At 43.3% G+C, this 144,179-nt stretch overlaps 4 protein-coding genes across 10 annotated transcripts; 2 read left to right on the top strand and 2 right to left on the bottom strand.

Moving 5' to 3' along the window:
- Positions 1-25,297: 25,297 nt before the first annotated feature.
- On the top strand, positions 25,298-88,564 carry cmss1 (cms1 ribosomal small subunit homolog). 2 transcript variants are annotated; one of them, XM_031800055.1, is made up of 11 exons: positions 25,584-25,893; positions 55,287-55,398; positions 83,249-83,382; positions 83,478-83,555; positions 83,682-83,820; positions 86,418-86,477; positions 86,791-86,893; positions 87,004-87,064; positions 87,176-87,263; positions 87,418-87,506; positions 87,649-88,564. In XM_031800055.1, exons 1-11 carry the CDS (start codon positions 25,864-25,866, stop codon positions 87,730-87,732), a joined length of 978 nt encoding a protein of 325 aa, XP_031655915.1. In that variant the 5' UTR covers positions 25,584-25,863; the 3' UTR covers positions 87,733-88,564. The 2 variants fall into 2 exon arrangements, with proteins under 2 accessions (XP_020316223.1, XP_031655915.1); XM_020460634.2 differs by lacking the exon at positions 55,287-55,398 and having other exon boundaries at positions 25,298-25,893.
- On the bottom strand, positions 47,520-76,043 carry LOC109870237 (filamin A-interacting protein 1-like). Of its 2 annotated transcripts, XM_020460647.2 has the most exons (5): positions 75,834-76,043; positions 64,744-64,929; positions 63,895-64,071; positions 63,530-63,708; positions 47,520-50,658 (listed from the first exon to the last, which is right to left on the bottom strand). In XM_020460647.2, the coding sequence occupies exons 2-5, from the start codon at positions 64,900-64,902 to the stop codon at positions 47,856-47,858; spliced, it is 3,318 nt and encodes a 1,105-aa protein (XP_020316236.1). In that variant the 5' UTR covers positions 64,903-64,929; positions 75,834-76,043; the 3' UTR covers positions 47,520-47,855. The 2 variants fall into 2 exon arrangements, with proteins under 2 accessions (XP_020316236.1, XP_031655903.1); XM_031800043.1 differs by lacking the exons at positions 63,530-63,708; positions 63,895-64,071; positions 64,744-64,929; positions 75,834-76,043 and adding an exon at positions 52,383-52,530.
- Positions 88,565-88,633: 69 nt separating the features above from the next.
- tmem30c (transmembrane protein 30C) lies at positions 88,634-96,295 on the top strand. 4 transcript variants are annotated; one of them, XM_031800053.1, is made up of 9 exons: positions 88,634-88,738; positions 89,093-89,315; positions 91,155-91,271; positions 91,410-91,517; positions 91,626-91,716; positions 91,888-92,037; positions 92,651-92,863; positions 93,253-93,411; positions 94,563-94,674. In XM_031800053.1, the coding sequence occupies exons 2-9, from the start codon at positions 89,118-89,120 to the stop codon at positions 94,592-94,594; spliced, it is 1,068 nt and encodes a 355-aa protein (XP_031655913.1). In that variant the 5' UTR covers positions 88,634-88,738; positions 89,093-89,117; the 3' UTR covers positions 94,595-94,674. The 4 variants fall into 4 exon arrangements, with proteins under 4 accessions (XP_031655913.1, XP_020316202.1, XP_020316208.1 ...); XM_020460613.2 differs by lacking the exon at positions 94,563-94,674 and having other exon boundaries at positions 88,635-88,738; positions 93,253-93,709; XM_020460619.2 differs by lacking the exon at positions 94,563-94,674 and adding an exon at positions 96,258-96,295 and having other exon boundaries at positions 88,655-89,315.
- LOC109870188 (discoidin, CUB and LCCL domain-containing protein 2-like) lies at positions 94,002-128,150 on the bottom strand. Of its 2 annotated transcripts, XM_020460593.2 has the most exons (13): positions 127,728-128,150; positions 121,487-121,711; positions 121,082-121,219; positions 110,543-110,667; positions 103,433-103,566; positions 103,306-103,346; positions 102,789-103,129; positions 101,136-101,283; positions 98,812-98,943; positions 98,631-98,724; positions 97,895-97,944; positions 97,693-97,827; positions 94,002-96,078 (listed from the first exon to the last, which is right to left on the bottom strand). In XM_020460593.2, exons 1-13 carry the CDS (start codon positions 127,828-127,830, stop codon positions 95,666-95,668), a joined length of 2,079 nt encoding a protein of 692 aa, XP_020316182.1. In that variant the 5' UTR covers positions 127,831-128,150; the 3' UTR covers positions 94,002-95,665. The 2 variants fall into 2 exon arrangements, with proteins under 2 accessions (XP_020316182.1, XP_020316190.1); XM_020460601.2 differs by lacking the exon at positions 127,728-128,150 and having other exon boundaries at positions 121,082-121,170.
- Between the last annotated feature and the right edge of the window lie 16,029 nt (positions 128,151-144,179).

Genomic DNA, 144,179 nt, shown 5'->3' with positions numbered 1-144,179 from the left:
ATATGTCCTTGCTGTCATGTTGAGGTCCTTGCCACAGGGGCATTGGTTGGGAAGAAGGGGCATAGTTCTGATATGGGGGGGGGGGGGGGGGGCTATATAGGATGTGGTCAGGGTTTGCTTGGGGTGGTCTTAGCAGGTTGTGGTGTGGCTGGTGATGCTGTGGTCTGGGTGTAGGTCCTCTTGGCATGTGTTCTCTCGGTGCAGGTCCTTCAGGAGGGGGTCTTACAGGTCTGGGAGGGTTTCTCGCTGGTCTGGGCGGGGTGCCTGTTGCTCTGTTGCTCCTGTGTGAGGTGCTGGGGCTACGGTTGAGGGTGATGTCCTTCAGGGTCCTGGCAAAAGTTGGGATTGCTGCCGTGTAGAGTTGGACCTGGTCTCTCTCTCAGATTATCTGTAGAGGACATAAAGGCAGCAGGCTGTGTGTGTTTGCATGTGTCACTGTGTGTGAGGCCTTCTATCTTTAGGCACACAATACCAGAGGGGCATCAGAAAAATACTTTCCACTGCCACGTATAGGAAGTATTTTTACTGTTCACTATCAATACACACAGCTGTTGGGAAGTGACATTGGTTAGCCTCTTCAAACAATAACAAGCAGTGAAACTGGTGAAGCAGCACAGCAAGATGGACTAAAGAGAAACACTAGACTGGCTCGACTCTCACAGCCTTTTCTTATAATACAGACCAGAATGGGATCCCTTACTTTAACTGAGGATTTGCTTTCCCTACCTCCTCAACTTAAAACTACAAACTACCCACTGTTCATGGACGTCAGATCAACATCTAGTTTTCATTTATATTTGGTTGAGTTGTCAACTAACCTGAATTCATCGTGAAAACGACAAAAAATATCCCCATGTCATTGGATTTAGGTAAAAAATGTTTTATTTAACTAGGCAAGTCAGTTAAAACCTCTTAGAGGTTAGGGTGCATTTTTTCAACTTTTTGATAAAAAGCGTGCAAAATTTCAACGTCCTGCTACTCATGCCAGGAATATAGTATATGCATATGATTAGTATGTGTGGATAGAAAACACTCTGAAGTTTATAAAACTGGTTGAATCATGTCTGTGACTATAACAGAACCTGTGTAGCAGGCAAAACCCCAAGGGAAAAAATCCCTCCGCCAGTTCCCTGTATTGTCCATGTCAAGGGAAATTAGATAGCGCCCAGTTTACAGTTCCTACAACTTCCACACGATGTCGCCAGTCTTGGGAATTGGGTTGAAGTTAATCTTTGGTGAAATTAAGAATAGGCACTTCCTGTCAGAGGTTACACTGTGGATAGTTATGAAAGAGAGAAAATCGTCCATGATTTGTTGACTTGCTGCTATTGAATACAGATCGCCCGTCATCAATTTGATCGATAATTAACGTTTACAAATACCTAAAGTTGGATTACAAAAGTAGTTTGAAGTATGTTGGCAAAGTTTATAGGCAACTTTTTTATTTTTTTGTAATGACGTTACGTTTTGGAAAGCTGTTTTTTTCTGGATCAGACGGGCTTTATAAATGGACATTTTGGGTATACATGGACGGAATTCATCGAAAAAAAGAACCAATTGTGATGTTTATGAGACATATTGGAGTGCCAACAAAGAAGCTCGTCAAAGGTAATGCATGTTTTATATTTTATTTCAGCGTTTTGTGTAGCGCCGGCTACGCTAATTCTTTTGTTTACATTTCGTTCAGGTATTTCGGGGGGGTGTATGCTATCAGATAATAGCTTCTCATGCTTTCGCCGAAAAGCATTTTTTAAATCTGACATGTTGGCTGGATTCACAACGAGTGTAGCTTTAATTGAGTACCCTGCATGTGTGATTTAATGAAAGTTTGAGTTTTATCTCGTACTATTTGAATTTGGCGCTCTGCATTTCCCCAGGCTATTGGCCAGGAGAGACGCAAGCGTCTCTATAGCCGTAAGAGGTTAAGAACAACCTCTCTGGGATAGGCGAGACAGTCGCGTCCCACTTGGCCAATAGCCAGGGAAAATGCAAAGCGCCAATTTTTTTAAAAATACTATAAAATCAAACTTTCATTAAATCACACATGTAAGATACCAAATTAAAGCTACACTCGTTGTGAATCCAGCCAACATGTCAGATTTCAAAAAGGCTTTTCGGCAAAAGCACAAGATGCTATTATCTGATGATAGCACAACAGTAAACAAAGAGAGTAGCATATTTCAACCCTGCAGGCGCAACACAAAACGCAGAAATAAAATATAAATCATGCCTTACCTTTGAGAGCTTCTTCTTTTGGCACTCCAATATGTCCCATAAACATCACAAATGGTCCTTTTGTTCGATTAATTCCGTTGATATATATCCAAAATGTCCATTTATTTGGCGTGTTTGATCCAGAAAAACACAGCTTCCATTTTGCGCAACGTCACTACAAAATATCTCAAATGTTACCTGTAAACTTTGCCAAAACATTTCAAACTACTTTTGTAATACAGCGTTAGGTATTTTTAAACGTTAATAATCGATCAAATTGAAGACGGGACTTTCTATGTTCAATAAAGGAAGACAACAAGCTGACGCTACTTTTCAAGTCATGTGCCTCTCTCAAAAAGTACACTTCAAATGACACTCATTCAAGATGGCCGTACTTCTTCATTACACAAAGGAATAACCTCAACCAATTTCTAAAGACTGGTGACATCCAGTGGAAGCGGTAGGAACTGCAAACAAGTCCCTTGGAAATCTAGTTTCCAAATGAAAGGTAATTGAATAGACAGTGACCTAAAAAACAATAAATCTGAATGGTTTGTCCTCGGGGTTTTGCCTGCTTCATAAGTTCTGTTATACTCACAGACATGATTCAAACAGTTTTAGAAACTTCAGTGTGTTTTCTATCCAAAACTACTAATATTATGTATATATCTTATATTCCGGGGATGAGTAGCAGGAAGTTGAAATTGGGCATGCTATTTATCCAAAAGTGAAAATGCTGCCCCCTATCCCGAAGTAGATTTATTAAGAACAAATTCTTATTTACAATGACAGCCTACCGGGGAACAGTGGGTTAACTGCCTTGTTCAGGCAGTTTGACCTTGTCAGCTCAGGGATTCAATCCAGCAACCTTTCGGTTACTGGCCCAATGCTCTAACCCTTAGGCTACCTGTCTCCCTAAAGTTAGGTGAAAAAAATACAAAATTCCCTTTTTTCAAATCCAATCAGTTTTCCATGTTGATTCAACGTCATCATATTGATATTTTGTTGTTGAAATGACATGGAAACTATAATGACACAGGACGAGACCCAGATGCAGACACAGGAGGCAGATGGTTCAAGTCTCTGATATTTATTAGCATACAAGCGGCAGGCAATAGGCAGGTTGAGGACAGGCAGACGTTCATTAACCAGGACAGAGTCTGAAAGGTACAGGGGGGTAGGTAGGCTCGAAGTCAGGGCAGGCTGAATGGTCAGGCAGGCGGGCTCAGTGTCAGGGCTGGCAGCCTACCGGGGAACAGTGGGTTAACTGCCTTGTTCAGGGGTACACTGGCAGAACAGGTCGGAACTGGGAGGGCTAAAGGGATAAAGAATATATATAGCCCGACAGGATGCTCTCAATTGTGCATCTGTAAAAGTTGGAGGGTTTTAGTTGACAGTTGCCGCCTGGTACGGTAACTGCTCCGCCCGCAACCTTAAGGCTCTCCAGAGGGTAGTGAGGTCTGCACAACGCATCACCAGGGGCAAACTACCTGCCCTCCAGGACACCTACACCACCCGATGACACAGGAAGGCCATAAAGATCATCAAGGACAACAACCACCCGAGCCACTGCCTGTTCACCCCGCTATCATCCAGAAGGCGAGGTCAGTACAGGTGCATCAAAGCTGGGACCGAGAGACTGAAAAACAGCTTCTATCTCAAGGCCATCAGACTGACAGCCACCACTAACATTGAGTGGCTGCTGCCAACACACTGACTCAACTCCAGCCACTTTAATAATGGGAATTTATGTAAAATATATCACTAGCCACTTTAAACAATGCTACTTAATATAATGTTTACATACCCTACATTATTTATCTCATATGTATACGTATATACTGTACTCTATATCATCTACTGCATCTTTATGTAATACATGTATCACTAGCCACTTTAAACTATGCCACTTTGTTTACATACTCATTTCATATGTATATACTGTACTCGATACCATCTACTGCATCTTGCCTATGCCGCTCTGTACCATCACTTATTCATATATCTTTATGTACATATTCTTTATCCCTTTACACTTGTGTGTATAAGGTAGTAGTTTTGGAATTGTTAGCTAGATTACTCATTGGTTATTACTGCATTGTCAGAACTAGAAGCACAAGCATTTCGCTACACTCGCATTAACATCTGCTAACCATGTGTATGTGACAAATACAATTTGATTTGATTTGATTTAGAAAAACACGCTGGTTGGCTTGACAAGACAAACTGGCAACAGACTAACAGAGAACACAGGTATAAATACACTGGGGACAATGGGGAAGATGGGCGACACTTTAGAAGGGGTGGGGACAAGCACAAAGACAGGTGAAACTATTAGTTACAGTAATTTACATATTGTGAAATAGGTGAAAAATATTTACTTGTTTTCCTAGAATGAGAACATGATATACAGGCATAGAACAAAGTAGACAGAGAGAGGAATCTCCTCTCGCTCTCTGTCTCACACAAGCATGTACCCACACACACACACACACACACACACACACACACACACACACACACACACACACACACACACACACACACACACACACTAACACACACACACACACACACACACACACACTAACACACACACACACACACACACACACACACACACACACACACACACACACACACACACACACACACACACACACACACACACACACACACACACACACACACACACACACACACACACACACACACACACACACACACACCAGCCCTGTGGTGGGGGGAAGGGGCTTAGAGCTTCTTTAAAGATGAAATCCAACATAATTTACACCGTGCTGCTCCCCCTTGTGCTCCAGCTATAGAGCTGTGAGCCAGCCATGACGAGGAACCCATACTAATGACAGATAAGCTGTGTTTTCCACTGGTTTCTAGAACTCCATCCATGGAAAATTGCTAAACATTTTCCACTACTTTTCCCTGACAACAAACATGCCTCTCTGACATGGAAAAGGGGTCCTTGGAACGTCCCAATGTCCTTAAAACGATTAAGGTTAAGGTCAATGTTGGGGTTAGGGAAGGGGTTAAGGTTAGGGTTCATGTTAAGGTTAGAGTTTAGGGTAGGGACGTCCCAAGGATCCCAGGGTGGACAAACCTTTCTGACATAGGTGTTGGAATCACGTCAGATCTATTCATGACATTTGTTAGGAATGATCAGTCTGATTGACCTGGTGAGCTAAGGGTAAATGAATGAATGAATGAATGAATGAATGAATGAATGAATGAATGAATGAGAGAGAGAGAGAGAGAGAGAGAAGAGAACTCCTATCTGTAGTAAAGGAGACAATGTGAGTGTGGTGAGTTGAAATGGCTTTTCTGAAGGAGTCTCTATCTCTCTCTCTCTCAGAAAAGTACAAACATTTGCTTTTATGAACTCTAACTCAGTAGAATATTTGAAATGTTTGCATGTTGCATTGGTATCTTTGTTCAGTATAATAAAAGGGGTAATGTTTCTGTTATTTTGACAGGTAGCTACTGTAGGTCTTTGGGGATTCATTCATGCTTAGAAATGTTCTCTTTCTCTGGTAGGTGGTGAACGGTGTGGGGAGTTCTCTTTCTCTGGTAGGTGGTGAATGGTGTGGGGAGTTCTCTTTCTCTGGTAGGTGGTGAATGGTGTGGGGAGTTATCTTTCTCTGGTAGGTGGTGAATGGTGTGGGGAGTTATCTTTCTCTGGTAGGTGGTGAACGGTGTGGGGAGTTCTCTTTCTCTGGTAGGTGGTGAACGGTGTGGGGAGTTCTCTTTCTCTGGTAGGTGGTGAACGGTGTGGGGAGTTCTCTTTCTCTGGTAGGTGGTGAAAGGTGTGGGGAGTTCTCTTTCTCTGATAGGTGGTGAACGGTGTGGGGAGTTCTCTTTCTCTGGTAGGTGGTGAAAGGTGTGGGGAGTTCTCTTTCTCTGGTAGGTGGTGAATGGTGTGGGGAGTTCTCTTTCTCTGGTAGGTGGTGAATGGTGTGGGGAGTTATCTTTCTCTGGTAGGTGGTGAACGGTGTGGGGAGTTCTCTTTCTCTGGTAGGTGGTGAACGGTGTGGGGAGTTCTCTTTCTCTGGTAGGTGGTGAACGGTGTGGGGAGTTCTCTTTCTCTGGTAGGTGGTGAAAGGTGTGGGGAGTTCTCTTTCTCTGGTAGGTGGTGAATGGTGTGGGGAGTTCTCTTTCTCTGGTAGGTGGTGAATGGTGTGGGGAGTTATCTTTCTCTGGTAGGTGGTGAACGGTGTGGGGAGTTCTCTTTCTCTGGTAGTTGGTGAACGGTGTGGGGAGTTCTCTTTCTCTGGTAGGTGGTGAACGGTGTGGGGAGTTCTCTTTCTCTGGTAGGTGGTGAAAGGTGTGGGGAGTTCTCTTTCTCTGGTAGGTGGTGAAAGGTGTGGGGAGTTCTCTTTCTCTGGTAGGTGGTGAAAGGTGTGGGGAGTTCTCTTTCTCTGGTAGGTGGTGAAAGGTGTGGGGAGTTCTCTTTCTCTGGTAGGTGGTGAAAGGTGTGGGGAGTTCTCTTTCTCTGGTAGGTGGTAAAAGGTGTGGGTAGTTCTCTTTCTCTGGTAGGTGGTGAAAGGTGTGGGGAGTTATCTTTCTCTGGTAGGTGGTAAAAGGTGTGGGTAGTTCTCTTTCTCTGGTAGGTGGTGAAAGGTGTGGGGAGTTATCTTTCTCTGGTAGGTGGTGAAAGGTGTGGGGAGTTATCTTTCTCTGGTAGGTGGTAAAAGGTGTGGGTAGTTCTCTTTCTCTGGTAGGTGGTAAAAGGTGTGGGTAGTTCTCTTTCTCTGGTAGGTGGTGAAAGGTGTGGGGAGTTATCTTTCTCTGGTAGGTGGTGAAAGGTGTGGGGAGTGTGTTTCAAGTTTTCCTACTTGTACTGTATGTACGGGATACACATGGTATACACCGTCCAACGAAAATGCTAACGTGAAGGTTCCTTCTCGAAATGAAATAAGAAATAATAAAATATACAATTAAGTAAATATCTTAGTATAATATAATAAACATTTTAGCATGAATGTAATACACTATTGTTTTTATTTATATTTTTTACCTTTATTTAACTAGGCAAGTCAGTTAAGAACAAACTCTTATTTGCAATCATTATATGAGTATGGTTGCAGCAGTTGGGATGTGTATGTAGTGTGTGTGTGGTGTGTGTTTGAAGGTGCAGAGAAGAGCAGGTGGTCAGACCAGTTCAAGTGTTCAGTCATCTGATGGCTTGTAGACAGAAATTGTCTCTGAGCCTGAGAACAGCTCATGGCTGGGGTGTGTGGTGTTCTTGATGATGCTTTGGGCCTTCCTCAGACAACGTTTCAAATATATGTTCTGGATGGGTGGGAGGTGCAATTCATGTACCAAGCCGTGATGCAACCAGTCACCACTCTCTCTATGGTGCAGCGGTAGTATTTGGAGAGGACCTGGGGTGGCATGCCAAATTTCTTCAGATGCCATAGGAAGTAGAGATGCTGTTGCGCCCTCTTGACAAGAGTGGTGTTGTTGTTGGTCCATGTCAGGTCCTTATGATGTAGATGCCCAGGAACTTAAAACTGCTGACTCTCCCTATCGCAGTACAGTTGATGTGTTTTGGGTCATGTTCCCTCCTTGGCTTCCTGAAGTAAACAATCAACTCTTTTCTTTTGCTGACATTGAGGGAGAGGTTGTTGTCCTGGCATCAAAATGTCAGTTCACTTATCTCTTTGCCTATAGGCTGACTCGTTGTTGTTGTTGGTTATCAGGCCTACAACCGCTGTGTCATCAGCAAACTTAATGATGGCGTTGGTGTTGTGCAAAGCCACGCAGTCGTGGGTGAACAGGGAGTACAGCAGAGGGCAGAGGACACACTCCTGGGGGGCCCCTTTGTTAAGAGTCAGTGTGAAGGAGACGTTGTTGCCAATCATCAAAGCCTGTGGTCTGCCGTCAGGAAGTCCAGGATCCAGTTGCAGAGGGTGGTGTCCAGACCCAGGGCTCTGAGCTTGGTGTCGAGCTTGGAGGGAACAATAGTGTTGAATGCTGAACTGTAGTCAATGAACAGCATTCTCACATTCAGTTGAAGTCAGAAGTTTACATACACCGTAGCCAAATATATTTAAAAACTCAGTTTTTCACAATCCCTGACATTTAATCCAAGTAAAAATCCCCAGTCTTAGGTCAGTTAGGATCACCATTTTATTTTAAGAATGTGAAATGCCAGAATAATAGTTGAGAGAATGATTCATTTCAGCTTTAATTTCTTTCATCACATCATCACATTTTCAGTTCTGCTCACAAATGTTCTATAGCATTGAGGTCAGGGCTTTGTGATGGCCTCTCCAATATCTTGACTTTGTTGTCCTGAAGGCATTTTGCCACAACTTTGGAAGTATGCTTGGGGTCATTGTCCATTTGAAAGACCCATTTGCGACCAACTTTTAATTTCCTGACTTATGTCTTGAAAAGTTGCTTCAATATATCCACATAAATTTCCTCACTCATGATGCCATCTATTTTGTGAAGTGCACCAGTCTGTCCTTCACATTTGGGATGGTGTTCTTCGGCTTGCAAGCCTCCCCCTTTTCATTCCAAACATAACGATGGTCATTATGGCCAAACAGTTCTATTTTTGTTTCATCAGACCAGAGGACATTTCTCCAAAAAGTATGATTTTCTCCCCCTGTGCAGTTGCAAACTGTAGTCTGGCTTTCTGATGGCGGTTTTGGAGCAGTGGCTTCTTCCTTGTTGAGCGGCCTTTCAGGTTATGTTGAAATAGGACTCATTTTACTGTGGGTATAGATACTTTCGCACCTGTTTCCTCCAGCATCTTCACAAGGTCATTTGCTGTTGTTCTGGGATTCATTTGCAATTTTCGCACCAAAGTCCGTTAATATTTAGGAGACAGAACGCGTCTCCTTCCTGAGCGGTATGACGGCTGCGTGGTCTCATGGTGTTTATAATTGCATACTATTGTTTACACAGATTAACGTGGTACCTTCAGGTGTTTGGAAATTGCTCCCAAGGATGAACCAGACTTGTGGAGGTCTACAATTTTTTTTCCTGAAGTCTTGGCTGATTTCTTTTGATTTTCCCATGATGTCAAGCAAAGAGGAACTGAGTTTGAAGGTAGGCCTTGAAATACATCCACAGGTACACCTCCAATTGACTCAAAGGATGTCACTTAGCCTATCAGAAGCTTCTGAAGCCATAACATAATTGTCTTGAATTTTCCAAGCTGTTTAAAGGCACAGTGAACTTAGTGTATGTACAATTCTGACCCACTGGAATTGTGATACAGTGAATTGTAAGTGAAATAATCTGTCTGTACAAAATTGTTGGAAAAATGACTTGTGTCATGCACAAAGTAGATGTCCTAACTATAGTTCGTTAACAAGAAATGTGTGGAATGGTTGAAAAACGAGTTTTACTGACTCCAACCTAGGTGTATGCAGTGGCGTGCCGTGGGCCTGAGGCCTGGGCCTTCAGTGAGGTCCTACACAGTCCCACCCGAATTAATCCACCTCTTATTACCATCATTATGATGCCATGGCTCTAGACACTATACATTTAGACAGAAACGCAGTATAACCAGGCGTCACACAAAAACATGACACAATCAATGAGTCTTTTAAATATTTCTCTATTTTTCTTCACCTTTTCATTGTGCAGCTCCGTTGCCCTGCGCGCTTGTTCGTTGAGCTGTAGATCCACTCGGGTGTCCCCAAAAGTTTTCAAAAGCACCATTGCTTGTAAGTGCCAAGCCGTACTTTGGTGTCTCGTTGCTGCCTTGGTTAGACAACTCAAGTTTGCAAAGCCAGTGTGGCTCCAAACACCAAATCCATCACTTGCAAATAATAGGCATTCCCAGCAGTACAATTTGCAGTGCTTCTCGGAGCCTGTGAGCCAATGATAGCGCTCGTAGTTGGAACTTTGAAAGTGGCGAACAAACCCCTTTCCCACCTGTGACAGGCTTTGTAGCGTCGGCGTCGACCTCTCCTGACAATGTCTAACTTTTCTTGAAAAGTTTGTCTTGAGAATGGCGTTATAATTATATCCTCAACCAAATCGATATCTTCTCCTCCTTCCGCCATTGTGGGTTGAAAAAACAGCTTTGTAGTACGGGAATTAATTAGTTTATCAAATTCAGTTTCCTAGTTCTGAGGTTCTGCATAGACCTGCCCATAAGACCTGCCTCTCAATATTGGTAATCCAATCAAAAGACGTGCACGCACTACGCCTGCTAGCTGGCTCCTGTGTAACACTGGAGCCAGCCAGCAGGCGTACAATAGCCAACTCTAAAGCTAATTGGTTGACACTAAATTTTCATTTCCATTCACTTCAAGCTACAAGCGCCCGCATTGTTGATTCTGAAGGCCCGAGGGCAGATTTTAGACCCCTGGCAACTCATGATGGCTGAATATGATTGGATAAAAGATCTAACATAAAGACCAGCCCTCCAAATCTCAACCTGGGGCTGGAAGCAGTGCAACCAAGAGGACAGCTATGAAATGAAGAGTGTAACTCTTACTCTGGGGAATAATTTTATACATATTTGTGGGAAAATATATATATTTTTTAATTATATTCTGATGATGTTTAGGCCAGCAGAGAAGGCCTTGCTGGCCCTGTCGGCCCACCACTGGGTGTAAACTTCCGACTTCAACTGTAGGTGTTCCTCTTGTCCAGGTGTTTTGCTGCTCTGTGAATAGAAATGGAAATGACATCTTCCGTAGTGGTCGACAAATTGGAGTGGATCCAGTGTGCCTGGCATGCTGGCCTTGATGTGGGCCATGATCAGCCTCTCCAAGCACTTCATGATGACCGAGGTGAGTGAGGCGGGCGATAGTAGGGCCCTATAAAATCTGTTGTATTTTTTACCTGTTTAGTTTTATCCCAAATTCCTATTTCTCCATTTTGTTTTTCTTGCTTTTGGTTTCCCCATGTAAATTTATGCTTTGGCAAAAAAAAATCTGTTTATAAAAAATAGAAAAACAACTATAATGGATGTTCAAAGTCCACAACAATGCATAAACGACATCAGGAGACCACTTTTGAGGTCTGGGAAAATTTGAAAAATGTCAATTTTTGGGTGTAGTTACCCTTTAATTCCAGTGTGCACCTAACAAGAAGCTGTTGTTTAGCATGTTTTTGTAGCTCACGTGATGGTAGACTTTGCAAAATAAATACCCACTGGATTAATGCAAATAATATCCTTCTGCCAGGTAGGCATAGGCTACTTTGTATTTAACATTTAATTGAGAAGGTTTTTGGGAAAGCCTTTCCATCCACCAGAAGACTTTTCATTCGCATTATCGCCAATAGCCACACAAAGTGGTAGACGTGCGTACCGCACGTACAGAGACAGGTAGAATTCTCATTGCCTCTTCAGAAAGTTTTAGGAAATACGAATCACTGATCCATTCTATTCTTGTCTTATGATAAACTTTGGAAAATGAATACATTTTCAATGCATTTAGTTGATTCCCTACTAAGTTCAATGCATTTAGTTGATTCCCTACTAAGTTCAATGCATTTAGTTGATTCCCTACTAAGTTCAATGCATTTAGTTGATTCCCTACTAAGTTCAATGCATTTAGTTGATTCCCTACTAAGTTCAATGCATTTAGTTGATTCCCTACTAAGTTCAATGCATTTAGTTGATTCCCTACTAAGTTCAATGCATTTAGTTGATTCCCTACTAAGTTCAATGCATTTAGTTGATTCCCTACTAAGTTCAATACATTTTTGAATATTGTTGAATTCTGTTTTAATGTCTGGATTCTGTGATTCCATCCATGTTCTCCGCATTGCGGATGTTATAGGGCCTTTTGTTAGTCATGTGGGCATGTCACCTTGTTTTTCTTGGGCACTGGGACAATGGTGGTCTCCTTGAAGCAGGTGGAGACTACAACTTGGGACAGGTTGAAGGTCCGAGAATACGCCCGCCAGCTGGTCAGCACAGATTCTGTGGACACGGCCAGAGTGCCATTTAGGCCTGCAACTTTGTGATTATTCACTCTTTTAAGAGTTTCTCACATCAGTCTCGGAGAGCAACAACAGCTGGTTGTCCGGAGCAGTGAGAGTCTTCCAGTATTGTGTGCCTCAAAGTGCTCGTCTGGCTGGGAGGCTTCGGTGGGCACCACACAGCTGGATTTGCCTTTGTAGTCCACGATAGTCTGTCCTTGCCACATGCATCACGAGTCTGAGTTGCCAAACATCAATTCAAGTTTGAGTCTGTAAGGTATTTTTTCATCCCTAATGAATTTGCTCATACTTGCTAGCCTTGTATGCATCACGCATCACGCACCACCAAGGCATCGGGTTTCGTTCTGCTGACATTGAATGCTGCACTACAGGCTCTCAGCAAGGTACGGATATGTCCGTTCATCCAGGGTTTTTGGTTAGGGTATGTCCGGTTTGATATAGTGGGTACAACATCATCAACACATTTCCTAATAAAGCATATGACTGACGATGTTTATTCCTCAATGTTGATGAATGAGTCCTGGGTGGATGAATCTTTGAACATATTCCAATCAGTATTCTCAAAAAAGTCATGAAGCATTGAGTGTGCGTTCTCTGTCCAGCGCCTCACTATTCTCTGTGTTGATGGCTCCCTCTTAAGTTGCTGCTTGTAGGCGGGGAGTAGGAACAGAGAGACATGATCTGATTGGCCGAAGTAGGGGCGGGGGATGTATCATGAATGTTTGTATATACATGGACTAGCACATTGCTTCCTCTTGTGGGGCAGGATACATGTTGGTGAAATTTGGAAGAAATTGTGTTTTAAACGTGATTGGTTGAAATCACCCACGACAATAGAGATTGCTATTGGGTTCGCAAATTCATGCTGGCTAATGATCTTGAACATTTCGCTCAGTTCCGACCTGGTGTTTGCTTGTGGTGGTATGTACACAGTTGTGATAATAACACATGAATTCCCTCGGCATATAGTGGAGTCGGATTTTAGCATCAGATACTCCAGTTCGGTTTACAGGGGCTCGAGATGTTTTCAACTTTGGTACACTGAGAATTGTTGATGAGGAAACATGTGCCTCCATCACCAAAAAGTTTGGATGTCAAATATTTGCATGGAAAGAGAAGCCAGCCACACAGCGCGGCTGAAACTTGTAATAATAACACAATTAACTTGAAACTTTATTGACCTCCGTCAAGCAAACACCCACAGTGCCAATCCCAATAACCTCCAGTCTGAATAGATGCCAGGGGATTGTTTTCCAAATGATATTTGATGGATTGCTGCAGAAATGTAGATTAATAAGGTAGATCATGAAGCTATTCTCTATCTTGGTGTTGTACTGGGGGCAGGGGGTCCTGTGTTGCCATGGTATTATCATCCTCATTTGCATATGTCACTAAGGATGTTATTGCACGAGCTGTGAGAAGATGAAATGCCAATAGCCCGGCTATTGTGTGTTCTTTCATATTTGAAGGTTTGGTAAGAAATAGAAATACCATGCTTTGAGGATATGGCAATATTGGATATAGAGAGGATAAGGAAAATAATACATTAAAAGTTGAGAAACCTTTACGGACACTATGGAAAATCGTTTTGAAACAGTGGCCAGTTGGTACACCAGTCCCATTCATTTCAACACCATCAGCAATTATTTACTTCCTGTTTATTTCCTGACCTGTGGGTGTTGTGTCATTAAATGCCAGCTGAGATGAAGGCTCTTTGATCTTTAGCGATATCAATTCAATTCAATTCAATTCAAGGGCTTTATTGGCATGGGAAACATGTGTTAACATTGCCAAAGCAAGTGAGGTAGACAACATACAAAGTGAATATCACTTCCTCATTTAATGATGGCCAGCGCTGTATTCTAATCAGGAAAGGGAACAAAATATCACTGGCACTCTGATCAGGTTTTTGAAAGGTCTTTGCTCACCTCTCTAAATTGCATTGTCAACAAGCAACCCTAGATACACCTGAACACTCACACATAAACATACTAGAGGTCGACCGATTAATCGGAATGGCCGATTAATTAGGGACGATTTCAAGTTTTCATAACAATCGGTAATTGGCAATTTTGGACACCAATTATGGGTGATTACATTGCACTCCACGAAGAGACTGCGTGGCAGGCTGACTACCTGTTATGCGAGTGCAGCAAGGAGCCAAGGTAAGGTGCTAGCTAGCATTAAACGTATCTTATAAAAATCAATCAACCTTAACATAATCACTAGTTAACTACACATGGTTGATGATATTACTAGTTTATCTAGCTTGTCCTGTGTTGCATATAATCGATGCGGTGCCTGTTAATTTATCATTGAATCACAGCCTACTTCGCCAAATGGGTAATGATTTAACAAGCACTGTCGTTGCACCAATGTGTACCTAACCATAAACATCAATGCCTTTCTTAAAATCAATACACAAGTATATATTTTTAAACCTGCATATTTAGTTAATATTGCCTGCTGACATGAATTTCTTTTAACTAGGGAAATTGTGTCACTTCTCTTGCGTTCTGTGCAAGGAGAGTCAGGGTACATGCAGCAGTTTGGGCTGCCCTGTGTGAAGACCATTTCTTCCTAACGAAGACCGTAATTAACTTATATAACTTAAAATATGAAACAGTTCCGTATTTGAAAGAATGAAAGAAAGAATAAACATTTTGTTTTCGAAATTAGTTTCCGGAGTTGACCATATTAATGACCTAAGGCTTGTATTTCTGTGTGTTATTATATTATAATTAAGGCTATGGTTTGATATTTGATAAAGCAGTCTGACTGAGTGGTGGTAGGCAGAAGCAGGCTTGTAAGCATTCATTCAGACAGCACTTTTTCCTGCATTTGCCAGCAGCTCTTCGCTGTGCTTCGAGCACTGCGCTGTTTATGACTTCAAGCCTATCAACTCCCGAGATTAGGCTGGCAATACTATAGTGCCTATAAGAACATCCAATAGTCAAAGGTATATGGAATACAAATGGTATAGAGAGAAATAGTCCTATAATTCCTATAATAACTACAACCTAAAACTTCTTACCTGAGAATTTTGAAGACTCATGTTAAAAGGAACCACCAGCTTTCATGTTCTCATGTTCTGAGCAAGGAACTGAAACGTTAACTGTTTTACATGGCACATATTGCACTTTTACTTTCTTCTCCAACACTTTGTTTTTGCATTATTTAAAACAAATTGAACATGTTCCATTATTTATTTGAGACTAAATAGATTTTATTGATGTATTATATTAAGTTAAAATAAAAGTGTTCATTCAGTATTATTGTAATTGTCATTATTACAAATATATATATATAAAAATCGGACGATTAATCAGTATCGTCTTTTTTTTGGTCCTCCAATAATCGGCATCGGTATCGGCGTTGAAAAATCATAATCGGTCGACCTCTAAAACATACACACACGCACGCACACTCACGCAAACACACACACACACACACACACACAGTATGATAATGTGAATGGCTGGAATACCCATGGAAGATGGAACCTTTATTATAATACATTTATCCTACTCATTTCCTTTTATCTAATACCTTATCACATAGTGAATGTAGCTTCAAAGTAAATCAACCCAGTTTGCAGTGAATATATTGCAGTCAAAAGGCTGTAAGACCTGAAGTGTTGACCAATGAGTTCCAGCCCTGATTGCTGCGCTGACCTGAACCATGTGCTTAAACATTTGATGTGGCTGACAGGAACTGCACACAAATGCATACAGGCAAAACGCACATGCACACATGTAAGCATGCAAATACACACACACAGGTCAGGTACTGCAATCCATTGGAATAGCAGAATGATCAAACAGCAGAGTGCCACCGAGTCCCCCAAGACAAAAGAACATAAACTACAACACACAATAAATGAAACAACAAAAAAGATCCCTGCCAAGTCTTTAAAATGCAGCCCGGCTCCTTGTGGGTTAAGCCCAACCAGATGCTCATGACTGCAGCCCGGCTACTTGTGGGTTAAGCCCAACCAGATGCTCATGACTGTAGCTCAGCTACTTGTGGGTTAAGCCCAACCAGATGCTCATGACTGCAGCTCAGCTACTTGTGGGTTAAGCCCAACCAGATGCTCATGACTGTAGCTCAGCTACTTGTGGGTTAAGCCCAACCAGATGCTCATGACTGCAGCTCAGCTACTTGTGGGTTAAGCCCAACCAGATGCTCATGACTGTAGCTCAGCTACTTGTGGGTTAAGCCCAACCAGATGCTCATGACTGCAGCTCGGCTACTTGCGGGTTAAGCCCAACCAGATGCTCATGACTGTAGCTCGGCTACTTGCGGGTTAAGCCCAACCAGATGCTCATGACTGCAGCTCGGCTACTTGCGGGTTAAGCCCAACCAGATGCTCATGACTGTAGCTCGGCTACTTGCGGGTTAAGCCCAACCAGATGCTCATGACTGTAGCTCGGCTACTTGTGGGTTAAGCCCAACCAGATGCTCATGACTGTAGCTCGGCTACTTGTGGGTTAAGCCCAACCAGATGCTCATGACTGTAGCTCGGCTACTTGCAGGAAGCCCAACCAGATGCTCATGACTGTAGCTCAGCTACTTGTGGGTTAAGCCCAACCAGATGCTCATGACTGCAGCTCGGCTACTTGTGGGTTAAGCCCAACCAGATGCTCATGACTGTAGCTCGGCTACTTGCGGGTTAAGCCCAACCAGATGCTCATGACTGCAGCTCGGCTACTTGCGGGTTAAGCCCAACCAGATGCTCATGACTGTAGCTCGGCTACTTGTGGGTTAAGCCCAACCAGATGCTCATGACTGTAGCCCGGCTACTTGCGGGTTAAGCCCAACCAGATGCTCATGACTGCAGCTCGGCTACTTGTGGGTTAAGCCCAACCAGATGCTCATGACTGCAGCCCGGCTACTTGCGGGTTAAGCCCAACCAGATGCTCATGACTGCAGCTCGGCTACTTGCGGGTTAAGCCCAACCAGATGCTCATGACTGCAGCTCGGCTACTTGTGGGTTAAGCCCAACCAGATGCTCATGACTGCAGCCCGGCTCCTTGCGGATTAAGCCCAACCATATGCTCATGAATGCAGAGGGAATTTGGAGACACAGGAAGTTATTTGTGGCAAAGTTTAGTGGAGCTCAAGGTCACTTCCAGTTTGTTTGTTCTTCCTCAGACACAGCTGTCCAATCAGAGATGTCACTGCTGACCCCTGACCTCTCCACAGCTAGTAGGCCCGAAATGACCAGGGCGTAATGGCCTGGTGGAGATTATAACAGAACATGGCCAAGATGTTCAAAATGTTCATAAATGACCAGCATGGTCGAATAATAATAAGGCAGAACAGTTGAAACTGGAGCAGCAGCACAGCCTAAAACCCCAAACAGCAAGCAATGCAGGTGTAGAAGCACGGTGGCTAGGAAAAACTCCCTAGGAAGGCCAAAACCTAGGAAGAAACCTAGAGAGGAACCAGGCTATGTGGGGTGGCCAGTCCTCTTCTGGCTGTGCCGGGTGGAGATTATAACAGAACATGGCCAAGATGTTCAAATGTTCATAAATGACCAGCATGGTCGAATAATAATAAGGCAGAACAGTTGAAACTGGAGCAGCAGCACGGTCAGGTGGACTGGGGACAGCAAGGAGTCATTATGTCAGGTAGTTCTGGGGCATGGTCCTAGGGCTCAGGTCCTCCGAGAGAGAGAAATAGAGAAGGAGAGAATTAGAGAACACACACTTAGATTCACACAGGACACCGAATAGGACAGGAGAAGTAGTCCAGATATAACAAACTAACCCTAGCCCCCCGACACATAAACTACTGCAGCATAAATACTGGAGGCTGAGACAGGAGGGGTCAGGAGACACTGTGGCCCCATCCGAGGACACCCCCGGACAGGGCCAAACAGGAAGGATATAACCCCACCCACTTTGCCAAAGCACAGCCCCCACACCACTAGAGGGATATCTTCAACCACCAACTTACCATCCTGAGACAAGGCTGAGTATAGCCCACAAAGATCTCCGCCATGGCACAACCCAAGGAGGGGTGACGCACCCCTTCCAGACGGCATGAGAGAGCCCCAGCAAGCCAGTGACTCAGCCCCTGTAATAGGGTTAGAGGCAGAGAATCCCAGTGGAAAGAGGGGAACCGGGCAGGCAGAGACAGCAAGGGCGGTTCGTTGCTCCAGAGCCTTTTCGTTCACCTTCCCACTCCTGGGCCCGACTACACTCAATCGTATGACCCACTGAAGAGATGAGTCTTCAGTAAAGACTTAAAGGTTGAGACCGAGTTTGCGTCTCTGACATGGGTAGGCAGACAGTTCCATAAAAATGGAGCTCTATAGGAGAAAGCCCTGCCTCCTGCTGTTTGCTTAGAAATTCTAGGGACAATTAGGAGGCCTGCGTCTTGTGACCGTAGCGTACGTGTAGGTATGTACGGCAGGACCAAATCAGAGAGATAGGTAGGAGTAAGCCCATGTAATGCTTTGTAGGTTAGCAGTAAAACCTTGAAATCAGCCCTTGCTTTGACAGGAAGCCAGTGTAGAGAGGCTAGCACTGGAGTAATATGATACAATTTTTTGGTTCTAGTCAGGATTCTAGCAGCCGTATTTAGCACTAACTGAAGTGCTATAAATATCAAACGAGAGAGCTAAGAGGTATGTATCAGATGCTCAACATGCTTTGCTCACACCTCCTGTAATGGTCTGGCCCTAAACCACACATTAACAACACTAGACACTATGAAACACAAAGCTTTTACTATCTCATCCTGGAATATATAAGGTCTGAGATCATCTGCCTTTGGCCTAAAGAGAAGGAACCCAGACTTCAAAGAAATACAGACATTGTCATCTTACAAGAAACATGGTATAAATCTAAACAATTCAAACAGAAAATTTAGAACAATGACAAATGGTTCGATGAAGAATGCAAAAACCTAAGAAAGAAATTGAGAAACCTGTCCAACCAAAAACATGGAGACCCAGAAAACCTGATCCGGATTCACTATGGTGAATCACTAAAACAATACAGAAATACACTACGGAAAAAGAAGGAACAGCATGCCCGAAATCAGCTCAATGTAATTCAAGAATCCATAGAATCTAACCACTTCTGGGAAAATTGGAACACACTTGTCATGACTTCCGCCGAAGTTGGTCCCTCTCCTTGTTCGGGCGCCGTTTGGCGGTCGAAGTCACCAACCTTCTAGCCATCGCCGATCCACTTTTCATTTTCCATTGGTATTGTCTTGTCTTCCATCACACCTGGTTCCAGTTCCATCAATTACATGTTGTGTATTTAACCCTCTGTTCCCCCTCATGTCCTTGTCTGTAATTGTTTGTTGTAGTGTTTGTATGTGCTGGGTTTTGTTTGACCCGTTTATTGTATTTATTCTGTTTACAGTGGTTTATGGTTATTAAACACAACTGGTGTAAATCAGTTTCCACCCTCCTGCACCTGACTTCTCTGCCGCCAGTAGCATCACATTACAGAATTACGGACCCACTACTATGGAGTCAGCAGGAGCAGGTACCCTGGTATTAGGGGTGGAGAAGCGCGTCTGGGAGCACGCAACAATGCTCCAACATCTTGGCACGGCCATGGACCGTGTTGTCCAGACAATGGACCGCTGGGAGAGACAGGGAGTTCCACCAGCACAACCGGAGTCTCCATTGAGTGCCCCTCTTCATCCCGGTCACAGTGGGATTCGTCTCTCCCTGCCCCAGGAATACGATGGGAAGGCTCCGAACTGCCAGGGGTTCCTTCTCCAACTGGACATTTACCTGGCCACCGTCCACCCGGCTCCGTCGGGCCGTGAGAGGGTGTCCGCTCTCGTCTCGTGCCTCACCGGGAAAGCCCTGGAGTGGGCCAAAGCCGTATGGAGAGAGGGAAATGAGGCGTTGGACCAGTTTGAGGAGTTCACCCGCCCGAGGGTCGAGTGGCGGTTGAGCGCCTCTTCCTTCTGAGGCAGGAGACGAGGAGCGCCCAGGAGTTCGCCCTGGAGTTTAGGACCCTGTATGCCGGCGCAGGATGGAACGACAGGGCCCTGATCGACGATTACCACTGCAGTCTGCGCGATGACGTTCAGATCGAGGGTCTGGTGGTCTCACCCAGAGTTCTCTGTTGCTCATATGTTTGTCTACGTCACTTTTACTGAGTTTAACCCGCATTCCCAGCATATGTTGCTCGTCGAATCAGACGAGGCTGGGAATTTTATAGACCGATTGTTCGCCCATAGTTTAGGGATCCCCATTGTTCCCGTGGCTGTGCCCTTCCCCGTTCACGCCTTAGATAGTCGACCGTTAGGGTCAGGTTTGATCAGTGAGGCCACCTCTCCTCTGGGCATGGTGACACAGGATGGTGACACAGGGGGGACAAGGAGATAATTAGTCTCTTCCTTATTGACTCTCCTGCGTTTCCTGTGGTACTAGGCCTACCCTGGTTAGTTTGTAATGAACCCACTGTTTCTTGGCCACAGTGGGCTCTCAAGGGGTGGTCGCGGGAGTACTCGGGGAGGTGTTTAGGGGTTTCCGTTGGTGCTACTACGGTGGAAAGTCCAGACCAGGTCTCTAAAAAGAAGGAGACTCAATTACCACCCCATCGACGGGGTGTTTGTGCGATAAATCTCCTGGTAGACGCTGCACTTCCCAGGAGTCACTTGTATCCCCTCTCACAGGCGGAGACGGAGGCTATGGAAATGTACTTGTCACAGAACAAACTAGAATGCCATTTGGCACTAAACATACAGTACACAGTGACAGAATACGTGACCACTGTGACTGGACCAAAATTAAGTAAATCTTTGACTATGTACAGACTCAGTGAGCACAGTCATGCTATTGAGAAAGGCCGCCGAAGGCAGACATGGCTCTCAAGAGAAGACAGGCTATGTGCTCACTGCCCACAAAATGAGGTGGAAACTGAGCTGCACTTCCTAGCCTCCTGCCAAATGTATGACAATATTAGACACATATTTCCCTCAGATTACACAGACCCGCAAAGAATTTGAAAACAAATCCAATTTTGATCAACTCCCATATCTACTGGGTGAAATTCCACAGTGTGCCATCACAGCAGCAAGATTTGTGACCTGTTGCCACAAGAAAAGGACAACCAGTGAAGAACAAACACCATTGTAAATACAACCTATATTTCTGTTTATTTATTTTCACTTTTGTACTTGAACTATTTGCACATCATTACAACACTGTATATATATATATATATATATATATATATATATATATATATATGTACACATAATATGACATTTGGAACTTTTGTAAGTGTAATGTTTACTGTAAAATTTGTATTGTTTATTTCACAAAGTGTTTATTATCAATTTCCCTTGCTTTGGCAATGTAAACAAATATTTCCCATGCCAATAAAGCCCTTCGAATTGAGTGAGAGAAAGAGTGAGTGTGAACGAGTGTCACTTGACTGAGTACGAGTGTCTCAATGCTACAGTCAGGAGAAACAAACAAACAAATAAACAAGAGACAACAGTAAACACTAATCCACCTCATTAAAAACTTAGTGTGTGGTGCTACATACATGGAGATGGAACTGACATAGATTTAGTTGTGATTCTCATTCCATTTGTGAGGAGGGGATTAGAACTGTGTGTGTAGAGGCTCAGTGAAAGGAAGAAAATACTAAGGGAGGGAGGGTGAGGGACAGAAATGGAGTTGGAAGGTCAGAGAGAAAATCAGAATAGGGAGTGTTATAAGTTCTGGGAGAGGAAAAACAAGAGAGAGAGAGAGAGAGAGAGACATTTGTGGGCACACAGTAATTAGCACTGAACGATTTCAGTGCTAATTAGACTTCTCCCTCTCGCTCCTTCTCCTCTGTTGTTCTCTCTTAGTGCTCAGTGAAGAAATGGCCAGCATCAGAGAGGACGATATTCCAAAAATAACATGTCTCCTTGTGATCATTAAAAAGAGAAAGTGATGAACAGCTGCATCCAACAAAATCAACACAGACGCACCGCAGTCTGCAATCACCCACAGGTCCACAGACACAGCTGCTAAAGCACCTAGTCTTGAAGACTTTCATCCTCTATCTCTCCCTCACAAAACAAGCTTTCAGGAGAAAGTCTGGTGATCTTTTTGATTCCCACAGTTTCTTATTGATTTTCTCTGTATCAGGAGAGTCATCTGCTCATGTTTTGGTAAGAGTCTGTTTCTCTCTCTTCTCATATGAGTTAACAGATGTTTTCTTCAAAACTAATCATATTAGCTGTTGTGCCAAACAATAGGAATGGCTGTAGATTTCCCTATTGTTCCCAGTGGCAGAGAGCCGGATTGTTCCTTTTCACACACACACAGTAACGAGAAGCTGTAGATTAATTGTACCTCACTAATTCACAGCCAACCCTCCCAGAGAGGAGGAGAGCGGAGGCAGACGTCTGTCTCTTTCTAGGGATGATAGACCAGTTAATTACATGTGGAGCTGCCATTTACGGCCCATTGTCTCATCTGAATGTTGGCTGCACTCAGCGCAATGTGTTCACTTTGTCCTTCCTTTCTTTCCCTTACCTATTTTCTTTATCTCTGCTTTCTGGGGGTACCACAGCACAGCCATCCTGACTCTGTATAATTTCCTCAGTAATCAGCCTGTTCTCTCTACTTGGTGGCAAAGCTTTAATCAAATGTCTCGCAGCCTCTCCCAGCCAGAAAATGTGTTATTCTGACAGAAACACACAATTACTCCCGGAAGACTTGTCCCTCCCTCCACACCTCTCTTCCACAGCTGCAGAAAGGAGGGCACCATTCCAATCACATCCTCCTTTTTATTCTTGTCTTTCCCCCCCTTTCTTTATTTCTCTCTGTGTGTAAAACTAATGAGAAGGCCCATCTCTGTGATGATGACAGAACAGAGAGTGTGTAATGTAAACTGCAGAGAAAGACACCCCAGGGAACAGGCCGCTGCAGCCCAACGCCCTGAGGAGGCATTACCTCTGATGATGATGACTAATGCATGTGTAGTGGTATTGTACTCTTCTGTAATTGCCTCTGTCATCTCCCAAAGGTTGGAAAGTGGAGCTGTATTATGCAAAGCCTCCCCTTTGCCTCTTGACACATAATTAAATTGGAGTTTGAGATATAGTTCCACTGCATGTGAAACAAAAGCCACTATCTCTACTCAGTTTATGAAGTAGGCCTATAGGAGGCCACCCTGGGACAATGTGTTCTGATTAGGACAACCACCTTTTCAACTGGGCATTTTGCTCAAAACCTCCACTTAGAAAGTAAAAAAGTTCAACCAGACATAGATTATACATTGATTGTACAAAACATTCTGGATTAAATACAGAATAGAATAGGTTTAGCAATATGGCCTATTTTAGAATCAGAGAGTGAAATAGTTATACACTTGTCTCCAACATGTAGGCTCAGCTTTCCCAAATAGTCCCATTACAAGTCAGAATGATGAACAAACTTAATTTCAATTGACTTTACCTGTTGTCCATCGATTTTTTCCCTGTCGGAGGTCATCTGGTACAGACTATACAAGGGGAAGTGTTATCAACCTGACCTTCAGTATGCTGGCCTGTATATCAGTTTGTATTTGTGTTCTGTTGTCAATATTGATACAATTCGCATGTGACAAACACTTGCAAGATATGGCCGAGCCTAACCGAATCACAAACCAAATGACAAACACTTGCAAGATATGGCCGAGCCTAACCGAATCACAAACCAAATGACAAACACTTGCAAGATATGGCCGAGCCTAACCGAATCACAAACCAAATGACAAACACTTTCAGGTGATTGCAAGGAAATGTGTTACGGTCGACTTAGTTCGGTTTACATTAGGTTATTGTTTACATATTGTGCATCGCATAACAGCGCAGCAAAAAAATCCAGTAAACAGCACTTTCCTGTGGATACTCCTTCTCCACTTCCTACCGCCAAAAGGACCAATAGCATGTAGCCAACAACCAGTAAAGTACGTGTAAATATCATGTTATTCAAATTCTGGCTTGTAGAGACTATTGCATCTTTTTAGGTCAACTTTGGTTAGACTGAAAAACGTAACAGTCTGATGTTTAGGCAAGCCTAGATAGAGTGCGTTTCAAACTCTTAAAAAGACCCAGCCCTCAATCTCCCCAGCCCTCAAATTAAGTGGACACTTCTGATGACGTATCATGACGTCTGATGAGTATACACTTACAGGGCAAGGGGTGAGGGAGGAAGGAATTTTTATTTTTTATTTTATTAACAACAAATCAATACAGAAAGTACAGGAGGGAACACAAGTATATATAGATTATATACAATGGACAATCGAGCTAGAGGGTACAATATCACATTACAATTACACAAGGACCTTAAGGGACATACATACAATTCTAACAGCTTTTTTGTTAGTAGAGTATTTAACTGTCTTAAAATACAGTTCAATTGCTTTTTGTAGGGTAACTAAAATGTGATTTTTGTTTGTAAATTTACATTTGGCCAAATTTCATATACACAAATGTAAATTTGAAAACCACATTTTCGTACCCTACAAAAAGAAATTGAACTGTATTTTAAGACGGTTAAATGCTTTACTAACAAAAAAGCTGTTAGAATTGTAAGTATATGCATGTCCCTTAAGGTCCTTGTGTAATTGTAATGTGATATTGTACCCCCTAGCCCCGCCCCCAGCCCCGCCCCTAGCTCGATTGTCTATTGTTTGTAATCTATGTATGCTTGTGTTCCCTCATGTGCTTTATGTATCGATTTGATATTAATTAAAATAAAAAAAATAAAAAAAGAAATAAATGTGATTGCATGTCTACTTATATTAACTATATAATTATTAATATACCCCTACTCTATGATAGCTAGCAAATTAATTAGCTAACATTAGCCTGCCTAGCTACTTCTGAAGGAGGAATTTTTTTATTCTACAATTTCCAAAAACATTACTTTTATGAGACGTGTTTGGGCATTAGTTGCACAATTTAACTTATTTACATTCGTTTTTACACACACTTGTATGTTGACTTCATATTGACAGTTGAGGTTTTAGCGGATGTACAATCATTGCGAATTGGGGCGTTTCAGGCCCGAGCGAACAAAATTGTACACTCGCAAACTCCATTAAAAGCGAAGGCTGAGGGGTTTACGTTGTAAACTTCCCTTACTTGGCTAATCGTTTGGACCGACGACAAATATGGCAGCGGGGATTTTCCCAACGGCATAGGGCCAAGGGCTGTCTACTTCGAATTTGAAACGCTGCCAATAAAGTCTGAATAGAATAGGACTAAAGTTGCAGATTCCCCATAAAAGACATCAATCAGAAATACATTCTCGCTCAATAACATAGCTTACGTTACATTTTAAAAAACATTTTAATTTATATATAAACTTGTCATGACATGCCCTGCGTTAATTATGCACATTTATCTTGAATCTGTAGATGTTAATGTTAAAATACAAATATTTGAGTTACGTTATATACCGCAATGTCACATACCGTTTCTCAGCGGTTTAGCAATTATTTATTGTAGCCCTTCTTGAAACATTTACAACATAACAGATGCCACTTTCGTGACTGTTTCTTTTGCAGGGGCTTTGTCAGTGTAGACTCAACCTAATGTAGTAAGTGTAGAGTTGATGGCTTGTCCATAATATCCCGGTAACACTTCCGTTTAAACTGTTCACAAATGTCATGCGATTGTGAACAACCAGAAGCCACAGCGCAGCGGTAGTTTTGGATTTGAAGATGGGGGACGATTTAGGTGATGACTGGTGGGAACAAAAGGGCAATTCGGGTAAGTTATAATATTTCTAACAGCTGGAAGTATGTGTGCCTTTGGCTGAGCAAGATACCGTCTCATATCTGTCATTGCACTGGGTGTTTTTAAAAATATCTGTAGGACAGCTAACATAGATAGCTAGTAGCTAGCTAACGAGACTCCCATGCTTGGCTATTCTGTCCATGTTTAGCTGAAGGCCTTCAAAGCAATTGCTCAACTGTCCTCTTCCGAGCACGTTTCGTGTATTTTAATATTATGCCTGCGCTGTGTTCGTCCAGAAAGTTGAGCTAGTTAGCCATAGCAACATGCGTGTATGTTCTGTTTTACACGTGTGTCTAGCTGATGGAGCTCACACCGAGGTGTATTGTGGTAGTTGATGTTCGACGCGTTTTTAGACCTGTACCACAGATCTCGATAGTTTAATATTTCCAAAATTTAAATCTGTTACGAACAGAGTGGACTAAGTTTTGTAGACTCTAGCCTTTGCAAAAGTAAAAATAAATGCGTTTATGAGTACAAGGGCGAATTGTTATCACACAGGTGCAGTTCAAAGAAGGCGTTCCCTAACAGAAAAATGCAAATAATGGTAGGACTTGCCAATATCAAAGATTTTTATAACTAAACCAAGGTAGGCCACAGCCTGTCGTTTCCAATGGGAACAAATGAGCCATAGTGGGCAGAGCCAAGCACGCAAGGAGGGAAGCAGAGCCAAGAGATCCTATTGGTGCGTTCTAGCGTCATCTGTATATTTTATTTCTGGAACAACTACTCTTTGATGTGTGTGTGTAACTCAATTTGCTTTTGCACTCCTTCTAAACAATGCAATAGTGGGGTTTTTTTATCGCCAAGGTTAAAGTTTACAAACCTTAGTACACTGTTCATAACACATTCTAGTTCTGGAAACAGAACTGTATTGAGATCAAATGTTTCATCGACGAGAACATTTACAGTCACCGGTAAAGACAACTATTCTGTCTCATTGTATAGTTTATTTGCGTATTAGGGTACCTAAGGTTTGATTATAAATGTTGTTTGGAGAAGTTTATTAGTTTTGTATGAATTTTGATGGAGGGAAACTGGGTTACATTGTTGACTGAAGTGCCAGCTAAACTGAGTTTTTATGGATATAAAGAAGGACATTATCGGACAAAAGGACCATTTGTGATGTAACTGGGACCTTTTGTAGTGCCAACAGAAGAAGATCATCAAAGGTAAGGCATTTTTTATATCGCTATTTCTGACTTCCGTGTCGCCCCTTCTTGGTTGAAATGTTTTTCATGTGTTTGTATGCGAGGCGCTGTCCTCAGATAATCGCATGGTTTGCTTTCGCCGTAAAGCCTTTTTGAAATCTGACACAGCGGCTGGATTAACAAGAAGTTAAGCTTTATTTTGATGTATTACACTTGTGATTTTATGAAAGTTTAATATTTATAATACTCTAGTTTGAATTTCGCGCTCTGCAATTTCACCGGATACCGTCCCACCTGCCCATAAGAAGTTAATTGTAGCTGTATAGTCTTTGTTTGTGTTGTTGGTCTTGGCTAGCTTAACCTTTTCACATGTGGGTTCCAAATATCTCTAACGATCGCCCCAGCATGAGTTGTTTTATGCGCAGGATGTCAGAATTCACTCACTGTTCCAAAATGTGATTGTTACCCAACAGGACAGTTAACACGCACTGCCTGCTAATTATCTATAGGCTATGTTTCAATTTTTCAATTTCCACTTATTTTCTAACAAGTTTAATTTTTTAACTACAGTTTGAATTGAGGTGTGTTCCGCTTCCTTATTAATTCACATAGAAGTAGCCTATTTCAGTGTTTCGGACGATTTATGTTTGAAGCTTTACTGAGCCGGTCAAACCTCTCTCTTCCACGAGAGCCCAAGCATTTCACCAATGTTTCCCCCGACATTTGCACAGTCTTGCAGGAATTGGCATATTTTCTGGCTGGTGCTCGCATTGCCTTCCTTGTTGTTTTCCTTACGAATAATAACTTTGGACGTGTGCGTTCCTATTTTTTTGTTATCTTATTTAACCTTTTATTTAACTAGGCATGTCAGTTAAAGAACAAATTATTATTTACAATGACAACCTACCAAAAGGCAAAAGGTCTCCTGCGGGGATGGGGGCTGGGATTAAGAATATAGGACAAAACAAACATCATGACGAGACACCACAACACTACATAAAGAGAGACCTAAGACAACAACATAGCAGCAACGCATGACAACACAGCATGGTAGCAACACAGCATGGTAGCAACACAGCATGGTAGCAACACAGCATGGTAGCAACACAAATCAAATCAAATGTATTTATATAGCCCTTCGTACATCAGCTGATATCTCAAAGTGCTGTACAGAAACCCAGCCTAAAACCCCAAACAGCAAGCAATGCAGGTGTAGAAGCATGGTGGCTAGGAAAAACTCCCTAGAAAGGCCAAAACCTAGGAAGAAACCTAGAGAGGAACCAGGCTATGTGGGGTGGCCAGTCCTCTTCTGGCTGTGCCGGGTGGAGATTATAACAGAACATGGCCAAGTTGTTCAAATGTCACAACATGGTAGCAACACAGCATGGTAGCAACACAGCATGGTAGCAACACAGCATGGTAGCAACACAGCATGGTAGCAACACAGCATGGTAGCAACACAGCATGTTAGCAACACAGCATGGTAGAAACACTACATTGCAGAAGCACAACATGGTAGAAGAACAAAACATGGTACAAACATAATTGAGCACAGACAACAGCAAGAAGGTAGAGACAACAATGCATCACACAAAGCACCCACAACTGCCAGTAAGAGTGTTCATGATTGAGTCTTTGTCCAGTTTGAGTGTTTTTTTTGCATCTTGTTCCAGTTGCTAGCTGCAGCAAACTGAAAGAGGAGCGACCCAGGCATGCGTGTGCTTTGGGGACCTTTATCAGAATGTGATTGGCAGAACGGGTGTTGTATGGGGAGGATGAAGGCTGCAGTAGGTATATCAGATAGAGGGGAATGAGGCCTAAGAGGGTTTTATAAATAAGCATCAACCAGTGGGTCTTGCGACGGGGAGATTACAGAGATTACCAATTTACAGAGGAGAATAGAGTGCAGTGATGTGTCCTATCAAAGTAAGTGCCTTATTTTCTGTATGTCGAGCATATTGTATTTACAGTTTTAGCCACACGTTTTCAAGCACTGGTGACAAATGATGCATTCCGAATATTGCATAGATTGTAATGGACACCTATGATGTGTGTAAAAGGTTGTACTGATTCGTATTGAGAATGCTATTTGCCATGTGTGGCTCCATGTTTGTTGACATTATACAATTCATTCTGGGTGTCATTTGAACGTCTGTCAGACCAAAGATGTTATAATGAGGTGAAGGGTAAACCTCCGGAAGGGAAGTGAATGATCATAGACGACACACCCCCTTCAACATGCCTACTGCAAACAGACCAAACTCATCTTGTCTCCTCTTATCTTTGGTTGACGGGAAAAAGAAAGAAAAAACATGGCGACGCGCACAAACTACCCATCAGATTACTTTCAATTTCTAGAAAGTGTTTTACTTAATTATTTTTTTTATCAATTGTGAGCTCACCCATGATTAATTCTAAATAGTAAGGGCTATTTGCTAATTCATATTGTGTTTTCTGACAGCCAGTTATCCAAATATGACTGCTTGTGTTCCGTCAATCTTTCTTCAGTTAGAGCTAGGACTAATGTAGCCTACATGTTCGGGTTTGGATGCTTGTGTATGCTATCTCTACTTCTGTGAATGTCTGAACATCGCATCCCAAAATAAACTGGTCACATTCAGGACATAACTTCGTAAGGACTGTGTTTGTGCAAAATATTTATATGAAAAAATAGTGTGGCAAGCTTAAATGCTGACTGTTGTGTCAATAAAAACTGGATATTCTAAATAAGCGTTCTAATCACACCGGTTTGAGCGTACACTGCCACGACTTACCGTTCTTTGTGCAGCTTCAATTGTCAAACAAAATTGGAAATTGTTGCTCCTCCGTTGGTAATTTTCTTCCCGCATGTTTTGCAAGTTGAAATCCATTTTTTTGTTGATACAGTGTCATCTTTATATCCTAAAATAATAATTTGGGGTATAATCTTTCCAAGGGCTCCATCTGAATTCACCTGCCGACTTTCCTCTGCACTGCCATGCACTTTTTCTCAGCTGGCACAATTTGATTGGTTGCTGTCCGATTCAAACTGTAATCCATTAAATGAAGAGTTGATGCGCTGCACACGTTTTTTAATAGCATAATTTTTAATATTTGGACTTGCGGAGGGTGTCTGGTCGAGTCATAAGTTCCAAGTCAAGTCATGAGTCATTGGGGTCAAAGTCGAGTTGCAAGTCATCATATTTGTGACTTGAGCCCACAACTCCTGGTTATAAGTGAAATAATCTGTCTGTAAACAATTGTTGGAAAAATTACTTGTGTCATGCACAAAGTAGATGTCCTAACCGACTTGCCAAAACTATAGTTTGTTAACAAGAAATTTGTGGAGTGGTTGAAAAATGAGTTTTAATGACTCCAGCCGAAGTGTGCAAACTTCCTACTTCAACTGTACTTGTCGAGTATGAACATGCTCCTACCTAGACAACTTTAAAGGTGCTACATATTTAGGGTTGTGTCAATATACAGTATGATTACATTTAATATAGTGATATTTGACATTGACAGTATATTGTGATGTGCAAGAATATACTCTATTTGAGCTTTACCAATCAATCTTGCAGTTTTATCAGTGCTGTTTCAATATGTTGTACATTAATTAAATAAGCCTTATTTCTTCTTCCATACAAATATTATTTTAATGAGAATGCAACTATAATATTGTAAATAAGCACAAAAATTGCCCAGTCTGGAATGACTGTCATTAACGGCGCAAAACTATTATATCGGATATGGTCGTATTTGGAGTAACATATCATAGAAGAGGTCTCCCCAAATATCTCCCAACCCTACTGCACATAAGAGTATTATTTTTTTTTTGCATTGTATTTTTTTTGCATAGTGTAGGGAATCATTGTACCATCAAATCACTGGGACATATCCTTTTACAGATATTTTTACAAGACTAAAGTTACTTTTGGTGCAACAACTTGAAACGGCTGTAAAAAATGTTTTTGTTTGTTATTGAAAATATGTCACAGTGATTTAGATGGTACAATGATTCTGTACACTATTCAGTGCTTGTTTTCACATATAAACTGAAATTGAGCAAACAGTGTAGAATTTTATCTACCAGAGCAGTTTCCACTAGATAGCACAGCCACAAAGTGTGATAACAGATGTCGCTCTGGCTGGAGAAATCAATAGGCGAATATCACAGCCAATCACAACACTGGCAGGTAAGTAACAGTGAAACACTATTAGCACCAGATATATTATGGACGTTTTCTGAAAATACAAAGTAGCACCTATAAAAGAGATTTTTACATTTTAAATAGACCATCAGGAAATTGATAGATTGTGCCAATGGCATAATACATTCTTTATTGATTTACACAGCACTAGTGCAAGCATTTGGTTTCAAATATTATATCACCTGCAATGTGTTATTTCCCTAGTTAGTAAAATAGGGAATTGTCTCAGATGTAGTTATAACTTTTCCATCTGCAATGTTCTGAACATTTCCCCTGAATTCACCCCAGCCGTGCCTATTGTGGTGCTCAGGATGTGGTGGGTTAGTTTCTCATGTTGAACACAGTCTGACCGTTCAGTGTTTTCCCAGATTGCATGGCGGCGGCATGCGGCTGTCCTTTGCTCTGTCCAGTGTTAGTAGTGCTGTTTGTCCCTCTCGGCATACTGTAGCCTTTGGTTTGGGGATCCTGGTGGGGCCGGGCTTTAGAATTGCAGGAACCTGGCGAGTGGAAATAGAAACGTGTCAACAGGAGTCTTTCCTGATTAGTTACTCACACACAACAGGGTTTCTGTTAGGACCGGCAATATTTTTAATTTACTGGGCCCATGTGCGTTGGGTGCGTAGCCTGGTTAGGGCGTCCACCCACGGTGCTCATTGTGACAGAAATCACATTTTAGAATATGGTAATTGATATGAACAGAACATGCAAGTCAAGGATGCAACGATGTGTGGTCCTTCTTACCGAATTCTGATGTGCTCTTTAAACATATAACTGTCCACATTTACGTTTCCTCAGTGAACAAGAGGAATAACAAACAGCAAGATTACTATGTCAATCTACTGTAGTAGAAAATATTAGGCTACATATTCTATTGGTCAGCTTGTTTGGTGAGTGCGAGCCTTTTCCAAACAGACTCTTTGACAGTTGTGGGATGATAGATACCAAATTCATAGGCTATTTTGAAGCAAGGCACGACATGCATCATAACATATATTAAAATGTCCAGGCTTCTGCATGTTTTCAAAATGCATACTTCCTCCAGCTCATTGCAAAGTGGTGTATGACGCGCTGATGAAGCCTGCCTTCCGTTGGTGTTTGATGCTGCGTTCAAAACAACTCATCTGAAATCTCTGACTTCCAACTTCAGTTCGTTCAAGGCAACTGGGAGAGAAAATAATTGCTACTGGGGGGAAAACTGAGGGGAAAAAATAGTTTTGAACGGTCATCCAACTCAGAATTCCCACTCGGGAACTCTGGCCTCTTTCTAGAGCTCTGACTTTCCGACCTGAAGATCACTGAGGTCATGATTTGACCTCGTATTTTTCAGAGATCCCAGTTGTCTTGAAAGCACCACAAGATGCTGCAGCAACAGCTCTTGCTCTGTCTGACAGACTTTCCACTCAGACACTATGCTGTATGTGTGTGATACATAACGGATATACTGTACAGGTGTCAATTTTATTCCACTAAATTATGCAAATTAAACTGTAGACCGATAAGCATGACCAGTCAAATTTATTTTCAACTGCTATTTCCATCCACGAATAGGCTAAAAAGCATTATTTTGCAATGGGATGTTTTCTTGGCCAGAGTCAATTTTATTTATTTGTGCACCAAACCCTGACACCCATACACACAGTCATGATGGTTTTTGCACTGATTGAAAATAGAAAAAAACCCAGAGTCTCTCATTTTTTCCATTGCTTGACTTTGACAGTCTGTCAGTAGGGGTGCAGCTGAACCATTCTGGCTGCCATAGCTCTGACATTACCCACTAGCGCTGCCATTGTAGGTCTTTGCATCATCACACACTGCCAAGCAGAGTTCAATCAGTATTTGATCTGATGCTTCAAAGACACCCAATAACTGTCACATCAAAATGACTGAGTACCTAAGGAAGGTGCTCTTAAATTTGCTTTGCTATATCCATCTCCTTTACCTCCCCCATCTCCCTGTGTCTATATCCATCTCCTCTACCCCCCCCCCTCCATCTCCCTGTGTCTATATCCATCTCCTCTACCCCCCCCTCCATCTCCCTGTGTCTATATCCATCTCCTCTACCCCCCCTCCATCTCCCTGTGTCTATATCCATCTCCTCTACCCCCCCTCCATCTCCCTGTGTCTATATCCATCTCCTTTACCCCCCTCCATCTCCCTGTGTTTATATCCATCTCCTTTACCCCCCTCCATCTCCCTGTGTTTATATCCATCTCCTTTACCCCCCCATCTCCCTGTGTCTATATCCACCTCCTTTACCCCCCCATCTCCCTGTGTCTATATCCACCTCCTTTACCCCCCCATCTCCCTGTGTCTATATCCATCTCCTTTACCCCCCCATCTCCCTGTGTCTATATCCATCTCCTTTACCCTCCCATCTCCCTGTGTCTATATCCATCTCCTTTACCCCCCCCCATCTCCCTGTGTTTATATCCATCTCCTTTACCCCCCCATCTCCCTGTGTTTATATCCATCTCCTTTACCCCCCCATCTCCCTGTGTTTATATCCATCTCCTTTACCCCCCCCCATCTCCCTGTGTTTATGTCCATCTCCTCTACCCCCCCCCTCCATCTCCCTGTCTATATCCACCTCCTTTACCCCCCCCCATCTCCCTGTGTCTATATCCATCTCCTTTACCCCCCATCCCCCTGTGTCTATATCCACCTCCTTTACCCCCCCATCCCCCTGTGTCTATATCCACCTCCTTTACCCCCCCATCCCCCTGTGTCTATATCCACCTCCTTTACCCCCCCATCCCCCTGTGTCTATATCCACCTCCTTTACCCCCCCATCTCCCTGTGTCTATATCCACCTCCTTTACCCCCCCCCCCCCACATCTCCCTGTGTCTATATCCATCTCCTTTACCCCCCCCATCTCCCTGTCTATATCCATCTTCCTGTCTATATCCATCTTCCTGTCTATATCCATCTTCCTGTCTATATCCATCTCCCTGTCTATATCCATCTCCTTTACCCCCCCCCATCTCCCTGTGTCTATATCCATCTCCTTTACCCCCCCCACCCCCCTGTGTCTATATCCACCTCCTTTACCCCCCCATCTCCCTGTGTCTATATCCACCTCCTTTACCCCCCCCCCACATCTCCCTGTGTCTATATCCATCTCCTTTACCCCCCCCCCATCTCCCTGTCTATATCCATCTCCCTGTCTATATCCATCTCCCTGTCTATATCCATCTCCCTGTCTATATCCATCTTCCTGTCTATATCCATCTTCCTGTCTATATCCATCTTCCTGTCTATATCCATCTTCCTGTCTATATCCATCTCCCTGTCCATATCCATCTCCTTTACCCCCCCCCCCCATCTCCCTGTGTCTATATCCACCTCCTTTACCCCCCCACCCCCCTGTGTCTATATCCACCTCCTTTACCCCCCTGTGTCTATATCCACCTCCTTTACCCCCCCATCTCCCTGTGTCTATATCCACCTCCTTTACCCCCCCCCCACATCTCCCTGTGTCTATATCCATCTCCTTTACCCCCCCCATCTCCCTGTCTATATCCATCTCCCTGTCTATATCCATCTCCTTTACCTCCCCATCTCCCTGTCTATATCCATCTCCTTTACCTCCCCATCTCCCTGTCTATATCCATCTCCTTTACCTCCCCATCTCCCTGTCTATATCCATCTCCTTTACCTCCCCATCTCCCTGTCTATATCCATCTCCTTTACCTCCCCATCTCCCTGTCTATATCCATCTCCTTTACCTCCCCATCTCCCTGTCTATATCCATCTCCTTTACCTCCCCATCTCCCTGTCTATATCCATCTCCTTTACCTCCCCATCTCCCTGTCTATATCCATCTCCTTTACCTCCCCATCTCCCTGTCTATATCCATCTCCTTTACCTCCCCATCTCCCTGTCTATATCCATCTCCTTTACCTCCCCATCTCCCTGTCTATATCCATCTCCTTTACCTCCCCATCTCCCTGTCTATATCCATCTCCTTTACCTCCCCATCTCCCTGTCTATATCCATCTCCTTTACCTCCCCATCTCCCTGTCTATATCCATCTCCTTTACCTCCCCATCTCCCTGTCTATATCCATCTCCTTACCTCCCCATCTCCCTGTCTATATCCATCTCCTTTACCTCCCCATCTCCCTGTCTATATCCATCTCCTTTACCTCCCCATCTCCCTGTCTATATCCATCTCCTTTACCTCCCCATCTCCCTGTCTATATCCATCTCCTTTACCTCCCCATCTCCCTGTCTATATCCATCTCCTTTACCTCCCCATCTCCCTGTCTATATCCATCTCCTTTACCTCCCCATCTCCCTGTCTATATCCATCTCCTTTACCTCCCCATCTCCCTGTCTATATCCATCTCCTTACCTCCCCATCTCCCTGTCTATATCCATCCTCCTTTACCTCCCCATCTCCCTGTCTATATCCATCTCCTTTACCTCCCCATCTCCCTGTCTATATCCATCTCCTTTACCTCCCCATCTCCCTGTCTATATCCATCTCCTTTACCCCCCTCCATCTCCCTGTCTATATCCATCTCCTTTACCTCCCCATCTCCCTGTCTATATCCATCTCCTTTACCTCCCCATCTCCCTGTCTATATCCATCTCCTTTACCTCCCCCATCTCCCTGTCTATATCCATCTCCTTTACCCCCCTCCATCTCCCTGTCTATATCCATCTCCTTTACCCCCCTCCATCTCCCCTGTCTATATCCATCTCCTTTACCCCCCTCCATCTCCCTGTCTATATCCATCTCCTTTACCTCCCCATCTCCCTGTCTATATCCATCTCCTTTACCCCCCCTCCATCTCCCTGTCTATATCCATCTCCTTTACCCCCCCTCCATCTCCCTGTCTATATCCATCTCCTTTACCCCCCCTCCATCTCCCTGTCTATATCCATCTCCTTTACCCCCCCTCCATCTCCCTGTCTATATCCATCTCCTTCACCCCCCCTCCATCTCCCTGTCTATATCCATCTCCTTTACCCCCTCCCCATCTCCCTGTCTATATCCATCTCCTTTACCCCCTCCCCATCTCCCTGTCTATATCCATCTCCTTTACCCCCTCCCCATCTCCCTGTCTATATCCATCTCATTTACCCCCTCCCCATCTCCCTGTCTATATCCATCTCATTTACCCCCTCCCCATCTCCCTGTCTATATCCATCTCATTTACCCCCTCCCCATCTCCCTGTCTATATCCATCTCATTTACCCCCTCCCCATCTCCCTGTCTATATCCATCTCATTTACCCCCTCCCCATCTCCCTGTCTATATCCATCTCATTTACCCCCCCTCCCCATCTCCCTGTCTATATCCATCTCATTTACCCCCCCTCCCCATCTCCCTGTCTATATCCATCTCATTTACCCCCCCTCCCCATCTCCCTGTCTATATCCATCTCATTTACCCCCCTCCCCATCTCCCTGTCTATATCCATCTCATTTACCCCCTCCCCATCTCCCTGTCTATATCCATCTCATTTACCCCCTCCCCATCTCCCTGTCTATATCCATCTCATTTACCCCCTCCCCATCTCCCTGTCTATATCCATCTCATTTACCCCCTCCCCATCTCCCTGTCTATATCCATCTCATTTACCCCCCTCCCCATCTCCCTGTCTATATCCATCTCATTTACCCCCCCTCCATCTCCCTGTCTATATCCATCTCATTTACCCCCCCTCCATCTCCCTGTCTATATCCATCTCATTTACCCCCCCTCCATCTCCCTGTCTATATCCATCTCATTACCCCCCCTCCATCTCCCTGTCTATATCCATCTCATTTACCCCCCCTCCATCTCCCTGTCTATATCCATCTCCTTTACCCCCTCCCCATCTCCCTGTCTATATCCATCTCATTTACCCCCTCCCCATCTCCCTGTCTATATCCATCTCATTTACCCCCTCCCCATCTCCCTGTCTATATCCATCTCATTTACCCCCCCTCCATCTCCCTGTCTATATCCATCTCATTTACCCCCCCTCCATCTCCCCTGTCTATAGCCATCTCCTTTACCCCCCTCCATCTCCCTGTCTATAGCCATCTCCTTTACCCCCTCCCCATCTCCCTGTCTATATCCATCTCCTTTACCCCCTCCCCATCTCCCTGTCTATATCCATCTCATTTACCCCCTCCCCATCTCCCTGTCTATATCCATCTCATTTACCCCCCCTCCATCTCCCTGTCTATATCCATCTCATTTACCCCCCCTCCATCTCCCTGTCTAATATCCATCTCATTTACCCCATCCCCCCCTCCATCTCATTACCCCCCTGTCTCCGATATCCATCTCAATTTACCCCCCTCCATCTCCCTGTCTATATCCATCTCATTTACCCCCCTCCATCTCCCTGTCTATATCCATCTCATTTACCCCCCCTCCATCTCCCTGTCTATATCCATCTCATTTACCCCCCCTCCATCTCCCTGTCTATATCCATCTCATTTACCCCCCCCTCCATCTCCCTGTCTATATCCATCTCATTTACCCCCCCTCCATCTCCCTGTCTATATCCATCTCATTTACCCCCCCTCCATCTCCCTGTCTATATCCATCTCATTTACCCCCCCTCCATCTCCCTGTCTATATCCATCTCATTTACCCCCCCCTTCCATCTCCCTGTCTATTATCCATCTCATTTTACCCCCCTCCATCTCCCGTCTATATCCATCTTCATTTACGCCCCCCCTACCATCGTCCCTGTCTATTTATCCATCTCATTTACCCCCCCCTCCATCTCCCCTGTTCTAATATCCATTCTCATACCCCCCCATCCATCTCCCTGTCTATATCCATTCTCATTTACCCCCCCCTCATCCATCTCCCTGTCTATATCCATCTCATTACCCCCCCCTTCCATCTCCCTGTCTATATCCATCTTCATTTACCACCCCCTCCATCTCCCTGTCTATATCCATTCTCACTACCCCCCCTCCATCTTTCCCTGTTATATCCATCTCATTTACCCCACCCCATCTTTTTTTTTTTCCCTTTCTTCTATCATCTCCCACTCTTACCCACTTCCATATCCCGGTCTATATCCATCTCAATTTACCCCCCCTCCCATCTCCCTGTCTATATCCATCTCATTTACCCCCCCCTCCATCTCCCTGTCTATATCCATCTCATTTACCCCCCCCTCCATCTCCCTGTCTATATCCATCTCATTTACCCCCCCTCCATCTCCTGTCTATATCCATCTCATTTACCCCCCCTCCATCTCCCTGTCTATATCCATCTCATTTACCCCCCCTCCATCTCCCTGTCTATATCCATCTCATTTACCCCCCCTCCATCTCCCTGTCTATATCCATCTCATTTACCCCCCCTCCATCTCCCTGTCTATATCCATCTCATTACCCCCCCTCCATCTCCCTGTCTATATCCATCTCATTTACCCCCCCTCCATCTCCCTGTCTATATCCATCTCATTTACCCCCCCTCCATCTCCCTGTCTATATCCATCTCATTTACCCCCCCCTCCATCTCCCTGTCTATAGCCATCTCATTTACCCCCCCCTCCATCTCCCTGTCTATAGCCATCTCATTTACCCCCCCCCTCCATCTCCCTGTCTATAGCCATCTCATTTACCCCCCCCTCCATCCTCCCTGTCTATAGCCATCTCATTTACCCCCCCCTCCATCTCCCTGTCTATAGCCATCTCATTTACCCCCCTCCTCTCCTTTAATCTCTTTACCCCCCTCCATCTCCCTGTCTATAGCCATCTCATTTACCCCCCCTCCATCTCCCTGTCTATAGCCATCTCATTTACCCCCCCTCCATCTCCCTGTCTATAGCCATCTCATTTACCCCCCCTCCATCTCCCTGTCTATAGCCATCTCATTTACCCCCCCTCCATCTCCCTGTCTATAGCCATCTCATTTACCCCCCCTCCATCTCCCTGTCTATAGCCATCTCATTTACCCCCCCTCCATCTCCCTGTCTATAGCCATCTCATTTACCCCCCCCTCCATCTCCCTGTCTATAGCCATCTCATTTACCCCCCCCTCCATCTCCCTGTCTATAGCCATCTCATTTACCCCCCCTCCATCTCCCTGTCTATAGCCATCTCATTTACCCCCCCTCCATCTCCCTGTCGATAGCCATCTCATTACCCCCCCCTCCATCTCCCTGTCTATAGCCATCTCATTTACCCCCCCCTCCATCTCCCTGTCTATAGCCATCTCATTTACCCCCCCCTCCATCTCCCTGTCTATGGCCATCTCATTTACCCCCCCTCCATCTCCCTGTCTATAGCCATCTCATTTACCCCCCCCCATCTCCCTGTCTATAGCCATCTCATTTACCCCCCCCCTCCATCTCCCTGTCTATAGCCATCTCATTTACCCCCCCTCCATCTCCCTGTCTATAGCCATCTCATTTACCCCCCCTCCATCTCCCTGTCTATAGCCATCTCATTTACCCCCCCTCCATCTCCCTGTCTATAGCCATCTCATTTACCCCCCCTCCATCTCCCTGTCTATAGCCATCTCATTTACCCCCCCTCCATCTCCCTGTCTATAGCCATCTCATTTACCCCCCCTCCATCTCCCTGTCTATAGCCATCTCATTTACCCCCCCTCCATCTCCCTGTCTATAGCCATCTCATTTACCCCCCCCTCCATCTCCCTGTCTATAGCCATCTCATTTACCCCCCCCTCCATCTCCCTGTCTATAGCCATCTCATTTACCCCCCCCTCCATCTCCCTGTCTATAGCCATCTCATTTACCCCCCCCTCCATCTCCCTGTCTATAGCCATCTCATTTACCCCCCCTCCATCTCCCTGTCTATAGCCATCTCATTTACCCCCCCCTCCATCTCCCTGTCTATAGCCATCTCATTTACCCCCCCCTCCATCTCCCTGTCTATAGCCATCTCATTTACCCCCCCTCCATCTCCCTGTCTATAGCCATCTCATTTACCCCCCCCTCCATCTCCCTGTCTATAGCCATCTCATTTACCCCCCCTCCATCTCCCTGTCTATAGCCATCTCATTTACCCCCCCTCCATCTCCCTGTCTATAGCCATCTCATTTACCCCCCCTCCATCTCCCTGTCTATAGCCATCTCATTTACCCCCCCTCCATCTCCCTGTCTATAGCCATCTCATTTACCCCCCCTCCATCTCCCTGTGTCTATAGCCATCTCATTTACCCCCCCCCCCATCTCCCTGTGTCTATAGCCATCTCATTTACCCCCCCCCCCCCCCCATCTCCCTGTGTCTATAGCCATCTCATTTACCCCCCCCCCCCCATCTCCCTGTGTCTATAGCCATCTCATTTACCCCCCCCCCCCATATCTCCCTGTGTCTATAGCCATCTCATTCACCCCCCCCCCCCCCCCCCCATCTCCCTGTGTCTATAGCCATCTCATTTACCCCCCCCCCCCCCCCCCCCCCCCCCCCCATCTCCCTGTGTCTCTCCATTTCCCCGTGTCAATTTCAATTCAATTTAATGGCTTTATTGGCATTGGGAACATATGTTAACATTGCCAAAGCAAGTGAAGTAAATAACAAACAATAATATTAACAGTAAACATTTCACTCACAGAAGTTCCAAAAGAATAAAGACATTTCAAATGTCATTATGTCTATATACAGTGTTGTAATGATGTGCAAATAAAGTACAAAAGGGAAAATAAATAAACATATAAGTTGTATTTACAATGGAGTTTGTTCTTCACTGGTTGCCCTTTTCTTGTGGAAACAGGTCACAAATATTGCTGTTGTGATGGCACACCCAGTAGATATGGGAGTTATTCAAATTTGGTTGGTTTTCGAATTCTTTGTGGATCTGTGTCATCTAATATGGTCATACATTTGACAGGAGGTTAGGGAGTGCAGCTCAGTTTACATCTCATTTTATGGGCAATGTGCACATAGCCTGTCTTCTCTTGAGAGCCAGGTCTGCCTACAGCATCCTTTCTAAATAGCATGGCTATGTTCACTGAGTTTGTACATAGTCAAAGATGGTGATGCACCGATATGACATTTTTAGTCGATACCGATATCCAATATTTTCCTTGCCATAAAAAAACAACAATACCGATAACCAATATTTAAAATTTTAGCAGCCTTTTTTAAGCATTCTAGTACAGTTAAATAGTTAACACACACTAATGGACGCAGCAGTCTAAGGCACTGCATCTCAGTGCAAGAGGTGTCAGTACCTGGTTCGAATCCAGGCTGTATCACATCCGGCCATGATTGGAAGTCCCATAGGGCGGCACACAATTGGCCCAGCTTCATCCGGGGTAGGCCGTCATTGTAACTAAGATATTGTTTTTAACTGACTTGCCTGGTTAAATTAAAGTTACACACCATACCACACTGACCAAAAAGTTATTTTGTTGGTGTTTACGTATGTCCCCATTACCAGTAAAACATAATCAAAACCTATTTCTTTCACTTACTTGCTGTGCTGTTTCATTGTTCATTTGTTCAGTCGTTTCATTCTCAACCAGGATTTCATCATACATGTCAAGCAGTGAAGTTTCAGCTCTGTCTGTCCGTGGCCTCGGTGCGCACTGTCAATATGTTAGTTTCCATTTTGTCTATGTAACATTTCACGTATAACCCTGTTTCTTGTCTGCATCGAAGTAGCTGTCCTCGTACCTAACATCGAGCATGGTGGCGACACAGTAAAGAGGCTCAGAGAGAATGCCTGTTAAAGAAGTAGTGGTCCTTGTACCTAACATCGAGCATGGTGGTGACACAGTAAAGAGGCTCAGAGAGAATGCCTGTTAAAGAAGTAGTGGTCCTTGTACCTAGCATCGAGCATGGTGGCGACACAGTAAAGAGGCTCAGAGAGAATGCCTGTTAAAGAAGTAGTGGTCCTTGTACCTAACATCGAGCATGGTGGCGACACAGTAAAGAGGCTCAGAGAGAATGCCTGTTAAAGAAGTAGTGGTCCTTGTACCTAGCATCGAGCATGGTGCGACACAGTAAAGAGGCTCAGAGAGAATACCACCAAATCGCTTGTTCACAGCCTCGAGTACTTTTGTAAGTTTTAACCCCTTGGTCTGTCGGCGGTTTTGTTGAGCAGGTGTTTCAATGCCATGACAGAGGGTGTCACGTCTGCTGCAGACACAGTTGATGAGCTTATTTCTCCAGTCAGTTGTGCGAATTGCACTAGGAGTGTGTTCATGTTTCAAACATGTTCTCAAATGCCATTGAAATGGCAGCAGCGGTATGAGCATTTTTTGCGAATTACGTCCGATTCCGATATGCTCACCGATATATTGTGCATCCCTAGTCAAAGATTTCTTTCTGCCACTGTGTACACTCTGTTTATGGCCAAATAGCATTATAGTTTCCTATTTTTTTTGTTAGTTCTTTCCAATGTGTCAAGTAATTAACAATCTTTTTCTTTTCTCATGATTTTGGTTGGGTCTAATTGTGTTGCTGTCCAGGACCAGTTTGCTTAGGGGACTCTTCTCCAGGTTCATCTCTCTGTAGGTGATGGCTTTGTTATGGAAGGTTTTGGAATCGTTAAATTCTACAACCACTTAAAATGTAATGTCTCTTTTCTGAATTTTGATAATTGACGGGCATCGGCCTAATTCTGCACTGCATGCATTATTTAGTGTTTTACGTTAAGCGGAGGATATGTTTGGTGAATGCTTTGTCCCATTTTGTGAATTTTTGGTTGGTGAGCAGACCCCAGACCTCACAACAATAAAGGGCAATGGGTTCTATAACTGATTTGAAGTATTTTTAGCTTGACTTCAGATTCTAGTAGGGTGAGGCTGGGTGCAATGTCATGTTTTTCCCCCAACACCACTTTCCATCAATTTGTATAGCAGACCATCATTCCAAATTGATTCAAATGCTTTTTTGAATTCATCAAAGCATGAGAATATTTTGCGTTTGTTTGTCAATTAGGATATGCACGGTGAATACGTGGTCTGTTTGATAAAAAGCCAATTTGACATTTGCTCAGTACATTGTTTTCGCTGAGGAAATGTATGAGTCTGCTATTAATGATAATGCAGTGGATTTTTTTCGAAGGTTGCCGTTGATGCATATCCCACTGTTATTGGGGTCAAATTCGTCTCCACTTTTGTGGATTGGGGTGATCAGTCCTTGGTTCCAAATATTGGGGAAGATGCCAGAGCTAAGGATGATGTTAGAGTTTTAGTATAGCCAATTGGAATTTGTGGTCTGTGTATTTTATCAATTCATTGAGGATACCATCAACATCACAGGCCTTTTTGGGTTGGAGGGTTTGTATTTAGTCCTGTAGTTCATTCAATATAATTGGAGAATCCAGTGGGTTCTGGTTAGAAGTCGACCGACTATGATTTTCCACCGCCGATACGATTATTGGAAGACCAAAAACAGCCGATACCGATTTAAAATAAATATATATTAAAAAAATATATATTTGTAATCATGACAATTACAACAATACTGAATGAACACTTATTTTAACGCAATATAATACATCAATAAGATAAATTTAGCCTCAATTTTTTTTATTTTTATAATGGATAAAAAACTAAAAAATAACCGATAAATAAAAAATTATGAAACATGTTCAATTTGGTTTAAACAATGCAAAAACACAGTGTTGGAGAAGAAAGTAAAAGTGCAATATGTGCCATGTATAAAAGTTACCGTTCCTTGCTCAGAACATGAGAACATATGAAAGCTGGTGGTTCCTTTTAACATGAGTCCTTAACATTCTGACTGACTGACTGAGTTTGTGGCTGTAAGGTATCTGATGTATGGTCTGAGTTAAGCCATAATCGTTCCAAAATGTCATCAGGCCTGGTCACGGCCTCGCCAAGTGATATCATAGGCACTGGAAACGCTCCGTCTATGTCAGGTTCTGTCTGTCTGCTCCTGATGGCTCCCAGCTAGTCTTCTCTCCTCTGGTGTTATAATGGTAGGATTCAGCTTGTCACCATAGATACAGGATACTGCATTAGAAGTCTGTTTCTCTGTTCTTCAGCTGAGTCTTCCTTTTCTTTGAGATTTTTTTACCTTTATTTAACTAGGCAAGTCAGTTAAGAACAAATTCTTATTTACGATGACTGCCTAGGCCGGCTTAACCCTAACCCGGACGACGCTGGGCCAATTATGCACCACTGATTCGAACCAGGGTCTGTAGTGACGCCTCTAGCACTCAGACCACTGCACAACTCGGGAGCCCTTTTTCTTTGAAGCTTAAAAGTACTATTCCTTACTTCCCTCTGTAGAGTACGTATGCTCTGTGTCTGTCTCCGTCACAACTTTGTGTGTGCTTCTTATCCTTGACTATCTCGGCTTAGGCGATATGTTTGTTTGTGGTTGAATTGCATGCCCAAATAAGGCTACAAATTCAGTTTATTTATTTTCACATTGGAACACTGATCCTCGAAATAGATCACGTTTGGGAAAAAATGTTACCATATAAAGTAGGCCTAACCTCACTGAGTACTCAGTTAAAGTTCCCCAGGTGCGCCCCCCCCCCCCCTTCCCTTCGCTCTAGTCTACTTCACAGTGCTGCCCCCCTTTGCTCTAGTCTACTACACAGTGCTGCCCCCCTTTGCTCTAGTCTACTACACAGTGCTGCCCCCCTTTGCTCTAGTCTACTACACAGTGCTGCCCCCCTTTGCTCTAGTCTACTACACAGTGCTGCCCCCCTTTGCTCTAGTCTACAACACAGTGCTGCCCCCCTTTGCTCTAGTCTACTACACAGTGCTGCCCCCCTTTGCTCTAGTCTACTACACAGTGCTGCCCCCCTTTGCTCTAGTCTACTTCAGTGCTGTTCTCCTTTGCTCTAGTCTACTACACAGTGCTTCCCCCCTTTGCTCTAGTCTACTACACAGTGTTGCCCTTTGCTCTAGTCTACTTCACAGTGCTGTTCCCCTTTGCTCTAGTCTACTACACAGTGCTTTTTATCTGAGCTGAGATTTCCTGTGTTTCATTGAATATGACTGCAGCCGCCACACTTACACACGGGCCTACAGAGAATACACGCATATGCTCATGCTGGGGTTGTGGTGTGGTAGAGATGAATTGGTGATGACATCAGCCTGTGAATCTCACTGATCCAAGCGCACACATGTTGGAATTTACTGCAGTTTGTTTCTGTCCCATTAATCCCTATTGGTTTGTGAGCCTCTTAACACAGAGGATTTTACCATCCTCTGTGTTAAAAATCAATTCTGACACTTTTCAACCTCATTCATTATCTCTAGCACCAAACCATTGTCTGCGTATGTGAAAACAGCACATTTATATGATCTGTGGTTAAAAAGATAAGAAGAAAGTCCTAAAGAAAAATGCTTCTGTGAGGTCACTGGGCAGGATTAAAGGTAAAAGACGGTGATTTTCAAAACCTGGAAGTTGTTTCTAGCCCAAGGGAGGGGATTTTCTTGCTCCCTACGCCATCTCTAATGTCAGTGTTTGAAAATAACAGTATAAAAAAATGTCATCGGGTAGAACTTTTTAGTGAATTTTTTCCCCACAAAACTTAAATGTACTGTTATCACATCACATTATTGACACAGGTATTGTGCTGTAGATAATGCAAAATGAGGTTGAAAAGTTGATCTTTTAGGTCTCAGTGAGTATTAAAATTGAGAGCATTAAAAACAATATCCAAATTCCAACTGCTATTTTCAACTATTTCGGAGTTACAAGGACCACGTTTACATGCGCTCAGTATTCTTAATAGTAACTCGTCACTATTCAGGTCTTATTTGGGGTAAGCTGTTTACATGCACCTTTTGATATCCCACCCGCAAGTATCCCTGTAGCCATGAATAAACAGAATATTCCTCATTTAAGTTCATATGAGTTAAATGGAATAGTATGTGAAATATGGAGGCCTATAACCTCTCACATGAAGCATAATATAATATTAACTCCTGCAGAATATTGCATTTCTTGCAGTAACATTATAGAATAAATGTTAATTTTGTCTTGGGAACAGGAGTGGAGAAATGATTTCTTTCAGCCTCTCTTGAAAAAATGTGAATGTGTCTGTAATGTGTTGTCTTTGACAGTATTGCAAGTAGACAGTATTTCAATAGCACAAACAACCTAGTCTCAGAACATTTTGTATTATTCTGTAAGTAAATCGGGGACACCGTTTCGTATGATATGTTACAAATTACAATTCATTATTATATTTTATGAATGTGCAAAATGTACAATATGTTACGAATTCTAGGTAGCTGGCTAATGTTAGCTGGGTTAGGGGTTAGGGTTAAGTTTAGGAGTTGAAGGGGAAGGGTTTCCTAAAAGGGTTAGCTAACATGCAAAGTAGCTATGAAGTAGTTACAGTTGCTAATTAACTAAAATGCTAAAGCTGTCCGTGATGAGATTCAAAACAGAACTTTACCGGTGTTAACTACATTACTAATGCATTCATTCTATCAATTAAGACGTTCTGTTGAGCACCACTTTATTTAGTCTCAAAGGGCAACCGGTTGTGACAGAAGAGAAGCTGCATGTATCTAACTATAGTTGACAAACTATAGTCTACCAAATGTCGGAAATCATACATTTCCCTACCAAATATCCAAAATGATTAGCAGAACGTTCTCTAAGTTATGGGTGAAAGTAGCCAGTAGTCTATACGGTCCAGTATGGAGGATCAGCAAAATACATGATTATGGAATTATAATGGTGGATGGAACTGTGCAGGTAGCCTAGTTTTGAAGTGATTTGTTTGTCATCCATGATATGCAAAACTGAGCCTGCATAGACCGCAGTAAATGGGATAAGATGTTTACATGCCACAGTATCCAGTCTAAGATCCGCATATCCCAGACATCTTATCCGGGTTTAATAACTAATCGAAAGGGAACCATTGTGCTCTCCCAGAAGCTTAGCTGGTGCGTGAAACCCGCAAATTTATCCCGCAGGTTTCTCCTAACCCTTTTTCTCCCCAATTTCAATCTTGTCTCATCGTTGCAACTCCCCAAAGGGCTTGGGAGGTGAACCCTATGGGACTCCCGATCACGGCCGGTTGTGATACAGCCCGGGATTGAATCCGGGTCTGTAGTGACACCTCTAGCACTTCAATGCAGTGCTTTAACCGCTGCGCCACTCGGGATGCCCCAGGATATGATGTTTTTTATATGCGTCATATTGGTGCACATGTAAACATTGTTTAACTATTTCACAGTGAATGAGACTCATCAGAAAAATATATAGCCTCATTAACAAACGTGGTTAGCCTAAGTAATATAAATATAAAATATATCCTAGACTTATAGTCACATATTAATTAGGAAATGGCCTTTAGTAAATGGACAACAGGGGAAACAACAAAAGAAACCAAACTGTTTTTAATGGTTAAATATAACAAGGTATAGGGAATGATTAAATGCACATATCAGAAATGTGGGAGGCTATATTTGTAAGTAGTAGGCTTGAATAGATTTAGGTGACCATTTCACATTCAGTGCAGGTGTGAGTCCAGACAGGATTAGATAAGTGCTTTCTCATGCACACAGTTATGTAACAATACACTTATTATTATGATGATGATGTGGCTGTTCAGACAGGCTGGTTAGGGCTGATGCTCTGTTGCTTTTCTGGTGAAAGGGACTCAGGGTTGGGTAAGGGAAGCTAGGTCACTAGAGGCTGGATGGAGGTGGGCGTTTCAATCATAAGGGCAACTTACTGTAATGTATGAGGGTCGTGCGACAGGGGTGTTGGCAGGGGTTATGGTGATGCTACTGGTGATCTTGCTGCCGCCTTTGATGTGGCAGCCATTGGTCAGTACTGGCGTCCTTGGTTCCTGTCCGGGGGTGTGGTACGGTCCCCCAGACTGGCTCTGAGTTATACCGTTAATCGACTGGATATAGGGGCTCCCAAGATGGATGTGGATCTTGTTGTCCTCTGTGGTGATGACGCTGGGACCAGTGCTGTTAGACCTCTGGAGCTGCCAACCGTTCTGCCTCTCCGGGCTCACACGAAACATGGCTTGACCTATGACCTCACTGGATTCAAGCGATCCAGTACTGACTGTTACCATCTGGATGGGAGAGCCGGTGTAGTCAGGTGACGCTGACCTGGAGGAGTCTGGGGAGTTTACAGTGATGGGGATCATGGTGAGAGGGGAGAGGGCTCTTTCAGGGCTGCCAAATCCCTCTGGGGGCAGGGAGCTCTTTGTTCTGGCCACTGGGGAGATGGCAGCGTTTGGGATGATGGTGAATCTCTGTTTTGGTGGGGCTCCGCTGGTGGGGATAACTGCGGTGCTGGTATAGCATGTGGTATTGTCGGCGGTGGGGCTGCTGATCTCCAGTGTGGCCGTGTTGTGCCCATGGTCCGGCGTTACCTTGATGTGTAAGGACTGCCCCGGGGTGTGTGCAAGCGTCACATCTCCTTTCTGGACAAAGTTACCCTGTAACAATTTGCCGTTAATGGTATGGGGGTTGTCCTTGTCGTTAGGTGAACGTTTGCTGAATGGCCTCACATTACTGTTTTGGTGGTTCAAGCTTTCAATGCTTGTTAGCGGAGGTGAGTTGCACTTAAGGTCAAGATCCTCGTTTTGATTTGGGTCCTCTCCATCAATCTCCTCATACAGTTTACAGCTGAGCGCCAGCGGAGACAGGCTCTTGTAGTCAGGTGGCAGGGTGTCTGCGGGCTCCGTCTGCACCTCCTTGGTGGACAGGTGGAGGTCTAAGAAGCGTCGACCAGTCATGCCGGGCCGGAGGCTCTTGCTGACTCGCCGGTACCTGTCCAGTTCATGGGTCAGTCCCTCCATCTCTCTGGCCAGCTCCCTGTTCCTGACCTCCTGCTGGGTCAGCCTCTTCTGCAGGGTAGAGCTGTCCATTTGCACTCGACAGATGGAATCCTCCGTCCCCATCAGCCACTGGACCTTCTCCTTGAGAGCCTCCACCTCCCTTTTGAGGAGGACAGACCTGACCTGCTCCTCCTGAAGTCGACTGAGGAGGAGGTGCTCCTGGTTTTTCTCCTTCTTCTCTGCCAGCTGGTACTTAGAGACCTCCTTCCTGGACTCCTCCAGTTCCACTGCCAGAGCCCTGGCTCTCTCCTGCTCCTTGAACCACCTCATCTCCAGGGAATCAAAGTCCTCCTCGGCCTTCATCAGCTCACCCTCCACCACTCCCTTCTGCATGAGTCTCCTGCTCAGTCTGTCTACCTCCTGGGTGAGTTCTTTGACTTTATTCTCATCTTGTTGGTAGCAGTGGTTAGTGTTGTCCAGCAGGGGGATCTTGACTTCTTGACAGAACTCCCCCCCTTTGACCTCCAGGACCTGAATTATCTTTTTCATGGTGCTAACTTTGCTCTGCAGAACCCCGCTCCTGTCCTCCTCTGCCCTCAGCCTCAACCGCAGCTCGTCCCGGTCTTTTGCCACTCTCTGAATCCTCTCCTCTAGCTCTGCTTTAGACCTCAGTGCCTTGCGGCTCTCCTCAATTAGTTTCTCTGTGGCTGTCGACACGCTGTCACGCTCAGCCTGCAGTTTCCCATCCTTCTTCTCCTGGAGTTTCTCTTCTGTTTGCTTGGCTCTCTCGGCCATGTTCTTCCTCTCTTCAACCAACACCACTGTGAGTGTTCTCAACTTGGCAAAGTCCAGTCTCAACGCCCCCTCTGATCTTTCCAGCTGGCACTCAATGACTTCCAGTTCCCTCACCCGCACCTTGAGGGTATTCAGCTCTCCAGACAGCTGCTTGGTGCTGGCCCTCTCCTTCTCCAGGCTTCCCTTCAGTGCACTGCACTCCTGCCTGCTTTTTCCCAGAGCCTCCTCCAGTCTGTCCAGGTCACTGATCCGATCATTCAGCTTGTCCACCTCGGCCTTCAGGCTTCGGCTCTGACTGGACTCCCTCCCCAGTTTGCGGTCTAGGTCCCGGCATTGGTCTCCCATGCGGATCAGCTCCTCGTCGTTTCCTTCCATCTCCACCACTCTCCTCCTCAGCTGTTCCACTTCTGAGAGCAAGCCAGAGGTTGTTGTGCACCCTTCTCCCCTATGGCTTAGCCTATCCCTTAGCTCCTGCAGCTCCTCCTCTGCCCTCTTGAGGGCGCTCCTTGTCCCCTCCAGCTCATCCAGCTGTCGGCTGAGGGCGGCCAACCGCTGACGCAGCTGTCTGTTCTGGGCATCCTCAGTGGCCAGTTTGGCCATCATGGCTTCCTGGTTGAGGTGGAAGTGGGAAGCTTGTTCGCGTAACTCTGCTTCCAAGCAAATTACTTTAAGCTCCTGCTCCTTTGCCCTGGAATGGATGGAGTTTAGCTCCTGTTGGGCGTGGCCGTCAATGTCCGTCAGTTCCTGGACACGTTTGCTCTGCTGTGAAAGCTGATCTGTAAGGTGTTGCTGCTCATCAATGACCAACAATGCAAAAGACTTGAGTTTAGTCAGCTCTTCCTTTAAAGCAGAGACTTCTTTCTCGCTCTTTTCCTCCTTTCTTTCCCTATAGGCTTTCTCCTGGATGAGCAGCACCTTCAGCCTGTAGAAGAGGGAGACAAACAAAATGTAGTTTTATATTGAAAGGTGTGGTTTAACTTAGTGCTGTAGGCTAACATATTTAAACGTCTACAACTAGACTTCTGTTCAAGGTTTACGAGCATTTACATTCAATTAAGACATGCAATGGCTGCCTGCATTTGTCTCTGAATGCAATGTTTTCCAATGTGGAAGTCCTCCCACACTCTTTTCCCTCTGTCTACTACAGTACACTACTGAGCTGGTGAGCTAACGTTCAGACAGGAAATGTACCATGTCCTTGACGGAGACATAATTTCCTCCCTGTTCCCTGGCCCTCCGTGCTCTCTCTAGGATCAAACTCTGTTCCTAGATGGACAACTGCGTGTTATCCATCTAATTTTCCTCCGGCCTCCACGGCCCTGTGTTTACAAGGATGTTTTGACTGGTGTGACAGATGGTGCTTGGTCAGGGAGCTGTTGGTTAATTAAGGGTTTCCTCTACCCCTTAGTACCCTCTCTACTGCATCTTGTCCTGCCCGTGTGTGTACTTACTCTGATAGGAATTCTCCCTTGTTCCACAGGCAATTACAGACGGGCTACATTTACAAAGTCCTCCAGGTTTCACCATACACATCGGCATAAACATGTTACACATAAATACACGCACAGACACACACACTGACATTAGCATGCACAAAGCTGATGTAAGTTGACATTTTTCTAAAACATTAATTTCATATTCAATTTTTGTCTTGTGGTTACGGATGCCTTGTTTCTATAGGGCTAGCGTGCGGAGTTACATCATTGAGGAGTTCTGACGTTTTCTGTGAGGTCTTGCATTGATGTATTATGTTTGATTAATTTGCAATGCAATTTAGTAGTTTATTTTCTCTAAATATTTGGTTGTTTTTATGAGCATTTTCTTGGCATGTCATAAGTTTTACGACCGTACAGAAATGCTAATGAGCTTGATAACTGTCAGTACTCAATGGGGATTTTCTTACAAACACAGGCCCAAAACACAGCCTAATTCTACAGTAGCTAGACAAACTGGTCACAAAATTTACCCTTCATTTTGAACTTTTACAGGATTCCTTCATGGAAAAACTGAATGCTGTTCTCTATTAGTGCTATTTAACTTAATACGTTTCAACTTGGCACATCTTCTCACTGAAAATTCCCAAATGATTTATCACCAACATGGTTCGGAATGCTGTAAAATCCATGCCAGGAGCGCTGTGGGAAATGTGAACTGAGTTTGGGATTAGCTCATCGCTCTACCGGTAAATGTGATTCGTGATAGTAACCATACTCAACATTTTGTGTGTCTGTGTGTGAATATGTAGGCTAATGTAGCCTATCATTTCTAGTAATATCAATGAAGAGGAATATTTTATCATGATTTAGCAGCTGTATTACTGTTATAGGCTACCTTTTCTCTAGACTGGCTGTCTTTTTTCCTAGACTTGTCTGATAAGTCAAATGTATGGGTGCAATTTAATTTGAGTGTTTGACAAATACTTTAAGCCTAATTTAGCATGTTACCATTATTTTGTGTCATAAATCTAGGCTATGTGTAGGCTAATAAGAGCAGATCGAAATCCATCACTGGATAGCTAAATAATTACTTGCAATTTTAGGAGGAATTTGCGGAACCTAAAAGTAGGCTAAACCATTTCACACACTCATACACACTAAAGGGACTATTCTGTAGCATTTGCCTTAGTTCATCTGGGTTTCTTCCTACCTTATCTGTAACGTCTCGGATCAATTCCTGTTCCCTCAGCTCACCCACCTCTCCTTCCCGGCGTTACTCGCAATGTGGTCATTCCAGGCAGAAAACTAACATTATGAGATGTGTTCTCAACACACTCCCAGCCAGACAGCACAGCCCTACAGCACATTACATCATCAACAAGACCTTATAAGGGGCTCTGACAGCCTGTGTGTGTGTGTGTGTGTGTGTGTGTGTGTGTGTGTGTGTGTGTGTGTGTGTGTGTGTGTCTGTGAATGCATTTTGAAAGATGTGTGTTTGTCATGTTTGTTACTTTTTTATCTCTGTATTCAAACATATATATTTGTGTGTTGGATATCAGCCCATTCCAGATGAGGTCATGTTGCAGCCATGCCAGAGGCTGAAGGGAAGGACCGAGGAAGAGAGTGTACTCCGAGAGAGAATGAATGATAGAAGAGGGACCTCACACTCCATCTCAGTTCTAACAAGTTCTTACTTGGCAACGCTCACATTAGTGTAGAGTACAGTAAGGACAGTGCTGTGTGTGTGGAGCTACACGTTTGTGTTAGCCGCCGAGCCTGATAACCTGACTGAGGAATGACATCATCATAGGTCTGCAATCACGTGTGTGTGTATAGGTATGGTCTCTTTCTCTCCATCACCCTCTTTCTAATATATGGGACAGATGCATTGTGAGGCCTATGGCAGCTCTAATCCAAAAAATGTGTTCTATAGGTGTACAGAAATGCTTTCTCCTCAGGAACCCTGGCCGAGGAACAACACGCACAACAAAATACACTGTGCACACCACACACAATACCAGTCAAAAGTTTGGACACCTACTCATTCAAGGGGTTTTCTTTATTAAAAAAAAAAAAAATGGACATTGTAGAATAATAGCGAAGACATTAAAACTAAGAAATAACACACATGGAATTATGTAGTAACCAAAGAAGTGTTAACCAAATCAAAATATATTTGAGATTCTTCAAGTAGCCACCCTTTGCCTTGATGACAGCTTTGCACACTATTGGAATTCTCTCAACCAGCTTCACCTGGAATGCTTTTCCAACAGTCTTGAAGAAGTTCCCACATATGCTGAGCACTTGTTGGCTGCTTTTCCTTCACTCTACAGTCCAACTCATCCCAAACCATCTCAATTGGGTTGAAGTCGGGTGATTCTGGAGGCCAGGTCATCTGATGCAGCACTCCATCACTCTTCTTCTTGGTAAAATACCCCTTACACAGCCTGGAGGTGTGTTGGGTCATTGTCCTGTTGAAAACAAATGATAGTCCCACTAAACGCAAACCAGGTGAGATGGCGTATCGCTGCAGAATGCTGTGGTAGCCATGCTGGTTAAGTGTGTCTTGAATTCTAAATAAATCATAGACAGTGTCACCAGTAAAGCACCATCACACCTCCTCCTCAATTCTTCACAGTGGGAACCATGCATGCGGAGATCATTCGTTCACCTACTCTGCATCTCACAAAGACACAGCAGTTGGAACCAAAATCTCACATTTGGACTAGCCAGACCAAAGGACAGATTTCCACTGATCTAATGTCCGTTGCTCGTGTTTTTTTGGCCCAAGCAAGTCTCTTCTTCTTATTGGTGTCCTTTAGTAGTGGTTTCTTTGCAGCAATTCAACCATGAATGGTCTGCCTAGTGGCTAGGCAGGGTAGCCTAGTGGTTAGAGCATTGGACTAGTAACCGAAAGGTTGCAAGTTCAAATCCCCGAGCTGACAAGGTACAAATCTGTCGTTCTGCCCCTGAACAGGAAGTTACCCCACTGTTCCTAGAAAATAAGAATTTGTTCTTAACTGACTTGCCTAGTTAAATAAAGGTAAAATAAAAAATAAAATAAAAATAACGCAGTCTCCTCAACAGTTGCATTCCAAGTGACTACCTTATGAAGCTGGTTGAGAGAATGCCAAGTTTGCAAAGCTGTCATCAAGGCAAGGGGTGGCTACTTTGAAGAACCTCATATAAAATATATTTTGATTTAACTCTTTTTTTTGGTTATTACACGATTCCATATGTGTTATTTCATTGTTTTGACGTCTTCACTATTATTCTATAATGTAGGAAGTTTAAAAAAAATATATAATAATAATAAATGAATAACTGTGTCCAAACTTTTGACTGGTACTGTACATGTGGTTACATGTTCTCAAAAACACATACTCTTACATACACTGAGTGTACAAAACATTAGGAACACCTTCCTAATATTGAGTTGCACCCCACCCCCCTTTTGCCCTCAGAACAGCCTCAATTCGTCAGTGCATGGACTACAAGGTGTCAAAAGCATTCCACAGGGATACTGGCCCATGTTGACTCCAATCCTTTTCACAGTTGTCAAGTTGGCAGGATGTCCTTTGGGTGGTGGACCATTCTTGATACACATGGGAAACTGTTGAGCATGTAATACCCAGCAGCGTTGCAGTTCTTGACACAATCCAACTGGTGCTCCTGGCACCTATTACCATACCCCTTTCAAACACACTTAAGTCTTTTTTTCTGTCTTGCCCATTCACCCTCTGAATGGCACACACGAACAATCCATTTCTCAAGGCTTAAAAATCATTTTTTAAATTGTCTTCTCCACGTTCACTGATTCGAAGTGGATTTAACAATAAAGGATCATAGCTTTCACCTGGATTCACCTGGTCGACCCTTGTCATAGATAGAGCAGGTATTTTGTACACTCTGTTGTATACTGAGTCACGCACTCAAACATATACTGACACATACATATACTGATATCTCCCCCTTATTTCACTCACAGAAAGATGCATTAGGAGCGCTCTCTGTTCCTCATGGGAACTGTTGCTCTAGAGGAACACAGCGTTGTGGCTAAACACTCAATCTACTCTGAAGAGGAAATGGATGTTTCTCCCTTTTGTTTTTACAGGGGGGGGTGAAATATGTCCCCTGTGACATGCCGTCATCACACAAGCATTTCCAAAACCGCCTGAAGGCCCCCAGTTCCCTGGAGATGTCACTATTTATAGAAGGGACTGTTGGTGAGTGTGTATGTTTGCGATTTAGTCAACATAGGACAAACTCTGGCCATTGACACACACACACACACACACACACACGAGGAAGTCGCTCATGTGACATCCATTAAACGTGGACCAATCTGATTAGCAGCATGTGGCTCCAATTCCAGTATGCTACAACGCTGTAATAGCCATGATTCTTTCAGGTTGTAGTTTAGTCTGACGGTAGGAACTACTGGATGTTGTGTTACTACTGTTGCTTCCTAAGTGTGTTAGCTAGAGACAGAGCTTTTTACATTTGATTTCTATAACCCGTTGCTGTAAAACTTTGCCTGGACCATTAGCCTAGGCTTCTACCTGTTCAGGCCCCATGGTCAGGGAAACACTCCTGTTCCTACCTAAAGAGTACTGCATAATCAATTATTTGGAAACGGAAGGAATTAGGTGCGGATCAGACAGTGCTCCTCATTCAATCCACAGCCTTGTAAATACTTCAGGAAGACGTTGTTCCTTCCTTGAAGTATCCGATAAGTAGCCTATATGCCCTGACATCACTGGATAGGAGAAAGCTATGTAATTGAAGCCTTGCCGATCGAGACACATATAAATCCTAGGAAGGGAGGAAGAGGGAAGGGAGGAAGTATTTTTGAAAGTATTCAGAGGACCACTAACTCTAAGCACAGGGTTTAATGGGGTCCTGTTTCCCTTCAAGGAGGGTCTGGCTGCGTCATTGCCTGTCCACAATTACACGGATGATTGGAGCCCTCAAAGGCATTTCCAGGAAAGCCCTCAAACATGGCTTCCTCGTAATAGGCCTGTTATGAGAAGAGCTCTCGCTCTCAATTCAATTTACTTTATTGGCATAACGTAACAATGAACATATTGCCAAAGCTTACTTTGGATATTTACAATATGAAAATAATAAGAATTCAAATTGTCAACAGGACAACAGTAAGAATAACCAAGGGTCAAAATAACCATACAATAACAATAAGCATACAGTAGAGGACATGTGCAGGTTGATTGGTCTGTCAGACACTGTCCCTCAACTTATGGCAGGCAGCAATGTAGTGCGCTGCCAACCCAAAGCTCTCTGTGTCCTCCCCCAACAGGACGGGTAGCCTTCTCTCATCAGAGAGGTCTTTGAAACCTTGAATAAGCGTTTCAAATTTGGATAAATGACACTCATTGTTTTTATATTTTTTACATTTTGTCATGTTGTTTCTCTCTTTCGGTCTCTTCTTTCTCTTGGTCTCTTTCTGTCTTTCTCCCTCTTCTTTGTCTCTCTCTTGGTCTCTTGCCTTCTCTCTCAATTCAAGGGGCTTTATTGGCATGGGAAACATATGCTAACATTGCCAAAGCAAGTGAGGTAGATAATAAACACAAGTGAAATAAACAATACAAATGAACAGTAAACATTACACTCAGAAGTTCCAAAAGAATAAAGACATTTCAAATGTCATTATGTCTATATACAGCGTTGTAACGATGTGCAAATAGTTAAAGTACAAAATGGAAAATAAGTAAACATATATTTACAATGGTGTTTGTTCTTCACTGGTTGACCTTTTCTTGTGGTAACAGGTCACAAATCTTGCTGCTGTGATGGCACACTATGGTATTTTACCCAGTAGATATGGGAGTTTATCAAAATTGGATTTGTTTTCGAATACTTTGTAGATCTGTCGCCTTCTTTCCACTGTTTGAGAGGTAGAATTTCTAGACATTTAGAGAATTGTTTTGAACCACGGTTGATGAGTTCACCAGTTGGCCAGCACTTGATCCCTTTCCAGGGTCATTTAGAAGGCTGAACAGATATGCACAGTGAACTGCTGTTCACTAGTTATCGTACACTGTCGTAGCTGCGTGTTTTCCACTCTACTTAACATAATACTAGACCTCAGGCGATTGGACAGAATGGTTTTTAAACAACACTTGTGACTTTTATGAAACCGATAGATGTTTGTACAATGCAGTATCTGTTTGTAATTATCTATATGTACGTGTCTTTTGTCCCTGCCAGTGGTAGTAGGCCTTAGTCAGCAGTGGGTGTGTATCTGGGCTTTTACTCCATCAGTGTTGCGCCTGTCAAGGGCTCCCTGTAGTCCTAAATGCCTCTAATCTGCTCTCTTCCTAATTAAATCCAACTCTCCATCGAGTCATTTCATGCCAAACCTCTCCACAGGGTGTTCACTTGTGATTTAGAACTGCTCTGTTTTTGTGACTAAACTATTGCGTGGTTTGGGACTGTGTATTTTGAGCTTGGTACAGTCCAGAGCCTGTCCTCAGAGTCCTCTACGCAAGGCAACTGAATGAGCCCAGCAGTTCAGACTATGGATGCACATGTTTTTGCCTGTATCAAGTCATTAACTAATATCTTAGACCATACTAGTATTAATCTGAATGAACCAAGCAGTTTAGACCGACAGAGTGAGTTTGCAGTGAGAGATCCCCACATCCCTTACACATTACTGGCTGGGCTGATGGATGCATAAGCATGTTGGACGGACAGAACAGCTGGCTGTTTCCATGACGACTCGGCCAAGTTTACAGTGTCCAGTCTCTCGGGACGAGCAAGCAAAACATTTTGTTTGGTGTCTAACCCAGCACGGATTTAAAAGGGGGAAATCCTTTCTCACTCACTCATCTTTCCCTCTGCCTTGGGGACTTGGAGTGCCTATCGGTTGTTAGGTGATGATGCCATGCTTTGATGAGAAGATCATCTGATCAATAACTATCATCAATTTGGGGACAGACGTTTGAGATCATGAGAGTTGGGGACGTTTGGGGTGTGACCGAGTCCTGTAGAATGCACGTGTGTGTGCGCTGAACATCTGTGTGTGACAGACCCTACTGTCTGTAAACACACAGTCCAGTTCAGAGTGAATGATGACAGGCCCTACTGTCTGTAAACACACAGTCCAGTTCAGAGTGAATGATGACAGGCCCTACTGTCTGTAAACACACAGTCCAGTTCAGAGTGAATGATGACAGGTCCTACTGTCTGTAACACAGTCCAGTTCAGAGTGAATGATGACAGGCCCTACTGTCTGTAAACACACAGTCCAGTTCAGAGTGAATGATGACAGGTCCTACTGTCTGTAACACAGTCCAGTTCAGAGTGAATGATGACAGACCCTACTGTCTGTAAACACACAGTCCAGTTCAGAGTGAATGATGACAGGTCCTACTGTCTGTAACACAGTCCAGTTCAGAGTGAATGATGACAGACCCTACTGTCTGTAACACAGTCCAGTTCAGAGTGAATGATGACAGGCCCGTGTGCCAAATGGCTTATTTGCATATAGCCCTACTGTAGCTCTGATTGGCTATGGTGTAACGGTCTGTGTAGAGTCTGGTGCTGGACAAGACTGACACAATTCATTTACTGCAGGGCATATCAATTGTCCAAACCCATGGCCCCTTTCCCACTCTATACTGATATAGAATTTTCACTTGCCTTACTCTACATAATTTCCAAACAGTTCATGAAAGTGTGAAAATGACCATATCTAAGTGCTTGCTTCTCAAATGTAAGAAATTAGTCCTATTCTTTCTGCGGGTGTATATGGACAGATTTTGATAAGATTTCATGTCCCTAAAATGCTGTCAATTTTAAGCATAACTATAAGAAATCTAAGATGTGCCAAATCTATTCTATCCAGTTTAAAGCTCCAGCATTTGGTTAGCAAACTTGTTAGCTAAGTGGCTAGATGTCAAGGTTAAGATCAAGCATCTTGGTTACAAAAGAGACATTCTAGCCTGAGGACCAGTCTCTTTAACTAACAGTTGTTCCTGATTCAATGACCCTCACAGCTATCCTCCAATCACAACGATTTTCCAAATATTTGGAACTATATCACTTCTTTTTTTTTCTCCACAGAACATGCTGGTATCCGGTTGCTAAGCAATTGTTTTGTTTGTCCAGATGAAACCAGCTAGCTCATGCCTTAATTCTCAAACTAAATACATACTGCAATTCCAACCACAAAACCTCCTTTGCTTTGATTTTAAGCATCAAAATACTATCCTAGCTAACAGCTAAAGGTTTATTTTTAACTTTATGTTGATGTTATTTCCAACAACCAATTCCTCCATAAATCCTGAGATTTGCCAAAAGACCAGTCACTTAGGCAATGAAATGGAGTGGCAAGGAATGTACTGTTAGCCAAAAAGACTGGTACCCAGAATAGAGACATTCAATCCCCTCCTGGATCAATATCCCTGTTGCCTACTAGGTATTACTGTGCTATGCCCCCCACCCCTGTCCTTTCGACCAATCGATTGGTTGACATTTTTAAATGTATTTTTCCATATTTAAACACACCGTGTTTGAATAAAATCAACTATATGCACTGAGCTTGTCTGATACTTTAAGCACACTGTTTGAAATAATGAAGACACACAATTTACTCGAGGTAGCCCGGAGGGAATTGATTTAGGCCGGGCTTGGACTTGCCGTGTAGTGTAAAAAAATAAATCAAACATTTTATTTAAAAAAGGACAGCGGGTGCCTGTGTGACTGGCACATGTTGTCTCTCTGTCCTCCCTGCTGCAGTGACCAGGGACCACAGCACAGCAGCAGTGTTTGTGTGATTGTCTCTCTGTCCTCCCTCCTGCAGCGACCAGGGACCACAGCACAGCAGCAGTGTTTGTGGCAACAGTCTGTGTTGCTGAAGCTGCAACATGATTACAACCATTTCTAGTTTCTTGTGTTTTTTTCTCTGACTGAAAAGTTAACTTACCGAAATCCCTAGTTTGTTTAGTCAAAACATTCCCTATTCCCTCAGCCCTTGCTCTCTTTAGGTGACACATGTATGCATCACATGCCCGTGGCCAATAGGGCCTGACCTATAGCATATCATAATCACATCAATAAATTGGTTATAAACAAACTCCAACACCATAATATGTGACAGCATAATAGATATGAAGGATGTGAAAAAAACTGGTTGCTCAGGAGGGAAAGGGGAAGTCTGATGTGTGGAAGACATTTGACTTAGTTGTGGAAACTAACGGAGATCCAGAAAAAGGAGGATGGTTTTAGGAGGAAACACTACATAATAGGTGCTGTTAAATTACAATATAAAAACACAATTCTGACTGTTTGGAACAATGTAAACAACACTAAAGTGGGTGTTCTAACAAAATAAACGTTTTATTTGGGAATGCAATTGCTGACATGTTGCAGTTTTATTTATTATTTAGGCTAATTGTTCAAGGATTGTTTCATTTTAAAACTAAAATGCTTTATTGCATTTCAAAGCATGAGTGACTCATATTTTGAAATATAGGCCTAAGTAAGTTACGGTATTACGACGGCTAAACAGGATGTGCTCTTAGTCCTACTGTGTAGCTCGATTGTGGCTATACAAGTCTACTATACTAAACCTACTTATGACGATGAAGAAGGAAAGAAATTCCACAAATCAACTTTTAACAAGGCACACCTGTTAATTGAAATGCATTCCAGGTGACTACCTCATGAGGCTGGTTGAGAGAATGCAAAGTGTGCAAAGCTGTCAAGGCAAAGGGTGGCTACTTTTTAAAAATGTTTTGATTTGTTTAACACTTTTGGTTACTACATGATTCCATATGTGTTATTTCATCGTTTTGATGTCTTCACTATTATTCTACAATGTAGAAAATAGTAAAAAATAAATAAAAACCTGGAATGATTAGGTGTCCAAACTTTTGACTGGTACTGTATATGTGGATGATTTCTAAAGCCAGGCACATTTAACAGCTAGGCTATTGCTTACAGTCCTAATTAAGTTGGTTTCCCCTCTCCTCACTTTTTTCTTATACAAAAAGTCAGTCTGTTTTCTCCTCTCCTCACTCCACGGGTGTCTCGTGCGCCACATTTAAAAGGATACCCCGGTATGGTACAGAAACTACCAGTGGGGGGGGCCTCAGGATACCCCGGTATGGTACAGAAACTACCAGTGGGGGGGGCCTCAGGATACCCCGGTATGGTACAGAAACTACCAGTGGGGGGGCCTCAGGATACCCCGGTATGGTACAGAAACTACCGGGGGGGGCGGGCTCAGGATACCCCGGTATGGTACAGAAACTACCGGGGGGGGGGGGGGCCTCAGGATACCCCGGTATGGTACAGAAACGGTATGAACATCTGGATCCCGCCCAACACTAGATCATGCTATAACGCGCTGAGATTACATCATCCTTCATCTCTTTCATTTTCCAGAGGATGGGGAAAGAGGGGGGGAAGGGGGGACCGATATTAAGTGGATGTCTTTGAACCCCCGAGTGGATGACTTGAGAGAATGAGGAAGAGAGATTTAAGAGGAGATGAGTGGGAGACATTCCTCACTGAGGCACTGAATATTATGAGAGGGAGAGACTTAAGATCAGTGTGTTAATTACGCAGAAGATGGGATTGAGTGATGATTATAGAGAGCAAGAGAGATGAAGGGCAGATTAAATTTGAGATACGTTCCCTGCTCAGTGTCATCTCCTACTTCCAGTATTTACTTTTCCACCTCCAGCACTAACAACCATGCGTAGTCTCTTGTGTAGACATTTGTCTCTTGCTGTAAAGTTTGAGAGTGCCACAGACCCGATGTCCAACCTTCTCTCTGTCAAGCTCCAGGGAGTAGCCTGTTTATTTTTAGAAAGGGAGAGAAGCCGAGAGGATAAGTAATGCAGTAAAGATGGTCTGATTGAAGGAGTGTCTAATATCAAAGATAAACATGACAGATTGCATTTAAGCATTGTGAGGCTTAGAAGTGCCTGTGTGGGGCCTCCCGGGTGGCGCAGTGGTCTAGGGCACCGCATCGCAGTGCTAGCTGTTCCACGAGAGACTCTGGGTTCGAACCCAGGCTCTGTCGCAGCCGGCCGCGACCGTGGGGTCCATTGGGCGACGCACAATTGGCCTAGCGTCGTCCAGGTAAGGGAGGGATATCCTTGTCTCATCGCGCACTAGCGTCTCCTGTGGTGGTCCGGGCGCAGTGCATGCTAACCAGGTTGCCAGTTGCACAGTGTTTCCTCCAAAACATTGGTGCGACTGGCTTCCGGGTTGGATGCGCGCTGTGTTAAGAAGCAGTGCGGCTTGATTGGGATGTGTTTCGGAGGATGCATGGCTTTTGACCTTTTTCTCTCCCGAGCACGTACGGGAGTTGTAGTGATGAGACAAGATACTACTAAAAACAATTGGATACCACGAAATTGGGGAGAAAAGGGGGTAACATTTAAAAATAAATAAAGAAGAGTGTGTGATCTCACTCTTTTAGAATGTTCTCAGTACACCTGCATATGAGGGAGAGAGAGATACGCCCTTTATACCTCAGGGGTCAAGTTATAGTTCAGATTTTCAAAGCGCAAATCTGCATTTAGACAGTTTCACCTATATTCATATTGAACGTTTTTTTATTCAATAGAGTGATCAGGGGCATGCAACTAGTTTTCATTCACAGAAAATACATTAGTGCAACACATCAGGAAGACAAAGCTTAATTTTCATCAGATGATCATAGAAGTGCAACACTATTTGGCTAGCAGCCACAAGTGAACAAGCTGAACGAAAAAACTACTTATTTTTTCCGAAAACTTGGCATGGTCATATTTATAATGTTTATCATAGGAAATGTAGCAGGTTACATTCTTCCTAATGTTTAGCTTGAAGTTAATATAGCATTTTACCAGAGAAAAGTGTACAGCTCAGTCAGAGAGCTGTCTGTTGGTAGAATAACCATTCATTAAGTTTTTCTTTGAGCAGAGAAGTGCGACAAGCACAAAATTAGTTAGATGCCGAGCAGAAATTACAATAAGCATTTTAGAGCTGTGTTTACAAAACGCAGCAAGATATTTTTTTATGTGTGAAAAAGGCATAATTCTGCATTAACACAACCCCTGTCCTCTTGCCTGTCCTACACCTAGAATGAGCTCTTCGAAGAGATCAAGTAGAGAAATTATAGACTGGTTAGCTGACGACAACGTCAGGAAAACGATGCATGCACTTCAAAGGGTCAGAAGGCAGTGTGTAGTGACTCTGGATGGCCAGATAGCTAGCAACAAATGACAAGATGCCATGTGGGGAATCCTAAGTGGCTCGTTTGAACTTGCTCATGATACCATGTCTTGTTTTGAGGTGTTTTGACTTAATATTGAGCGGTCGGTCAGTGTCACTGACCTCTCACGGTCCTGCTCCAGTAAGCAGGTGAGGTCGTCGCTGCGCTGCATGAAGGCGCGGTGCTGCTGGTCCTGCTCCTCCAGCCTACAGAGGGCGCCACTATGGGAACGCTCCACCTGCAGCAGCTGCTCCAGCATCCGCCTGTAGCTCTGGTTCCCCGTCTCCACCAACCGGTCCAGCTAACTCGGAGCGAGACGGACATGAAGACTGGGCTAAACTTAAAACACTGTGGTTCTCATTGTGTCGTTTGAAACTGTTGGTTGGTTTATCATTCGCTATCTCTACTGCAAACCCATGGCTCAAAGCATACACACTCCTAAGTTTGACTGATGGCTTTAATAGAAAGAGGGTTTATAGCCTGTTACCTCAGCCATGGGTTTCTCATAGACATCCTGCTGTTGGGCCTCAGAAGCCTGGTCCTGGAGTGAGTCTCTCTGCAGGGCTCGAAGCACCTCTCCTGTGGTGACAAAGCCATACTGGGCCTCCAGCAGAGCCAGATCCATTTTCTCTGCTTTCAGGACCGTGATCAACTCATCTCTTGCCTGGTGAGATGGATAGATATAATAAAAATGGAGGGATGAAGAATGAAAGAGATGAAGAGATTGGACTCCCAACAGAAGGAGAAAATCTGTCCTATACAGCTGTGGTGTAGGCTGTGTTTGTCATGCTCTGTGAGGCATGTCTAGAAGTGTTTTACCCATGGTTTTAGACACTCACAATAGGCTCCTCTGTTAGAGAGTCGGAATCATTCTGTCTCTACAGCTCACGCACAGCTGCGCTCAAAGTTTAGAACAAATGTCCCAGTGATGACGTCAATGCGTGATGTATGACGGTTACCACAGCCACAAAATCATAAACCTTGCCTATTTCTACATTTTCTCTTATTAAAATGGGGTTTGAAACCTAACATTAACCACACTGCTAACCTTATTCCTAACCCTAACCTTAAATTAAGACCAAAAAGCTAATTTGTACACCATAGCCAATTTTTACCTTGCGGCTGTTGTATCTAGTGGAAACAATGTACATTTTTACTTATACGGATTTGACCAAATTGTGGTTTTGAACATGGCCAAGTCTGAGCTATAGCCTCGTACGACCATCCTGATCTGGTGAGCTTACAGAGCGCAGTGGTCATGACTGGATCAGGCTAATAGGTTAACTCCACTTCTATAAACCTAGGTCCAGATACACTAGGACTGGTCTGTCCTCACCTGCAGCTCTCCCTCCATTATACTGAGGAGGAACACAAGGTCATCCCTGGACAGGTCTTTCCCCCTCTCTCCTCCCATGCTGTCCCTCAGGACAGTGCCCTTGAGAGGGTCTAGGTGGGCCACGGTGTTCTGTGAACCATAGCCGTTCCGGGCAGCCATGTTAGAGCTGTTGCTATGGGGACGCACCTGGGAGGGAGAGAGGGGTAGTGAGAGATTTAGGGACATGGAGAGGAAGTGTGAGAGGGAGAGAGTAAAGGGAGGTTATTGCAGTGACAGGGACAGAGGTTTCATTTGAAGCTGTGCACTCAAGTAGGCCTTGTTTGAATGAACTAGTGCCTGTGTGTATCAGTTACAGCTTTAATGACTTTTTATTACAGCTGATGTAAACAGTGAGGTACGTAGTCATAACCAGCCGCCCAGGGCTTAAAAGATAGGCAAGCATGCTTATGTTTCTCAGGCCATCTATAGTTTCTCTGTTAGCACATAATTGACTGGGGGGAATGGCTGTCTGCTTGACCAAGGGCTTAATTACAGACCATATGAACTGTGTGTGTGTGTGTGTTCTCAACAGGTTACAACAACGGCCAACAATGCTGGTCCAACCGCAGAATATCCTTTTAATCAAGTAGGCCCAACAGTATGTCTGTACATACTCATTTAGAAGGAGTAACATTAAAGCATCTGAGAGAATCATCCTAATACCCAGCCAAAGCATTCTATGTTTAGAATTTAAGGGTCACGCACATCACGAGCCAGTAGGTGAGCTCATACACAGAACACACACGCATGCACACAGTTAGGCCTGGTAACACACGCTAACGCACGTACACAAATACACTATTAACAGGACAAGAGTTTCCAGAGTTACACTGCAGTGAAAGATTAGTCTGATGTCCTAACAACACAAGAATGGGGGAGTAGGAATGTAGGCTACGGCTGGATGCTGTCATCAAAACAGTCCAATAAGGTCGTTTGAAAGAGGAAGCCAAAGTAGACAGATTATTAAAGGGGGTTTTGTGTGTGTGTGTGTGTGTGTGTGTGTCTGTGTGCGCGCGTCTGATTGTGATTTGTCAAATCAGTTTATTGGTGCATATACAGTTTAGCAGATGTTCTAGCAGGTGCAGCATAATGCCAATGTTACTAGCTCATAACAATGCAGTAAAATGTCAAACGAGTACACAAATAATTACAATGTAAAAAAGTACAGCAAAAACAAGTCGTGACAAATCCAATTGTGTGTGTGTGTGTGTGTGTGTGTGTCAGAGCTGTCTGTCTAAGTTGTTATCCTCTCCTTATCGACTACTAAGACAGATGGAGATATCTGGCCTTCATTTCCTCTGGCCTCCCTCGCTCTACTCGTTTACTGGGATGGAAGGAATGATAAAGTAAGCCTTTAATGAGGTCCCATTCTAACAGCAAGTACTTCCAACCTAGGACTCACAGCCGCAAATGCCAGTACACAGCGCACACACACACACACAGGGCTGTGACGGTAATTGGAAAACCATGGCATTGACGGTTTTGGATGGAGACCGGCATGAGAATGGAAAAAAACGGTCAAAACCATTGATACAAAAAATACATGTAATACAACGTTTTATCAATGTTATTTTTTTGTAGGTATCCTTTACCCATAGCGGGAGGGTTAACTATTGATTATATGGTATTGTTTTTCTAACTTAGTCTGTCTATTAAACTGTCTATTAAACTGTCTATTAAACTGTCTACATCTTTTGATCAGCAAATCCGCTGAAAAAATACACTTTTGAAGGTCAATTCAGTTCATTGGAGGGGTGGGGCGAAACGTGGGGCCCTGGGGGTAACTATAGTTCCCCTGGGGGGGGGGGGTGAAACGTGGGGCCCCGGGGGTAACTATAGTTCCCCTGGGGGGGAGGGGGGGGGGGTGAAACGTGGGGCCCTGGGGGTAACTATTGCGCTGTTCTGTGAAGGGAGTAGTACACAGCGTTGTACGAGATACACCGACACCTGTAATTCCATGACCGTCACAGCTCTACACACACTCCATCTCTGTTACCAAGGGAATGGGCTGAGTGAACAGGTACCATCTAGGAGGAAACACAAACCAGGCTGAGGTCTGCACAAGCAACAGTCACATACACAGGCCTACATTGTCAGTAGATGTGTGTGTGTGTGTGTGTGTGTGTGGGGTTTTTGAGCTGAATATTTTAACAGGGTATGTTAATAGAAATGATGTTCTATCTGCTGGCCTGGTCTGTGTTTCACGTGGACTAGTTCATGTCTCTTGTCCATCCTGCTTTCCATTACACGTGCACTTCTGTGTTCCCTGTGCCTAATGAACAGAGACACAGCTGAGTTCTGCACGCACGCACACACACTCACAGATATGCACTCCGGCTTATAGCCTAGCCTATACGCTTAATCTCTAGACAAATGCAGACTCATTTGCTCATACACAACAAACGCCTAAGTGTAAGTTCAGCCCAATACATGTCCAGTGTCTGTGTTCTTCACGGACCCAGTTGAGGGCTTTCCCCTGGCAGACAGAATGGCAGCGCCACATGCCCATTGGTTCCTTGGTTTATTTTCTTAACCATGGAGAGCTGCCCGCGTCGACCCGGTCTTCCCCTTCTACAGGCTGCCCCGGGATCCAAAATCATTAAAACATGGTCACGGGTACACACCCTTTCAGCACTCAACCCTTAAATAACTCTAATATTGTACATGGTGAAACACACACACTTTCACCACTCGCCTGCCATCTTAAATACCATCTTAAAGCTTGATTAATATAAACATGACTTCAGTCTATGAATGCACATTTATTCACTGACGTTCTGAACCCTGTTATGTAACCATTTAAACTAATTAACCATGGAAAGGTCTAGTACATGTTTAATAAACCATTAATAAAAGGCTGAGAGAAGGCCTGGCTTGTCCAGCCTGTCACTACCAATTCCCTCCCAATACACTGATTTAATACCACCTGTTATGGGAGGCTTGGGTTCAGGTTCAGGTTCTGTCCCGCTCCTATCGTGCCAGGGTTAAGATGGCACACATCAACTTTCCTTAAATCAGTGTTTTATAAAAGCTGACGTGTAGGTGACTGCGTGCCCGGTTGTAAGACTTATTGTGATAAGTTATACCTCTGCTACCTCAGTCCTACCATGCTGGTGCATGAGTTAAAAAACAAACTGAATGTGCAAACATTCAGACAACCTTAGAGTTAAATGGAAGAGTGTTATCGATCCTCGAGTAGATACTGGTAGATGGTCAGGATTATGCCCTGGCGTACACGTTGGGGGATAGGTGGCTACTTGTAGCTGTCATGGTCAAGATTATGCCCTACTGTGGTCACTGTCGAGGGAGGATGGACGAGTTCCCTGACAGGTTCCCTCTGTCAGTTTTCTGCTCAGCTCCTCTAAAAATGGAACAAGGCTGTCATCACCTTCCCCTAACCTCTCATCTGTTAGAAAATGTCTGTTACCTCTTTCTCAGCAGGAGAGTCCTTCACTTCTCTCTTTTTATTTCTCTCTTGGTGTCTCAGTTTTCTGCTTTTATAGAGAGCTAGTAAACGTGTCAGACATATTGGAACAGTGTGCAGTAGATCACCTGTTTGGAGAAGAAGTTCTAGAACCCAACAACACATTTGATTTCTGGAACCCAACAACTCCTTTGGTTCCAGGAGCAGGAGTTCTAAAACCCAACAGTCTTGGTTCCAGCTGCAGTTGTAGGACCCAACAACATTATTGGTTCCAGGAGCAGGATTTCTAGAACCCAACAGTCTTTGTTCAAGGAGCTCGCTTACCCACAACCAACACAACGAAGGGAAAATAATGGCTCTCCCAACAATTCCATCATTCTTTCTTGTTTAGTAAACATTTGCTGCAGTCATGCAGATTAGGAAACTTTCATCCTGCATGACTTGTTTACATGACATTGTTTGAATCAACTTCAAATAAGTTGCTGTACAATTATTTAGGCAACGTTTCTGTGCCATAGACCTAGCACAATATAGATTACATCACAACTTATCTTAAGGTTTTCTACTGATCGTAAAACACTTCTATTAGTGACATGAGTCCGAGTTACGTTTCAGACAGCCAACCATTTACCACGGAGATCAAAGCCGTAAAGCTCAGCTCTGATGGAAAAACACAGCACATGAATTAGCTGAATCCTGTTGACCTTTTATGAAGTCATGTGTTGAAGAGCTGTTAATGCCTATTAATGTGGTTAATCAATAGGATGCAGGGGAGTCTCTGGTTGCGTCTTTGCCTTGACTTCAATGCATGAATTACTGAAGCTATGTTCACTCATGTTAGCCGACAAGTTACTATTCAGCGGCCCCCAGAGAAGTAAGGTTTTATGGAATCTCGGGGGTGAGGCAGTTTTCAAAGATATGAAGTTTTACAATATCCTCTTCATGGAATTGGACCAGAGGAACAAGTCATGAGCAATACAGTTTTTCCAAATATTTAACATTAAACAGTGGGTTTGCACCGGTGTATGCTGTTTGCATCTAATGACACGCCCACCAGATAATTCTTTTTTAAACATCCTCTTCCTCTCAGTCTTCTGAGGCGTTTGTTTTTGAACTGCTGTCAGAAAGTTCAATATTTCACTTGGCCATCCTCGTCCCCCTCCCTTCATGGCCACTGATAGGTCTACTCCACCATATCCCCCGCAGCATTCCAATTCTTTCAGATCAGTGTGCATGAAGGAAAAGTGAGGAGGAAATGGATCTATTGGGTACAGTCCAGGAATTGTCTATGGTGAATGTTGGGAACTACCTTTTAGAAACAGTATGAGAGAACAATCACAATTCATGGGAATGAACTAAATTGCTGGCATTGCGATGAGTCGCCTTGCACAACAGATTTGCTGTGTAGGTTTTACTAGTCTCATACTGCTAGAATGGTTAGACGTTCTATAGGCTTTTTACCGTTTATGAAACAGTTCTTTCTTTGTGGGGTTTGTCTCTCTGTTTCTTGTCTTGGAGCATTCCAACTACTGGCCTCTGTTTCACACATGCATGGCTAGTGCTACACTCACATACTCTCATGACTGATGCATACCAAACTTCCCATCAGCTTAATGTGCGTTATTTATTGTTCTTATTTTGGCAGAACTGCCCTCTCAGTGGGTAATATATTTTTACAATTTGAGTGGTTATTTTCTTGGCTGGGTGTAGTCTCTTGGCTTTAAACAGACCTAAAACCCACTCTTTCAGACTGTAGAAATACAGGATATAGGCCTGTCAACCACAACACTAACATGGAAAAGCAGAGTCAATTTGAAGGTCATTGTGATGTAATGACATGTCGTTTACATTCTGGACTGAGGATATAAAATGGGGTGTGTCCTCTGCTGCAAGATAAAGACTGACTTTCTGTCAAGAGAGCTTAGTACAATCTCTGGATAGGGGAACCATGTGAAAGTCCACGTGTGTGTGTGATGGATGGATACAGTATGCTTGCAAGGTAGTCAGGTTTGCACATTCACACACACTTGCCGTCCATCCATAGCCATCAGATTGTAGATTATTCTGGCATTGCATCAGAGTGCTACAGAGATGATTGATAGAGACAGGCTGGAGTGATATTAAACATTACACACTATCTGTCAGGGGGAAAGCGAGCGCTCAGAGATGTGCTTTGGCCCTCATAGACACATGGATATCACATGTAACCGCTCTGACATCACAGGTCAATGATTATATGATTCTGTACCCCTGTGTTGTGAATAACCCCAAGGCTAACTATCCTGGATGTTACATCACGAGAGGGGGCAAGAGAACCAAATGACGCTACACACACACACACACTTTGTGCACTAAAGTATGTGTTGTATAACTGCCTTACTGTCTTACTAAGAAAATAGAAGTAAATCAGATCAAATGTGTTTGTCAACTGATTTGTAATCAACAGGTGTAGTAGACGAACAGTAAAATGCTGACTGACGGGCCCTTCCCAACAATGCAGAGAGACAAAAATGAGAAACGATAGAAAAATAATAACGTTAGGAATAAATCAAATCACATTTGGTTAGCAGATGTTAATGCTAGTGTAGCAAAATGCTTGTGCTTCTAGTTCTGACAATGCAGTAATATCTAACAAGTAATCTAACAATTTCACAACAGCTACCTAATACAAACCAATCTAAAGGGATGGAATAAGAATATATACATATAAATATATGGATGACCAATGACAGAGCAGCATAGGCAAGATGCAATAGATGGTATAAAATACAGTAAATACATACGAGATGAGTAATGCAAGATATGTAAACATTATTAAAGTGGCATTATTAAAGTGACTAGTGATCCATTCATTAAAGTGGCAAGTGATTTCAAGCCTGTATGTAGGCAGCAGCCTCTGAGTACCAATAACTATATACACTAAATACCATCAGTCGATATGCAGTACTGGTACCCCGTGTATATTTTTTTATTCATTTTTAAATCATTGGGATGTTTTGACACTTGCCTGAATTAAAAGGCTTGCTCCAGTTCATTACCATCCGTCTCATGTGAAAGCTGATGTGTTGGTCAATCCAATAGGGGGCAGCATTTAGCCTGTTCTGCTGGGATGACACTCGTGATGAGGGAACTCTTATCATCCATTGTACTAAATAGACTGTAGGCTAGTGGTTGATCCATTTCACTGTCTACAACCTGTGCCTATCCCCTTTCCTGAACTTGTCACTTCCTAACATTCCATTTAACATTAGATTTATACCCTTAAACTACATAAAAATAGTCAAATGGTTTACCCTTTTTCAAATGGGGAGGAAAATGTCTCTTGACCTCATGAGCAGAGAATCTCTCCAAACACGTTTCCTCAATCTCGGACATCTCTCACTGACACTTAAAAGGGTTGTTTACATTGCCTGTAGGGCGCTAAATTCACTATTGATTTAACAATAACGGATGTTCAATAGTGTCTAAAGGAGGAAGAAAGAACAGGCCTCAACGTCATCAATATATTCTCTGGACTGCATTTCTACTTGACCTGGGATGAAGTATAGATTTTTAACCACTTCAAATTGATTAAAAAAGTAATCTAGAATTTCTGAAACACGGAAACGTGATTTTGCTGACCTGAAAGGTCAAAGTGAACATGATGAGAAATGGGCCTGGGATATCATAGTGCTCAGTGGTACTGTAGCATTAGGAAACAAACCCAGTTTACCTGGCAGCTGTGTACTTGTAGTCTAGCCAGGAGAGTGGAAGACGGAAATATGCTTTAAAAGGAATTGTGTTGATGAGTTAGGCTTCATACACCTCTTTTGCAGGTGCTTAGGGTGATTTATATTGTATTAGGAGGTTACTCACCTCGTCCACTACTAATGGATGTTAAAGTTAAGCATATACCATCTCAAGTGAGATTAATCGTGTTGAAATTGCACACGCACAAGCACACAGCGGTTGATATCCTGCAGGCCTGAGTGGTATCTTTAATCAGACTAATAGTTAGCCCTGTTAGGCCTAAGTGCCCTGAGTAAAGCTCTTAATCACTATCTGCCCCGCAGGGATAATCACGCTGAGTGCGTGCACGTTTTTTTGGTGTGCGTGCACGTTGTTTTGGTGTGCGTGCACGTTTTTTTGGTGTGTGTGCACGTTTTTTGGGTGTGTGTGCACGTTTTTTGGGTGTGTGTGCACGTGTTTTTGGTGTGTGTGCACGTGTTTTTGGTGTGTGTGTATTTTCAAGAGCCCACCTAGTTTTTATACAGTACTCAAAACCAGTCCGTGATTTGATCATGACTTTACAAACAGTGCCCAGTGAACAACATGGTGCCTGCCTGGTTTCAGCTGATTTCTGCCTCAATCTATTGATCATCTCAAAAACCAATTAACATTATTGATTCCCATTTAAACCAGGCATCTCCATTGATCCCTGTCTCTCCCTCCTGTGAACTCATTTACCTGTTAGCCTTATCTGTGACCAGAACAGCCTATAACCATCTGGTCTGACCAGAGAGGATCGGGGGGTTAGGAAATGAGGGCATTAATGTGGTCCCGTGTGGCTGCATGGCTGTTGCAACGCCAGGGCTCCCACTGGGTACCAGGATGAAAAAAGTAAGAAAATGGATGCACTCACTACTGTACGTCTCTGGATGAGTGTCTGCTAAATGACTCAAATGTAAATGCTGTGGGTCATTTTCCCTACCCCTCAACTCTGTAGGATATGGTCTGGAAGGAACTTGGGCTGTGTGTCTCATTTTTCCCTGTCCACCAACTCTCTGCTCTCCATTCTCTTTCTCATACCACCTCCCTCTCTCTCCTCTATTCGCCTCTCTCTGTCTCTGGTCTCTGTCTCTGGTGTTGTTGGGGTCAGAATGTGGTCCTGGGTGTAAAATAGGCTCTCTAACTCTGTGTCTCTAATGAGGGTGTTTAGGGCACTAAGCCCGTGTCATTTTGGGATGTCCCAATAAGCAACATGACATGGTAGAGAAGGATGCCAATTATCACCCCCCTCTGACCTTTCACCTTTCCAGCCTGGACGACCTGTGTGTGTTTGGTAGGACTGGCCTAGAAGTGTGTGTGTGGCGGGATGGGCCCAGGTTGGTCCCAAAATGGCAGTGACTTTTAGGAGCGACCTCTGTGTGATGCATCATTGGGGGTATTTTTACTGTTCACACGTCACTCTGTGTAAATGAGGGATTTAATGTGCCCAATGCCCGTCGGTACTTTTTGACAAGAACAGAACACAGACAGGCATACATACACACAGCCTAGCAGTGTTTCCCCTAGCTTGTTTCTCCCTTGGCGGGGCATAAAAGGCCTCTGAAGCAATCCTCTGAAGAAACATGTTTGCTTTTTATGGAAATGTTGGTCTTTCTGTGAGCTGTTATGTATTTTTATTAGCATATTTACATACTAGGCTACAGTAGTTGTGTAGCTATAGTATGTAATGCATGTATTTGATCATTGATAGCATCCTCGCTAGTGGCTTTAAATCAGTCCAGTTGCTCTAAGGGGTTTTTGTGCTAGCATTAGCATAGTGTGCTCTAGCGTTAGAATGTTGTATTAATAGAGCTCTTTTCCTAGAGTCACCTCCAGGTATTCTGGAGGGAAATTTGATCTCTCCACTGTTCCATGGGGGAGAAATGTATCCCTTGTACCGAGGCCCTCAGTTCCCCTACTGACCATACTACACACAAACATTCACACAGGTACACATTTAAAACATGCACACACACCTAGAGATTAGAGGTTGACCGATTAATCGGAATGGCCGATTTAATTAGGGCCAATTTCAAGTTTTCAGAACAATCGGAAATTGGTATTTTTGGGCGCCAATATGCCCCCAAATTTTTTGGGACCTTTTTATTTAACTTCTTACCTGGGAATATTGAAGACTCATGTTAAAAGGAACCACCAGCTTTCATATGTTCTCATGTTCTGAGCAAGGAACTGAAACGTTAGCTTTCTTACATAGCACACATTGCACTTTTACTTTCTTCTCCAACACTTTGTTTTTGCATTATTTAAACTAAATTGAACATGTTTCATTATTTACCTTGAGGCTAAATAGATTTTATTGATGTGTTATATTAAGTTAAAATAAGTGTTCATTCAGTGTTGTTGTAATTGTCCTTTTTACAAATAAATTTTTAAAAAATCGTCCAATTTGAATCGGTATCAGCTTTTTTGGTCCTCCAATAATCGGTATCGGCGTTGAAAAATCATACTCGGTCGACCTCTACTAGAGATGGTCACAGTTATTCAAAGTCGAAATATTTGAACGGACATTAGTATTCAAATACTTGCAAGAGTATTCATTAAAAAAAATAACAAATATTCATAGTCCTATTTTAACAATGAAAAAGCATTGTCTAAATAAATTAAATCTATGCGACATTGGTACACACATGACATTTGGAAATTCAATAAAACAACATTTTTGAATGTAGTTTTGACATGCCCTGTCTAGTCAGTGGCCCCATGTGTAGCCAGCAACACGGGAGATCTTTAATCAAAGCAAGATGGAATTAAAATGAGTTACATGAGCTACAATGAGAAACCATCAGGCAGGCTGTTTCATCTAAATGGACTTGTTGTAGACTAGGATGGGAAGTGCATTGAACAATCAGTAACCATTTTTGCCTAGATGGCAAACTAGCTAGCTGGCTATCTTAACTAGCTTTTTTAACATTGATTTGATGCTGTCAAGGCAGGCACTACCAGCTGGAATGATAGACAAACCTGTAGATGCCACAAGTTATCTAACTAACGTGAGTCTGTATGGCTACTCTCTCCCTTCCATGTCAAACTATCCATATATCTGAAAAAATGACATGTTATTTACAGGGGCGGCAGGGTAGCCTAGTGGTTAGAGTGTTGGACTAGTAACCGGAAGGTTGCAAGTTCAAACCCCCGAGCTGACAAGGTACAAATCTGTTGTTCTGCCCCTGAACAGGCAGTTAACCCACATTGAAAATAAGAATTTGTTCTTAACTGACTTGCCTGGTTAAATAAAGGTGAAAAAAATAAAAAATAGAAATAGAGAAATGATTTCAAATGCCCATCCCCCCCCCACACACACACACACACACACACACACACACACACACACACATATATATGCCTTTCCTGTTTTTAGACCCCCGCCGTTACAGTTCTCGGTTCATTGTTTATTCTACATTCCCTTGGCACACACATAGTCTGGGTTATTCAAAGTCAACCAGGGACTGGTGTTTGGTGAGTGTTTCCCAGCACCAGACAGAAGAAAGGGCATAACTTCAGTTTCACACACTCGGATCCTCACACATCGACTGTGTTAAGAGTATGAAGGCAGTCAAACTTAAGAAGCAGACAATCACAAATTTTAGAACTGAGAATAAAACAACCGCAACTGCAAACCGGCCCAGGGCAACCGCAAACCGGCCCAGGGCAACCGCAGACCGGCCCAGGGCAACCGCAGACCGGCCCAGGGCAACCGCAGACCGGCCCAGGGCAACCGCAGACCGGCCCAGAGGAGGTTCTATTTCTATGAGAGCAACTCTGTCTACAAAGCCAGTGTTCAGACAGACCATTTAACTGGTCTGACTTTGTCTGTCATCCTGGGTTAACACCAGACCAGTTAATAGACAGGCCGACGTACCTGCAGGACTGATGGACCAGACAGGTGAGGCCTTGGCTGTGCTACTCCGTCTGGTACTCCTTCTCCTTCACTGTCATCCAATAAAGTGATCCCCCACCTTTCCCCCCTTCTTATGCGCTCTTCTGGTCTGCGTTTTGTCTTCCCCTTTATTCTCTTTTCTCTCTCTTGTGTCCTCACATTTCCTCAAAGATGTCCAGATAGAAGGAAAGAGAGGGGGATGTGTGTGTGTGTGAGACGGAGAGTGTGTAGTTTGGTCCTTAAAGACGGGATGGGGAGGGTGGACGGATGGAGAGAGGGAGCGATTGCCCTGACAGATGTCTGTAAAGAAGGATAGAGTGAAGGGGTGGGGCCAGGGAGGAGTGGATAGGATCAGACCTACCATGCGGAAATGAGTTGGCCCCGCACGCACACACACACACACACACACCCACACCCAGACCCTCTTTCCTGCTTTGACTAGGGCTGTGGCAGTCATGAAATTTTGTCAGCCGGTGATTGTCAAGCAAATAACTGTCGGTCTCACGGTAATTGGTCGTTAATTAACATAAACACGTTTAGCATCTCCTGGCTTCCACACACTGATGCAAACTGTTGAAACATCTACATTTTAAAAAGTCTAATAAATCCATGTAATATAGCCTACACCTCCACAATAAATCCATTATTTATTTTAGATCGGTCTAAAGAAGCATACTATGAAGAAAATGTAGTCTATTTCAGAAGAACAGAACAGAATACTCTGAGTTGTCCTTTTGTTGGGTCCTGATCTGGCTATGCCAAATGGCTGTGGGCTACACTAGTTCATTTAGCAGACAAGATTTGCTTAGCATTCTGTGGCATTATTTTATGGTAAGAAGAATACAATTGAACAAAGCTGAATAAAAAATATAAAGGATATTTTCTCCAAACGATTTGAGGGAGTGCGCACATGTGGCTATTCTTTGTTGAGCAGTTAACAAAGATAGCTATTCCTATATGCTTAATTTAGAGTTATTAATGTAACTTCTGTTGTTCTACAAACGTTGGGCTATATGTTTTGATATTTAGTACATTGTAAGGCTGCGTGATGCGACTGATTTGAAAAAAGTTGCTTGAAAGGCATGATCTCTGCTTTGTTTGTTTTTTAGCATGCTGTACACACTCCAATAGTCTCTCATTCACAATTTGACAAGCACTTGATAATGTCTAGAGTTTCACAGAGTGTGGCCGTAATGCACCCTAACAATCGATGCCTTTTGTGGCCAGTGGGCGTTGTGTCTTTCTCCCTGAGTGCTCTGTGCTCCATCATGTGATCAGGTCTTTCTCACAGGCTACAAGTGAAGACCCACACATTGTGGACGCAACTGTGCGCGTCCTTATCCAATTCCGAGGTGCATATTGAAGGTATTGGAAGAACTCTCCACATTTACTTTTCGTCAGCCAACAAGATGAGTAGGCCTATCAAACAGCAAAACCACTAGCCTATGTCAATCTACTATCCCCATAGTACAAAGTTCGACCTATTCTGTGCGAGAAATAAATATTTCAAACATAGTCTGGGACAGTTGTGAGATGCGATAGATCCCAAATTAATACAACCACTAACATTAAAAAAACCTGACAGATCAGAACATTTAGCTTAAAATGTTGTCTATTTCTGCACATTATAAGCACAGTGATCATTACTTTTAGAAATGAAGGTCGGTTAATCCGGAAAATTTCAAGTACGTTGAAAGTTTCTTCAAGTGCAGTCGCAAAAACCATCAAGCACTATGATGAAACTGGCTCTCATGAGGACTGCCACAGGAATGGAAGACCCAGAGTTACCTCTGCTGCAGAAGATTAGTTCATTAGAGTTAACTGCACCTTAGATTGCAGCCCAAATAAATGCTTCACAGACTTCAAGTAACATACACATCTCAACATCTCAAATTCACGACTACGTGAATCAGGCCTTCATGGTCGCAAAGAAACCACTACTAAAGGACACCAATAAGAAGAAGACTTGCTTGGGCCAAGAAACACAAGCAATTGACATTAGAGAGGTGGAAATCTGTCTTTTGGTCTGACAGGTCCAAATGTGAGATTTTTGGTTCCAAACACTGTGTCTTTGTGAGGCTCAGAGTAGGTGAACGGATAATTTCCGCATGTGTGGTTCCCACCGTGAAGCATGGAGGAGGAGGTGTGGTGATGTTGGGGTGCTTTGCTGGTGACACGGTCTGTAATTTGTTAAGAATCCAAGGCACATTTAACCAGCAATGGCTACCACAGCATTCTGCAGCGATATGCCATCTCACCTGGTTTGCGCTTAGTCCCGCCATCCTTTGTTTTTCAACAGGATAATGACCCAACCCACCTCCAGGCTGTGTAAGGGCTATTTGACCAATAAGGAGAGTGATGGAGTGCTGCATCAGATGACCAGGCCTCCACAATCACCTGACCTCAACCCAATTGAGATGGTTTGGGATGAGATGGACTGCAGAATGAAGGAAAAGCAGCCAACAAGTGCTCAGCATATGTGTAACTCCTTCAAGACTGTTGGTAAAACATTCCTCGTGAAGCTGGTTGAGAGAATGCCAAGAATGTGCAAAGCTGTCAAGGCAAAGGGTGGCTACTTTGAAGAATCTCAAATATATTATATATTTTTTATTTATTTAACACTCTTTTGGTTACTACGTGATTCCATATGTGTTATTTCATAGTTTTGATGTCTTCACTATTATTCTACAATGTAGAAAATAGTTTTAAAAAATTAAGAAAAACCCTTGAATGAGTAGGTTTGACCAAACTTGACTGGTACTGTATACTAAATAATATATGGGTGAATTTTTGGGGGATTTAGAATGGACCGTTATCATGCACCTGTATCAAAACCAGGGCAGCTGGAAAAAATTTAATCTATGAATTGAAATAGCAAATAGAGGATGCTTTTCCTCGTGGTTATTTTCATGCCAGCCAGGTAGACTCTATTCCTGTTGTACATATAATTAATGACCTTTAGTATTAGGAAAGTTGAGAAATAAATATAGTAGGCCATGCCTATAGAAAGCTGATCTTCTTTTTAGTGGAGGTCATGACTCTTCTCGCGCAATTGCATAGCCTATAGAAATATTGCGCAACATGAGCTCATGGGCTCTCATGAAGTGTTTGATTAGATTTTTGATTACATTTGCATTGATGTCAGAATGATTAGAGGGACAATAGAGTGCTGAGAACAAGCAGTTAACATGTTTGGTGGGCTACTAATGAATATCAGCAGCATCAGAGTTTACTGTGACTAAACGGTCATGTGGAATTTGACTACTTTCGTGACTCTTGACCGGTGTGGTGGTAATACGGTCTCAGCAACAGCCCTAACTCCGACCCCCCCCCCCCCTCCCCAGTGCCTTAAATAAAATAAAAACTACCCTCTCTCCCCTGGACAGATGGACTGACTGAAAAGTGATGGATGGAGAAAGAGGGACCGATCAAGATGGCGAGATGGGGGCAGAGAGGAAAAAACAGGGTGACCAATATGGAGAAAATGGTTAACCTTCACTCACACTCTCTCCAGTCGGTCCACAGTTGGTCGACGGTGTGTTCAGTGCACTTTGTCATTGTAGTATTTTGAGCTGCATGTCTGACTAATGCACGTCACTGTCAGCTATGCTGGACACTCAGAGCATGAACCAACCATCCTGCAAAGTGTCCTGTGAGTGTACTAAAAAGATCAGTGTGTTACTCCAAATATATACTACTGCATTACTCTAAATCAGAGGTCTTCAACAGGTCGCTGGTGAGCTACCGTAGTTCACCAATGAGGAGCTTGACAAATAATTCTGAAAACACATGCAATTTTGCAGGATGGTTGGTTCATGCTCTTGAGTGTTCCATCAAACAGTGTCACAGTGTCAACAAATCTCACAAGTATCAGACACCGCAAGCTCCCATCTATGTAATCAATGCAACGTTTACATGAACCTACCCCTGGTTGACCACTATTGGCTTAAAAAGCCAATCCTAACACAATGTCTGCTAATACATTTCCAGCAATATTAAACCTGTCTGTCACTACGTGTGTAGCCAGTTGATGTGATAACTGTCTTGTGGGTTGAAATATTTTTTCTCAATTAAATGTTAACTGCAAAGTAGGCTTACCTGGCAGAAGTAAATCATTCGTATCTATTATTTGCCATGAGCAGCAGCAGTACAGAACCATCACTAGATGCACCATTAAAGGACCAGATATGCAGTTAAATGTGAATTATACAAAAAAAAGGGAACCGTTTTTGTCATGGTGCTCTTGTACTGCCCTTTTCTTAGTGATGGAAGCGGGGGGAACAGGCCGTGGCTCGGGTTGCTGAGGTCTCTGATGATCTTGGCCTTCCTGCGACACCTGGTGCTGTCGGTGTTCTGGAGGGCAGGCAGTGTGCACCCAATGATTGGTTCGGCTAAGCATACCACTCTCTGTAGTGCCTTGCGGTCCACGGTGGTGGAGTACGTGTACCAGGCTGTGATGCAGCCAGACAATATGTTCTTAATGGGGCTCCTGTAGAACACTGTGAGGGACCTTTGGGACAGGCCACATCCTGAGGTTGAAGGGTTTGCCACGGTGGGCGAAAATAGAATGTTTAATATTAATATTATGCGACATTTTGAGAATCGATTATGGTTTAAAAGCCAGGATGTTGTTTCAGCTCTTCATTTGGTAGATTTCGATGCATACTTTTCCACAATCCATTCAAGCCACCAAACAAAACAATCTGTCTTCCTAATTGGGAAGGTACCCAAAGCTTCTGCAGTGCTGTTCAAATGTAGGCAAAGTAGATTGTATTCTCCTTAAAATGATAACGAGTATTGCATCGTCTTTAAAACAAAAGTCTTTCAACAAAATGTTTACCCAAAGCGTGTGTCTGTTCTCACTGTAAAGGGTTTATTGTTCTCTTGGCCTTCGTCAGAGCTTTTAAACTAAATACTAAATCATCTTTTGATTTCAGAATGTGTGGGCACCGGGGACTCAGGATGTGGCTGTGTTGTTGATGTCATGTTAATCAGGCCGTTTGATTGGAACATATGGATTGTTTTAGTTTTGTAGGCGTGGCTTCCTATTTAATGAATGGATTAAGCCTTAGCAGTCATTCGGATCTCGTTCCCAATGATCAGTGCTTTGGTTTACTATGTTGCTGTCCAGCAGTTCTGAATGTGTGATGCACCCGGCTGTCCACGTTCTTCTGTACAATAGTGTTTTGATTTGAACATTTGAAGTTACAGCACTTGGTTTCACTATTAAATATGTTGAAATGGAACCAAATTCTGTTTCTGTCTTCAGTCCTTTTTAAATAGGATTGAGGGGCTATATGGGCTACTAAGGTATATGTCTAATGTGATAGTCGAGTAGGCCTATAACTCCATTAGGTTGAATGTGATAGCCTGTCTATAACCAGCCTGAGTAGGCCTAGAACTCCATTAGGTTGAATGTGATAGTCTGCCTATAACCAGCCTGAATAGGCCTAGAACTCCATTAGGTTGAATGTGATAGTCTGCATATAACCAGCCTGAGTAGGCCTAGAACTCCATTAGGTTGAATGTGATAGTCTGCCTATAACTCCATTAGGTTTAATGTGATAGTTTGCCTATAACCAGCCTGAGTAGGCCTATAACTCCATTAGGTTGAATGTGATAGTTTGCCTATAACCAACCTGAGTAGGCCTGTAACTCCATTAGGTTGAATGTGATTGTCTGCCTATAACCAGCCTGAATAGGCCTATAACTCCATTCCTATTCTATTCAGAGTTTACAAAAATGAATATAATGGGAAATGAGCTATAATCAGGCTGATTAATGCCATGTCTGTTGAATTTGGAAAAAAATTCACACTCGGCCCCACCCCACCTACTGAGCCGATCAGGAGCCCCTATTGTGTTGCTGCCATGGCGTACTGCATACTTTTTACTAAATGGTATGCAACAATGAGTAAATAGTATGCAGTTTAAGTATGTATAGTATGGATATTCGGACATGGCCTCTGTCTATAAGGGCCCAGATACAGACACACAGTCACCTGTATTGTAGAGGGCCCAGATGCAGACACAGGGGGAATCGGGTGTTGGAGTCTTATAAACATATCAACTGATAAACTATTCAGCCTACACATTCAGTCTAGAAAACACCTCTACTCGTGTTGATCAATACCTTATGACAAAGAAAAAAACAGGTTTTTGAAATGTTTACAAATGTATAAAAACTGAAATATCACATTTACATAAGTATTCAGATCCTTTACTCAGTACTTTGTTGAAGCACCTTTGGCAGCGATTACAGCCTTGAGTCTTCTTGGGTATGACTCTACAAGTCTGGCACACGTGTATTTGGGGAGTTTCTCCCATTCCTCTCTTCAGATCCTCTCAATCACTGTCAGGTTGGATGGGGAGCGTTGCTGCACAGTTATTTTCAGGTCCCTCCAGAGATGTTCGATCGGGTTCAAGTCCGGGCTCTGGCTGGGCCACTCAAGGACATTTGGAGACTTGTCTCGAAGCCACTCCTGTGTTGTCTTGGCTGTGTGCTTCGGGTCGTTGTCCTGTTGGAAGGTGAACCTTCACCCCAGTCTCGGTTCCTGAGCGCGCTGGAGGTTTTCACTAAGAATGAAGGTTTTCATTAAGAATCTCTCTGTACTTTGGTCCATTCATCTTTCCCTCGATCCTGACTAGTCTCCCAGTCCCTGCTGCTGAAAAACATCCCCACAGCATGATGCTGCCACCACCATGCTTCACCGTAGGGATGGTGCCAGGTTTCCTCCACACATGACGCTTGGCATTCAGGCCAAAGAGTTTAATCTTGGTTTCATCAGACCATAGCATCTTGTTTCTCATAGTCCATTAGGTGCTTTTTGGCAAATTCCAAGTCGACTGTCATGTGCCTTTTACTGAGGAAAGTTTTCCGCCTGGCCACTCTACCATAAAGGCCTGATTGGTTGTCCTTCTGGAAGGTTCTCTACAGAGTAACTCTGGAGCTCTGTCAGATTGACCATCGGGTTCTTGGTCACCTCCCTGACCAAGGCCCTTTGCAAAAATGTCAACAACAAAAAACTCTTCGCTTTGTCATTGTGTGTTGGGGGGGGGGGTCTGAATACTGAATATGGTGGGGCCAGTCAGTGTTGTGAAATGTCCAGATTTAGAGAGAGGATCGTGGCGTTTGCCTGTTTAAATTTAACCAGAGGTATTTACGAGCAGGCATTCTCTTCTGTCCTCCTTTCCCATGGGGCCTAGGCATGACTTCACAGCATTGGGGTAAGAGGCGAGGATGAGAGCTAGCCAGGCATTTGGTGTGGCTGTATGTTACAACATTGTTTTCCAAGGTGACAAAGTATACTCCTCTTGGTGACAATGCTCCTTGTAACTATGCCTGTCCAGTGAGGTTGATTAAAGTCACACTAGAAGTTGCACTTTGTGCTCTTTTAGATTCCCCCGTGGGAGAGGAGAGTGAAGAACCGGAGAAACAGCCCACAGAGCAAGCATCCCCACGGGAGAAGAAAGGAAAGAAGAGGAAGAGTGTAATAGAAACCCCAGTCCCGGTCAAGAAGAAGACTGCACTGGTATGTAATAGTTTGTTGTAAACGTCACCCTTCTGACTTCAATGTGTTTTGTTTGGATTATGTACTGCTTCTCTCAATTCTATTTGTCTACACAGAAATCACAGACTGAGTGTTTTATGGCTCAAGAGAAGAAAGAGGATGAAGGAGAAAAAAAGCCCAAGAAAAAGAGAAAGGTAAGATTGAGGATGGAGGGCATTGAAGAGACACCTGCTGTACCAAAGTGGAACTGCAGTTAAAATGTGCCTACATTCAATTGCATTGGAGTTAGAAGTGGGCATTTTGGCTTTGTGTGTATTCAGAAGAAGAAGAAGACGATCACAGACGTCCTCGCCACCTCAGACCCCAAACCGGGCTCTCCAGTTGACCTGCAGAGCCTGGTTCTAGAACACTTCAAAGACAAACGCTCCGTCATCGAGCTGGAGGAGCTCAAACTACAGGGTGAGTCACCTTTGACCTGCCAACTGTTAACCTGACCTCTGTCTGCTGTTAGGTCTAAAGCATGAAACACACTGGTACTCATCACAGTGGGAGGCCATTCCTTCTCTTGCTAGAACAAAAGTGGTACCTGCTCTGTCCTGACCCGGTAGTGACGGACCTGCCAATTCTACTTGTAGAAATGTTCGCCAGTGGCCAACAACTTTACTTTGAGCCAATCAGAGAGCACAAACTCTCACGTGGGGGAGCCAACAACAACAAAAAAGGAAAAAAGGTCATTTTCTCTGTACATCCACGGATGAGCCAGTCACACTTCATATGGCTAGACGCAATGCACACAACACTAAATACTTCCTCCAAGCTAACTAACCACTGTAGCAAGCAAATATTGACATCATTAAATCACAATAGTTTCCATGAAACATCTGCCTGTGTTAGCTGCCGAGTTTGTGCAGTGTTCTTAACTAACATTAGCTAGCTAGCTAGCTAAACATTTGGCTATGAGCTGGCACTGGCAGTATGGGATTATGGAGAGTGAATTAAATTGTTTCTTTGTCATCTTGCTAGGTAGTTATCAAGCTGTGGTCACCTGGCTAGTATCAACAATGGCTTTCTACAAAATGGCAACATTAGCACAGATAGCTTGGAATCTAGACCATAAGCAATGCACATGGATATGCATTGTCAAACTAGTGGTTAAGATCGTTGGGCCAGTAACCGAAAGGTCGTTGGTTCAAATCCCTGAGCCGAAAAATCTGCCTGTGCACTTGAACGGGACACACAACCATAATTTCTCCTGTTAGTCGCTCTGGAAAAGAGAATCTGCTAAATGACTAAAATGTTTTTAAAAAACAGTACTGCCACCTTCTGGTTTGGAGTATTTGAATAAGACTGAGTGGCTGACGAATTCAAAGTACTTTGCTGTGTGAACACAAAAGAGATTGACTGCCGACACCTGAGGTGCTAAGTACGGTAGGCAGCAAACATTGTACAATCTTACTGGCGTGTCTGAGCTTTAAGGACCATCAGTATGTCTGTCTAAAGGCATCCGCATGCTTCCCAGCTGAAACATTTCAGAAGAGGTCTTTCATACAGTATATTATAATGACATTTTGTGATGCTTATTGTTTTTTTTTCCGTCTGTTCGGTCACACAAAATGTTTTCTCAGGCAATCCGAAGTCTACGCCCTTTCATCTGTGATTGGTCAACAGTAGAGATTTGTTGTCATTCACTGAGAGACGACTCATTTTCATGCACATTTTTTCCTTAACCTGGATCGGACCCTTTTCTTTTCAATTTTCACCTAAAATGACACCCAAATCTAACTGCTTGAAGCTCAGGACCTGAAGCAAGGATATGAATATTCTTGATCCCATTTGAAAGGAAACACTTTGAAGTTTGTGGAAATGTGAAATGAATGTAGGAGAATATAACACATTAGATCTGGTAAAAGATAATACAAAGAAAAACAACAAAAAATCATCTTTGAAATGTAAGAGAAAGGCTGTTATGTAATCTTAGGGGTCTAGGCACAATTTAGATTTTGGCCACTAGATGGCAGTAGTGTATGCACAAAGTTTTAGACTGATCCAATGAACCATTGCTCTACTGTTCAAAATGTTGTATCAAGTCTGCCCAAATGTGCTGAATTGGTCAATTGATTCATTTTCAAGTACATAACTATAGAGAACATATAACAATAATATGGTAATAAAAATGGAAGTTTACACACTCCCAGGAATGTCAGAGACAATAGATAGCTTCCCTGTAGAAAATAAACTAACCTTCACACATCTAGATGGGGGGTGGCACAGCAGGGGTTCAAACTGTAGAACCCAGTAAAATGGATTTTATCATTTAAAAAACTAGCTACATTTTATCTCGTACACCTGGGATGACAAATCAGAGCAAGATTACTGAATGTAAGTACATTATTTACCTTCAGAGGTGAATGTATCAAACCAGTTGCCGTGCACTCTCCTCAAACAATAGCATGGTCTTTTTTCACTGTAAAAGCTACTGTAAATTGGACAGTGCAGTTAGATTAACAAGAATTTAAGCCCATATAAGACATCTCTATGTCCTGGGAAATGCTCTTGTTACTTACAACGTCATGCTAATCACATTAGCCTACGTTAGCTCAACCGTCCTGCGGGGGGGGGGGGGGGGGGGGGGGGGGGGGGGGGGGGGGCGGCGATCTTGTAGAGGTTTTAAGAAATACTGCACTTAACAGCTTAGTTCAATGTAAAATTGTGTGATTAAGATATCCTCGGCAAAACATCAAAATGAGTGACAGATTTCTTGAGTTACCGTAGATTCATTCTGACTATTGAGGAAGTGTATACTGGCTACGATGTCTCGAAATGGACATGCAGTACTCTTGCCGTTTTTTTTCTTGTGTTTGAAGCTGTCCTTTTATGGGAGTATGCGAGCACACTCGTTCCATTTGCCTAGCTGTGTTCGGATAGGTGCCAGCCGAACTGAAGCATGCTGACGCCTTTTCTCTCTCTCTCTCTTGCATTCTTTCTCTCTCTCTCTTACTCACTCACTTTCTCTGAATTTCCTAATGTGACTTTCTTCTCTGATTGGTTACTTCCAGAGTCCTGCTTCGTGAGGAGTAATGACCTCACACACAGCCTCTCCTCCTACCTGAAAGAAAGTGAGTTCAAATCAAACCATCACACCGTACATACCTAAATACATAACATTTTACATGTATATTACATGCCTCTCACCAATACAGGACTCCTTTTTAAACTCCATGTTACACTAATAGGACTGCTGTCTTCTGTCATGTTCCTAGATGTGTCCTTGGGTATTAACTCAGTAGTCTGACGTTGGCTTCCCCTCCTAATCGTCTCTCCTTCATCTGCACTACTGTAGTAGAGAAAATGAGGAGAGGAAGCCACTTTAGACTATTGACATCCGTCCCTTGTACCACAATATGTTTTTCCCTTTCTCTTTTCGCTCAGTTTGTCCCAAATGGGCTAAGGTCCAGAAGCAGCACACAGAGAAGAGTTCTGTGGTTCTGCTCATCGTCTGTAGCGCCGCGCTAAGAGTCATCGAGCTCATCAAGTGAGTGACAACCTACATCTCCCTCTTACCATTTATCATCTTTTATTGTATATTCTTTATGGCACTTCTCAGCTTAATATAATGCTCCCTTGTCTTTACATCTTCACCAGACAGTTAACCACCTTCAAGGGAGAGGCCAAAGTGCTGAAGCTGTTTGCAAAGCACATCAAGGTAACAGACCTTACCGTACAATAGTTTCCTATGAATATTAATGTGTACAGATGAGCCATTCCGTGAGTGAGTAAAGCCAAGCGTGACCGTACTCTGTCTTTCTGTCCCCAGGTAGAGGAGCAGGTGAAGCTCCTACAGATGGGGGTGACACACATTGGGGTGGGGACGCCAGGGAGACTGAGCGCCCTCATTGAGAAAGGTACAGCTTGTACTTAGTGTGGCTTAATTTACAGTGACTTTATTCTGATCTTCTAACCTTCAATCGGAGGTGTGCACTAATTCACTCCTCTTCGGGGATTAAACCCCTATTTGAACCCCTATTTGAACCCTATCTGACCTCTGACCTTTTCCAGAGGGTCTGACCCTGCCTCCCCTGCGTTTCCTGGTTCTGGACTGGAACTGGAGAGACCAGAAGCTTCGCAGGATGGTGGATGTTCCTGAGGTGAGACTACAACGCCCCCTGCTGGACCAGTAACAGTAACACTTTAGACAGCATTGAAAATATACTCTAGTAGTACATGGGCTTTCTGCCAGACAGACTATATGGAGTTTCTTAATAACACAGCCCTCTTTTTCACTTCCAGGTCAAAGGTGACTTGTTGAAGCTGCTGGATATGGGAATCTTGAAAGGATGTAGGGAAGGAAAAGTGAAAGTGGGACTGTTCTGATACAACCACACACCTAGTGCCATAATCTGCCATTTTATTAGATTTTTTTTCACCTTTATTTAACCAGGTAGGCCAGTTGAGAACAAGATCTCATTTACAACTGCGACCTGGCCAAGATAAAGCAAAGCAGTGTGACAAAAACAACACATGGACACAAGTTACACATGGAATAAAATAAAGTATAGTCAATAACAATAGAAAAATCTATATACAGTGTGTGCAAATGGAGTAAGGAGGTAAGGCAATAAATAGGGCATAGTAGCAAAGTAATTCAAATTTAGCAAATTAACACTGGAGTGAGAGATGTGCAGATGATGATGTGCAAGTAGAAATATTGGTGTGCAAAAGAGCAAATAAAAACAATATGGGGATGAGGTAGGTAGATTGGATGGGCTATTTACAGATGGGCTGTGTACAGCTGCAGCAATCGGTGAGCTGCTCAGATTGCTGATGCCACATACTTAGACACAAACACACACCTAGTGCCATACTCTGCTATATACTGACATACAAACACACACCCAACCAAGTCAGACTGGACCTCTTCTCATCATGCTCTTGTTCACACGCGTGCACAAACACTCACACGCAACAAAGTTTATTAGGGCCCCTCAAACCAATCCTGTCTCCATAACAGACCGACTGCTGGACAACCATCTACCCTATCCTGTTTTTACCCTCTCCCTCTGTGACACTGTGTTCTTGTTCTATTTTAAGTGACATGTAAAATATCTGATATGGTTTATACAGTGTTGTAGTTCAACAATAACACAGCCCTCTGTGTGACACAGCCCAACTGTGTGATGGTTTGAATAAAGACATTTGAATGGAACCAGACTCTCTTGTTTGTTCACACCAGCGGGAAGCCCCTCCCACTGAGTCTGTGATGTAATGAGTTGTTTCACCCAGTAGGTAGTCTGGTTTGTCATAACATCCTGTGTGTAAGTGTGTTCTGGAACAGACAAAGGCAACTAGTTCAGTGGGGAAGAAATAACGGATCGTAAAGGTACTGTTGGAAAATAAATCTGAGATATTTTAGTACTTGGATGATAGGCTGTAATACATCAGTGTGTATGTATGTATGACTGAATCGCTCGGGAAGGAGTGAGTGAAGAACAGTAGAAAAATAACAAGAGGAAGTAGAGCAGAGGATTCTGGTTAATGAGTAACTGCCAGCAGCCTGTCTCAAAGGTCTTCCCCACCCTAGCCCTAAGCATGCTGGGAAAAGGCTCTTGGCAGGCAGGGGAGCGAGGTAGAGAAATGCTGATAAGACTGTGTTAAAGAAGACCGGAAGAGAAGAGAGGGAAGACTCCTGTTCCTTGCTTGTTTTCTTGTTGTCTGACGTTCCTGGTCTCATCAGCCTTCCCCAGCCGGAGCTCTCTGTCATGGGCAAGGCGAAGGCCAACGCTGGGCCCCTGGCCCGGAGGCCTGATAACTCTGCTTTCAAACAGCAGAGACTGCCTGCCTGGTCCCCCATGCTCACAGCTCAAACTGTCCTGCCTTTCTTCTACGGTATGGCCATTGTGTGTGTGCTGCTGGGAGTGTGGCTACTTGTCACCGTGCAGAATACACATGAACTGAAGGTGAGTAAGCGATCCTTTCAGATAAAATATATTTTTATTCTACCGATACACACAATCACTTGAAATGGAGTAGGTAACACCCTCCAGAGCACATAGCTTATCTAACCATGAACACAAGATAAGAGGTAGAAAGTTTCAGGGTATTCTGATAGAAGGAGAGGTAGAAAGAGACGATAAGAGAGAGGACTTCCAGGGTATTCTGTGAAGAAGTGAAGCTACAGTATAATAAATGTCTGTGGGAAACAAACATTCTAAGATTCATATAGATTTTAATGTGTTGACTATACAGTGCATTCAGAAAATATTCAGACCCCTTGACTGTTTACACATTTTGTTATGTTACAGCCTTATTTGAAAATAGGATTAAATCGTTTTTTCTCTCTAAATCTACAATCTACATACTACCCCGTTTAAAAAACTGAAATGGCACATTTACATAAGTATTCAGACCCTTTGTTGAAGCACCTTTGTCAGCGATTACAGCCTAGAGTCTTTTTGGTATGACGCTTGGTACACCTGTATTTTGCACAGTTTCTTCCATTCTTCTCTGCAGATCCTCTCAATCTGTCAGGTGGGATGGGGAGCATCGCTGCACAGCTATTTTCAGGTCTCTTCAGGGACATTAGATCATGTTCAAGCCATGTCTCTGGCTAGACCATTCAAGGACATTCAGAGACTTGTCCCGAAGCCACTCCTGCGTTGTCTTGGCTGTATGCTTAGGGTCGTTGTCCTGTTGGAAGGTGAACCTTCGCCCCAGTCTGAGAACCTGCTCCAGAGCGCTCAGGACTTCATCAGGATCTCTCTGTACTCTGCTCCGTTACACTTTCCCCCGATCCCAACTACCTTTCCAGTCTCTGCCGCTGAATAAAATCCCCACAGCATGATGCTGCCACCACCATGCTTCACCGTAGAGATGGGTGTCTTGTTTCTTCCCGTTGTGACACTTAGAGTTCAATTTTGGTTTCATCAGACCAGAGAATATTGTTTCTCATGGTCTTAGAGTCCTTTATGTGCCATTTGGCAAACTTTTACTGAGTAGTGGCTTCCGTCTGGCCACCCTACCATAAAGGCCTGATTGGTAGAGTGCTGCAGAGATGGTTGTCCTTCTGGAAGGTTCTCCCATCTCCACAGAGGAACTCTGGAGCTCAGTCAGAGTGACAATCAGGTTCTTGGTCATCTCCCTGACCAAGGCCCTTCTGCCCTGATTGCTCAGTTTGGCCGGGCAGACAGCTCTAGGAAGAGTCTTGGTGGTTCCAAACTTCTTCCATTCAAGAATGATAGAGGCCACTGTGTTCCTGGGGACCTTCAATACTGCAGACATGTTTTGGTACCCCTCCCTTGATTTTTGCCTCAACACAATCCTGTCTCAGAGCTCTGCGAACAATTCCTTCGACCTCATGGCTTGGTTTTTGCTCTAACATGCGCTGTCAACTGTGGGACGTTATATAGACAGGTGTGCACCTTTCCAAATCATGTCCAATCAAATGAATTTACCACAAGTGAACTCCAATCAAGTAGTAGAAACATCTCAAGGATGATAAATGGAAACAGGATGCACCTGAGCTCAATTTTGAGTCTCATAGCAAAAGGTCTGAATACTTATGTAAAAAAAAAAAAAAGTATTTCTGTTTTTTATTTGGAATAAATTTGCAAAATAATTGCTTTGTCATTATGGGGTGTTATGTGTAGATTTGATGAGGAAAATATTTTATTTAATCCATTTTAGAATAAGGCTGTAACGTAACAAAATGTGGAAAAAGTGAAGGGGTCTGAATACTTTCCAAATGCACTGTATATATTTCTCTCCCTCCTGCTATATCTCCTTCCCTCCCTCTACAGGTAGACTACACACACACAGGGTCATGTGATAAGTGTTTTGAGAAGCGTAAAGACCGTGCCAATGCGAACCAGAGCTGCAACTGCACTGTGGTGTTTAACATTGAGAACACGTTCAAGGTGTGTGAGTATGTGTGTTTGTCTTGGTCTGTACACTTCGACAAGACCACAAGCTAATGTACTGTATGTGTCAGTGTTAAACATGTTGGAAACCAAATCCAACTAAGACTGACAGTGATGATGTGTTTCCTGTCCCAGGGAGATGTGTTCTTCTATTACGGCCTGATCAACTTCCACCAGAACCTCCGGCAATACATGGACTCCAGGGATGATGGACAGATGATTGGGAGAAATAAAAACCTCAAGGTAGCTACTGTTAATCTATCAATCTATTCTTCTCTGTCTTCATCCTCTTAATTTCCTGGTTTATTCTGAGCTTTTACAACATCAAATCCTTCCTGTCTGTCTCTACAGAACCCGAGCTCCTATTGCGAACCCTTCATAAAGGATAAGAACGGACTCCCTATTGCCCCTTGTGGGGCTGTGGCCAACAGCATGTTCAACGGTATCACACCATTACTCAGCAACATCAGTTTATGTCATCAGTCTCTGCTAATAATGTCACTGCATTAATATCCAGTGATATGATCAAATCTCTCCCTGACATGAAACACCTGGCTTTGATTAATTGACTGATTTGATTTCTTGATGAGTTTTTTGTTTGTGTTTTTCCCAGACTCCTTCACTCTGTTGTACCACTCAGCAGCGGGCAGTCGGGTGGTTCCTCTATTCAGGAAGGGCATCACCTGGTACACCGACAAGAACGTCAAGTTCCGCAACCCACAGGTGGAGAACAAAACCCTAACGTTAGCACAGGTGTTTGAAGGTGTGTCTGACAACACACCCACACAGTGTGTTCACAGCATGTTCAGCGTCACAACACACCCACACATTCAGCGTCACAACACACCCACCCAGTGTGTTCACAGCATGTTCAGCGTCACCCAAACCCACACAGTATGTTCACAACATGTTCATCGTCACAACACACCCACACAGTGTGTTCACAACATGTTCAGCGTCACAACACACCCACAGTGTGTTCACAACATGTTCAGCGTCACAACACACCCACACAGTGTGTTCACAGCATGTTCAGCGTCACAACACACCCACACAGTGTGTTCACAACATGTTCAGCGTCATAACACACCCACAGTGTGTTCACAACATGTTCAGCGTCACAACACACCCACACAGTGTGTTCACAACATGTTCAGCGTCACAACACACCCACACAGTGTGTTCATGGTCATCGTTATTATTAATACCACATTTTAATTTAATAGACATATCGCTGCTCTCTTGCCTTTCCAAATGTTGTATGACTGTTGTCAAAACCTTTTCCAAATCATGTCTTAATGTCGTATAACTGTTGTATTGCTGTTGTTAAAACATTGTCTGGACTCTAGATGTAACCGTTGTCTGTGTGTTGTCAGGCACGGGCCAGCCTCTGTACTGGCAGAAGCCTGTGTATGACCTGGACCCCTGGGACCGCAACAACAACGGCTTCATCAACGAGGACCTCATCGTGTGGATGAGGGAGGCTGCCTTCCCCAACTTCAAGAAGCTCTACGGGGTCCTGAACCGAGCCATAGAACCCTTCACCGATGGGCTGCCGGCTGGAAACTACAGCGTCCTTATCTCCTACAGTATCCTTTTTTATGCATATTACTGTTACCAGGGAGACATTGAGATTTGAGTCAATTGAATCAAAACTCTTTTTATTTATTTATTCCAAAAGCATGTTCCTATTTCCAACCCTTAGGTAGATTGGGGTTAATGTAGCTAGTTTCTCTTTGGATGGTAGTGAAACCATAGGATGTGGCTTGGAATATTGGATGTTTATTTTCTCAGTTACAAGTACAATGGAAAGTCACATCACATTAAGCACAAAAACAACAGCTATTTCCTTTACCTGTGTGGAAAACATTATGGTAGCACATTAATAGTACGTCTACTATTTAAATCCTGTTTAGATGAAAGGTTTGTGTTCACCTTATGTGGCTATGTTTATCCTTGACCTCTGCCCCCTCTCCAGACTTCCCAGTGGAGTACTTCCAGGGCAGAAAGGAAGTGGTCCTGTCCACAGTCAGCTGGTTTGGGGGTCAGAACAACTTCCTGCCCGTAGCCTACCTGGTCACAGGCTGTCTCATCCTGCTCCTCGCTGTCATCCTCACCGCCGTCTGGTGGAAGTTTGGTAAGAACGGACGGAATATGGAGGAGTGATGGAAAAGGAGACATATGGAATTCATAATACTGTAGATACAGTGAATGTGATTATTAAAATGGTCTAAATTGATGTAGTTCTGGATTAGAGATGGGGTTTGTGTTTTCAGCATCATGAATCCTTGTACTTGATTTAATTTCCCTAGATGACCATGTGGTGGCAGTAGTGCAGTTAGAATGAAACGAGGTGGGAAACCATAGGAAATTGTTTTCAGTGATAATTTATGTCAGTGCTTGAATATGCATTAAAGACATGCTCTGGAACTTTGGTGACTAGTAAGTATTTTTTAAGCCTCCCACTGGGTAGTTCATACACTGATAATCTATGAGCAGAATTACTGTTTTACCTCAATTCGCCACTGTTTTTCTAGAAACGGTGCTGTGCCATTTCCCCTATGTGTTCCAGCCCTCTAGCAATTTGAGTTCAACCAATGAGCTTTAGTCTCACGCTCGATGTGTGACAGCAGATATCTGCACGTGACGTAGTATGCAATTTTTCGGGACCACCTTTGGCTTGTAAGTACTATCAGAACTACTGGCTAAAAAGTACCAGAGAATCCCTTTAAGATGTGAAATATGAAGAATTCATTGATGTTTTATTTTATTCACTGTAGAAATGTGTAAAAGTTTTTTAAAAGCTTTTAAAAAAGTTACTTTTTAAAAAGGCTTTATTTCTCCTTGTACAATCTGTGAAGACAGAAACACACAGTGACCAGGGAACACACTGACCTACGGCCAGCCTTACATACTGAAGCCCTAACCTTTAACCTAACGTTCAACTGGTTCAGATTTGGTGTTCAGCACAGGGATTGACCGGACTAAATGTGCTCCACTGACTACAAACATGACTAATCAAACATAGATGCAGTACACTCGTAGGGACAGTCGTACAGACATAGCTAGCCACACACAGATACTCTCTTTAGGACAGCCATACAAAGACACTCATGAAAGCCATTACATACATTGATGAGACAGTCGTACAGTAGAGACAGTCAATCTCTAAGAAATAGAGACAGCAATTCAGACACATACTAGAATGAGGCGTTTCTGTAAATATTAACTTCTGCATGCTGATTGGTCACTAGTGATAATGTTCTCTCGCCGTACCGTCTTTGTCAGGATCCGTACCATACACACACCTGATGCGGTAACCTAGACTACTCCAGTGTGAGTTTGGCTGGAGTGGATCATCTTCCTCTAGCACACAGAAGTCCTACAACCTCTGGATTCTCTGGGAATTTACAGACTGTGGCCATGATAAATGATGCATAATAACAAAACATAAGGCAATGTTTAGTCTCACTGACATATTTTAGAGACAGCCCTTCTGTCTCAGCTCCTCTAGGATCACCATGAGGGCAGATTCTTCCTCTTCAAGTAACCCAATGGCACCTAAACGTTATGCAGAGGTCCTTTTTGACTGTCACGTGAGGCAAGGTGTCCATGACAACAGTGTAACCATCATTATTTGAAGCTGATTCGTCACCGCTTTCCATAGTGTTTTTTTCAGTAGGAATTATAAAAGAAAAATAAATAATTTTTCAGAAACTTCAACAGGTTTTTGGTGTGGGTTTCACTCTAGCTTTTTGTATAAGGTGATTGGTTAAACTCAAACATTTTGACAGGTCTGATTTTGTGAACTGAAAGCTGAAATAGTTCAAGCCTCCAATCAAAGCGTACCGTAGTAAACTGAGGAAGCTCCTCTTTAGACAGGTGACCTTTGGCCTTTATGCAGAGAACACTTCAGTGGTAGAAACATTGACTTTCTATAGAAGGCAACCACTTCAGAGAACCTATTGTTTGGAGAATTGTTTCACTTTTAGATTGATACGAAAGGAACTAATATATACTCAGTTTGACAAAACATCAAATTAAGAGACACACAGAGGGGACTGAGCCTGGCTGAAACAGTAGTGAGCTCTCCACCTCTCCTTGTTTCTTCTCTCTTTCTGTTCTCTCGCTCTCATGTAGACATTCATCTTTGTGGTTTCAGTGATAGGACTGGTATGGTACTATGCTAGCACTCTCCGGCCATGCACGTACAGGTAGACACTCACATATAGACTCCTCTGCAGACTCACTCACATACAGACATCTAACTTGAAGCTAACGTTCTTTATAGTTTAATTCACCCTCCCTCTCTCCATCATCCCCCTCTGTCAATGGGGGGGATTTATGGTTATGGCCTTGTCAATCAAAGTACTCACTCCACCTCTTCAGCTCTACTCCACTGGCTTCTGAGAGCTGCTCTGAGGCACCTGATAGGCTAAATCCTTAGTGGGTGTGGCCTGTCCTGTACTCTTGGGCGTGTCATACATTGACCTCCCTGATTGCCCGCTGTCTGTTCTCGTGAGAAGGGAGGCGGGGCCACGGCCCATGAAGCTGGAGACTGTGGTTGGCTGGTTCAGTGTGGAGCTCCCTGATAGGTGGCTTGCAATGTCAATCATAATGGGCGTGGCATACTCTGCACCGGAGGCGGGCAGGGGTTGAGCGTAGGCATGGTAGATGTCTGTTGCCATGGGAGCGTCGTAGAGGTTAGGGTCCGTGTAGCCGGGGTCAGAACCTTCCTCTGGCTTGAAAGTTGACCTCTGACCTAGTGATGTCATGACACCGCTGACCAGGGGCTGGGCATACTCTAATGGAAGAGAGGGTGTGTTCAACATACAAACAACTGTGTGGCCGTGTCTGAATAACCATACATGCGAACTACATAGTATGCATTTTAACTATTCAAAAATAAAGGTTTATAGTATGTGAAATTTCAAGGATGCTTTAAATGCCAGGATGTTATACTAATTTTCAATTTTCTTCTAGGAGAATTCAGTGTGGACTTTTGAGGAAGAGAATAGTCTTTCCAGACTCGTGTGTCTGACAACAGCTGATAAGAAGATAAGGGGACGTTCTGTACCCAAAACAATTCTGCATTAGATTACACATTTTCAGGAGCCTAGTATGTTGTTTACTGCGTTCGTTTTTAATAAACGGAACGTTCTAAGTAGTATATAGTACAATTATTACACAGTATAGCGGTGTTTGAATACCCATACTAACATACTGTCTACGACATATTTAATGAGTATATACTACATACCATTAGTTCATTTTAGTATACTGTAAACGAACGGTATCATTTCAGTTGAGCATACTAGAGGTACGCTTGTCTAGCGGAAGTTGATGCTATTGCTAGCTTGTTAGCATAACAAATTACTATCTCGACATTTTACGACTTCGGGTGTGTTCGTAAATTCAATCTGGAGTCCCAGAGTGCAAGTTTCTCTCTTGGAGTGTTCAGAGAGTACAGTGGACGCTCTGGCCGAGGAGCAGGGTTGATCCGAGCGTTCTGACCATCATCACAATGGCAGTCAAGCACCCAAGCTAACTGGCTAGCTACTTCCAGACACAAATGAGAGAACACCTCACTCTAACCATTTTATCTGCCCTGGCAGAGCTGGTTAGGCTGTTTTCATGTTATTCAGCGTGTTGGTGACTAACTGTGCTGCTGGCAACAATTTTAATTATGTGATTTTGCCAACGTTTACCGACACCGGTCATATTCAACTGGTGTTGAGCGTTTGTAAATTCATCAGTTATTCTGCGCTCAGACGAGTCTGAAATCGGAGTAGATAGCCGGAGCGAATTTATGTCCATTGAGAACGCACAATGACTATACCACTTTGCTAAGAATGACGTGAATAATAAAGTCAATAAACAGTAGTTAGTTGGATAGCATATAGTTAATAAACTTGCAAGTTTGATGTATTAGTACCCAACTAACATTAGGTACCTAGCTAACATGGGTATCTACACTGTGGTGATATGCGGTTCATAAGGATAGCATAGCCAACTAATTGGCAGCCAACTTATTTGAAAGGTCCATTTTATCACATTGCTCAACATTGTCATAATTAGTTAAAGCAATGAATTTGTATCCGCTCGTCGGACTTCGGCTGAATATTTTCTTAAAATCTGAAAACATTGTGAAGCCAGGGCCATTTTCTGAAAAATTGCATTATGGGCCCTAAAAGCATGGCAATAGTGTCCACTGCTTGTATACCTTGTAGGTAGTATGACATCCGGGAACTTTTGGCATACTAACTATATCCATACTGTGACTAATAAGCATACTATATACTCGATTTACATCACAAATAGTATGGTTAGTGCGGTTACTATGAGTATTCGAACACAGCTTAAGTCTTTTTAGTAAGTAGTAGGCAAGACAGATTTGGGACACGGCCTTTGTATGTACCTGCGGGTTCGGCCCGTAGTCTGGCGGTGTTCCCTCTCACTCTGAGCCGGCCCACCTCACTGCTGCTGTAGCGGACTGACTCCTCCCCCTCCGCTATCTTGGATGGCAGGAACTGCTTCATACTCTTCCACCAGTCTGGACAGAGACACACGCAATAAACATCTAAACACATACACACACATACTGAGAGTGTTGTGTTTACCTGCACGGTCCCAGTGAGACAGGTCATAAGCTCCCTCTGAACTATTCTTCCTGAGGAGAAAGATGAAACAGAAAGAAATGTAACATGCTGACCACACCGCAAGCATTGCAAAATAAATGTACACTGTTAATGCGCTGCAAGTCTCGCCTCTCCCATCTCATTGGTTTTAGGAGCATATACCCACGTGGGTGATTGAAAGAAACTGAGGTCCACACCTTAAAGTTGGTTGCCAATAACCATATAAAGTCCACAGAAGAAGACTGAAGGAGGGATTACTAGAAACTAACTAGGCTTCCCCTTTTATCGGTGGATTCATTGTTGGAGTAGAGAACACACAATTGTGTGAATCAAAATGGGTCAAAATTCGACAAAGATCCAGAAAAAAAAGACTGTGCATTTCAGGTAAAATAACAACCCAAATGTTTATATCACAGGAGAAATTAGCTCGCAACAGTATGTGTTTTGACCTGACCTCAAATTAATATAGTTGGTTCAAAGTGTGTTTTCACACATCAACCTTCGTGTCCTGATCGTGTCTAGTGTGGATGGACAAAATCAACATGCGGGCAATGGTGCACGCGCCCGGCCTAGTCAGTGCCCGGCCTAGTCAGTACCCGGCCTAGTCAGTACCCGGCCTAGTCAGTGCCCGGCCTAGTCAGCATGTACGCGTGGTAGTTTGTTGGGAGCTACTGAGTGGATATCTGTTTAGTTGTTACTAGTTATAGTTCATCCTCACCTGTTCTTCCAGTGCCAGGCACAGACCGTGGTCAAGATGAGGGTGGTCAGAATCATGACCAACACCGGCACCAACACCGTTGCAAACGCCACGTCTACGACCACAACACAACCAGTGTGAACCAACCACAATCAACAACACAACTAGACATGGACTGTTTTCCCTTTCTCCTCTCGCTCACCGTTGATGATGCATGGAGGCATGGTGGTGTTTCTGATGTCAGGGGTGTGGGTGGTCCGGCCGTACATTGGGGGGGTGTCTGTGGCCACTGAGGGAGGGGGAGGCCGAGCGGGGTGGTATATCCGGGGCCTCGCTGTCCAATGGAAGAAGAGACAGAACGGTTAGGATCACATGACTCCAATAGAGTAGACTAATCTTTGTTATTCATTTTGCAGCACTTATAAAACACAATGAACACATGACAAATATAAGTTCCTACCAATGATCCTGCTACTTAGTTTAACAATGTTACCCAGCCTGTGCTTACGCTTGAAGTTTATATTGCCAAAACAGCAGATCATATTGAATGTTCAAATGGATTATATATATTATCTGTAAGAGATGGTCATCAGTGTCCTATCCACCCTGAAACAGTTTCCTCAGGAAGAACAGGCTCTTATTTCCCTTTGTTCAGATAGTATCCACATTGGCCTCAATAGGATCCCTCAACTCCAATAGCTAGGTTGCCATCCAATGAACAAGGTGCATAAAGATATCGGAATTCAGATATGACGTCATTGTTTTAGCACTATCCACAGAGTTATTAAACTACAGTGCGCGACATGGTTCAATGCACTGTTAATCAGCACAATCAAATGTTGGGTTTCTTCAAATTGCTGGCTCCTTAAAGCTAAAATTGAGATCATGTATACATGTATACTGTGCTAATGACGATTTTAAAAAAGCATTAACGAAGAGCAATGTACAATACGGCGAACTTAGCAAACAAGGTATTTGTGGTACGTACATGGTATTTGTGGTAAGTACATGGTATTTGTGGTACGTACATGGTATTTGTGGTAAGTACATGGTATTTGTGGTACTTACATGGTATTTGTGGTACTTACATGGTATTTGTGGTACTTACATGGTATTTGTGGTAAGTACATGGTATTTGTGGTACGTACATGGTATTTGTGGTACGTACATGGTATTTGTGGTACGTACATGGTATTTGTGGTACGTACATGGTATTTGTGGTAAGTACATGGTATTTGTGGTACGTACATGGTATTTGTGGTACGTACATGGGGCTGCCATCTTTATGCACCTCTCCACTATCGGCGACAGATTTATATGCGAATATTCGAAAATAAAATATGCTAATTTTCCCACCAAACTGGCTTGTTGCAGATAAAAATCTGTGAGTGATGTAGTGCACACACTTCAGTTTACATGTACTGATTAAACATGTAAAGTTCAATGTGTTTCCATCGCATTTTCAACTCTACCGAGAGTTAGACTGTTGTGTTAAATAACAAAATGTACCTACTCTGGTCAAGGCACATGTGCTCTAGCCAACAGCTGGCAGATGAGGGTAGTCTGTGAGGGTAGTCTGTGAGGGTAGTCTGTGAGGGTAGGCTATGAGGGTAGGCTAGTCTACATGATGACATTTTTATGGATAAGAGCCAGAATATTCTTATTTGTCAAACGGCAGTCGAGCGTCGATCATCATGTCACCAGAATCAGACCCTCAATATTTATTGGAAAGAGGAGCATAAAGATCACCACCCTGTGAAGTTCATCATGAGTTATATCATCTGTAGCCTAATAACCTGCATGGTTTCCCAAGTCATAGTGGGAGGACCACACACCGTGTCATCGCGTGACTTCAAGTTTACTTCAATATGATTATTATGGTTATTATATCAATATTTCCACCACCATTTCTGTAATGAATACTCGGGGAGAAAAAGGTGTAGATTCACACGCAGAGTGCGGCAGGTGTTTATTGCACCTTCGCAGAAGGTCATAAACAGGTAGGCAAACAGGCAGGTGACTCAACTAGAACTGAAGGCTATAATTGGTTCTCAAAAACGGGCTAGGGAAAGGCTGAGTAGAGTCAAAACAAACAATACCTCACAAAGGCACAAACAGAATGAACTGAACTAAATAAGGAGCTGATGAGACCAGGTGAGTAACTAACACAGGTGAAATCAATGAACAAGAATTAGACAGGGCTATGTTCAAGAACACAACAAAACAGAACACAAGGTTGACTAAGAACATAAATACAGAACCTTACAATTTCTTAAATAATTCATTTTACCAACACAAAAAGATCCCACCATGTCGATTGAACAAATTAACTGTTGACATTTAGAAATTTGTACTGAAACTTCCTGCTCCTATCACAGCTCCCATTAATTTCTTCATAAGGTATGACCTTACTCGCATAAAAACTGGATGGAAACGTGGTTAGTGACACACAATGGTAAAATAATTGAAAGTCACTGATTGGCTACAAAGTCAAAACATCTGCATGTGATTGGCTGGTTTGGTTACCTTGATGGAACTGGCATCCGAGCAGCTCAAACTTGAGGGCAATTCGCTGGTGCCACTGGGTGGGGCTTATCCTCACATACCGCGCCTCGATTGGTGGGATGAAGTTATTGCGCACCTCCTGGAGGTAATTGGTGTTCCCTTTAAAAATCTATCAGGAAACAGAAACAGACTTCTGTAGCAATAGCTAATGGGGTTCCTAATAATATACTACACTGAAGCTATGTTTCCAAATTATATCTCATGTTATCTTGCCTGTGCCTACTGCCAACAGGTCTACTGTATTGTACATTTTATGTATGGTGTATAACAAATGTTTGATTGCTGCCTTCTTGGGACAAGTCTCTTGTAAAATAGATTTTCACTAGTATAAGTAAGGATAAAAAAAACTGATTACAGAGCCTGACCAGCACAAGCACTCAATCAATCTCCATCCATCTTTAATGAGCTGCTGTCCTGACTGAGTCTGACTGACCACAGCACTTAACAACCACAGTCAGCTCTCATGTTTCCTGCCATAAACAACCACAATCAATTACTGATGCCACAGAAACAAATGACTCCATCTTGCACTCCCGTATTTTGTCTAAAGAGGCTTTCTCTCTCCTTGAACAGTCAAAATCATGTTTTCCATGAAATTTGATATTTGAAGGAAACGGGATCAAAGTATGACGACCAAAGTATGAAAAATGACTTGCCTCTACAATGATAAAGTTTATCACAAAGTTACTGGTCCTCCCCTCCATGTCAAATACTTGGATTAATGATTAAGGGGACACCTTAAACTCTCATTTTAATACACCAAAGGTAACATGATATTCTCTAACCTCTAACCTTAAATAAGTACTGCCTTGTAACCAACATTGGAGAAGGCGTTTCCAGACGGGCGTGGTTTATATAGCTAGATAGCTACTCTACTGGTGCTAAGATACTTAAATGTTTCCCCTTTCATCTGTGCCTGGTGCTAGCTAGTTACTGGCTAGCTAGGTCTTAATCTGTGCCTGGTGCTAGCTAGTTACTGGCTAGCTAGGTCTTAATCTGTGCCTGGTGCTAGCTAGTTACTGGCTAGCTAGGTCTTCATCTGTGTCTGGTGCTAGCTAGATATTGGCTAGCTAGGTCTTCATCTGTGTCTGGTGCTAGCTAGGTATTAATCTGTGCCTGGTGCTAGCTAGTTATTGGCTAGCTAGGTCTTCATCTGTGTCTGGTGCTAGCTAGTTACTGGCTAGCTAGGTCTTAATCTGTGCCTGGTGCTAGCTAGTTACTGGCTAGCTAGGTTTTCAGTCAGCATGGAACAAAAGGGGGGGAAGGGTCCTTCAATACTCCCACTCAGTTGTCAACACATCCGTCAGTGCTGAACCGATTCACAAGAGAATAAAAACTAGATAATTGATGCAATTTCAATGTTGTTTGAGTTGCTTTGTGTATCACTAAACTAGCTTGAGATGATTTTTCTGCAACACTGCTCACTGCATCCAAGTTGCTTGACATAGGCGTTGGAAAGAGCTGTCAGTCAAGGCCAGCTCATGAATATAAACTCCCCGCCCACTTAGCCTGTCTTTTCAAACATCCTGGTAGTTAGCCATGGGGGGAAAAGTACTTTTCAAAATGACTATTCAGGACCTTTAAGGTTATTGATGAGAGGGATATTTTCATCACCTTGTCCTGGGTAGCATCTGCCTCCCGATAGATGTTCCAGTGCTGTCCGTCATTGCTGTAGAGGACCCGATAGGCTGACACGTAGAACTGGTACTCCAGTAGGGAGGAGCCTGTAGTGGTGATGCCTGTGATCCTCTTCTCCTTCTTCAGATCCACCTGTAGCCACTGCTGCTGGTTGCTGTGAGCCGACGCCCAGGGAAGCCCCGCCCCATTAAGGCGGGCCCCGGTTGGGCCCCACTCACTGGGTTTGCCAATCACGTCACTCCATTCCCACACCGAGGAAGCAAAGAGCTGTGAGTCCCTAACAACGCCCGATTCTAGACCTAGTGTCCCATAGCAACCTGAGAGAGAGAGAAACTGTGAGTCTGTATTAAAGTGGGAGGACACATGGCTGTTTTGGATATTGTAGAAGTGATTGTGGTGGCAGGTGTAGTTGAAAAGGATACAGAAGCATGTGTGGCTATGGTGGTTGTGGTATTATGGTCTGTTTTTGTATATTGTAGCTGATTGAACTCACCACTGGTCTTGAAAGTGAAGAGGCTGTTTGACAAGGGACCACTGGAGAGAGATCGACATAATGATGGAGAGAGATGGAAAGGGAAGAGAATGCAGATGTATTCTCCCAGACAGACAGGAGTACTTACACAGTGGAGGAGACGTTGTTAGCCAGCGAGCCATCGTAGTGAGGGATGCCCTTACTGTTGACCACACTGATCTGACCGCCCACAGAGTTAGACACCACACCTGCATGGATGGCTGCTAGACACACTGGAGACGACTGAGGGAGGGGAAGGAGATATTGATTATGATCCATTCATGACTGTTTGGAAGATGTACATTTAGATGTATGACCATCTTCATAAAATGACTGCTATGTCAATTGAATCCCTGCTGTTGCAGAGAAGGGGTTAGAACAGGAAGAGAGAGAGAAGATCGTGAGAGAGGTAGATACGAGAGTGAAAGAGGTAGAGAGAAAGGAGAGAGAAGAATGGACAGAGGAAGGGAGCAGTGTGTCGGTGGTTGTGATTATTCCACTGTCAGCTGAGAGGCCATATATCCCAGTGAGGGACAGCAATGGGTCGGATAAAGTTTCAGTGAGATAGATCACAGAGGACAGCTCTCAGCCCACAGCCCCACAGATAACAGGAGATAAGTCAGCATGACGACATCACTTCCTGGCAGGGGGAACACTGAGTGGCATGAAGAAAAGAACGCTGATCCAAGGTCTGTTTCAACTCTTTAGAAATGCTTCCTTCCCTCCTTCCGTCAATTAATCTTATATTAAAATCACTGAAAAAAGTTGGATTGTTGAAACTCTTTCCTTATTTCTCTTTAGTAAACCCTTAGCATTCCAGTAACTGACTCACTAATTTGCTGACATCATAAAATGGATCCATTCATGCATATATTAGCAAAACACACACACACATGTACGCACACACTAGTGAACACACACTTAGTGAGACCAGTTCCCAGCAGTGGGCAGCTAGCTGGGTGAGTGAAGTGGGAAGTGGGATGGTTTTATACACTCACTGTCAGATGATAAAGATACACACACACACAAACTGACTTTAACCACATAGTTGAGGCACCCACAACACCTGCCCTCTCAGCTCTAAAACATCCCAGTAACATACACCACATCCGAAGCAGCACCCCACCAAACCACTACACCAAATACACTGCACTAAACCACCCCACCCAGCCACTTGGAGCACAGACCACTTACACACACACAATGCATACACACACACACACACACACACACACACACACACACACACACACACACACACACACACACACACACACACACACACACTCCCTCATTACAACACATCATAAACCAACCCAAAGGGGTAGAACTAGAGAGGGACAAATTCCGACTGAGAAAGTTGACAGAGAGTGTGACCAAGTAAAGGAGAGGTGTAAAGATAGAGGGACTGGGTGAGGTGCACTGACTTGAGGTGTGATCTAGAGGTCTCCATGGGTCCAAAAAGTTGGACTCGTTCTAAAATGAATCCGTGGCTTTCCCACCCGGCCCGATATTACAGACTACAAAGGGAAGCACAGCCGAGAGCTGCCCAGTGACACAAGCCTACCAGACTAGCTAAATAACTTCTATGCTCGCTTCGAGGCAAGCAACACTGAAACATGCACAAGAGCATCAGCTGTTCCGGACGACTGTGTGATCATTCTATCCGCAGCCGATGTGAGTAAGACCTTTAAACAGGTCAACATTCAGACGGATTGACAGGATGTGTACTCCCAAGCATGCGCTGACAAACTGGCAAGTGTCTTCACTGACATTTTCAACCTCTCCCTGTCCGAGTCTGTAAAATCAACATGTTTTAAGAAGACCACCATAGTCCCTGTGCCCAAGAACACCAAGGTAACATGCCTAAATGACTACAGACTGTAGCAATCACGTCTGTAGCCATGAAGCGCTTTGAAAGGCTGGTCATGGCTCACATCAACATCATTATCCCAGAAACCCTAGCCCTACTCCAATTTGCATACCGCACTCCACACTGCCCTTTCCCACCTGGACAAAAGGAACACCTATGTGAGAATACTATTCATTGACAACAGCTCAGAATTCAACACCATAGTGCCCTCAAAGCTCATCACTAAGCTAAGGACCCTGGAACTAAACACCTCCCTCGGCAACTGGATCCTGGACTTCCTGACGGGTCACCCCCAGGTGGTGAGGGTAGGTAACAATACATCTGCCACGCTGATCCTCAACACGGGGGCCCCCTCGGGTGTGTGTGCTCAGTCCCCTCCTGTACTCCCTGTTCACTCATGATTGCACAGCCAGGCACGAATCCAACACCATCATTAAGTTTGCCGATGACAACAGTGGTAGGCCTGATCACCAACAATGACGAGACAGCCTATAGGGAGGAGGTCAGAGACCTGACCGTGTGGTGCAAGGACAACAACCTCTCCCTCAATGTGACCAAGAAAAAGGAGATGATTGCGGGTTAAAGGAAAAGGAGGACCGAGCACGCCCCCATTCCCCCATTGACAGGGCTGTAGTGGAGCAGGTTGAGAGCTTCAAGTTCCTTGGCGTCCAAGCACACCAAGACAGTCGTGAAGAGGGCACGACAAAGCCTATTCCCCCTCAGGAGACTGAGAAGATTTGGTATGGGTCCTCAGATCCTCAAAAGGTTCTACAGCTGCACCATCGAGAGCATCACTGCCTGGAATTGCAACTGCTCAGCCTCTGACCGCAAGGCACTACAGAGGGTAGTGTGTATGGCCCAGTACATCACCGGGCCAAGCTTCCTGCCATCCAGGACCTCTATACCAGGCGGTGTCAGAGGAAGGCCCTAAAAATTGTCAAAGGCTCCAGCCACCCAGGTCTTTGTTCCCAACAGGCTTCTAAACAGCTTCTACCCCCAAGCCATAAGACTCCTGAACATTTAATAAAATGGCTACCCGGACTATTTGCATTGCCTCACCTCCCCCTTTTATGCTGCTGCTACTGCTCTCTGTTATTATCTATGCATATTCACTTTAAAAACTCTACCTACATGTACATATAACCTCAATTACCTCGACTAACCGGTGTCCCCGCACATTGACTCTGTACCGGTACCCCCTGTATATAGCCTCGCTATTGTTATTTTACTGCTGCTCTTTAATTATTTGTAACTTTTATTTCTTACATTCTTTTGGGCATTTTCTTAAAACTGCATTGTTGGTTAAGGGCTTGTATAAATAAGCATTTCACTGTAAGGTCTACACCTGTTGTAATAGGCGCATGTGACAAATACAATTTGGTTTGATATGGATTAGAGGTCAACCGATTAATCGGAATGGCCGATTAATTCGGGCCGATTTCAAGTTTTCATAACAATCGGAAATCTGTATATTTGGACACCGTTTTGGCCCATTTTTTTTACACCTTTATTTAACTAGGCAAGTCATTTAAGAACACATTCTGCCTTGTTCAGGGGCAGAATGACAGATTTTTTACCTTGTCAGCTCTGGCGATTCAATCTTGCAACCTTACAGTTAACTAGTCCAATGCCCTAACCACCTGCCTCTCATTGCACTCCACGAGGAGCCTGCCTGTTACGCGAATGCAGTAAGAAGCCAAGGTAAGTTGCTAGCTAGCATTAAACTTATCTTATAAAAAACAATCAACCAATCAATCATAACCACTAGTTAACTACACATGGTTGATGATATTACTAGTTTATCTAGCGTGTCCTGCGTTGCATATAATCGATGCGGTGCGCATTCACGAAAAAGGACTGTCATTGCTCCAACATGTACCTAACCATAAACATCAATGTCTTTCTTAAAATCAATACACAAGTATATATTTTTAAACCTGATATTTAGTTCATATTGCCTGCTAACATGAATTTCTTTTAACTAGGTAAATTGTGTCACTTCTCTTGCGTTATGTGCAACAGAGTCTTGGTATATGCAGCAGTTTGGGCCGCCTGCCTCGTTGCGAACTGTGTGAAGACTATTTCTACCTAACAAAGACAGCCAACTTCGCCAAACGGGGGATGATTTAACAAAAGCGCATTTGCGAAAAAAGCACAATCGTTGCACGACTGTAACTAACCATAAACACCAATGCCTTTCTTAAAATCAATACACAGAAGTATATATTTTTAAACCTGCATATTTAGCTAAAAGAAATCCAGGTTAGCAGGCAATATTAACCAGGTGAAATTGTGTCACTTCTCTTGCGTTCATTGCACGCAGAGTCAGGCTATATGCAACAGTTTGGGCCGCCTGGCTCGTTGCGAACTAATTTGCCAGAATTTTACGTAATTATGACATAACATTGAAGGTTGTACAATGTAACAGCAATATTTAGACTTAGGGATGCCACCCGTTAGATAAAATAAGGAACGGTTCCGTATTTCACTGAAATAATAAGTTTTGTTTTCGAAATGATACTTTCCGGATTCGACCATATTAATGACCAAAGGCTCGTATTTCTGTGTGTTATTATGTTATAATTAAGTCTATGATTTGATACTGGATAGAGCAGTCTGACTGAGCGGTGGTAGGCAGCAGCAGGATCGTAAGTATTCATTCAAACAGCACTTTCGTGCGTTTTGCCTGCAGCTCTTTGCAATGCTTCAAGTATTGAGCTGTTTATGACTTCAAGCCTATCAACTCCCGAGATTAGGCTGGTGTAACCGATGTGAAATGGCTAGGTAGTTAGCAGGGGGCGCGCTAATAGCGTTTCAAACGTCAGTCACTCTGAGACTTGGAGTAGTTGTTCCCCTTGCTCTGCAAGGGCCGTGGATTTTGTGGAGCGATGGGTAACGATGCTTCGAGGGTGGCTGTTGTCGATGTGTTCCTGGTTCGAGCCCAGGTAGGGGCGAGGAGAGGGACAGAAGCTATACTGTTACACTGGCAATACTAAAGTGCCTATAAGAAAATCCAATAGTCAAAGGTATATGAAATACAAATGGTATAGAGAGACAGTCCGATAAATACTATATTAAACTACAACCTAAAACCTCTTACCTTGGAATATTGAAGTCTTATGTTAAAAGGAACTACCTGCTTTCATATGTTCACATGTTCTGAGCAAGGAACCTTGAAATATTGAAGTCTCATGTTAAAAGGAATCACCAGCTTTCATATGTTCTCATGTTCTGAGCAAGGAACTTAAACATGAGCTTTTTTACATGGCACATATTGCACTTTTACTTTCTTCTCCAACACTTTGTTTTTGCATTATTTAAACCAAATTGATCATGGTTCATTATTTATTTGAGGCTATATTGATGTTTATTGATGTATTATACTAAGTTAAAATAAGTGTTCATTCAGTATTGTTGTAATTGTCATTATTACAAATAAATAAATTAAAATAAAAATAAATTGACCGATTTTAATCAGTATCGGCTTTTTTTAAAGGTCCTCCAATAATTGGTATCGGCGTTGAAAAATCATAATCGGTTGACCTCTAATATGGATAAATACATATTCTAAAAAAACAGAGAACCGTTCCGAATGGACCCGAGGACAGTCCGACCCGTTCCGAAAAAGACTGTGGAAAAGAGACCCAAACAGTCTGTTTATAGTGAGTCTGTCTATTGTTTAATTAGTTTTTTTACTTTCCTAAAACAGTAATTGTCTACCTCACGGTTCAGCTGTCAGAGATTTGAGGGCTAAATGCATGCATATAGGCACAGGCCTAGGTGTCCACTGTATAATATTCATATAAAAAGATATATATTAAAGCAGACAAGCTTAGGCCTAGTCCTAGAGAGACCGAGATAAAGACTGCGCCAGGTTCCCGACATTGACATGGATTTCTGTCATCTCTGCCAAAGGTGCTTCAACAAAGTACTGAGTAAAGAGTCTGAATAATTATGTAAATGTGATATTTACGTTTTTATTTTATTTTTACATTTACTAAAATGTCTAAATAACCGTTTTTGCTTTGTCATTATGAGGTATTGTTTGTAGATTGATGAGGAATAAAACAACATTTTAGAATAAGGCTGTAACATAACAAAAAGTCAAGAGGTCTGAATACTTTCCAAATGCACTGTATATCAGACCTGACCAAGATCCGAGAGAAAAGTTTGAATTTAGGACCCGGACCCGCTCTGGTCCCAGGTCGGATCTCATGGTTTTGTGCCTGTTGGACCTGTAAAGAGCTCTAGTCTGGTCCAATGAGCAACACTCCATGGCAACTAATGTCAGACTGACTCTAGGTGTAATGGTTGTAACCCCTTACATCTCTGTTTGGCTGAACATGGAAAACCAGGGATCCTTTTCTGCCATGTAATCTACAACACCGCCTACACAAGCTCACAAACACCACCAGTCAAAACAGACACACACACATACACACACCACAAGCTCACAAACACCAGCCACAACACACACACCACCATTCACAAACAAACACACACACCAGTCCGCTCAGCACCCTTCTCCAGCTGGGCTGAATTAGCAGACCGTTCCTTCGGCCAAACAATTAGCTCACCTCCCTACAACCCCTTTCCCTCCCCTGTGCATTGGAGACACACACACACACACACACACACACACACACACACCCTTCCGCTCTACCGTGCCTCTGAGCCACCCCTGGGCCTCCCCTCATCAATAACACCCTCAATCTAGCCCTCCCTCCCTTCATTCCCAACCCCATGGGCCCTCTGACCCACCCAGGTATGAGGTCATCAGCCAGAGACTACCTCAGCCCCAATGACCTCAGACACAGTCGGGGCATTGTGAGGTCATCAGCCTGGGACGTGCCTACATACCGCTGAGAGAGAGGCCCTGTTTACATAGTCCTCAGAGAGAGGAGACAGAGACAGAGAGAGATAGAGAGATAGAAAAGAGACAGGATGAAAGTTGGGAAGAGAGAGAGTAAACCGATAGAAAGAGAGAGTAAAAGAGATATAGGACAAGAAAGAGAAGGGAACATGACCATGAAGTGAGTCATGGCTCTGTGGCCAGTTAGTTCCTGTGGGGTAGAGGTGCTGGTGGGTACAGAGGGATCAGCAGGATAGACAAACTTGGTGTGTGTGGGGGTGGAAGGGTGTGCACACCACAATGACTGGGACACGCAGACTGCCACACACACACAGACATACACTGGCGCCTGTACACACATGCAGGCCCACAGACACACACTCACACAGGCACCTAGATTTGCGCATACACACACACACACACACACACACACACACACACACACACACACACACACACACACACCCTTATCTGTGTAATGTGCATATACTCACATCTCTGTAGCCGTGGGGTATGGTCCCAGAGATCTCCCCAACAGACGTCAGGCATCCTGCTGGACAGTATCTAGTGAACTCTGCCTCAGTGAAGTGGATTCCTTTGTCTAGACAGGTGATCAGATCTACAAAGACATACACACAGATCACATTAACTCAGCTCTCGCTCTGTACTACACCCTGTCTAGGTACACACACACACACACACACACACACACACACACACACACACACACACACACACAAGTACAACAGATACACACGGACTACAGATACACACGGACAGACACATATGGGCACACAAGTACGCACGGACACACACACACTAAGGGGATAACATTCTAGACAACCACTGAGGGGATGACCACAAGGTTAGAAAACCCATCCATTCACTGAGGGTGACAAATGGTTGGTTTGGCCACACTGGACTGTGGGGGATATTGGTCATGTCTGGTCAGGTCATGACCACATGATCAAGTAGTGATTCAACCTGATGTGTAACCAAAGCAACAACCAGTCACCAAAGACAGCATTGGTTCTGACGATCATCGGATGTGGCAGGGATTGCAAACTATCACGGATTCAAAGGGAAACCCAGCCACGAGTTGCCCAGTGATGTGAGCCTACCAGACAAGCTAAATGCCTTCTATGCCCAATGCCTTCTACGCTCGCTTCGAGGCAAGCAACACTGAACCATGCATGAGAGCACCAGCTGTTCTGGACGACTGAGTGAACTTGCTCTCCGTAGCCAATGTGTGTAGGACCTTTAAACAGGTTAACATTCACAAGGCCAGGGGGCCAGACGGATTACGAGGACAGGTACTCCGAGCATACGCTGACCAGGTGGAAATTGTTTTCAATTACATTTTCAACTTTCTCCCTGACCCAGTCTGTAATATCTACATGTTTCAAGCAGTGCACGAGAACACCAAGGCAACCTGTCTAAATGACTATTGCCTCGTAGAACTCACATCTGCAGCCATGAAATGATTTTAAAAGGCTGGTCATGGCACACATTACCACCATCATCCCAGACACACTGGACACACTCCAATTCGTTTACCGCCCCAACAGATCCACAGATGACGCAATCTCTATTACACTCCACACTGCCCTATCCCACCTGGACAAGAGGAACACCTATGTGACAATGCTGTTAATTGACTACAGTTCAGTGTTCAACACCATAGTGCCCTCAAATGTTATGACTAAGCTCAGGACCCTGGGACTGAACACATCCCTTTGCAACTGGATCCTGGACTTCCTGACGGTCCGTCCCCAGGGGGTGAGGGTAGGCAACAGCACATTCACCAGGCTGACCCTCAACACGGGGTCCCTTCCTGTACTCCCTTCTCACCCACGACTGCGTGGGCATGCACTCCTCCAACACCATCGTAAGTTTGCTGACGACACAAAAGTGGTAGGCCTGGTCACCAACCACAATGAGACAGCCTATAAGGAGGAGGTCAGTGACCTGGCAGTGTGGTTCCAGGACCCAACCTCTCCCTCAACGTCAGCAAGACAAAGGAGCTGATCGTGGATTACAGGAAATGGCGGGCCGAGCACGCCCTCATCCACATCGGCGGGGCTGTAGTGGAGCGGGTCGAGAGGTTCAAGTTCCTCAGTGTCCACATCACTAAGGAACTAACATAGAAGAAGGCACGACAATGCCTCTTCCGCCTCAGTTGGCTGAAAATTATTTTTAATCCTGACATAGCTATACAGCTGCACCATTGAGAGCATCTTGACTGGCTGCATCACCGCTTGGTAAGGAAACTGCTTGGCATCCGACCGCAAGTTGCTACAGAGGGTATTGCATATGACCCAGTAGATCACTGGGGCCGAGCTCCCTGTCATTCAGGACCTTTATAGATGTTCGCTCTGCTACTGCACTGCAAGCTGTACCGATGCTCTAAGTCTGGAACCAATAGGACCCTGAACAGCTGCTACCTCCAAGCCATAAGACTGCTAAATAGTTAGTCTGGGTATCTATTTGGTTAACTATTTAACTATCTGCAATGACCCCCCCCTTTTGCACTAACTCTTAACTCATCACATACACTGCTGCTACTGCTTATTATCTATCCTGTTGCCTCGTCACTTTACCCCTACCTACAGTGCCTTGCGAAAGTATTCGGCCCCCTTGAACTTTGCGACCTTTTGCCACATTTCAGGCTTCAAACATAAAGATATAAAACTGTATTTTTTTGTGAAGAATCAACAACAAGTGGGACACAATCATGAAGTGGAACGACATTTATTGGATATTTCAAACTTTTTTAACAAATCAAAAACGGAAAAATTGGGCGTGCAAAATTATTCAGCCCCCTGTAGGAGACTCCCCAAACATATGGAAGAAGGTACTCTGGTCAGATGAGACTAAAATTGAGCATTTTGGCCATCAAGGAAAACGCTATGTCCGGCGCAAACCCAACATCTCCCATCACCCCGAGAATACCATCCCCACAGTGAAGCACGGTGGTGGCAACATCATGCTTTGGGGATGTTTTTCCATCGGCAGGGACTGAGAAACTGAGAATTGGGACAGAGGTTCACCTTCCATCAGGACAATGCATAATGCTAAAGCAACGCTTGAGAGGTTTAAGGGGAAACATTTAAATGTCTTGGAATGGCCTAGTCAAAGCCCAGACCTCAATCCAATTGAGAATCTGTGGTATGAATTAAAGATTGCTGTACACCAGCGGAACCCATTCAACTAAACAATATCATAACCGCCATCGATAAAAGACAGTACTGTGCAGCCGTCTTCATCGACCTGGCCAAGGCTTTCGACTCTGTCAATCACCATATTCTTATCGGCAGACTCAGTAGCCTCAGTTTTTCTAATGACTGCCTTGCCTGGTTCACCAACTACTTTGCAGACAGAGTTCAGTGTGTCAAATCGGAGGGCATGTTGTCTGGTCCTCTGGCAGTCTATGGGGGTGCCACAGGGTTCAATTCTCGGGCCGACTCTTTTCTCTGTATATATCAATGATGTTGCTCTTGCTGCGGGCGATTCCCTGATCCACCTCTACACAGACGACACCATTCTGTATACTTCTGGCTCTTCCTTGGACACTGTGCTATCTAACCTCCAAACGAGCTTCAATGCCATACAACACTCCTTCCGTGGCCTCCAACTGCTCTTAAACGCTAGTAAAACCAAATGCATGCTTTTCAACCGTTCGCTGCCTGCACCCGCACGCCCGACTAGCATCACTACCCTGGATGGTTCCGACCTAGAATATGTGGACTGTAGCCAACCCCCAATAAGTACCTTGGTGTCTGGCTAGACTGTAAACTCTCCTTCCAGACTCATATCAAACATCTCCAATCTAAAATCAAATCTAGAGTCGGCTTTCTATTCCGCAACAAAGCCTCCTTCACTCACGCCGCCAAACTTACCCTAGTAAAACTGACTATCCTTCCGATCCTCGACTTCGGCGATGTCATCTACAAAATAGCTTCCAATACTCTACTCAGCAAACTGGATGCAGTTTATCACAGTGCCATCCGTTTTGTTACTAAAGCACCTTATACCACCCACCACTGCGACCTGTATGCTCTAGTCGGCTGGCCCTCGCTACATATTCGTCGCCAGACCCACTGGCTCCAGGTCATCTACAAGTCCACGCTAGGTAAAGCTCCGCCTTATCTCAGTTCACTGGTCATGATGGCAACACCCACCCGTAGCACGCGCTCCAGCAGGTGTATCTCACTGATCATCCCTAAAGCCAACACCTCATTTGGCCGCCTTTCCTGCCAGTTCTCTGCTGCCTGTGACTGGAACGAATTGCAAAAATCGCTGAAGTTGGAGACTTTTATCTCCCTCACCAACTTCAAACATCTGCTATCTGAGCAGCTAACCGATCGCTGCAGCTGTACATAGTCCATCGGTAAATAGCCCACCCAATTTACCTACCTCATCCCCATACTGTTTATATTTATTTACTTTTCTGCACACCAGTATCTCTACCTGCACATGACCATCTGATCATTTATCACTCCAGTGTTAATCTGCAAAATTGTAATTATCCGCCTACCTCCTCATGCCTTTTGCACACAATGTATATATGGCTTGTTTATTGTTTACTCCATGTGTAACTCGGTGTTGTCTGTTTACACTGTTTACACTGCTATGCTTTATCCTGGCCAGGTCGCAGTTGTAAATGAGAACTTGTTCTCAACTAGCCTACCTTGTTAAATAAAGGTGAAATAAAAAAAATGTTTTTAAAAAACTTGAAGGAGCTGGAGCACTTTTGCCTTGAAGAATGGGCAAAAATCCCAGTGGCTAAATGTGCCAAGCTTATAGAGACATTCCCCAAGACACTTGCAGCTGTAATTGCTGCAAAAGGTGGTTCTACAAAGTATTGACTTTAGGGGGGTGAATAGTTATGCACGCTCAAGTTCTGTTTTTTTGTCTTATTTCGTGTTTGTTTCACACGAACAAATACTTAGCATCTTCAAAGTGGTAGGCATGTTGTATAAATCAAATGATCCAAAACCCCCAAAAAACTATTTTAATTCTAGGTTGTAAGGCAACCAAATAGGAACAATTCCAGGGGGGGTGAATACTTTGGCAAGCCACTGTATCTCCATTGCCTCGTACCCCTGCACATCAACTCAATACTGCTACCCCGTGTATATACTGTAGCCATGTTATCATTACTCTTTGTGTATTTATTCCTTGTGTTATTAATTTTCTCTCTGCATTGTTGGGAAGGGCCCTTCAGTAAGCATTTCACTGTTACAAGGCATTTGACAAATACAATTTGATTTAGAGCAGAGTGGCTGTTCAAACTGCTAACCACCATCCCATCACACACACACACACACACCCCTCCCCCTCTAAAAACAGATGAGTCCCTTTCTTGATTCAAATCAAATGTTATTTGTCACATGTGTCGAATACAACACTTACAGTGAAATGCTTATTTACAAGCCCATAACCAACAATGTAGTTTTAAGAAAATACATAAAAAAGTAAGAGATAAAAATAACAAATAATTAAAGAGCAGCAATAAAATATCAATATCGGGGCTATATACAGGGGGTACCGGTACAGAGGGGGCTATATACAGGGGGTACCGGTACAGAGGGGGCTATATACAGGGGGTACCGGTACAGAGGGGGCTATATACAGGGGGTACCGGTACAGAGGGGGCTATATACAGGGGGTACCGGTACAGAGGGGGCTATATACAGGGGGTACCGGTACAGAGGGGGCTATATACAGGGGGTACCGGTACAGAGGGGGCTATATACAGGGGGTACCGGTACAGAGGGGGCTATATACAGGGGGTACCGGTACAGAGGGGGCTATATACAGGGGGTACCGGTACAGAGGGGGCTATATATACAGGGGGTACCGGTACAGAGGGGGCTATATATACAGGGGGTACCGGTACAGAGGGGGCTATATATACAGGGGGTACCGGTACAGAGGGGGCTATATATACAGGGGGTACCGGTACAGAGGGGGCTATATATACAGGGGGTACCGGTACAGAGGGGGCTATATACAGGGGGTACCGGTACAGAGGGGGCTATATATACAGGGGGGTACCGGTACAGAGGGGGCTATATATACAGGGGGTACCGGTACAGAGTCAAATGATATATATATATTTTGCTTTGCTTGCCTTTCCTATACTGGTGAGCCAGCATGCAGGCCCAGGAATTGTGAAGGCAGGGACAGACCGGTAGGTTTATCAAGCATCTGCCGGACTAAAATGTAGATGGATGGGTGTTACACCGGAACTAGTACACTACAACTGGGGAGTATGGGGACATCATTAAGTGTGACACAAGATGTACCATGTATGAAATGATAATGGCGAAGTAAACATTGGACATTTACACCGGCAGTAACGTTGTCAGACTCCCTTATTTCGCCCACGCACCTCTGATCAAAGTGCCACTCGTAATTTGCAAACCGAGTGAAAACTGCAAACCGATTCTACATGTAAAAGCGGTCGAAAATGACTTCCATCAGTCGGTTGGTCACTTAAATGGCTATTCTAGGTAGATAGGCTTGGCCTGCCCTGCTAGGTGGCTCTGCTAAACCAAGAGGATGATGAGTAGGCCAGGTCTACATTAGCTCAGTACTGCCTGTATACTGGAGCTCACAGTGATGTTGTCTCAATATAACACTTTCTGACGTGCGAATGAGCAATAACAAATGAATCTGTCTTTCACCCCATCTCTTTCCGTCTCTTCAGTAATTTGATATCCTTCTTTCAGAGTATAGGAATAAAAAATAAACTTGGGCAGGATCAATCTCCAACCCCCCCCCCCCCCCTCTCTCTTTCTCCCTCTCTTCTTTGTCTCTTCAATTCAAATGGACTCCTCCCTTCTCCCACCTTTCTCTCTCTCTCCCTTATCTCCATCACCCTGCTTCCCCCTTTAGTCTCCTCCATCTTCCTTTCCTGTCAATCCCCTCTATCTCTCCTTCTCATCTGTCTCTTCCCTCCCCACAGTACTCCAGGGAGACTGGTGATGTAGACAGACTCCTGACGCAACAGAAGTGTGATCACACACGCTGGATCTGCACTGCCCTAATGGCTCTCAGCACACACACACACACACACACACACACCGGCTCTTCTAGTCTGCAGAGATGGACAGCTCTTTGGAGTGATGTGTGACAAAGCCCAGACACACAGAGATAAGGTAGGATTAATCTAAGGGTTCTGGATCAAATCAAAATCAAATGTTTGTCACATGCGCTGAATACAACAGGTGAAATGCTTACTAAAAAGCCCTTTTAACTCTATTTTCTTTCAACTGCATTGTTGGTTAAGAAAATATTTACTAAATAAACTAAAGTAAAAAACAAAACAAAAAAAGTAACAAAATAAAATAACAATAATGAGCCTATACACAGGGGATACCGGTATCGAGTCAATATGCTGGGATCCAGGTTAGTTGAGGGGGGTCAATGCAAATAGTCCATGTGATTAATTGTTCAGCAGTCTTATAGCTTGGCGGTATAAGCTGTTAAGGAGCCTTTTGGACCTAGACATGGTGCTTCGGTACCACTTGCTGTGCGGTAGCAGAGAAAACCGCCTAGTATATAGGTCCCAGTATGTAGGTCTAGCGCACTACCCTCTGTAGCGCCTTACAGTCCGATGCCGAGCAGTTGCCATACCAGGCGGTGATGCAACCGGTCAGGACGCTCTCGATGGTGCAGCTGTATAACCTTTTGAGGATCTGGGGACCAATGAAAAATCTTTTCAGTCTCCTAAAGGGGAAAAGGTGTTGTCGTGCCCTCTTCATGACTTTGTTGGTGTGTTTGGACCATGATAGTTTGTTGGTGATGTGGACACACACACTGTTCCTGGCACTCTCACTGTAATGCACACACACTGTTGGAACTGTGCAACACAAACAGAGAGATAAGAAAGTGCTCTGCACAAAATGGTACAAAGCGCTAGAACTACAACAGCAGTGCACAAGTTATGTCTAGTGTTTATATGTGCATATGTGCGTGTCTGTTCAGAGGTGAGTTAACAGCACAACCCATCATTAAGTTTGTGATACCATCCGATTGAGCTTGTAGATAAGGCGACTTTTAAAGGCAATATTACCGCGTTTGCAGGAGATTGCATTCTAGGTAACAATGCCAATGTCGGCTCAATTGGAAATTCCCTTTAAATGTCAAGCGTACAGTGCATTCGGAAAGTATTCAGACCACTTGACTTTTTCCACAGTTTGTTACATTACAGCCTTATTCTAAAACTGATAAAATAGTTTTTTTCTTCTCATCAATCTACACACAATACACTATAAGGACAAAGCAGATTAATAATAAAAAATAAAATAAAAACACATTTACAGAATTCAGACCCTTTACTCAGTACTTTGTTGAAGCACCTTTGACATCAATTACAGTCTCGAGTCTTCTTGGGTATGATGCTACAAGATTGGTACACCTGTATTTGGGGAGTTTCTCCCATTCTTCTCTGCAGATCCTCTCAAACTCTGTCAGGTTGCTGCACAGCTATTTTCAGGTCTCTCCAGAGATGTTCAATCAAGGACATTCAGAGACTTGTCCCAAAGCCACTCCTGCATTGTCTTGGCTGTGTGCTTAGCGTTGTTGTCCTGTTGGAAGGTAACCCTTCGCCCCCAGTCTGAGGTCCTGGGCGCTCTGGAGCAGGTGTTCATCAACGATTTCTCTCTGTACTTTGCTCCGTTCATCTTTGCCTCAATCCTGACTAGTCTCCCAGTCCCTGGCACTGAAAAACATCCCCATAATGCTGCATTCTTCACCGTAGGGATGGTGCCAGGTTTCCTCCAGACGTGACGCTTAGCATTCAACCATATTGGTTTCATCAGACCAGAGAATCTTGTTTCTCATGGTCTGAGAGTCTTTAGGTGCCTTTTGGCAAACTCCAAGCGACCTGTCATGTGCCTTTTACTGAGGAGTGGCTTCCGTTTGGCCACTCTACCATAAAGGCCCAATTTGTGGAATTGCTGCAGAGATGGTTGTCCTTCTGGAAGGTTATCCAATCTCCACAGAGGAACTCTAGAGCTCTGTCAGAGTGACAATCAGGTTATTGGTCATCACTAAGGCCCTTCTGCCCTGATTGCTCAGTTTGGCCGGGCAGCCAGCTCTAGGAAGAGTCTTGGGGGTTCCAAACTTCTTCCATTCAAGATTGATAGAGGCCACTGGTACCCTTACCCAGATCTGTGCCTCAACACATTCCTGTCTGAGCTCTACAGACAATTCCTTTGACCTCACGGCTTGGTTTTTGCTCTGACATGCACTGTCAACTGTGGGACCTTATGTGGACAGGTGTGTGCCTTTCCAAATGATGTCCAATCAATTAAATTGACCACAGGTGGACTCCAATCAAGTTGTAGAATCATCAAGGATAACCAATGGAAACAGGATGCATCTGAGCTCAATTTTGAGTCTCATAGCAAAGGGGCTGAATACTTATGTAAATAAGGTATGTGATGGAAAATGTTGGTGCTTTTTCATTCATACATTTCTGTGTTCTCAGTTTGTGCTTTTCTAAAAACCAATATACGTTCATGCAAATTACTGATTGAACGAATCCTCACTATCAGTGTCTACAATTTGGCAGTACACCCAGAACCTTGTTTAGGGAAAGGGATATCTCAGTTTCAAGGTCTTAGCTTAGAGAGGAGCCCTGTGAGGTATTGGTCGGTCACTTGAATGAAGCAAACGTTAATGATTAATTAATTATGAATAAGCTAAATCATGCAAATATGACTTGTCTGCAGTATATAGAAGAACGAAACAGGACTGTCTCGTTAGAGCTCCTGACAGACAGACGTTCACTAAGTTTGTTTGAACCTCTCCAGTACGCTGACAATAAACAATTATTAATTTAAGATTGACTTTGAGTGTCATGCTGTAAGAATTTCCACAACCGGTATTTCTGTTTTTGATTTTGTATAAATTTGCCAACATTTCAAACAACCTATTTTCACTTTGTGATTATGGGGTAGTGTGTGTGTAGATTGTTGAGGGCATTTTTTGATTTAATCCATTTTCGAGCGAGGCTGTAACGTAACAAAATGTGGAAAAGGTCAAGGGCTCTGAATACTGTAGCAGGGTTTGTATTGAATCCCGGCCTAAGCCTCCCTGTCCTTCCATCTGCCCTCTACCGAAACTATCCAGTAACTTCCTTCTCTATTCACCTCCTCATCTCTCACTATGCCACATCTTTACCTTCTCTCTGTTAGTCACACACTCACATAAAGACACACACACACACACACACACACGATGCTCACACAGAGCTGAACTTCAGAATTAAAAACACACAAGTTGATGTATTATCCTTGTGAGGACCAAACAATTGATTCCCATTCAAAATCCTATTTTCCCTAAACCTAACCCTTAACCTAAGCTTAACTCCTAACCCTAAACCTAAGCTTAACTCCTAACCCTAATTGTAAACCTAACCCCTATGCATAAAATAGCCCTGTACCTTGTAGAGACTGGCGAAATGTCACCACGTGTCTGAATGTTCCTTATTTTACTATCCTTATAAGGACTTCTGGTCCTCACAAGGATAGTAAAACCACACGCACAGCTATATGTAGAGGTAAATGCCAGCCAGCTGTGTAACACTCCATATTACAGCAGATCACTTTCCTCACGTTTCCCTACAACTGAATTCACTCCATATATCTCCCACTCACTGACAGAAGGAGAGCAGCAGGAGACACCACTTACAGATGCCAGTCACTGTAATAGATGTAAAATAGTTATTTCTCCATTAAGGAAGAGGTGGAAGGATGAAAAGGAAGAGAGAGTAGAGGAGTCAAGGGAAAAGAGACGGAGAAGAGAAGCATCTTTAATATGACTCAAAAGAGACCCCTAATCATGCAAACACACACACTGTTACCTAGGCAACTCTCTTAGTCATGGGGGCACAACGTTACTGTAAAACAATATTTTGTGATCTCACAGCCTATGATTGGGCCCTTAGTGACATTGTTATATCTGAAAGTTTGGACACCAGCAGCAGCTCAGACCCCCTAACTTTTAACCCCTGGTACCTGGGTGTTCTGTGGTGGAGTAGGCCAGGGAGAAGCCCCGCCCACTTTGGTGGGTCCCACTCATGAACTGGACGGTGACCTGGTTCCCACTGGACAGGATGAGATCAGGAACATTCAGGCCCAGACCACAGAACTTCACTAGAGGAGGAGAGGGTCAGTTCAATAGCATAGAACTCACTAGTTCCATTATCCTACCTCGGCAGTACAACTTCATCTTGTACTCTGAACTAGAGGTTATTATCTACATTCATACAGTGGTACAGACAGTGTTATTGTATTGATATGTCTGTCATATACTGTGCATAATCAATGGCAATCACTATATGACAGTGTCAGTATATTTCATACCCCTCCCTCTTCCTGATGATCTCCCTCCCTCCCTCCTTCCCCATTTCCCTCTCTCACCTATCTGGGTCCTATGAGGTCCTATACCATCGTAGATCCTGAGGTAGTTGACCTGACAGTTGTTTTCCTCTATGTCCAGGTCAGCGAAGCGGAAGTGGAGCCTCCGGCCCTGTGGCACGCTGATCTCCCACTCACACACCGTGTGGTTAGGGTACGTACCAGGGTAACCCAGAGACGACAGGCTCCCACTGCAAGGGCCTAAAACACTCAGGCCACAGCCATCGCCTGCAGGGACACACATACACACAATGAGTGATGGCTGGACACATATACATACATCATAGGAGGCTGGTGAGGGGAAGAGAGATCATAACGATGGCTAAAATGGAATGAATGGAACAGTATCAAGCAACTAAGTGTTGTATGTGTTTGATACCATTCCATTAAATCTGTTCCAGGCATTAGTATGAGCCATCCTCCCAAATCTACCAGCCGCCTGTGACATACAATTGAAGTCAGACTTTAACATACACTTAGGTTGGAGTCATTAACTTGTTTTTCAACCAATCCACACATTTCTTGTTAACTAACTATAGTTTTGGCAAGTCGGTTAGGACATCTACTTTGTGCATGACACAAGTAATTTTTCGAACAATTGTTTACAGACAGATTACTTCACTTATAATTCACTGTATCACAATTCCAGTGGGTCAGAAGTTTACATACACTAAGATGACTGTGCCTTTAAACAGCTTGGAAATTTCCAGAAAATGATGTCATGGCTTTAGAAGCTTCTGATAGGCTAATTGACATCATTTGTGTCAATTGGAGTGGTACCTATGGATGTATTTTAAGGCCTACCTTCAAACTCAGAGCCTCTTTGCTTGACATCATGTGAAAATCAAAAGAAATCAGCCAAGACCTCCACAAGTCTGGTTCATCCTTGGTAGCAATTTCCAAATGCCCGAAGGTACCACGTTCATCTGTAGTATGCAAGTATAAACACCATGGGACCACGCAGCTGTAATACCACTCAGGAAGGAGACGCGTTCTGTCTCCTAGAGATTAGAGGTCGACCGATTATGATTTTCAACGTCGATACCGATTTATTGGAGGACCAAAAAAAAATGTTGGGAGCTATAGGGGAACAGGCTAGGTGTTAGGAGCTATAGGGGAACAGGCTAGGGGTTAGGAGCTATAGGGGAACAGGCTAGGGGTTAGGAGCTATAGGGGAACAGGCTAGGGGTTAGGAGCTATAGGGGAACAGGTTATGGTTAATGAGCTCTAGGGGAACAGGCTAGGGGTTAATGAGCTATAGAGGAACAGGCGGGGATTCATGAGCTATAGAGGAACAGGCTAGGGTTAATGAGCTATAGGGGAACAGGTTAGGGTTAATGAGCTATAGGGGAACAGGCTAGGGGTTAATGAGCTATAGGGGAACAGGCTAGGTGTTAGGAGCTATAGGGGAACAGGCTAGGTGTTAGGAGCTATAGGGGAACAGGCTAGGGTTAATGAGCTATAGAGGAACAGGCTGGTGGTTGGGAGCTATAGGGGAACAGGTTAGGGTTAATGAGCTATAGGGGAACAGGCTAGGTGTTAGGAGCTATAGGGGAACAGGCTAGGTGTTAGGAGCTATAGGGGAACAGGCTAGGTGTTAGGAGCTATAGGGGAACAGGCTAGGGGTTAGGAGCTATAGGGGAACAGGTTATGGTTAATGAGCTCTAGGGGAACAGGCTAGGGGTTAAGAGCTATAGGGGTACAGGGTTAATGAGCTGTAGGGGATAGAGGTTGACCGATTAATCGGAAGTGCCAAATAATTTGGGCATTTTTGGACACCTTTATTTTTAAAGTTAAGAACACATTCTTATTTTCAATGACGGTCTAGGAACAGTGGGTTAACTGCCTCGTTCAGGGACAGATTTTTACCTTGTCAGCTCGGGGGATTCAATCTTGCAACCTTACAGTTAACTAGACCAACGCTCTAACCACCTGCCTTACATTGCACTCCACGAGGAGCCTGCCTGTTACGCGAATGCAGTAAGCCAAGGTAAGTTGCTAGCTAGCATTAAACTTATCTTACAAAAAACAATCAATCAATCATAATCACTAGTTAACTGCACATGGTTGATGATATTACTAGTTTATCTAGCGTGTCCTGCGTTGCATATAATCGATGCGGTGCGTATCGTTGCTCCAATGTGTACCTAACCATAAACATCAATGCCTTTCTTAAAATCAATACACAGAGGTATATATTTTTAACCTGCATATTTAGCTAAAAGAAATCTAGGTTAGCAGGCAATATTAACCAGGTGAAATTGTGTCACTTCTCTTGCGTTCATTGCACGCAGAGTCAGTGTATATGCAACAGTTTGGGATGCCTAATTTGCCAGAATTTTACGTAATTATGACATAACATTGAAGGTTATCCAATGTAACAGGAATATTTAGACTTATGGATGCCACCCGTTAGATAAAATACGGAACGGTTCTGTATTTCACTGAAAGAATAAACGTCTTGTTTTCGAGATGATGGTTTCCAGATTCTACCATATTAATGACCTAAGGCTCATATTTCTGTGTGTTATTATGTTATAACTAAGTCTATGATTTGATAGAGCAGTCTGACTGGGCGATGGTAGGCAGCAGGCTCGTAAGCATTCATTCAAACAGCACTTTAGTGCGTTTTGTCAGCAGCTCTGCTGTTTATGACTTCAAGCCTATCAACTCCCGAGATTAGACTGGTGTAACCGATGTGAAATGGATAGCTAGTTAGCGGGGTGCACACTAATAGCGTTTCAAACATCACTCGCTCTGAGACTTAGAGTGGTTGTTCCCCTTGCTCTGCATGGGTAATGCTGCTTCGAGGGTGGCTGTTGTCGTTGTGTTCCTGGTTCGAGCCCAGGTAGGAGCGAGGAGAGGGACGGAAGCTATACTGTTACACTGGCAATACTAAAGTGCCTATAAGAACATCCAATAGTCAAAGGTTAATGAAATACAAATGGTATAGAGAAATAGTCATATAATTCCTATAATAACTACAACCTAAAACTTCTTACCTGGAAATATTGAAGACTCATGTTAAAAGGAACCACCAGCTTTCATATGTTCTCATGTTCTGAGCAAGGAACTTAAACGTTAGCTTTCTTACATGGCACATATTGCACTTTTACTTTCTTCCCCAACACTTTGTTTTTGCATTATTTAAACCAAATTGAACATGTTTCATTATTTATTTGAGGCTAAATTGATTTTATAGATGTATTATATTAAGTTAAAATAAGTGTTCATTCAGGCTTTTGATACTGTTAACCATGAGATTCTCATCACAAAATTGTCCAAGTTCAACTTTTCCCCTGATGCCTTGAGATGGATGAAATCATACCTTGAAGGCAGAACTCAGTGTGTCAGAGTGAGCAATGAGCTGTCGCCCACTCGTAGCTATGATGTGGGCGTGCTCCAAGGGTCAATACTGGGGCCCCTCCTGTTCAGCCTGTACATTAATGATCTGCCTTCTGTCTGTACTGGGTCTGAAGTTCAAATGTATGCAGATGATACAGTGATATATGTGCATGCAAAGAGCAAACAACAAGCTGCACAAGAACTCACTACTGTAATGGTCCAGGTTACAAAGTGGCTCAGTGACTCGTGTTTGCATCTCAATGTGAAACAAACTGTTTGCATGTTCTTCACAAAGAGGGCAACAGATGCTACTGAGCCAGATGTCTATGTGTCAGGGGAGAAGCTCCAGGTGGTATCCGATTTTAAGTACCTTGGCATCATACTTGATTCCAACCTCTCTTTTAAAAAGCATGTGAAAAAGGTAATTCAAATAACCAAATTCAACCTAGCTAATTTCCGATTTATACGAAATTGTTTGACTACAGAGGTAGCAAAACTGTACTTCAAATCTATGATACTCCCCCACTTAACATACTGCTTGACTAGTTGGGCCCAAGCTTGCTGTACAACATTAAAACCTATTCAGTCTGTCTACAAACAGGCTCTCAAAGTGCTTGATAGGAAGCCCAATAGCCATCATCATTGTCACATCCTTAGAAAGCATGAGCTCTTGAGTTGGGAAAATCTTGTGCAATACACAGACGCATGTCTTGTATTCAAGATCTTTAATGGCCTGGCTCCCCCTCCAGTCAATATTTTTGTTAAACAGAAAACCCAGACATATGGCAGCAGATCCACAAGGTCTGCCATGAGAGGTGACTGTATAGTTCCCCTAAGGAAAAGCACCTTTAGTAAATCTGCATTCTCTGTGAGAGCTTCCCATGTCTGGAATACACTGCCATCAGACACACATAACTGCACCACATATCACACTTTCACAAAATGCTTGAAGACATGGCTAAAGGTCAATCAGATTTGTGAACATGGTCCCTAGCTGTGTGTTGCTGCTCTCCATGTTGTCTGTTGTCTGTAGCTTGTGAGGTGTGGAAACACTTTGTTGCTTTTATGAATTTTGACTTGCTGCTTTTTGTTCTATGCTGCTCTGTCTGTATGCTACGTCTTGCTTGTCCTATGTTGCTCTGTCTGTATGCTATGTCTTGCTTGTCCTATGTTGCTATGTCTTGCTTGTTCTATGTTGCTATTGTCTATATTGTAATTGTTTTTAATAACCTGCCCAGGGACTGCGGTTGAAAATTAGCCGGCTGGCTAAAACCGGCACTTTTACTGAAACGTTGATTAATGTGCACTGTCCCTGTAAAAATAAAAAATAAACTCAACTCAGTATTGTTGTAATTGTTATTATTACAAATACATTTAAAAAATCGTCCGACTAATCAGTCTCGGCTATTTTTGGTCCACCAATAATCGGTATTGGCGTTGAAAAATCATAATCGGTCGACCTCTAATAGGGGAACAGTCTAGGGTTAATGAGCTATAGGGGAACAGGCTAGGGTTAATGAGCTATAGGGGAACAGTCTAGGGTTAATGAGATATAGGGGAACAGGCTAGGGTTAATGAGCTATAGGGGAACAGGCTAGGGTTAATGAGATATAGGGGAACAGGCTAGGATTAATGAGCTATAGGGGAACAGGCTAGGGTTAATGAGCTATAGGGGAACAGGCTAGGGTTAATGAGCTATAGGGGAACAGTCTAGGGTTAATGAGCTATAGGGGAACAGGCTAGGGGTTAATGAGCTATAGGGGAACAGGCTAGGGGTTAATGAGCTATAGGGGAACAGGCTAGGGGTTAGGAGCTACAGGGGAACAGGCTAGGGGTTAATGAGCTTTTGGGGAACAGGCAAGGGTTAATGAGCTATAGGGGAACAGGCTAGGGGTTAATGAGCTATAGGGGAACAGGCTAGGGGTTAGGAGCTATAGGGGAACAGGCTACGGGTTAGGAGCTATAGGGGAAGAGGCTACAGGTTTGGATCTATAGGGGAACATGCTAGGGGTTAGGAGATTTATGGGAACAGGCTAGGGGTTAGGAGCTATTGGGGAACAGGCTAGGAGCTATAGGGGAATGGGCTATGGCTTTTTTTTTGGACCAGCGATAACAGTGGACAGTCATTCATTATGGCGGCCTGGCTGGTGTTATGTAATATCACTGACACTGGCTGGACATTAGCCAGATGAACTGGACAAAAACAGTGGCCTCCCCATCCCGCTGGACTTCGAGAGAAGCAGCTTTCGGGTCAGTTTACACCATCACTAACCAAACACTGTACTCAACCACCAACGTTTCCAACCGTGCAAGTGTCCGTTGGAGACGTGTAATACATTTCTAAACCACGTGAACATTAACCTAGTTCGCGGGATTAAGAAGAGTTGTTAACTAGTTACTACCTGTAATGCCACGATAAATTGATATGAGGTTGTTTACCCCTCTCTACCACTTCAACCCCATGGCAAAATTCTACCAAATTGTGATATCGCTGTCTCTTTCATTACCTGAAATCCTGCCCACAAATGACTAGTGCTATTTTGCACTGTCTACCCCTTATATATAGGTTGTGGGCTACACTTCAATAACCCATTTCAATGACTAACAAACTACTTGAAGAAAAGAGGAACTTTTCCAGTCTGATTCTGGCTACATATTTGGGATAGGGGAGAGAACGAGCCATGTAAGGTAGGCCATCTGGCGATATAGTCTCTGTTTGCTCCCTTGCTGAGGACAACAAAATCATCTCTGCCGCTTGACTATCGAGTGCAACCGAGTGGCCAAACGTCATTTGACCACTGCGTCATAACGACGTATAGCTAGTAACAGACTATATGTATCGAGTTTGTAACACTTTTATTACACTTGGTTACATTGAGTGGCACCGACAGACACCAACCTTGCTGCGCTCGACTGCTTCTGGCGGTGAGGATGATGACAGTCGACAAGAAGAAAAGCCTGGTCCCTGTCGGTCCCCTGCCCACCATTACCGCTCTGCCCATAGCAGCCTGCAGTCTGAATGCATAATGCACGCTTTCACACCGGTGAACTCCAAGTTTAGTCCATACAAGCAGTTTAAAACGCCGCTTCCCAAAACCTCAGTCTTCCGTCAAATTAACCCTTGCTTCCTTCCGCACTCTGAAACCTCCGACACTCTCCACTCTCTCTGAAATCACTGCGCGGTCGCGTTCAGCTTCGTTTCCACAACTGAATCTGAAGAAACATTATCCAATCGGCTGTGGAACCACTTCCTCCACTTCCGCCCCTCCTCCCACATTGCAATAGGATTCAGTAGGAATCCCCTAGTCCACCAAGTGGTGTGATGGAATAAAAAATATTAAACCGTGACTTTCCCCTGCGCTCCTACGTGAGCAGCCTGTAACGAGTTTTCCCCGTTGGACATGATAGGCAGGGCCGGGTCTAGCATTTTGGGGGCCCTAAGCAAGATTTGTTTTCCCTCCACCTCGAGGAAAATAACATTTTGTGGCCCCCCTCTTGAGAGTTGAGATAACATTTTAAGTTAATTTCCTGTAATTCTACACATTTGTCCATGTATGTACACAGCAAAATGGCCAGTGTTAATCAAAACATGTAAGGAAGAGTCCATGCACAATAGAATACCCATTTTCCAAAAGCTTTATTTCCAAATACAGAAAATGTACAGGTTACTCAGCATCAGCATCCGTGTTCTCGTCTCAGGTCTGGGTCAGACCATAATATCTCATCACAGTCACACATTACGTTTGCTCTTGCCAGACAGCGTGGGCAAAATGCCTTAGAAAACCCTGGATAGACTCCACAGACACATCACCACAGGCGTCCACCATTGCCTCCAGGAGGTTTTGCTGTGTGTAAGGGTTGCTGTCATATACTCTCCACCGCCATGCTGAGAAAAACTAAGCAATCGGATTGGGGAATATGTTGGCAAAAAAAATAGTGAACCTGGGGTGGTCATTGAACCAGGTGTGAACCAGAGGAGACGATGGGAACTCACGTTATCCTAAATGACAACATATTAGGCTTGCTCTGGTTGCCCTGGCTCCCCATCCTGTTGAAGAATGTTATTGTGTAATGAAAGATTGTGTACTGCAGTTACTGTAACACATTACTATAAAGTACTGTATTGATATGCTGGAGAGATGGGTCATACTCTACATATTGTAAAAATTCTGTACCATATAGCAATTACCTGCACATACTGGAATCGTTGCTCCTTAACTCTGTTTGAATTCCTTTCAAAAGGCACACAGTACAGCTGCTTTGTACTTATGTAGTTCTTCTGAACGATCTGGTCAATGGTGGAAATGTTGACACTGTCAATTCCTTGGAAGACTACCAGGTCTTCAACTATTTGGGTTTGAATTTCCCTCAAACAGATGGCATTATTGGCAATCACCATATTCTCCAGGGCAGTCTCCTGCTCAGCTGTGAGAAGTCTCCGCCTACCTCCAATACCTCTCAGTCCTGTAAAAATGAAATCTGACCATTACTGACCTATGATCAGCCATTACTGATCAGCCAAAACTTCACTGAGAACAAAGTGGAGATTCAGTCTATATGAACAACGACATTACATGTATCACAGTAGCAAAAAGTCAAATGACACGTTTTCCCTTCTGAAAGTACGGACAATGGATGCAAATGTGTAACGGCTTAGGTTGGGTTGTACTAGGTTCTCTCATAGGCCTCCCATGTATGAGCACATGATAAACTAGGGTGGCACGGATTTCATCTGAGATTACTTGTTGTTGTTGTCGCCCTCTTCCTCTCTGTTGTCTTGCAACGTCGGCATTGTTAGGGTCCATTGTTCCAAAGCACATGGAGATGCCTCTAGGCCCCATTTATTAATCCTGCAATTCTGATTGGTGTGTTAACAACTTTGAGGCTTAGTGTTTGCACCTGGAGAAAGGTGTGCTCTTTGATTTTAGATTGTAATGACTTGAGGTAATTGTACTGAGAGCATGTGTTTGGTGAATGAATGCAATTAATGATTTATTTGGCCACTTTTGTGTAAGGATTTGCAGAAAGAGTTTTGAATATTGAAACGTGTGGACAGTTATGGGAAATGTGTGTGTGTGTGTGTTCTTGGTAATGACGTAAGGGTATGGGTTTTTGTGCTGAAGGAACCAGTTTTCGTGTTTAAGCAATCGAGAAAAACTGTTGGGACAAATTCTTATTTACAATGACTGCCTACCCCTGCCAAACCCTAACACGGGCGACGCTGGGCCAATTGTGCGCTGACCTATGGGATTCCCAATCACGGCCGGTTGTGATACAGCCTGGAATCGAACCAGGGTCTGTAGTGATGCCTCTATCACTGCGATGCAGACCGCTGCGACACTATAGAGCCCATGCTATGCAGGTCGTTTTTTAGTATTGTTTTTCATACAGTTGAAGTTGGAAGTTTACATACACTTAGGTTGGAGTCATTAAAACTAATTTTTCAACCACTCTACAAATGTCTTGTTGACTAACTATAGTTTTGGCAAAAGCCTGAAGGTACCACGTTCATCTGAACAAACAATAGTACGCAACTATAAACACCATGGGACCACGCAGCCGTCATACCGCTCAGGAAGGAGATGCATTCTGTCTCCTAGAGATGAACGTATTTTGGTGCGAAAAGTGAAATCAATCCCAGAACAACAGCAAAGGACCTTGTGAAGATGCTGGAGGAAACAGGTACAAAAGTATCTATATCCACAGTAAAACGGGTCCTATATCAACATAACCTGAAATGCCGCTCAGTAAGGAAAAATCCACTGCTCCAAAACCGCCATAAAAAACCCAGACTACCGTTTGCAACTGCACATGGGGACAAAGATCGTACTTTTTGGAGAAAAGTCCTCTGGTCTGATGAAACAAAAATAGAACTGTTTGGGCATAATGACCATCGTTATGTTTGGAGGAAAAAGGGGGAGGCTTACAATCTGAAGAACATCATCCCAACCATGAAGCACGGGGGTGGCAGCATCACGTTGTGGGGGTGCTTTGATGCAGGAGGGACTGGTGCACTTCACAAAATAGATGGCATGATGAGGACGCAAAATTGTGGATATATTGAAGCAACATCTCAAGACATCAGTCAGGAAGTTAAAGCTTGGTTGCAAATGGGTCTTCCAAATGGACAATGACCCCAAGCATACTTCCAAAGTTGTGGTAAAATGGCTTAAGGACAACAGTCAAGGTATTGGAGTGGCCATCACAAAGCCCTGACCTCAATCCCATAGAAAATGTGTGGGCAGAACTGAAAAAGCATTTGCGAGCAAGGAGGCCTACAAACCTGACACCAGCTCTGTCAGGAGGAATGGGCCAAAATACACCCAACTTATTGTGGGAAGCTTGTGGAAGGCTACCCGATACTTTTGACCCAAGTTAAACAATTTAAAGGCAATGCTACCAAATACTAATTGAGTGTATGTAAACTTCTGATCCACTGGGAATGTGATGAAATAAATCATCCTCTCTACTAATATTCTGACATTTCACATTCTTAAAATAAAGTGGTGATCGTAACTGACCTAAAACAGGGATTTTTTACTTGGTTTGAATGTCAGAAATGGTGAAAATCCTAGTTTAAATGTATTTGGATAAGATGTATGTAAACTTCTGACTTCAACTGTATCTGTGTTTTTGCATATGAATTGATTGATTAATTAATATTAAGCTACACAAAGATAAATATCATAAATGTCTCTAAACTTATCCAATCAGCTAGTTAGATTTATTGCACCCATCGCAGAAATGGTTGTTCCGTTTTAAATGGTTTAGGTAGTCTCCTTTTCCAGATTTCATTCCAAATGCAGGTTGCAGATGATCACAAATTCCAACTGTTGGATATCCCAACTCTGGCTGAAAAGGAATTACACATCAACTTTGCCAGCTAGCATAATGTGACTTGCAGGCCTGATCTGGCCTGTCATTTGTAAACCAGGATTTTCCTAACACCACTCTGGTAGGGTAAAAACTAGGCCATGAAAGTAAGGTCTTATGATATATTGTCATAAAATACAATTTTTTATGATAACCTTCACCTAGGTAATCATTTGGTGAAAGCCACGGGTCTTTAAAAGGAAAGCATTCAACAACCATGTCTCTGTCATTAACAAATACAGTCATGGGTGGTAACTCTACAATTCACTCGAAAAGAAAAGGTACCATGTGAAATAAGGAAATGAGGCTTTACACCATATAATGTTAAAACGACACCCAAAATCACTTACTGTAACCGTTTTGCATAACATTAATAGGAGTTAACTCTAGATTAACACTAGTTTTGAATTTAAATAACGCTGTGAGTTTAAATAACGCCACAGTCAGCCATTAGACATTAAATGTAATGTCTAAATGCAGCTTTTTACACTGAAGTGTTACATTAACACTCTAAATGTATAACACTACAATCAGTGCTTTATACACTGTAGAGTGGGACCATATGTTATCTAAGGTAGTGGTGAAACACTGACAAATTTACTGTGCAGAGAAAATGTTGCAGTTTTAAAGCATGTTTTCTGCAGTTCTACACATTTTGCCATGGGGCGGAGAGAAAATGTTGCAATTTTAAAGCATGTTTTCTGCAGTTCTACACATTTTGCCATGGGGCGGAGAGAAAATGTTGCAATTTTAAAGCATGTTTTCTGCAGTTCTACACATTTTTGCCATGGGGCGGAGAGAAAATGTTGCAATTTAAATCAAATTTCATGCAATTCTACTTCTTTTGCCATGGGGCGGAGAGAAAAATGTATCCAGTTTTACAGCACATTTTCTTCAACTCTACCCCTTTTGCCATGTGGTGGAGATAATTGTTTTCAGTTTTAAAGTACATTTCCTGCAATTCTATACATTTTGCCATTACTTATGCAATGTTAATGATATCTGAGTGAGAGTGACTAACACAATCAATGGGGACTCCATGGAGGTCAGGGCCCCTGGGCACATGCCCTGCGTACCCTGTCGGTAGTATGCCTAGATTACTACTAAGTTTAGATAGATTGGTAAATTAGTCTAGCAAGCTTAAAATTGTTAGCTGACATGGCTAATTGAGTGACTGCCAGTGATGACATAATGGAAAAATTGCTGATAAAGAACCAAAAATCGAACTTGCACCTTCAGTATTCTACTATTCTAACTCTCAATAGTAAGTTGAGACCCCAACTTATGTTGCTTATGCCTGGAGCTGGCCCTGGTGATAGGTATGAACCAGGTAATCAACATTTATTGCAGGATGAGTTGTCACAGGCCTACAACCTAAATAGCCCATACTGCCATACCTGCCCAATGCCCAGGCTCATGACCCAGCCACAGTCAGTCCTTAGTCAGTGCTTAGCTTTTATGTAAAGATAGACAGCTTACTCTTATATTGAAGAAGTATATAACACAAAATGGCTTGGTTATTGACTGTCTGTTGTGGTTAGTAGATTGTGTGCCAGTAATAATCTATTATTAATGAACGCCTACATTTTGGTCCCTGTCCAGTGTCCAGACGTTCCTGAGTCCCAGTGGTGCATTAGTTTAATATAGTAAACTTAAACTGAAACTAAAATGTGAACTAATCATGAAAAAACGAATTAGTAAACTGAAATAAAATTATTAACAAATAAACCCATTTGAAAAATGAAAACTATTGTGGAATTATTATCTTTGACTCCAAAACTAAGCTTTTGGGAAATTTTCAAGCAAATGAATTTGGTGGGAATAAATGTGACCAGTAAATGGCTAGCTTGTACATCACTAACACTAGCTAACATGCAAACAATTGTCTTGGTAGCTAACTTGGTTCTTCTTACATGCACTACTAAAGTTAGTTTTTCTCAATAGCTTAATCACAAAACATGTTCCTATCGCACAAAAGCACAAGTCATTCCCAAAAACACACACGTTTCCCTTTCACCGTAAACACTATTCACCTGTTTCCACATGTTTCAATATTCAAAACTCTTTCTGCAAAACCTTACACAAAAGTGGCCAAATAAATCATTAATTCCACTATATATTCCTTCACCAAACACATGCTCTCAGTATAATTAACTCAAGTCATTACAACCTAAACTCAGAGCACACCTTTCTCCAAGTGCAAACACTAAGCCTATAAATGGTTAACACACCCATTAGAATGACAGGATCAATAAATAGGGCCTAGAGGCGTGTCCATGTGCTTTGGAACAATGGATCCTAACAATGCCCAAGTTGCAAGACAAGAGCGAGGTAGAGGGCGGCGACAACAACAACAACAACAAGTAATCTCAGATGAAATCCGTGCCACCCTAGTTTATCATGTGCTCATACATGGGAGGACTATGAGAGAACCTGGACAGCTAGTACAACCCAACCTAAGCCGTTACACGGTTGCATCCATTGTCCGTACTTTCAGAAGGGAAAACGTGTCATTTGACTTTTTGCTACTGTGATACATGTAATGTCGTTGTTCATATAGACTGAATCTCCACTTTGTTCTCAGTGAAGTTTTTAACCACAGTAATGGCTGATCATAGGTCAGTAATGGTCAGATTTCATTTTTATAGGACTGAGAGGTATTGGAGGTAGGCGGAGACTTCTCACAGCTGAACAGGAGACTGCCCTGGCGAATATGGTGATTGCCAATAATGCCATCTGTTTGAGGGAAATTCAAACCCAAATAGTTGAAAACCTGGTAGTCTTCCAAGGAATTGACAGCATCAGCATTTCCACCATTGACCGGATCGTTCAGAAGAACCAAATAAGGACAAAGCAGCTGTACTGTGTGCCTTTTGAAAGGAATTCAAACAGAGTTAAGGAGCAACGATTCCAGTATGTGCAGGTAATTGCTATATGGTACAGAATTTTTACAATATGTAGAGTATGACCCATCTCTCCAGCATATCAATACAGAATTGTATAGTAATATGTTACAGTAACTGAAGTACACAATCTTTCATTCCAGTACAGTAGTACACTACAGTACTGTATTTGTAGTACAGTAAAATGTTGTTGTTTTTTTAACTTCTGTAGAGAATCTTTAAACTGGATGCCATGGCTGACCCACAGGAGTACATCTTCATCGACGAGGCAGGAACCTAACAAAAGGGGGTACAACATTATTGGTCACCTTCACAATAACATTCTTCAACAGGATGGGGAGCCAGGGCAACCAGAGCAAGCCTAATATGTTGTCATTTAGGATAACGTGAGTTTCCATGGGGCTGCTCTGGTTCGCTCCTGGTTCAATGACCACCCCAGGTTCACTATTCTTTTTTTGCCAGCATATTCCCCATTTCTGAATCCGATTGTGTAATTTTTCTCAGCATGGCGGTGGAGAGTATATGACAGCAACCCTTACACACAGCAAAACCTCCTGGAGGCAATGGTGGACGCCTGTGGTGATGTGTCTGTGGAGTCTATCCAGGGTTTTCTAAGGCATTTTGCCTGTAGTCTGTGTTGTTGTTTTTTACAGCTTGTGTGTGTTGTCTGAGGGCAAAGTTTGAATTGGGATCCAGAAGTTATATTTCTGTACCGTTGGGGTGGGTTTTTAAAATTGTGTGTGAAGATTTGAGAAAATGGTGAGTTGTTCCAGGAATTGTCCAAGCAATTGAGAAAAGTTGTAAAAAGCCTTGAATTAATGTGAACATGGACGATGGAGCGGTTCCTTCCACCATATTGTTCTGCACAAGTCTCTGCACTATTCCTTTTAAATCCAAGTCACATTGAGACTGACTTAATCATTTAAACCTAACCTATGAGCAGACCCATCATCTTATGAATGACTGCCCCCAAGTTGCAAGAAGTTACATCCCAAAAAACACACAAAAATCTATAGAATACAAATGGCTTATAGCCTTCCACGCATGCTTTCTGTCCCTAACCAGTTTTCCTTATAACCATTTACAGGTGATGAATTACCTGACGCATTAAAATTACTCACGACAGGCCTGATGGAATCAGCACATATTGTCGGTAAAAGCACTGCTTCTTAACACAGCGCCATCCAACCCGGAAGCCAGCCGCACCAATGTGTCGGAAGAAACACCGTGCACCTGGCAACCTTGGTTAGCGCGCACTGCACCCAGCCCGTCACAGGAGTCGCTGGTGCGCAATGAGTTAGAAGATATTTATTTCAAATCTTCTTAACTTACAGTATCTTGCTCTTATCCATGTCTCATCATGTAACCTACCCAATTTTGTTATGTGGATTTTATTAAATTTGCATAAAAATCTGTCGCCAATAGGATGGAAACCTAGCTCCTAACACTCAAATTGAAATTAAATCATATAAAAACAACAGAAATATCTTTACACAACTTAAAGTAAATAAAAACTAGCAAATCAGCTCTGAAAACAAATTTATACTAAACTGAAAAATCTTTAAACTAATAGAAATAAAAACTAATATAAAAATACACAACTATAATAACCTTGACAAACACACACACACACATCATGTGTTTATAATGGCTCAGACACACACACACACACACACAGACTTGGCAAAGAGGTAAGAATTTGACTTGCTTTGACGTGTGATGCAACTGAGTATTAATTTGTAACTCGTAGTAACAAAGTGTTTTCACCAGTGATTAATGTGCTCACTGATCCAGAACTGTGTGGATGCACGGAGGGTTTGTGTGTGTCTTTGTGTGTGCATCTAGGCCTACAGTTGAGGAATCTGAATGCATTCAGATGTTTTCTACGGGGACATACATTTTTGCTGTGTAGAGGAGCAGTCCGAAATTGTCTCGTTATTGAATATTATGTCATCTCTCTATCTCCTAAGTGCATACATTTGTGGAATTCGTGTGTTGTTATCAGTAGAAGCCCTCCTGTGCAGGCCTTTCTAGGTATTGTTTTTAGCTGATATCCCCCTCTCCAACCAGCTAACTTCTCACATTGACCAAACGATTTGTCTAAAAGTAATACATGTTTCAATGATTTAAATAGCATAAATATTGTTTCTGATGAACAGTCTGGCCTCAGTTCATCTGGAGTAAGTAGCCTTTAAACACTAATACAGAGTCATATATTATTCCAACACCTAAAGGTAAAGTTAGGATTACAGTAATCTGATCCTAGATCTGTGGCTAAGGCGTAAGGGCAGCTTCTACTAGCAGCATGTGCTCTGTGCTGTGAAACTGATGCTCTCTGGTGGACAACCTGGGTATTGTTGTGATCAGCTGCTTCTCTCCAACAACTTTCCCGATAGTTACTGTTGCTATGATTAACAGGGGTGTGTGAGCAGTCCCGGGAAAAGTGGAGACAGATCAGGCAAGCAAGGTGCTGAAACGAAAGCTAGCAATATAATAATATGAAGCTAGCTAGATGACTAGCTATCTTAGATAGCTGGCTATGGTGAGAGGCAAACCATTTTACTATCTAAATTAGTTTGATTAGGTTCTATTTATTTTACTTTTCCATTTAGAACAAAGACTTAGTGGCTACTATCTGAAAAGCCTGTCAATGTAATTAGCTACAACATTTTCATTTGATTCTGTTTCCAAGTCTGCCAGTGTGTCTTTCTGTCTGCCTGTCCACCTAGGATTTCCAGTACCAGGCTGGAGAGTGGTGGTGGCCACTGGAGGGCAAGCAACGTTACTGAGCACACCTAGAAGCTCATCGGCATGAAGTTCATCTATACCAGCTGATACAAGTAGCCTAGCTAGCACAGAATGTTCCTGTAACATTCCTTAAAGGTTCTTAGAAAATAACTTTCAACCATTTCCACTGCTATGAGGGAACATTTTGTTACCCCCCCCCCCATCAATCTACCCACAATAGCCCATAATGACAAAGCAAAAACAGTTTTGTTGAAATTTGTTAAAAATATATTTTTTAATAGTTACAAATATTATTTTATGTGGGAAGGGCACGACGTCTCATGATGATGGCTGCTGGGGAAAAAGGCCATATTTTTTATTTTTTATTTTACCTTTATTTTACTAGGCAAGTCAGTTAAGAACAAATTCTTATTTTCAATGACGGCCTAGGAACAGTGGGTTAACTGCCTGTTCAGGGGCAGAACGACAGATTTGTACCATGTCAGCTCAGGGATTCGAACTTGCAACCTTTCGGTTACTAGTTCAACGCTCTAACCACTAGGCTACCCTGCCAGATCCATGTCTGATTCAGCACACAGAGTCAATACCACACAAGCACTTGTGATCTTAATTGTACTCACCTGCCCACTAGCCTGCCAGGAATTCACTCTCTGACACCACTGTAGGAACAGAAAACGACATTAGTATTCAATAGGAGCACTGAGACAAGCAGCCTGCTGACTGGAGGGAATTGGAGTCCACCGAGTTCCATCGACTTGTCTGGCCAAGAACCAGTCTGCTAACATTGCTAGCTAGTAGCTACCCCCTTTCTTTCCCTAAGCACATTAAAAGGGAACACTAGACCTAGTAGGAAACATTCTCCCCAACCCATTTTGAACTCTGTTTCAACAATCATCAGCTGATTCAGAAAATAATTTCCCCTTTGACAGTAAAGTGAACAGCTGATAGCACGTGAGTTGAAGAGTTTATTTATTTATTTATGTGTCATACGTTGTCACGGCTCCTCCTCTGCATTGCAGGGGCATTTCCTCCTGCAGGCAGAGGAGGGTCGTTAGTGATTGGAGTCACCTGGGATCAGAGTATTTAAACTGTTACTAATCACCTCTCTCTCTCTCCGCTCCTCCAGGTATGAACCTGTTTTGTTTGTTCCTTTGTAGTTTTGCATAGTTTTCACTCAGTCATTCACGCACACAGATTCACACATCCATGCACTTTACATTATGATACTTCCACACCTCATTCCTTTTCTTAGTTTAAAGTTAATAGTTTTGTTTACAATAAAGAACATGTTTTTAATTGGCCTATAGCTGTTGTTCACGTCCCTTCATTTTTGCCACAGGCTTGTGACATACGTTACGAAAAGGATCATTCAAACTATACAAACAAAATATGTATTATAGCATTTTTAAAACAGTTCAAAATCTAAACACCATTATCTCCTTGTAATGAATGTGATTTAATGGCTTCACCTGTGTCCTCAACAGTCAGGGTAAAACATTCCAACGTTATAATCTTGTGACTATCTCACGCATATTCGTTGATTGATAAATGGGAACAATGGGAGAGATCGACAAATGCTGATTTCAAAACAAAATGGTCTACATTCTCATTGATATTATCAAGACATGAGGTGGGTATCAGAAGTTTTGAAGAAATGGCTTGCCTTAAATTTGAACCTTGAATATATCTTTAGTATAATCAGTGGCAATTTTAGCATGTAAATCTTGGTGGGGCAAACTCAAAATTGTTTTTAGATGCATGCCAGCAAAGCCACTACACACAACACAAAACAATGCATTAACTGCACTATAACGTTGACAAACGGTGCCCACAAACTGTTAGGACCTACATAAAGCTGTCCCAACAGCAGAGTCACAAAAGCAGTCTCAACACCTTACCACTGCTACACCTAGCTATAAGCGAAGCCTTGTCTGACAGCGAAACAGTTAATTCAGCCCCATTTACTGCCTTTTAAAAACACGCTAATATTGCTGTGTTGCTTCAGCAAATTTGGTTTCTTCTGACAATTGAGATGCACAAACTATGGCATAAGGGGACAACGAGCGGATAAGAGGCAATCCGAGTTCCCAGTGGCCTTGAACTCACTGGCACCTTAACACTCATTGTTGAATTTACGATTTCCAACTTGTTGTGTAATGTTTACGGCCGATGAGCACCGATACATTTTATCTATAATTTCTCAAGGATTGAAAAATATTTGCCAGTAGATTGCTGACTTGATGCATGATGACTGCTTGTCCAACTTGCTAGCTAAGATTTTGAAAGTATGATGTTCCATGATCAGTCCAATCAAAGCTACAGTAGATATAACATGATTTAAAGTCATTTTTATCTATGGCCAATGATCTTGAGCCTTCTTGGATGGGCACTTCCAATGCAAGTCTATAGCAGCCTCAAGGGGCTTGAATTTTCGAGCTCCACCCATAGATTTGGCAGTGACTTAGTGTATCCATGAGTGACAGAATACTGAAACAATCACGGTGCAACTAGAGAACATTACCAACCCCATACGCTCCGTATTTTCCTCTGGCTGCCCCACCACCACAGAAAACATTGAGCTAGGTTGAAACACCTGCATTTTGGAGCTGCCTTACTAAAGAAAGCAAAAAAGAGACCATGTTTGTTTGCGGCTTTATTAACTCAATTATTATTATTTACAGGGGTGGCTCTGCCCTGAATGATGCGTTGCCACGGAGTATAATAGCCTATACAGTCAACTCAAAATATGGTATTCTGTTCTTTTGAAATAGCCTACATTTTCTGTATCATAATGAGATTAAATAAAACGACATAGACCAAATAGATTTTTTGACGTCCTATATTAAGTTGACTTATTAGACTGTTAAAATGTAGCGGAAAAGGCAGTAATTTTATATAAACATTGGATTTCTTTTGTTCCTGAAATTTCATGAAAACATCTGAAAATGTTGTTTTCCGTTGAGAGGCCTACCCATGTGACTCTTCTCACTCGGAAAGCCTGCTCACTAATGTGAATACCAAAGCTGATTAATTATGACTTGATTGAATTGGAACGATGTGAATCATGATAAATATGAAGGTGAGAGCCCAGAATAGCCTAACCCTTTAATCATAGGCTATTGTTACTTTGTGTCTCTAAAATCACAATGTTTCCATTTCTATAGTGATGTGACAAGGAGTCTGTGTTAACTGAAATGTCATTTTCACCAGATCCATTAGGTCATATAAAGAACACCTGCAGTATGCATGATTTAATGAAAGCAGAAAACAGACACAACATTATTTCACATTCTTTAATAAAAGACACAAACAGGCAATAGGTAATACAGCTGGCTTCACATTTTCCCCTCCAAATAGGCCTACAAGGAAACTCAATGTATCTTAATGAAGTTGATTGCGCGAGGCTGTCTGTGCTGCGTAGTACCTTAAACAAAAGGGTTAGCTCGCCAAAAAGACACGTAAGCTTGTGTGTGTGCATGCATGCATGTATAAGTGTATGTATACATTCGTGTGTGTGTGCGCATACATTCATCTGTGTGTCACGTCCTGACCTTAATTCCTTTTTATGTCTCTATTTTAGTTTGGTCAGGGCGTGAGTTGGGGTGGGCATTCTATGTGTTCTATGTTTTTGTATTTCTGTGTTTGGCCTGATATGGTTCCCAATCAGAGGCAGCTGTTTATCGTTGTCTCTGATTGAGAACCATACTTAGGCAGCCTATTTTCCCACTATGATTGGTGGGTAGGTGTTTTCTGTCTGTGTTTTACTATACAGAACTGTTTCGGTTTTCATTTTATTTTGTATTCAGTGTTCGGTTATATTTCATTAAAATATGGACACTTACCACGCTGCGCATTGGTCCGATCTTTCCTACTCCTCCAAAGAGGAAAACCGTTACACTGTGTGTGTAGTTTTGGTGAGATGTGTGATGTTGTTATTGTATGTGGTCCATTTGTCTTGCTTCTGCTTACCTTGGTCACACCTCACCACTGGCATACAAACCTCCATGGCAGCATACTCATCTTGGTTACCAAAGCATGTAAGTCACTTGTGATCGATACAGCCGGCAGGCTGAGTGTGGCTCTGCGGTAACAGGGATCTGAGAGTTTGTCTGAGGTTGACAGACATCAGTGTGTGTTACTATGCTCCTCAGATGAGTAAACTGGAATCTGGGAGAGCCATGTGTGCAAACAAATACTTGAGTCATTCATTCTCTCTCTCTTTCTGTCTGTCTAGACAGGAACTAACAGGGAGATCACTGAACCGTCCCTCTGCCTCACACTTCAAAAGACAACCATAAAAATACCAGAGTTTACACCTCAGTCCGCTACTCTAACCTTGGTCACGATTCTAAGGGTAAGGAATGAGATGGAATGGAATCTGATCTGTCAGCACATGCTTTGAGCTTTTGTTTTTGTTAAGAGCTTGATTGGCAGTGTCCCCGTTTGATGACATCACTGTGAAGATGGATGAGTGTTTGGCCGCGGTCCACAGCTAAGGCGAGGCAGACGCAACAACCACGGTTGTTAGCCACGTCATCCACTGTGTCGTCGACTGACAAATTTCTATAACATATGATGTGGTTAGCTAATATAAAAAATACCTATCCAACTGCACACATACATTAGACACATGACATGGGAGTGTGTGTAGAGCAGGGGTGCACTGGTCAATTTGTTTTGAGCCACATCAATGATATTTAGTTAATCAGTGTCAGGGAGAGAGGAAACTTAGCAAGACTCTTGCGTTCAAGGACTGTAGACTAGCAGATGAGTGCAAGAATAAATACAAGTATTAGAGCTCCTATTGTAGGCCATGGGCTACTTTCATAAATGGAATAATTTCATTAAACCACACTATTCAAACCTATAGTGCATTAGGACAGAGATGGTAAGGAAGCAGATATGAGAATCAGGGAATAAAGTACCTAAACATCTCTGACCAATCAGACGAATGCCTCAAACTTTAGTATTCTTGACATTAGAATGTTCTGAGCAGAATGTTCCACAATCGTCAGTAGGCTAGACATGGTGGAATGCTGGTGTCTTCCACAGACATTCTTCCACACTGACCTGTATGAGAGAGAGTTGACATTTTTTCTGGTCCTGGCACTGACCAGGTCAAGGGTCAGAGAGTTGTAGGGTCACAGCTACTGAGCTACAGGATCTGACGACCTGGAAAATTCAACTTCAAACCACCATTTATGCTCAAAAGACCCAAGGCATCGCCTAAACCATACGTTTAGTATGGTTACATAAGGCAGAAGGATACTTAGGACAACAACGAAAGTAGGGTGGTTGGTCGGGGTGGACGGGTGGGTGTGTAATGCTTACATCTAGCAACCCAAAGGCTGTGCATTTGAATTTCATCAAGGACAACATTAGCCTTTAGCTAATTAGCAACTTTGTAACTACTTACTACTTTTTTAGCAACTTTGCATGTTAGCTAACCCTTCCTCTAACCTTTTAACCTAACTCCTAGTCTTAACCCTAACCTTAACCCCTAGCCTAGCTAACGTTAGCCACCTAGCTAACATTAGCAACAACAAATTAGAATTTGCAACATATATGTTTTTCATTGGTAAGATATTGTGCGAATTACAATTCGTAACATATTGGACGATTTGCAATTTGTAACATATAACAATTGTCATTCGTAACATATCATACAAAATGATTGATGGACATCCATACATACCATACGAAACGTAACATATCATACTAATTTCAGTTGAAGACATACAGCTGTAAACTGACTAGATATCCCCCTTTTCCTTTCCTAATTGGAGTGTCCCGGATTTACATTTACTATGTTATGTCTACCCCTGAGTCTATGCTGGGAATTCAAGGGAGTTCAGCATATTGTACTGGATACACCCACCTGGTGTCAGTATTGAGCTCTTTACAGGGTCAATCACTACATCAGTGTAGAGAGAACGACAAGGCGAGAGACCAGAGGGACATATATATTGGCCAGCAGCATACCACCCTGCATCCCATCCTTGCTTCTGAAGCTAAGCAGTGTTGGTCCTGGTCAGTTCCTGGATGGGAGACCAGATGCTGCTGGAAGTGGTGTTAGAAGGCCAGTAGGAGGCACTCTTTCCTCTGGTCTAAAAAAAGATCCCAATGCCCCAGGGCAGTGATTGGGGACACTTCCCTGTGTAGGGTGCCGTTTTACGGGTGTCCTGACTCTCTGAGGTCATTAAAGATCCCATGGCACTTATCGTAGGGGTGTTAACCCTGGTGTCCTGGCTAAATTCCCAATATGGCCCTCAAACCATCACGGTCACCTAATAATCCCCAGTTTACAATTGGCTCATTCATCCCCCTCCTCTCCCCTGTAACTATTTCCCAGGTCGTTGCTGCAAATGAGAACGTGTTCTCAGTCAATTTACCTGGTGAAATAACAGATCAATAAAATAAAAAATGCTGCTATTTAAAGTAACTGCCGGGTGAAAATCTCACTTTTAAAAGTTAATATTCTGTTAACTCATATCCAAATAATGTTGTTGACTGATCCTATACTCGTATTTGTGGCCAAAGCATAAATTAGAGAAAAAAGACTTAAAAAACCCACCTTAAACTTGTATCTCAAACAGATCATTTAAAAAATGATTGCTATTTACTCATAGAAGATGATGTCATAGGTAGGGGTTGAGGAAGGGCATGGGGCACGGTTATGAGACTGGCATAGGAAATTGTGCACTGCTGACGCCTGCTTGGGCTGGAGATGTAGCTAGGAAATGGAGAGAGGGTTGGGAAGACACAGGTGATTTTAAAGAGAGAACAAGAGGGTAAGAAACCCTCTAACATGTAAAATGATGACAAAG

This window comes from Oncorhynchus kisutch, linkage group LG2 (genome assembly GCF_002021735.2).
Source record: "Oncorhynchus kisutch isolate 150728-3 linkage group LG2, Okis_V2, whole genome shotgun sequence".
In the NCBI taxonomy this organism is placed as follows: Eukaryota; Metazoa; Chordata; class Actinopteri; order Salmoniformes; family Salmonidae; genus Oncorhynchus; species Oncorhynchus kisutch.
This window is presented reverse-complemented; position numbering and strand designations above follow the sequence as displayed.

Excerpts from the sequence above, each read along its gene's own strand:
- cmss1 (XM_031800055.1), top strand. The coding sequence starts at position 25,864 with ATGACTGGTGGGAACAAAAGGGCAATTCGG. Across the intron at positions 83,556-83,681 it reads AGCCCAAGAAAAAGAGAAAG|AAGAAGAAGAAGACGATCAC; the intron begins GTAAGATTGAGG and ends GTGTGTATTCAG. Across the intron at positions 87,264-87,417 it reads GAGCGCCCTCATTGAGAAAG|AGGGTCTGACCCTGCCTCCC; the intron begins GTACAGCTTGTA and ends GACCTTTTCCAG.
- LOC109870237 (XM_020460647.2), bottom strand. The coding sequence starts at position 64,902 with ATGGCTGCCCGGAACGGCTATGGTTCACAGAACACCGTGGCCCACCTA. Across the intron at positions 63,709-63,894 it reads ATGAGAAACCCATGGCTGAG|CTGGACCGGTTGGTGGAGAC; the intron begins GTAACAGGCTAT and ends GCTCCGAGTTAG. Across the intron at positions 50,659-63,529 it reads CTGGAGCAGGACCGTGAGAG|GCTGAAGGTGCTGCTCATCC; the intron begins GTCAGTGACACT and ends CCTCTTCTACAG.
- tmem30c (XM_031800053.1), top strand. The coding sequence starts at position 89,118 with ATGGGCAAGGCGAAGGCCAACGCTGGGCCCCTGGCCCGGAGGCCTGAT. Across the intron at positions 89,316-91,154 it reads AGAATACACATGAACTGAAG|GTAGACTACACACACACAGG; the intron begins GTGAGTAAGCGA and ends CTCCCTCTACAG. Across the intron at positions 92,038-92,650 it reads GTTAGCACAGGTGTTTGAAG|GCACGGGCCAGCCTCTGTAC; the intron begins GTGTGTCTGACA and ends GTGTGTTGTCAG.
- LOC109870188 (XM_020460593.2), bottom strand. The coding sequence starts at position 127,830 with ATGGGCAGAGCGGTAATGGTGGGCAGGGGACCGACAGGGACCAGGCTT. Across the intron at positions 97,828-97,894 it reads GTCTCACTGGGACCGTGCAG|ACTGGTGGAAGAGTATGAAG; the intron begins GTAAACACAACA and ends GTCTCTGTCCAG. Across the intron at positions 96,079-97,692 it reads ACTACGGGCCGAACCCGCAG|AGTATGCCCAGCCCCTGGTC; the intron begins GTACATACAAAG and ends CTCTTCCATTAG.